Source organism: Eimeria tenella, genomic scaffold, assembly GCF_000499545.2.
Source record: "Eimeria tenella Houghton genomic scaffold, Eth_scaff75, whole genome shotgun sequence".
NCBI lineage: Eukaryota > Apicomplexa > Conoidasida > Eucoccidiorida > Eimeriidae > Eimeria > Eimeria tenella.
In genome coordinates this window covers 18032-156927 of record NW_013543448.1, presented here as the reverse complement: position 1 = coordinate 156927, position 138896 = coordinate 18032, and the positions used below count along the sequence as shown (strand labels likewise).

Sequence of the window (138896 nt, the reverse complement as noted above, 5' to 3'; positions counted from 1 at the left end):
GGTTTAGGGTTTAGGGAGGCGGTAGAAGCGCGAGGCTGGGGGAGCTGCATCTTACTGAGCTTCTAGGGTTTAGGGTTTAGCGAATAACCCTAAAGGATGCAGCAAACATGAAAATATGCTGCAGCGAAAGTGCAGCCACAAGAATTAGGTGACTGCGCAGCAAAATAAATATGAAAAAGGAAAAAGCAAAAGATGCACCTGCAGCGTAATCTAAAATGCAGAGCAGCGTATCGCGCTGGGTGCTGCAGATGCGCAACCCAGCAGCAGCAGCAGCAGCAGCAGCAGCAGCAGTGGCAAGCAACAGGAGCGGAAGCAGAAACAGCCGCAGCTGGAGCTGTCTTGTGCACTCTCTGAACTCAAATGTTTACAATAAACACTGCATGCAGAAGGAGTGAGCCTCAAATACAAATAGAGGGGGACTAGATGAGGTGGAGCTCCACAAGCAGCTGCTGCTGCAGCTGCTGCACGAGCTGCTGCTGCAGCTGCTGCTGCACCTACTGTTGCAGTGGCTGCTTCAGCTGCTGCTGCAACTGCTGCTTCAGCTGTTGCTGCAGTGGCTGGTGCAGCTTCTGCTGCAGCAGCCGCAACAGCTGCTGCAGTGGCTGTTGCGGCAGCTGCTGCAGCTGTTTGCCTGTGGACCACTGGTGACCACTGCAGCGAGCCAAGTAACCAGCGGTCAAGGTGAGTGCAGGCCAGCTGAGGCTGAGTCAGCAGCAGCAGGGAAAGCAGCAGCAACTCATGTGGAGAAAAGGAATTGAAAGAAACAACAAAGTAATTCGTAGCAGCAAAAAAGAATTAAAATTTAAAAAGAAAAACTTAAAGAGAGCCATCGGAGTTTGCCTCATCTTCAAGAAGTGACTCTGGGGGCAGCGTCTTGTCGAGGCCATTTAAGAGTTCATGAACTTTTTGCCTGAGCTCTGTGTTGGCAGCAACGGCTTTGGCGAGCTGCTGCTGCAGCTGCTGCTGCTGCTGCTCGTACTCCCTGCTGAGCTGCTGCTGCCGCTGCTGCTGCTCCAGCAGCCGCTGCGCTGCTGCTGCTTGCCGCCGGTCTGCTGCTTCCTGCAGCCGCGCCACTTTGGCCTCAGCCAAAGCTGTGAGGCTTTCGCAGCGTCTTTTGGTATCAGCTGTTTCTTTTTCAGCTTTTTTTTTGACTGCATCTCTATCTGCTTCTGCTGCTGCAAGTCTTGCTGCAGCGTCGGCGAGCTGCTGCTGCTGCCCGCTGCAGGCCTCCTGCAGTTGGTCCAGCTTCTGCTGCAGCAGCGCGAGTTCCTGCTGCAGCGACAGCCGGCCAGTCTCTGCTGCAGCAAGACTGTCTTCGAGCTGCCGCTTGGCAGCAGCAAGTGCTGCAGCTTTTGCTGCTGCTTCCTTGTTCTGCTCGTGCAGCGCCTCCTTGAGCCGCGTGGCCTCAGCCTCAGCAGCAGCATGCGCCTGCTGCTGGTGCTGCTGCAGCGTCTGGAAGTGTTTGACTGTTGAAGCGAGCTCGGCCCGCGCTTGTGCTGCATCTGCTGCTGCTGCTGCTGCGCGCCTCTCTGCTGCTTCCAGCTTCACTGTGGCTTCCCCGTGAGACTGCTGCAGCGACTCCAGTTGCTTCCTCAAAGTTTCCCCAAGACCTTCTGCTTGAAGTGCTCTTTTCTCTAAAGTTTCTCCTTGAGCAGCTTTTATAATTTGCAGCTCCGTTTCGTGCTGCCCGCGCAGCTGGTCCAGGTGGCGCTGCAGCAGCGCAGCACTTGCTGCTGCCTTCTCTTTCTCCACCACCAGCGCATGCAGCTGCTGCGTGGTGCTGTCGAGTTGCTTTTTTGTGTCTTCTGTTTCTTGCATCTGAGCTGCCAGCCGCTGCTCCAAGTAGTCCGCCACTTCTTTAGCTGCTGCTGCTTCTCTTGCTGCTGCTTCTGCGTGCTGCTTGAGGCCGTCGAGCTGCTGCTGCAGCGTGGCTACCGCAGCTGCGGCGGCGCGCTCGCGTTGCAGCTCCTCGTTCTGCTGCTGCTGCTGCTGCTGCGCTTCCCGCAGCGCGGCAGCCAGTTTCTCTGCGTCTTTTTCCTTGGCCTTCAGCTTCTTGTCCAGCTCCGCGTTTGCTGCTGCTGCGTCCCGCAGCTGCTGCTCCTGCTGCGCCACAGAGTCCTCCAGCCTCGCCAGCGAATGCTCTTTTGCTGCTACTGCTGCAGCACGGCGCTCCGTCTCGGCCACCACTGCCCGCATTTCCTCCAGTGCTGCTTCACTTTGCTGCACATGGCATTTCAAAAGATGGTTTTGACTCAGCAGCACTTCACTTTGTTCAGAAGTGAGGCTGTAGAGTTCTTCCAGTTCGTTTCGCTCCTGCAGCAACGTTACGTAGGTTTTGCTGCAGCCGCTGCTGCTGCCGGGGGCCCCCGAGGCCTCCGCCTCGAACAGCTGCTGCAGCCGTTCCGTTTTGCTGCGCAGCTCTTCAGCTAGCTGCTCGTTTTCCCGTGTCACTCCTGCCACTTTTGCGCTGAAACTTTCAATAATTCTTTCTTTTTCTTTTGTTTCTTCTTGAAGTTCTGCGATCCGTTCGTCGTAAGCAGCAAGCAGGGGGCTCACGAGCTGCATGTTCAGGCACCAGGGCGGTAGCGGCAGCGTCTCAGCTTGCTGCTGCAGCTCTGCTGCTGCAGCAGAAGGCTGCGCAGCAGCGTCCCCGCTACTGCTACCAGCAGCAGCAGCAGCAATGGCCTGAGCCAAACGCGCGCTTCGCAGCTCCTTCGTTACGCGCTCAGCGTAGCCCCTCAGGCTCGTATTTTCCTGCTGCAGCCGCACCAGCTGCTGCATCAGAGCCAGCTCTTGGGGCTGCAGCCTTGCTGCTGCTGCAGCAGGCGGCCTACGCTGTGCTGCCCCCGCGGGCCAGCCACCACTAAGTAACTGCTGCAGCTGCTGCGGATGCAGCTGCTGTTGCTGCACCTGTTGCTGCTGCAGCTGTTGCTGCTGTAGCTGTTGTTGCTGCAGCTGCTGCTGTAGCTGTTGCTGCTGCAGCTGCTGCTGCTGCACGTGTTGCTGCTGCAGCACCTGCTGCTGCATTACTACTGACACCACCAACTACGGGCTGAAAGCTAGTTGTAGTGCATGCGCTTGACCTTGTGTTGCCGAAGGGCCCTAAATAGATTCTGACTACTTGAACTAAAGGACTTTCCTACCTCAGCTTTCCCCGTTGCTGTGTCGCTGCCCAACACCAGGGCAGTTGGGCTGCATCTGTGGACATCTGCGCAGCCAAAATTGGAGAGTTACATTTAAAGTGTTAATGCAGACATTTTAAGGCCAATTAAATACCTAAAATAAAACTGGAAACGAGAGCGCCCGTCACCCAAGTGGGAGGGTCCGCACGTTCTGCTGGCATTATCCGTTCTGTGCAGCCTCATGCGAGATCTGGCCTGTGATCTTCTGGGCTTAATATAATTCTACCTTTTTTGAGGCTAAACTGAAAAGCTCATGCGGGATGCGCTAGACGCGCGGGATTTGGCAGTCTTGGAGTACATGCACCTGATTGAACGCTCTGCATGCAGTAAGCCCTGTAGTTTCTTGGTCGGAATTCAACTACTAGCATTGCAGTTATTTCGGAAATAATGCCTTTTCTAGATGCTAGAAGCCTGTTGCTTCTTGTCTTGTAATATCTGGCGCAGCGTCTTAACCCGGCATAGGGAGCATCCTAGGCTTAGCAGGTCACCTCAGTCAAGCTTGATATTACTCACCTGCTAGAGTTTCTATACCATAAAAAAACACGCATTAGCTCTCTTTTGTTCATTTGAAGAAAACAAGAAAACCAATAATGTCTCGGGTGAGTGAAGGGTAGAGACCGCCGCGTTAGTAGTCCAGGGGTAGGATGCAACCCTCCCAAGGTTGCGACCCGGGTTCGAGTCCCGGCTGACGCACTCTTCCAGGTTTGTAACTCTTCTCAGGAGGCATCGATGTCATCTTTAGTTCCTGTATAGGCTTTTTGAATGTAAATAGCACTCAATATCATTCCTAGCACAAGCGAAGGTCATGGTGAAGCTGCAGCGGTTGAACAGATACGCTAGGGATGGTCTTTCCAACTAAGTACTTCGTGAATACTATGGATGTTACATTGTGGGCGGCACTATTGCCGTTGATAGATCCCTTACGCAGTTCTTTCAAATTAACGGAAGATCGAAAGCTGGAGCAGGCGCTGAGAAAGCATTAGCAGCCTTCCCTGTTCGTAGTTTCAAATCACTGTGACTGCTACATGGTCTGTGCGCTATTTTCCCCCTTCAACAGTGCCGCTACATTACACCATCAGCCACCACCACTGAAATGCGACAGGAAACTTCATTATCCCTCAAAAGTTGAATGGCTACTCGTCGTGTGGGCCTGACCTCTGCCGCTCATGCAACACGATGCCCCTGTAGCTGTTTCAGTGCAAAATAGACTACTGCCCGTCTCATACAAATACTGAAGCAGTGAAGGGTCTATCTACTTTATGTCAAACGTGCACAGTTCCCTTGGCTTTATCTTGAGCAGAGAATGGTTCCGAAGAACTAGATTTGCACCCGATCAAACACTAGGGTCTTCAAAAATACTTTGGAAGTGCCATCACATTACAGAACCGCCAAAAGTAGTCATTGACGTCACTAGACGAAATTTGCGTTGTGGAGATGTACACTGAGTTGGCTTCAGCATTCTCATCCAGACCTCACTAGCGTCCTTGCAAGCACCATCTGCTTTTCCTTGCAAAGAAGCTAGTGAAACTAAGATAAGATGTCATCCAACTACAAGGACACACGCATTGCACTTTGAAAAACCACTTGGAGACCAGGAAGGCAAATATATTGAAGACTGTGTATTTCAGAAAGTTGCAGCACCCAGCCACGTGCTTTTGATGGGAAAAACGAGTTGTACGTTGAAGCTTGTCCAGCTAGTGTAACAAGCTCTTTGCAGCCAATGCATTCGGGCATTTCACCTGACGTCAACAGAACTAAGAAGGCTGGGAAACGCCAGCTTCTGCTGCGGCGGGCTCTGTACTCTTTGCTCTGAAAAATGCGGCCTCATAAGGCTCACAAGTTTCTGCATGACAGCTTGTCGCATGTGCTTTAGTCGCTGCAGCATCTGTCTTCTGCTCCTGCGTGCCACAAGCCTGCACGCTTCCCGAGCCTCCTAGCCATGCCTGGGTGACTTTCTGACAGAGCGTCTTGGCCGCAAGTTCACGCTCACTTGAATTCTGGAAGGTGCCTGAATAAAAGTACGAACATCCTTGAAAATCTTTCGCTTTGGACAGACACTAAACTTCGGTTCCTGTTTCTCCAGAACGCCACGAATTGCTCTGCTGAAGAACCAGCTATGCCTCTGACTTATCAAAACGTTACCTTTGTAGCCACCCGCAATAAGGGTCATAGGCTAAACAATTTGTATGCGGAGTCACGCATAGACATGTATAGAGGCCATGCATAGACAACGATGCTTGTTCTTCCAGCCCATAACAGTCCACCGTACAGACCTGTGGCTTCCCGTTTAGCGTTTTCTTTTGCTATTCTGTCCAGAGCCAGCTTGACTTTCTGTCGGTGCTCTTCCTGCACATTTCACCAGTCAGCATCGCATGTATTTTTATAGCTCTACTGACCGGTTCCACCATTCCGTTCTTCATCTGATGGTCTTATCGAAGGGTTACTGGAAAGTGCACCTGCAGCCGCCTCAGTGTCGAAACGTGGCCTCGTAGGATTTCTTGTTCTCGCTCGCGGTGAGCTTGGACAACCTTTTGTTCCTCTTCCCAACCACCTCTGAACCAGGCGATTGCTGCTTCGTGGTCCTGTTCTTTAACTGGGCGCTCGTCCAGGAACCGCAGCGCTTGCAGGTCTGGGAGCATCAGTTGCAAGCAGATTTCAGTACGACAACGGAAATAGCTTCTAAATAAGTTTGAGGCAGCTCACATCAGGTGCGAAAAAGAGGTTGACGTGTATGAAATCCGGGAACGCTTGGAATGTTGAGCAGCTGCCTATTAAGGGTTCTCGCGATGCTTGTGTCACTGCACCCCACTCGCAATGAGAGTCCGACGGTACTGCGTGATTTGGCTCGTCACTGGATTTCCCATTAGGTAGAGCGAAGCAAGACCAGGCAAGGCCTTGAAACACTCCACAAATTTAGCGGCTACTTTTTCGGCAGACGCAACATTTGGTGGCTCAGCAACGGCTGTATGAGATTCACGGTGGGGAGTGGCGAGTGAGGTTGTTTCTTGCTGCTTTTCCCTCTGGTCTTTCGAAGACAAAGCATCACTTAAGGGGGCTTTGTTTTGTTTATCTGATCCTTCACAGATCCCCATTTTGTTGTCTTCTTCCTCTGGAGCTTCTGAAGGCTCAACAGTTGGCGGTGAGGTGCCGTTTCCCCTTGCTTCTAAGCTGCACAGCATTCCACCGTCACTGTGGAGGCATAAATAATTGTGGGATAGATCGACGTTTGTTAGGCTCGGACACCTGGTGAGCTCCAAAATGTCCTGCAGAATTTGAGCAGCACCCAAACAGTCGCACTTTTAAATCGTTTCTCTTATGTTGGAGATGAATTCTTTCTTGACTCACTGTCAGTGATGTAAGCTTGTTACGGGCTATCTTGAAGCATGAGAGCTTGCTAAGCTTTTCAAGGCCTTCGATGCGCGAAATGCTGTTCTCGGATAGCTCCAAAGTGAGTAATTCGGGGCAGCATTCAAGATTTTCGATTCGCGTTAAGCCGTTTTGCTCTAAAAACCTAAATTAAAAAGCACCGAATCGGGGTGTTACTCATGCTGTCAGGCTCTCAAACAGTCACCCTTAAACATCGCCACACAGTGTTTAATTGCTGGCATCCACTGTGAACGGGGCAGGAAAATGCGTAGGCAAGATTCATGCCTGGTGTCAGCTGTCTCACAAACATTTTAGCTTCGAGAGGGGGTGAAGGTTTTCTATTCTACGTAGGCTGTTTCCGCCTAGCCAAAGAGCCCGCAATTCTGTGTACTCTTCAAGATTTTCAATTTTTTTGAAACCACGGCGATGTAAAAATAGCTTTTCATTCAAGATTGGCCTGTTGTACAGTCCCGTCTCTGTTGAACAAGACAATAGGGAGCGGCCGGAAATCCGACATTCGCAAAAGTGTGCAGATGGTTTCTAACGTCTGTATATTCTCAGAGCCTGTTAGTTTTAAATAAAGCCATGTTACGGTAGGTGTACCACGACAAATTTTCCGGATTATCTCTTTTGTCATCTTCGTTTCGTCCTTTTCTGGCGTTTCGCTTTTTAGGGCTTTATGAGGAACCCCCTGTAGGCTTAGCGTGGTCGCGCTGGCAACAGTGCTTCCATTTCTGGTTCCTTTGTGATCTTTAAAAAGCGCCTCTGTGCCTTCCTTTTTCTCCATTTTGTGCTTCCTGTGTTTCATGGGATGCACGGGAGCCAGTTGTGAAGGATGCTCCCCGCTATCTAAAACAACGCTTCCATTTATTAAAAATTTCCCTTGTTTGGTAGACTAAGGGGCAACTGGCCGAATTTCAACAGGGCCTCATAGCAGGAAAGGCCAAAAGGAACCTCGAGCTGCCCGCCGAAAGTGGAGCAGTATCAGGATAATGGAAACAAGGTTCAAGTTTAAGCACCAGAATTACTAAAGTTAGTTAAATTAGCTGAAGATCAGTAATGTTTTGCTCCGTGACTCCAGATATTTCCGGACTCGGCGTACAACAAATGGCAAGTGTGAAAGCTGGACAAAGCGTCGATCTGCCTGTCTCACCGACTACAAATCCATTCAAAGATTTGCTGTGCAAATAATCCGCTATCAGAGTAAAAAGCTAGGAAAAAGAGTCAATGGCTTAATGGATGGACAAAGGCGACGTCGTGAGACCTATCATGCAATCTGCTGGCACGTTCGGTAGTTACCAGCAGCCTTCAGACCTTTCTGTCGAATCATAAGATTGATGCAACCCTTTATCACGCAGTGACCCTAAATTTGCTTTTTTGTTCGCCGGTTAATTCAGCTGTTGCTGAAATACCCCACTTTCACAGGCACAGGTTCATTACTCCTCCACGTGCTGAAGATGATAAAAGTGAGACGTAATGAGTCTTTTGTCTGAACAAAGGCCCAAACACTCTGGAATAAAGCAATGTTGAGGAGCATATTATATTTGCGGCCTCGAGTTGGGCAGTACGTACTGGGGCCCACCAGGTCACCCTGCTTATTGCCGTAGGTCACTTCAGGTCAACCCATAACATCGGCCAAAGTATGAACTCGAAATAGAATAATGTACCTTTGAGCTATTTTTGCGTTTTTTGAGTGGCTAGAAGCTGCGAGCAGAACACTACTTCGAATTACCGTGGAAATATTGCGGACTAGGTTGCACACCGCTGTGGGCACCAGTGACCTACCAGACCCAGTCCCGTACACAAGTTTTCCTCTTTGCTAAGCGGCAATAGCCTACTACAGCTACAGTAACAAGCAGCAGTTTTGTTATACTTCTGCCATTCATCTTGCTGTTTTCGTTGATTCAGGGTTTGATGTGGACAGCCTTTAATTTGTGCAAGTGAGGCCAATCGGAATACCTTTAAAGGCTTCTTGGTACTGTGCAAATCGAGCCAATGCGTTCCAATCCTCAAGAAGACCGTATGACCAGTCTCTTCGTCGCACTTACGACCAGAGGGCAGCTGTCCTGTTGGGTATACTGAAGCTCGCTTCCTCACACGTTTCCATTGGGGAACGTTTGCCTGTTGAATAATCGCTTGGTCACTTTTTACTGTGCTACCTATCAACCCACCGGCTGATTTGCATTTTCTGCGCCTTCACGGGTGGCAAGGTGCGTGATAGCCTGCTTCAAGCACTCTAATTTGCTTCGGCGCAGTAAAAGTGCTTTGCAGCTTTTACAAAGTGAATACCCATGAAAGCCATTAAGTGATGGGGGACAATGAAACAATATAAAGCTCCGCATATGTTTGCTTAAGTACAGAGCCTCACTTTGGTTGCTGGGAAGCATAATACACCCTCAAAAATGACCAATATTCTTCGTTTACAGTAAAACGGAAGACAAAACTCGCATCGAATGTTGGCGGCGATCTCACAAACCTCATTATGCATCACAGTAATGCATGAAAATGCTAAAAACGCTGTTTTGGAGACGATGAGTCGGAACGACGACAAATTGGGATCCTAACAAGGCTTTGCAAGCTGATTTGGGCCGCGCGTAGGAGTTTCCCAGTTCTAGCACCTCACCTTCTTCTTTTGAAGCTTTAAACAGCGTAGCACTCAGAAAATCGCCTAAATTTAATTTGTAGCTAATTTTGGGGACAGCAACAGCGGCACCGCAGCGAACGTAGGACGCAACTGCCTCACTCCTTCAGGCGATTGTGCAACGCAGCACAATAATAGTAATACGAAAAATTCCACATACAAATGTGAAATTTCTGATAGTGTATTGATCTACCTGCTGCCCGGCACAGGCTCGTACTTTGTAGCAAGTTGCAGTTTCAAGACAAAAGTGGCTAAGGATAATTACACGAGATCTTGAGCAAAACACGGAACACTTTGCCTCTTTCCCATACCCAGCCATCATTAATTGCGCTTTTGGGAGTTAGTTCCAGGTTCTTTTTTGCATTGCGTAACAATCCAGTTTGCAAGGAGGGCGTTCGGAACTGCCAGCACGGACTGCCCATCGTAAGATCTGATATCACCCGTTTCCCCGCTGAAATATCCATCCCCTTCAATTACACAAACGCATCCACAACATATCGAGATTTGATTAGAGTCACGCGACGCAAAAATAGCACAACTGTTACGGGGAAATTGAGGCTAGTCAATCAGCTATTTATCGAGTAGTAATACCGGTATCATAGGTCCCCTGCGGGAGTTGTGGTCCTCTACATTGAACCGCTCTCTGAGGATCAAATCCGTGTTGGTATTCTTCTACGAATCTTCTGTCGTTCGCAGCGAGATAGCTCCAGTTTTCTAGCTGGTACGCAAGCCCGTCCTTGAAGGAGTAGTTGCCCTTCACTGCGAGGCCTTCCTCCCATTCAGCAGTGTATCTGCCTCCGTCGGGATATATAAGAACCCCTGAAAACGATTCACATTTTTCTGAGATTGATTTACTGATAGTCGTCCTTGGAACGCAGCATGAGCAGTACAGAACTGCATTGCTGCTGCGAAAGTCTTGGCAGAGAGTGACTGTAGCGGCGTTCACCCTGGCCCCAGGGCTTGAAGCAGCTCGCTGGCATCCCAGTTGACAGTTTATACAACACTTTACAAATGTGTGTTTCGCTGGATTGTCCGTTTTCCAGGGGATATGCTAGCACGCAGCAGGGTGGCCTTCTGTGTGAACTGAGTGTTGCCATGTTGCTCTTCCATCTCTTCCAGCAGTTCTGTCATTGTAATTTTTGAGAAGTGACTCTAAAGTTTCAGGTGGACCAGGCCAACTTCGCGCCGTGCAACTGCCTTTTGTGCCATAAACCGCCATAAACTGTATTAATTATGTTTCGCAGGCTGATTGTTAGCCTTACTGCAGCGGCAAACTTACCCCTCCCATGAAAATTGCCTTCTTTAAACTGGCCCTCATAAATAACGCCATTTGGAAGCACGCAGCGCCCTTCTCCTTCAAGCCATCCGTTAATCTTCGTGCCCTCGAGAACTGAACCGCTCCAGCCTTGCTCCATTAGTGAAAAAGGCAGTGACACCTTTCCTAGAATGCCCCCGCGTATGTGTTTCCTCCCTTCTACCTAAAAGTATACTTCGATACTCGACTGGTGTGTTTGATGTTCACTGTTTGGAGTTACGACTGATCAGCCAATGCTCGTCGCCCCGACAGGTAGAACCTGACTAACACTTTCTGCTTTTTGGTTTAGTTGAAAAAACAGCCAAATGAGTTATAAATGCTGAGGAATTTTACACAAAATACCAAGAAGAAATGGGAATGTGCTTAAAGTGTTGGCAGTTCAGTGAGAGGTTTCTTTGCTAAAACGGACTTCGATACAGTGTTGAATACCCGAGGCACTACGGCATGTGCTGGACCTGCTATGCCCACCAGACCAATATTAAATAATCCCAGAATAACATCATTCTGAATATCAAAAGTGTCTATTTGCGAGTATGGCTTCACTCTGTATATTTTTGTGCAACTTTGGGTCCCGCTCCATGGGGCTAGTCACGGGAGCGGTGACCTCGGCAGTGTCACAATCACATAGGGGTCTCTGTGCTTTGAAATATTTAAATTTAGAAAACCTTCCCTTGTCAGTGGGCAATTGGAGGTGCAGCTTTGTTGAGCCCTACAGCAGTGTAGTGCTTAAACAAAGCCAATCGATGCTCTATTGCCTGAGCAGTCCCCTAATCCAGCATGGAAAGCTACTTGGCATTTTTTGAGTTTTTATTACATTTATCTTTGTCGTCTACCTAATACCTTTTTAAGCCTAATTAGGCCGCCGCTCCTCTGCGGCGGTGAGCCTCCATAGTTCCTAATATTCCTCCAGTGTCTTCAGAGATGAGCACATTTAACAACATCCAATCTAGCAGCCCCGTAGCTAGAGATACATCAAATCACCCTGCAGTTAGATCTTTGCCTTTGGAACACACTTCTGTAGGCGATTCCGGCCGAACAGTAAACGTGCCGTCTTCCCCGTCGCCTTTTCGCCATGCGGCTGACTCTCTTGTGCGTGGCACGCCCCGCCGCGAGCCGCCAGATTCTAACCCAATCCGTGTATTGACGAGTATGGACTCTAATGCTTCTTTCTCTGAGTGCACCGACACAAGGAACCGCGCATATCTAATGCCACTGAGGAGCCCTTTGGAGCCTTTTGCTCGCTTTTACATCTTCGACTGGGATAATACATTATGCCCAACTGATTGGCTCTGTGAGCTTTACTATAGTTGCGGCCAAAGTGTTTATACAGCAAAACGCCCCTGCCCTGCATTGTGTTCTCCTGTTATAAGAAGCCGCCTCGCTGTCCTCGAGTCGAGCGTTCGACGGCTGTTGCAGAAGTGCACAGAACGTGGGCAGGTAACTATTCTTTCAAACGCTACTTCCATCGGCCTTCTCAAGACGCTCAAGCTACTTCCGCTCATTCAGAGAACTCTTACGGAACTCAGTGAGCCTTCTGTGTGCATGCCATCTCTAACTGGCCTGAACAGACGGACGCGTTGCATCTCACGCCAGCCGCAGTTTTACACATTCCTTACCAGTAAGCATAAAAGCTTTCAGCTTGCGACTGATTTCTCACAACTGCAGAAGTTCAGATTGTTTCGGCTCGCGATATGTGTGAGCCACGGGGCCTCCCACTGGAAAAGTGGAAGGACACTGCCATCATTCGATTGGTGACGGCGTTCATTCACAAGCGTCCCCAGCAGAAGCACTCTGTGATGACCATTGGTACGCAATCCTTTCCTGCCAGCCCCTTCCTGTGTTAAGTATCAAAAATTCCAAGCCACCTCACACTGCCGCCTTTTGTTTCAAGTACCATTACAGTTAGCACCTGAGAACAATAGTTCACAATGCGTTTATCTTAGCCATTGTCTACACGCATAATTGAATGCACAATGCGAATGCGCCAGTGCGATCAAGCGCGTGTAGTGTGACTTCTTGGCTTGAATGTCCTGGTGGACAAAGCTTCCACGTCTGCGGACTTCATGTTATTAAATGCAGGAGATCAGCAATTTGAGCACATCGCTTTGCACAACGCGGCGAACCACCTGCAACTGACGTTGGGGTGGGAATGCCACCCGAAATGCATAAAATACGTGGAGAGTCCCTCCTTAGAAGCCCTCACTCGGCAGACAACGTTCTTGACGGAGCTTCTTGATAGGTTTGCAGATGAGGAGAGTGGCACATTCTGTATGCAGCTTGAAGATGTGTATTCAGGAGGCCCTCCTCTGTCTACGCAGCTTTAAAAGCTGAGCACCTGTGTTTTCTTTTGATCTAATCACTTCATGGGCTATTTCGTATGGTGGTCAATCAGCGACCCTCACTGACTGCACTGGTTGGTAGGTTTCGTGGAGACTTGCGCATGCTGTCTCCAACAAGTAATCGCAGCACTTCTTTATCTGCCGCAGTTTGTTCACACTACTGGAACTCTGCTTATCGCTTTTCCTGGTTCTTAAGAAGACTGACTTGGGTAATCATACGTTCAGTTTGGATGCTACACTTCGAGCACAGCAAGATCTAGCGGAAACTCCAGACCAGAGCTGCAAAAATATAAATTTAACCCCGTTTCAGACACATTTTATCAGCGGTTCTCGAAGAAACACTTGTAGAGCATCCTAGTGCTGTAACTCTTCCACTGGCTTGCGAAACCCGACAGTTGCCGGCAATCACTGCAAGCCATTGCATTTTCCTTCCCCCCCTGCTGCTTCGCACCGCTATAAAGAATGACACAAACTGAATTACTGGAGGCATGCGGCAGAATAACGAGTAGCACGACTCTTTGTAGCCAATGGGCTCTTCAGTTGGCTGCCAGGAGACATGATCATACTTCAAGAATTTTGCCTGCATTTGTCCCATCTTTTAACAAATCTCTGAGCGTCCTCTTTCGTGCCGTCTTTTCGTTCAAGCCCTGAGTACGCAATGAGATTGTGACAGAGAGGTCCACTGACGCGCTGAGAGCGGTGCAGCAACAAAACCACTTCAACAATGAAACGGGGCATTCCTAATAGCACGTAAAAACAACGGTGATTTGAGCGAAAAGATGCTCTTGTTTGTTTCTGTGGACCTTTACTCACTGCTTAATTGCTACCTTTCGCCCAGCTACCAGCTGCCGTTGCCGTAGCAAAAACCAAGTGGCATTAAGTAGGCAAGGGATGCCCTCTAACTGAACCCAGCAACCGTGCCCATGTGAGTCAGGCACAGTGGTCCTCAGCCCTTCATGATCCTACAAATGGTGAAACGGCAGGATTCCCTGAAACGGCATCTGTAAGCACGACCTAAACAATCCAAGAGCATGGTTCCTTCTGCTGCATTGTTTCTCCTTTGATACTTTTTGGTACTGTGATATGCTGCTTTTTATTTTATTTAGAGTTGCTTAGACTCATTGACCCTTTGCCCTTCTCGTTCATGAGGCGGCATTAATAGCCAAGCGAACTTCTGGATGCTTTGATCTTGAGACAGAAGAGACAGCTGAGATAGGCGTTGAGACGGTGGTGAAACGAAGGTCTACAGGACGCATATCATAAGCTTGGAGCTAATTAAAGAATAACAGAAAGTCTTATATGTTGTTTTCGCAGGCCTTAGCCTAGTAAAGCTAGAGCTGGGCCTCAACCAAGGAAATAGGAAACACAGCACAGGCTTCAGAGCGATTCTAAAATCTGGTGGCATGGTAGCACTCTTTCAACCTAATTAATTTTGTTTTAAACCAATAAATTATATCGGGGTATTTTTCGGATCTTGTGAACTTTTTCTATGAGCTGCGTGATTTCGTCCTGCTAGTGTTCTTTTGCGTGCAGTGTACGCGAGGCAGCCGCCAATCATCAATCGTATTCATGACTAACCCTCTTCCTCTGAATCAGCCAAATATTCATAAAATATGGAGTTTTTAGAGACTTAAAACCACGTGCAGAAGTTGATAAAATCAATCTGACGCAGGCCTCAACGGCCGAGGTCACTTCCCTGGGAAGGAAGAAAATACAGTGTTAGCCCGATCCGTTTAATTTCATAGGTTGGATGTAATTTGGAGATGCTCATGGAGGCTGTTACAAAGGAAGGCACCGTAGTCTGAAAGTCGCATGCTTGCCCGTGAAGCTGGGCACTGGCGTGGTTGGACATTCTCATTACAGACACACAGTCGCGACAGTGACTCAAGCCTGCCCTTCTTCCATTTTATTAAAACCATATTCATACAAAAACAGGGTGAATTTCAGTCTCCAGAACCCTGCTTGTTGCAGGAAGCAATCCTGTGTAAGTGACTTGGGGCCTTGGGCTTTAACTGATCGCGACCGTCTGCTGTGCTTGTTGCGAAGCTGGCTGGTCTAAACGAGCAACATAACTCCGATTTCAGTAAAACCAGATTGAGCAATTGAATCGGAGTCTGATTAAGTGTGACTCCACAGGAAGCGAATGGCCTGTACTTTCGGTGTGGCAAGCGGCACTGCATTTTCCTGTCCCTGTGTCCCACGGTGAAGTTTCAGAGTAACCACAGCATTTACACAGAATGAGATGCCTCGGCATTTTTTTTGTTTTCACATTGCTCAGGGCGCCCACAAGAATGCTCGGCCTTCCAGACCTCGAGGTGGAGAAAATTAGCTCAAGCACGTACGGATGGAAACGGATACTGGTCGCATTAAATGGTGAAGTGTCCGAGCCTATGCAACTAAAACTGCCACCCCAGGCCACATTTGCTTCGTTTCTTGAGCGCAGCTCCGCACTGCATGCGTTGAGTAGGTCCTTTATATATCACTCCAATTCCCAGTAAGCAGCTGAACTGATAGTTTGACATGTAGAACTTGCTAGACTGATGTTACCATGAACATAGAAAACGTTTGTACTGCATACAATAAGGAGGGTCATGCGAATACAGCGGAGCCTGCAAAAAGAGCGTTTTCCGACAATGGAGAAGAAATATTTGACATGGACCAGATACTAGATGATGATCTCGTGTATATCTCAGCAGGCCCAGACTTTATCGTTGGGCATGCGGGAAGCACTGGCGGGGGTAGGTACAGAAGTGGTCGCTGTTACGCGGAGTTTATATCCTGGCCTATCAAGATGTGCGCTTAGCCCCTCAGCACGAGCTTACTCAGCTCCTACCGAAAGTGCTAGATCGCTTTTTTCAGTTTCACTAGTACACACCGATCTTGCCAGTTTCCTTTATTTCAGCTGTAGGTGGGTACATTCTGAAAGAAGTCATAGGCAGCGGGGGTTTTGGGAAGGTGTACAAAGGCATTCACCCAGAAACAGGTGCGTAGGTCAAGTACTTCTTAAATAAGCCTTTGTACTGCAGAGCTAGGATTTCTGTTGTTGACGAGAGGCAAACTGTGTTACGTACATCGCCAGTCGGTGTATGGTCCTTGAAAATAGCATAGCTACGTCCCTGAAAAAAAGGTATCCACATCATGAACACTTTGAGCCTGGAGGCATCAGCTGAAATCCAATTTTCCTTTTCTCAGGAGAGCTCGTTGCAGTTAAATTCATTAACAAACAGTCATTCAGGGAGATTGATGATGCTGACCGGGTCTTCGTCGAAATACAAGCAAGGCGGTTGCAGCACCACACTTTTTCCCTTTGTCTTTAAATATTAGCTGCGAAAAAATTCATTCGGTGTCTTAAAGCCCAACTGCGTTTCTCAAGATGCAACCTACTAATGAATCAACAATAAGGACTTTCCCCTTGTGGAAGTCACTTTTCCTATTGCTAGTTTTGAAGATGGACGTATCTCTAACAGGCGTTACGAGACCTGTCACACAAGCATATAATCAAGATGCTGGATGTTGTCACACACCCCAAGTTCGTCTGCTTCGTGATGGAGTTCGCCAGCCGCGGCGACTTACGCAGCCACTTACATTCTCAGGGCCGCCTGTCCGAGGACCGTGCGAAAAACCCTGTAATTTCAACTCCTTTACAGCAATAAACTCGGGCACTACCATAATGTTTCCCGCCCGAAGCACTAAAGACGCAGCTGCTTATAAATAAAATCATTCCCAGGGTCTTTCTCGCAGCGGGGTTTCACTGAACGATGCAGGAGCAAGGGCGTTTTTCGAACAAGTGCTCAAAGGGGTGCATTACTGCCACTCCAAGAATATCGTCCATAGGCAAGTGCATAACATATTTATAATCACCTAAAGTTCAGCGGTTGAAATGCTTCAATTGAAGAAAATTCCGATCTTAAGGAGTGCCAAGCCTTTCGATAGAATTCATTGGCTGGAATAGGGTCATTCTTCCAAATAGTTATGTCCCCGGGCTCCCATAAACTAATATTATTGTTGCTTGGTACAGAGACTTAAAGCTCGAAAATATTTTGTTGGACGATTGTTGCCGCTGCAAAATTGCTGATTTTGGGCTCTCACATTTCGTAGTGGGCATGACGGGTATGAGAACAGAAGCAGGGACTCTTGCTTACTTGGCTCCTGAAGTTTGGAGTCAAACATCACAATACTCAAGTCCATTCCAACTTGATGTTTGGGCTCTTGGTTAGTTCTAGCAATCACGCTAAAGCAACCAGTTGCACTGCTTCAAATAGACTGCAAGCACTATAAATAGAATCATCGTACAGCTTGATTCCATCGAAGGCACGATACATCATGGTTTACGAATAGGTCGCCCTCATCCGTTAGGCTCTACTGGATCATACGGGTTTGTCTTCTTTCAGGCGTTATTCTTTATGCTTTGACCCAAGGAAAGCTACCATTTGCTCAGGCGGACAAATCAGTCGTAGACCGCCTGCAAAAAGTAAATTTCTTGCAGCCAAACCAACGGCAAGCCTATTCACTGGCAACAGGAATTCACGGCCAAATCCAAACGCTCACTAAAAGGCTTTTGTATGGTTTCTTTCTGAAGGGACTGCGTTGGTTCTCAGCAAATCTTAGCATTTGAAGGCGACCCGTCACCGGAATTGAAGCGGCTGGTTCTAGGCATGTTGCATCCCGACCCACGAAAAAGGCTTAATCTTAGCGACGTGATGAATGCCACTTGGATCAAAGCTGGCCGGCCCTGGCATCTAAAAGCACTGCCTCAGCAACGGCAGTCACGCCCGCAGCAGGCTGTGATGCCGTCTTCCGGAAAGCACGGTGAGTCCCGAAGGTTGAAGAGGTTCACGAGCAGGCAGCAGCTGCATTCTGTAGACGCGATCTAAACTCAGTGAACACGAACATTGCTTTGATAATAAAGGCCTGTAGACACCCTAGTTGAATGATGTTTTTGCTTTTAACTGCTGTAAATGACCAGAGAACTACCAGTCTGCAAGTGCAGCCCCAATCCAAGATGAGGGAAGGCTTCAAACACAGAGGGCAGATGGGCTTACAGCCGTCCGTTCTCCACTTTCAGAAGCCGGTGAAGGTAGGAAAGGGGGAGAGCAGCATGCCGGTAAATCTAATGCCCTTCGTAAGCTACAACATTCGAAGACCCGCAAATAAGTCAGAGGGTGGAGCTGAATATGTAAAAGCGTCAGCACGAGACTGCAAACGCTCCGCCTGGAAGCTGTAAACCAAGGTGATGCCGGTATCTTAGCAGCACTCCTCTTAGCTCGGAATGATGCTTGTGCTCTTTTATTTTCCATGTTTTTACGAGCCATGCTCTAGCCCCTCCCGGTGAAGGACAGTGACGAATCAAATCAAACTCAACTTCTATGGAAGAATTCGTCAAGGGCAGCGATAATCCGAGCGATGTGGCGAAACCAGTAACTGTCCTAGGCTTGCACAGCTTCTGGAAACTGTGTTTTATGACGCCCCTTTTGATGTGTCCGTGCACTTTTCTACGACAAAATCGTTCTGCTCTGATATCCTTGAAGTTCACGCTGTTGTCAGTCAATATAACTCTCGCAGTGGAACGAGAAACAGACTGATTCGACGCCTTAGGCGACGCCAGCAGGGAGAACCGACACAGCACAAGCGTAAAGCCACGACATGCCTTCAAGGGGAAAAGCGGCTTCGGACTAAAACACTACAAATCAATAAGGGCCATCACTGCTGCAAGTTCGCCACTCATGATCATCCTTGCAAATTGCTTTACTTGGTGTTTTTGATAAACAAATAGCAAAAGGGCCCACTAGGATTCCCAATCAATGCGAGCAGTGTTGCGGGCAAGCAGTTGGGTACGCCTCTGTCTGAGTGGTGTTTGGCACATGCCAGGAATACTTCGGCTCGCTGCCACCGCGGCACTTGGCATAGATTTGTTCACGGACATCGCATGTCTTAGACTTCTTTTCACATACACGCAGAAACCACCAGCTGAAAACCTGATGAGTTCATTCTGTAGAATGGAGATGTTATAAAACTATGTCTTCGGCAGACAAATTCTTAGGGTTAGATCAGGTTGAAGAGCTCCTGCTTTGCAGAGAAAATCCCACGATATTCTTCGTCGTGAGTGCAGTGCTTCGCCTGGACATGTGGGTAATCAAGCCAAGCAGCTCTTTCCGGATTCACCACCTAACTTGGATAAAAGTAAATATCGACTATTCAGCTTGAGTTGGGACTGTCGCCGTCGCCTACCAATACGTCCCATATTAAGGGGCCCCAGATCTCCACAGGTAGCCGATGTTTCTTCTGCAAAGAGACACAGATATAGATCTAGCACTATTTGAGTCTGCTACTGGCTAAAATTCTCACGGGTACACGGCACGGTGATGTAAGGCGGCCTAGCGTGTTAATGAGCATTTCATGCGTCAACAGTTACAGCAAGCGAGCCACTGAGTTTGGTAAGAATCTGCTGGTCAGGACTACACTGCTTGGCTCCTAGAAAGTGCGTCAGGCCCTTCGCTCTAAATAAGCTTAATGCTATGAGCATTTTTTAGGCGGGATTAAGTTTGGTGTCATGATCCGCAGTGATTCCTACTGTAGCGAAGAGAATAAGCGTTGCTGAGGAACGCCAGGCATGGCACGACTTTCAGTGGTGGTGCTACATTCTTGCCACAGAGCCCAAAACCTAAATGTCATCAAATAGGCCACAGCGGCGGTCAATGGGCCAGTTGCGAACCTTAAAACGAGGGAAGGCTTCAGTGAAAGGCGGAAATCTTAAGTCGATTTAGACAGGGGAAGAGAGATATCATCTAAAACCAGAAAGGATTGTACATGTGCATGAGCATGAGGTTCCTGGAAAACATGTGGAACTTCTTGCCTTCTCTCATCGTTTAGTCTGTAAAATTAAGGTCATATTTTGTCGGTGATGCTAGGCTATTCCTTTTTGGCTTTTACTGTCTGAACATTTTCTCGATAGAATTGAACGGGGAGGTTGGGGATACTGCCAACGAAGTAGTCTTTCTATTTGGTGTTGCAGAATGTGTACATTCTCACTTTCTGTGGCACGACCTCGATGGCGTGTTAAAATGCCAGTGCTGCATGGATTATCTGCAACGGGTTCGTAACAGCAATTACTGCAAACAACTCTCGCAAGAAGTGCGCAAATACTATTCCTATATGTTTCACCTGCTTCGCCTCCCCGAATAATGCCACAATACTATGTATTTTCACCCTTTGCGTCAGCCACTTGCAGACGTGTATGTGCATAGCTTGGCTGCAAGCTTCTCGTAATGGATATCCGAACACCGCTGTTCAAGCATGCCCAGGCGCCTGCCGAGGCAGTAAGAGCCTCCCCGAATAGATGAGCATGACTGCTTTTAGGATCGAATTGGAGTAGCCAGAGGCAATGTGGATGCATCGGGATAGTATTCGGCCAAAGCTGCACTCGCAGTCTTCGCCCAGCATCCTTACCTCTGTTATTAAAATGGTGAGCTTTTGCATCTACATTAGGTTGCTTAGACGTTGAAATGAACTTTCTAGGACTCCTGGATGCTTCGCACCTCCGGGCTTAAGACGTATGATAGCGGTATTTATCTGTTCTTCGCTAGTGTAGGCAACAATTTAAATTACTTCAAATGCACAAATTAATCTTTTACAGCTGAAGAATTTAGACAGGCATCGTTTTTCTTCTGCCGGAGGGCGCCACCCCGGTGAACCGCCACGGGACAAGGAGAGTGACCCTGGATAAAAAGAGGGAAAAAGCCTCTTCAGCCCCTGGCCTCCAGCTCCCTTGAAGTTATTTTTGTCGAGTAAGAAATTCTGAAGAGTTATTTACTTCCTAGCCGTGAGTCTTGTTTCGTGCCAGAACGAGCACTTTTGTTTCTGGGCCCGTGTCTACAAGGCTGTAGGGGATCGATGGGTGCGTACTGGTTTCCTGATCTCTCAGAACAACTGGACCTGCTGCAAAATTAAATGCAGACTGACATGTATTTTTACTAGGAGCTGTAATTGATTCTGATATACAGTCCGTCGTGTACTTCAGTGGTGCGTCTCCTGTTGTACGTGTTAATGCGCAACGGTGTGTAGCCAAAGCACAATTTCGTGTAGCACTGTCCCACTTTAATTTGTTTTGATGCTTTAAGTCTACATTAAGGCAAACTATTTGTCAAATTAGTTTTTTTCCACCATTTTTCACGCTGGAAATGGACACAACAACTGCGCAACACTGACGGACTTACCAGGGCATTTCTTGGAACTCCAGACCTCGCGATTTTTTATCCGGAGCGAACATCAGAGTTTTTCTCATGGTTCAGTGCTGTCTTTAGCTAGGACTTCTTGTTTCTTCATGCCAAGACGCTGAAGAGATGAAGGCCTTGGTCTTATTAGCACTGTCCAAGGCCGTCTTGAGCGCGCTTGCTTCTCAAGTCACACCAGATAAAGAGACGAAGACGCAATCTGTTTCGTCTACTGAGCTAGAGGGTAATTAATGAGATACATGGATATGTGCATACCGAATGACAGCAATGATATCTACTGCATAACAGCAAGCACGAAGCGCAAGCATTTCGAGCACCAGATCGCACCACAACTTTAGCCAGCAGCCACTAGGCATCGATCAATCCAGATCAAATGGATGTTCTGTGCTTATTTGATGTTGATCTGAATGGGCTTTTGCCGCAGCGCTGAACAATTTGAGCGTCGACGTACAATCCGGAGCCTTCGTGGTGGAACCGGGCGAAATTTTTGAAGTCACAGCCCGTGTCAATGGAGACTTTTCTAGAGCACCTCTGGAACGTTCCTTGTGGCTCGGGCTTCGGTTTCTACCAGTTGGTGATGCTGACGCACAAGAACAATCGGCAAGGGCCTCTGAACTTCTGTGGGAAAAACTCGAGGGGAGCACAGCCTCCTGGTCTCTGAAGCTGAACGGAAAAGGAGAATACCGGGCACTTGTGCTTGGCCAGTTCTATTGCAACGTAGAAGAAAAGTCATTTAAGGAGGCAGATTACCTGCCGTGCCTCCAACCCCTTCCTTTGAGACAGGGAACTGAACTCCAGATCAGGGTATCCCATGTCTCTGCCCGTCTGAAGCTGTCATGGGACAAGCCACAAACCATACGCGCGCTTTCACGTTTAAAAGATGCACCTCAGGGAGAGCTCCAAGTATCAGCTATCTCTCTGGACGGCTCTGAGTTGCGGCGTGACTTTAAGGGCACCGTGTACCTTGTGGCCATTGGCACCAATGAGGAAAGCAATTTTTCGTCCCAGCCAGCGCTTGGAGGTCAAACAAGTGCACGTCTGATCAACGGAGTTGCCACCTTTTCTAATCTCCAGCTGGTCAGGGAGGGAACATTCAGGCTTGTTGCCACTGCTGATGGCGCACAAGCCACAGAGAGCGCTACAGTGATTGTCGCCCCTGCAGTTTCGCGGGTGATAAGGCGAGCTATTCGTACACGTGCACAGCATCGCATCATTATACGCGCACTATTCTCTTTTTACGTTCATACTCTATGATCACCACATGCCGTTCTATCTGCAATACTTTGCCGTCATGTAGAAATCAAGACTGCTTCTGAGTCTGCCGCGAAGTACATACCAGCTTGCCTTTTTCCGTATGGAGGCTCCCTTTTCGCCAGCTGAATGCGTGAGACGATGCAGGTTCTGTGAGCAGCCTCCAGCAGTCATATTTGTTCCACAAACTGCTGCGATAAGAGTTGCGGTGGAAGTTCTACTTGCCAGTGGCGGGAGAGACACCAGCTTTGTAGGACCGATGCAGCTGCAGCTCCATGCAACCGATGGCGACGCAACGCTGCCAAAAGATTTTTATGAAACGCAGTGTGGCCATGGTCTTTGCCTTTGGAGTGATTTGGTCCTTAGAAGCCCTCCAGGAAAGTACCACATAAAAGCTGCAGTGGCAGGGCAGGCCGCCCTTGGAGTACCAAGCACAGATGCAGAATACGGCAAAGCCACTGTTCGCCCTGCAGTATCCGCCCCAATTGTCTTCAAAAGAAAATTCAGATTTCCACAGATGGAGGGCAAAAATTCAAATGAGGTTCTCGGCCACGCCGAGTCGGAAACCGCTTCCTTGCTTTGGTAAAAATCAGAGTACATCAACTGCAGTTTGATTACCACCTTCTGCATGACTAGTGATATGTGTTGACGTGAATTTAGCAGGAGTAAGTGAACGATTTTTGCTAATCGTTACTTCGCATCGGGCAATGTTTTCTGTTTTTGGTAAAATTGGTGCGTGATCCCTTTAGGTTCGTTCAAACTGTTCCTCGGGCAGTCCGAGTGGGGCAGCCGTGGGATCTCGAGGTCGCCGTAGATCTCAGATCCTTGAACCTCACACAGAGCGTGCTTCACAACGAACGCTCGAGACGGGAACGAGCAACACTAGGAAGGCGATCTGCGCTTGCCGGGTGGAGCAGTTGGACAGAAGGTAGTAACTTATCCCGTTCACCCCGGAGCTGGCAAGACCGGCACCACTTCATCCATCAGCACCGGAAAACTGAACCCCCTAATGGTTTGCAGCACAAACTTCAAGTCTTCATAGCAGAATCGTGGCCCGAGGGCTCGATTGTTCTCAGTGGAAAGACAGAAGGGATAACGAATGGGCAAGGACTGGCGACCATCAGTGGCCTAGCTTTGTGGCTGCAGGACCAAAGAACCCCAAGTTTTCGCAAGCCTTCGTGGGTGAAGCTTCGTGTTGTTTGCACGAGCTGCAGCAGGGCCAAAAAGGAATTTCGTACACAACTGGGAACGCCGAAGATATACCTTGACACAGCTTCCGCCGTAGGCGTCTACAGTGACGCAGGAAAGGCCGCTTCAGCCCTCTTGAGGTGGCAGTCAGCAAAAATTCTTCATGAGCCACGTACAGAAAGCGCTGCTCTCATACTTCCAGGTCATCCTGCACAACTATGCGTACAGCTGCTAGATAGGCCCTTTGCTGACGTGCTCATAAAAGCTCAGCATGAACCAGGGCTTATCCTCTTGGGTGAGAGCACCAAACGCATTTCTCCGTACGCATGGCCTGTGTCTGCTTGCTGGAAATTTAAAGCTATGTCTTTCGAATCCCAAAGCGAAGTACATGAGAATGGTCACAAAGTCTACTTTCAGCTCATTAGTATCGATGTCTCTTACAGTACTTCTGCTCGGGTACGCTGGAAGGGAATGGCTGCTTCTGACGGCTCTGTGAAAGTCATCGTCTTGCCGTCTCGCCCAACTCTCGGGCCAGTTGCTTTTCGCGATCTACTACGAAATCCAGATGTGAGTCGCGTTGCAATGCTGGATATCCAGCAAACTGGAAGCCCAAAATGGATAGAACTACGTTCGGGCCCACTTCAGGAGCGAGTCCGACTCCCTATGTTTACGAAAGTGGCTAGATCTAGCAGGAAGACGCAGGCGCATACTGCTGCCGAGCAGTGGGCCGAAAACAAAGAACGCTTATTTCTACAGTGGCAATCTCCCGCTGTCGTGGTTGAACTTCTGCCGCCACAAACAAAAGTCGTTCTAGAACTAAGGCCATCTGCTCCACTTCGCTCTATCTTACAAATCACAGGCCAGTGTGTGGATACAGATGCTGGGAACATTCTTGTGGCCACGCTTAACAGAACGATAGGCACAGAAATATCTGGAGGGCAATCTGAAAGTAAGAACCAAAACAGCTATGGAGAGCAGAAGTCGCAGGAACTGAAGTTGCTGCTCGACTGGAGTCAGCTGAATCCATCAAGTGCTGGGCTGCTACGTCACCGCGTCCTATGCGACTTCCGTGTGACGAGCCATGAGGAGCAGCAAGTACAATTTCTTCCTAGGGCATCTGTGGACGTAATCATTAGTAAGTGTGGGCCGAGCTATCTGTGAGCTTTTCCGCGTTGCAACAACGACTTTCGGGCTGCTCTCCCCTACTTCATTTTTGGTCACTTCGTTTCCCAGCATGCATGCATAAATTCTCTTACGTAGATGTTGGTGTCGTCTGCAGTTCGGCAACAATGTGAGGAAGGCGAAGTCTTCACTTTCCAGCGTGGCTGCGAACCCTGCCCAGAAGGGTTTGAGTGCTCGCTCGGCACTGCAAAGCCGTGCAAGCCTGGAGAGTTTAGCCCAAGTGGAAGTCTCATGTGCCAGGCCTTCATCCCGTAGGTTTTTGTTGCGTCATGTGGCTTCTGCAAACAAAGCTGTCCCTTCCCACGCTATCGGCCTACCGAACAACTCCGTAACCACAGCGCAGTCATGCCACGCATGCTGTGAATGCCTCATTCTTTTTCGCATTCGGAGCACTACATCGTTTTGAAGCTAGCGAACCGCTGCACATTTGCGTACATTGTTTGACTTTGTTTACTCTACGACAGTCACAGGGAAACGTCTCCAGTCGACAGATCAGGGCATGATCCCACGGAATGCCCAACAGGCATGTATCTCTTATTCGAGGACGGTTCTCCACAGTACCACGTTTGCCCTGCTGGTTTCTTTTGCCAAGGCGGCAAAAAAGAACCTTGTAGCTCAGGAACATACGCACCAGTGGGCAGTGGGCTCTGCTATTCTTGCCCTGAAGATGCAGTTTGCACGGACCCTGCAAAAAGGCCAGAACAGTGCCCACTTGGATGGCAGCGAAAAGGAGACGAGCAAGTATGCACCCCATGCCCGCCAGGCAAAATGTGCAACGGCTGGAGCGGTATTGCTGCCAGGGAGTTCACGGACGTGCGTTGTCCTTTGGGCACTTACACGAAGGCGGAATACCCAGGTGTTTGTATTCCTTGCCCGCCTGGATTCCAGTGTCCGGACCCCATGGAAGCCCCGCAGCCGTGCCCTTCTGGGACAAGCTCGCTTGGGGGCAGTCGCACATGTTCTGCAGCTCCTACTGGACTTATAGTGGAGCTTGGCAAAGAGCACCTGCCCCCCCGGCCTTGTGATGACGGACTTATGCCCATTGAAGTTGACGGAAAGTGGTGGTGTGGCGTGGGATACGATGACACGAGCTTCGATTCTGAACAAAATAGCTCACCAATGCGCTCTTCTCCCGTAGCCAGCACTGACGTCACAAGGGCTCAATCCTTCCCGAACCTGTGTACAGCAAATCTAATGGACCATAAATCGTGCTTTTCTTCATACCTGCCGCCCAAGACGTGGTGCCCAGCCTACGGTTCGACTACTAAAAGCTGGCCTTCGGAATTGGCAAATGGGCCTTTCTATGGAAAAAGTGGAGGATTCTCGCAGTTCTTCGCATCGTGCGGATACACACAAACAATCGACGACTCATCAACCCGAGTGAGAAATTGTGGCATACGTCTTTAATCGAGCTCAGTGTATGGCTACTCAAAGCTTTGCAAATCTTTCACGGATGCTGTGCATATCGCTGTTTTAACACTTTCTATCGGACATTTGTGGCTCGCTTTTAAACAGATTCAATGTCGCACGAAGGTGATTAACCACCCTGCCTTGGGGACGCGGCTATCAAGTGAATTGATCTGCCAGATTGGCTAGTAAGCAGCTGCACATCGCACGACTGCTGATAGTTCAAAAGGTGCCTTCGTGCAGGGCACCCTATAAGCTGCTAAAGAATACTCCTCCACACGAGCGACGAATATTTTCTAGCAGCATGAAGCTCCTTTTGGGATTGGCATGTGCTATGCAGCCTCTGCGGCCCACAAGAATGGCGCCCGATTAGACGTGGTTACTTTCAGCTTTCCTGGCAAGGAGGCGTCACAGGATGGACTACGCAATATGACACTCCAAAGGAATATCCATGTTGGGAGGGCCACAAGTGCGAAGGAAAACACCACTGGCCTCGGCACTGCCTGCCAGGAACGTATTCAAATGAGGACGGGACAGACTGTATCAAGTGTCCAGCGGGATGGCCGTGCCCCAATTCTCGCACAAACAGCAAACAACTGGTCATTCCATGCTGGCCTGGTCATTATTGCCCTGAAGGCTCTGCCAGCCCAACTGCAAAGCCTTGCCCAGCCGGGACGATAAACCATGAAAGTGGCTCGAAAGACATTTCAGCCTGCAAACCCTGCCCTGCTGGATGGCTCTGTGCGGAGAGGTCCTTCCATGCTGTAGGACGCGAGCCGTGCCCATCAGGACATTACTGTCCGGAAGGATCCAAGGAAGGCATTCCGTGTCCAGCTGGTACTTATTCTCCGTACCCAGGAGCCTCTGATAGAATGAAGTCCGACAGTGATTGCGTACCATGCCTGGCGGGTTATTACTGCAAAAAGGGCAGTAGCTTCTTTGATATGCTCTCTCAGCCGTGTCCCAAAGGTACGTGTAAAAGTAACCAACATTCGCGGGTGCAAGCAGTTGTTCGGCCTCATTAAGCTCGAAGAAACTTCTTCCTAAACCAATGACTCCTGCTCTTCTACAATTCCGTCCATATGTGAATGAGCATCTGAGCATATGCGACATTGGTACTGCTGCTGCAGGCCGCGTATGCCCTGCGGGTACCGACTCGGAAAAAGGACCAAAATGTCCTCCTGGCTTTTACAGCTCTGTTGGAGCCCTTACAGACCCTTCGGAGTGCACTCCTTGTACGATGGCACAACTCCAGTCAGCAGATAAATTCCATAACAAACACAGAGTGCTTTTTTTATCCCAGGTTGGGAATAACATGGAATATTCTTAAGTTAGGGAAGGAAGAATTATTCTTTGCTGACCTGTTTTTTGATGGATGTAAATTACCGTAGGCCCAGCTGGATATTACTGTGATTATGGGGATGAAAATAGCGCTCCTGAAGGAATCACTGGCCAATGCCCTTCTGGAACGATGTCGTTGAACACTGGACTATATGGCGAGGCGCACGCAATACGCCCTATTCCAGCGGAAGCAGGTGGGGACTGGACAGTGTATAGGCAGGTCTCAGCATTAAAGCCAGACACTTTTCTAGACTTACCCTTTAAGGCTAGCAAAACAGCATTTTTCTTCTCGAGCAATACGCACTGCAACGGTGTGAGCCACCCTGCTTAGCATTTTAAAGGCTAACAAAGAAGGCAATCCATCGCCTCGCCATATCGCACAGTGTTCAAAAGCGTTCCAGGAAGGCACTGGCCAGTGATTCCTTGAGTTTCAGGAGCAACATATGATGTTTATGCATGCTGTGACGCAATAAAAGGAAAATTCAGAAAGTTTAGGTGACGTTGCATCCGGTATTACTGTGAATCAGGTATGGATGCACAATGTGTTGCATGTGATCCCGGATATGAGTGCGCGGACGGTGTACGGGTCGCTTGCGCCAGAGGCCTTTATTCTGATGGAAGCGCATCATGCCTGCCGTGCAAAGCTGGTCACTACTGCTCTGAAGAGGCAACCACTGAAGAGCAAATGAACAAGCAGAAATGCCCAGCTGGCGTCTTCTGCGATGCGGGAGTCGATTCTATCCCAACGTTGGCGAGCCATCCCTGTAAAGCGGGGAGTTACTGTCCTGAGGTATGCAATAGAACCACAATATTTCGCATTGGTCTTGAAGTAGCAGCATTCGGGGGCTTTGCTACCTCCCACTCGGCGGGGTTCCACTGACTACGCTTTTCGCAGTTCAACAGAAACTTGGGTAGTAGGATCGCATAGCATGCTTGGAGTCCAAAAATTTTATACGCCATGGTATTTTTTAACCGCCAGAATGTTGCTAGGCTTTTTCGTGCGCTTTTAGGGAGTATCAAGTCCAATAAAATGTGAAAAAGGAACCGTGAATCCGAAAACTGGCCAGGTCACATATATTCCAAAGGCACCCACGTTTCAGATGCAGCTGGAAAAAAGGCTTTCTAGAAGCTTCCTTAGGCTTTTCGAAATTTTCCTTGGCTCGATGTCCATACCTCTGCATGTTTGCGTGCGCTGACAACATCAGGCAGACAAAACGGCTTGTGTGCCTGTCGCTGCCGGCCAGTATGCATCAGTAGAAGGGCTGGCAGAAGCTGAGGGATCCTGCTCAGTTGGATATTATTGTCCGGAGGGATCGACGTCGGCAACAATGCATCACTGCCCTGCTGGAAAGTACTCGTGAGTTATTTGCTAGCAGTCTGCCGTAAGTTCTGTAGCCTGTGAATCCCCCTTGTTTAGTTTGCTTTTGTTTGCGAGTACAAGGGCACATCAGCGCCGTCTGCGAATCTTACTAAAGGTAAAGAAGCCGGTCAACACCCAATGCTCGGCACGTGCACTGTTGTAAAAGACCGAATAATTCTTATGCTTATATGTGTTATAGAGCTCAACCGGGGGCGGCAAGTGAAGAAGAATGTGACAAATGCCCACAGGGTGCGTAATTTTTCATACATGTGCATATAGTATACCTTGTTTCGGTGCATTGCAGAGTCCTTGGCTCTCTGTTCATCGAATCGAAACCTTGGTATGGTGGCCGCTTCAGGCTACTACTGCCCAGGAAGTAGCACTCCACAGGAATGCCCGAAAGGCCAATACTGTGAACTAGGCTCCATTGCACCGAAACCTTGTCCATCTGGAACCTTTAGCTCTGCAACGAGGAACTCATCGCTCTATGATTGCACGGCTTGCCTGCCCGGATATTACTGCGAAGATGAAGGTGCACTGGCCCCCTCCTCTAGCGTAACACGCTGCATTTGAAAAACCACTGCTGTTGTGTACATTGCAAGCACACAAAGGCAGCGAGAAGTTCTGAATTTTTCTGTCACATTAAAGGTAGGGAACCCGCACCCACTCCGCTCACAAACGTATCCAGCTGCGGATGCTACTGTACAGGCCTCTCTTCACCAACCGGTGCTTGCGAAGCGGGGTAAGCTCACGTTTTTTCGTTGCACATCCAACGCAGAGCCCATGAGCTGATACTTCCGATTCAGTACATTAGGTGTACGCTTGCAAGTCGGCTCCTAAGCAGAAGGTGACTTTGTCCATATCTATCGAAGCGCGTCCCATTTTAGGAATTTACCACAGCTCTTTCTTTGTCCATATCTATCGAAGCGCGTCCCATTTTAGGAATTTACCTCAGCTCTTTTATTTGGCAAGGCCTTCTTTCTATATCTAGCATTGAATCTTCCCAGGTTGCTTGACTTTTGCCCACCGTCAGAATCTAGTGGCCTGCGCTTGAGTAATTCAGGTATCTGTGCTATGAGGGGGCATCATCTCCACGCCCAACAGATGGAAAGACTGGAGAGCCGTGTACGGCCGGAGGCTACTGCGAAGAGGTCAGTTTCGTGGTTGCTGTTCCTCCGTAGTTTCCTTCTATTTTCTTCGGTGCTTCTACTATCACGTCCAGCGTGCCATTTTATGAGAATTGTGTTTTCATGTAGTACCGTAAATTGTTTTGCACTTGCTGTTTGCGAATTCAGGGGGCAACAACAAAGTCATACTGCCCTCCAGGGAAATACAATCCTTCTCCGGGAGCTTCATCGAAAGATGATTGTATAGATTGTCCTGCTGGGAAGTATTGCACCGGAAGCCATTCTCCAGAGCCTGATGGACCGTGCGCACCGGGGGCATATTGTACAGGAGGCTCTGAGACCTCCAGGTGAGTAAAGTAGCCTCACTCTCTGTCATGTGTCAGTGGAGAATATCGCACTTATATGCTCGCCTTCTAGTTACAGTCTACAGCTGCCCAGTGCTTGAAAGCCAAAGTGCCAAACGCTTTATTCTCTTCCCCGCAAGCCGTTTCAAAAGCGTGTGAGCGAAGAAGTTATATAGATCTCAGTGGTGAACCACAAGGCTTTGTGATTCTGCCAGAAAAAAATAATGCGTTGTTCTAAGTTTGTTTGCAAGATTCTCCCTTTATTCTTTGCCATGACGAATTTTCGCAGACAAAAAGTGGCGCGAAAGGGATACTACGCCGCTGAAGGATCTTCTGAGGAGCTTCCATGCCCACCTGGAAGTTTCTCCCCACACGAGGGACTGGCTGAGTGCTATCTTTGTGCTCCTGGGTGTGTTTTCTGCCATCGTTAAGACTTCATTCCGAAGTAGTAGTTCACCACGGAGGGGTTACGGAAGGTAGTTTGATGATAGTGACGAAAGATTAGAGTCCCTGCAGTTCCTCAAAGCCCCTACAGCTTCGCCAGAGATGAAGCATCAGCGCCTCAGCCATACCTCCATCCGTTTGCCTTTGCAGATGGGTCACAAAAACCGAAGGCAGCACAAAATGTGATCCTTGCACCTATGGGCACTACTGTCCAACAGAAGGAACATCTACTGAAGTGCCGTGTCCTCTAGGAACATTTAGGGAAACTGGATTTGGCTCTTCGATCAACAGTTGCTACCAGTGCCCCCCTTACAAGGCATGCACTTCTACAGGAAACAAAGAGCTGGAGAAAAACCTACCCTACTGCGAAGCTGGATATTATTGCATCTACGGGTCTCCAGCTACACAGCCATCAAAAGATGACGAAACTTACGACCCCAACAAGGCTGGTCCCTGCCCAGCAGGCTTTTACTGCGAAACGCAACAAATCCTTACACCGTGCCCTAGAGGCAGCCTTGGTACTAATGAAATGCAGCGAAGTGCAACAGACTGCGCCAAATGCCCCGCAGGTATGCATCGAACGTGCTCACTGCATCTCGCAGTATTCAATCAATGGGTGTCTCGCCTCTTGAAATTTTTCTTGCCAAATATGCTTTCCTATCTCTGACACAAATAGAGATCATGTGACTGGTCTGTGTCCTGTGTGCAGGCAAGGTGTGCCAAGACATAGCAGGCTTAACGGCCACTGAATGTCCTGAAGGTTTTATTTGCCCAGAAGGAACAATGGCAGCTGAGCGCGTGGCAAATTTGTGTCCAGTTGGGAAATTCTGTCCTGCTGGCAGCACCGACGGGACAAACTGTGCCAAAGGCTCATTTGCGCCCACGAAAGGCATGTTAGAGTGTGTAAAATGCCCGGCAGGCTACCTGTGTGAGGATCCAAGTCTCAACCTCTCTCAGCAACCCTGTCCAGAAGGATACTTCTGCCCCGCAGGTGGGCATTCGCCAGCAACTACAACTTGCGATGCCAGCAAAATGTGCTGTAGTGCATTTCATTTCTTGGCGCTCACGCGTTGTGTTGTACTGGGCTGTTTACAGCTTCAAGTGACAAACAGGCCTGCCCGGCTGGAACTGTAGGTTTTGCGGAGAACCTTTCTAATGAGTCCCTTTGCCTTCGTTGTCCACCCGGACACTACTGTCCAAATGAGGCTACGTAAGTCATATCCTCGCCATTATCAATTCGCAAGTAGTTTTCTAGAGAGGCCGGATTCGCTTCAGCGGACTTTTTGTTCTGTGCATGCGTTACGGCTGCATGCTCAGGGCCATCCCAGACAACATGGAACAGTGCCCTCCAGGGAAATATTCCAGCCGCGGGTCAAAAGACCAAAGCGAATGCAAAGAATGTCCAGTTGGGTATTACTGTCCGGAAGCATCAAGCACTCCAATCCCTTGCCCAGGAGGAATGTTGTGCACCGCAGCCGGCCAGGAACAACCCAATGAGGATTGTCCAGAGGGGTTCTACTGCGAAGCAGGCACCTTGCAGCATAGTTACTCGGTTGCACAGGTTTGCCCAGCAGGTGCTTACTGCCCCACGAATTCATCGTCCCCAACATTGTGTCCCATGGGCACGACCTCACAGAATCAAGGGGCCACTTCGGAAACAGCCTGTACGCCGTGCCCAGCAGGAAGGTACGTGCCGCTGCTTACAACCTAGGGCGCCCTTTCGTGCAGCTTTGATATGTCCTTAAAAAGTTGACGAAACTGAATAGAGTGCCCTTCTAAATCTTTGTTCTTGCGAGGAGCACAATGCTGGCCGTGTTGGTGATGCAGTTCAGCAAACAAAGTTTATTGAGTAGATAGGCTTGTCTGCCTTCGTGTGCAATCAGCTATTGTGGATCTCCCGGTCTGACATTTCAAGAAGGATCATGCACTGCGGGATATTTCTGCCCAGAGGGTAGCTTCGTCTCCCAGCCAACTAAGAGCAGGTGCCCAGCAGGGTATCAGTGCCCCGCAGGGTCATCAGAAGCAATTGCTTGCGATACTGATTTGAATCAATATCAGCCAAAAGCGGGGCAGGCTTCGTGTGAAATCTGTCCTGCTGGGTTCGCTTGCACATCCACAGATGCAGAGCTTTGTCCAACTGTACGTAAGTTAATTTGCAGGAGAACTGGAAGAAGCCTGGACGCACGAATGGCTTGCAGCAGCGTAGCAGCGATACCTCACTTATCCTACTTAGTTGCATTGAACATTCTATCTTCAGGCCTATTGCGATTTTGAGCGGCGCAGGGTAAATACTGCGCTCCTGGAATGAAAGCACAAGCTTGCAGTGCTGGAACATTCAATCCAATTGCGGGATCGCAGAGCGAGGCATCATGTCTTCCCTGTCTCCCTGGATGGGCTTGTTCCGTAGAGGGCCTAGAAGAACCGGATACAAAATGCGCAGCAGGCCACTTCTGTGTTTCTGGGGCGTCTAGTGCGACGCCAGAAGATGAATGGACGGAGGGTGGCGGCTCATGCTCACCAGGCTTCTTTTGTCCAGAGGGATCTTTTTCTCCTACACCTTGCCCAGGCGGCAAATATTGTTCCGATGAGAAGGCAAGTGCTCCTAAGGGCGACTGTGTTGCGGGACACTTTTGTGCTCATGGGGCAACAGACGGGCAGTCCAGTTCAGTGTTTAACCCTCTCGAGTGTCCGTCGAACGTCAAGCAAGGAATCTGCCCGCCTGGCTCGGTATGCCCTCAAGGATCAGCGTTCCCGTATAACTGCCCAGCGGGTGAGCTCCGTCACGCGGCTTCATTATGAACAGAGGCTTCATAGCCGTGAAGCACATCTCGTTTAGTAGTCAGCGTGAGCATCCGAAGAAATCTCAATACAGGCTCTGAAGCTAATGTAATACGGCCCGTTCAACGGTCTGTTTCTACACAGGAACTGTGCGAAAAAATTCCGGAGGAACTTCCTTCGAGGATTGTGAGCCATGCCCGGAGGGAGCTGTCTGTTCACTTCTTGGAGCAACGAAGGTGACGGACGAAAAGTGTCTCGACGGCCGCTACTGCAAGGAAGGGTCGCGAGTACGTAGCTCAGCTAAAACAACCATTTTGTAAGAGGCCATTTTCTTCGCACTTATGTGCACTTCGGAAAAAGGAAATTCGTCACTGTTGCCGAACCTTTTGTTTTGCTTGTCCCATGTGAAAGACAAAGTTTGGCATTCCCTGCCCGGTCGGCCACAAGTGCACAAGCAAAAACGCAGCCCCTGTAAAGTGCCCGGTAGGGTGAGTTCGAATTTTTAATGATTAGTAGAAGTTCATGGTACATATGGAGCACTTCAAAATACAACTTTAACGGCGCCTATGCAATGATATCATTGGTGTTCACGGGTGGCCAACAACCTTCTGGGTGAGACACTAGAGTGGGTGGAGGCACTTCACGATTCGCTGGAGTTCACGCCTCTTGAAGGTCAAAACACTTGTTTTGGCTTATCTGCAGGACCTATCAGCCTGCGGTAGGAGCGGTAACTTGCGAGCCTTGTCCACCAGGTAACGAAAGGAGATGTAGGGAGCACAGACAGTCTTTATTGCGTTCGCAAATCCGTGCAAACGCGCTGCCCTGTCACGCTTTCTTTTACGTGGTGATCAGGATTTGTCTGCGCCCAAGAGGGCACTTCAAAGCCTGAGGAGTGCCCGGCAGGATACTTTTGTGTTGAGGGTATAAAGACGCCCTGCCCTGCTGGAACATATCTTGAAAACAAAGGCGCTTCAGCATCCACTGCATGCAAGCCATGGTAATGCAGGAATGAGGCCTCAGGAAGGCGTCGCGTACTCAAAAAATACTAACCGTCAAGATAGTAGGTTTTAATGGGAAGCATTTACTCAAATCGTCGGTTACCCGGATCCAAACTGCTCTGCGGATGTGGGGTGCATGCACAGTCCTCCAGGGAAAGCATGCCCAACCGAGGCTTCTACGTCGGATAGCTCAATCCAAGATTGTCAAGAGGGCTACTACTGCAGACTAGGGGCGCCTTCAGTTACTCCCACAGAGATATCATGCTCAGGGGATGACAGGACAGCCTGCCTTCCAGGATCAAAGTGTCCAATAGGGTACTACTGTCCTTCGGGGTCTAGCACGCCTTTAGGCTGCCCCTTAGGCACAACAGGGAGCAAGGAGGGCGCAACGTCGGATAGCGATTGCTCGCCGTGCCCTGCTGGCCTTTTCTGTCCTCCTGGTGGAGGGCAGTTTCCTTGTGATGCCGGTTTTTATTGCACTGGAGGGGCATCTGTTCCCAGACCCACAGACAATAAAAGTGGTGGTATCTGCCCACTTGGCCACTATTGCGACGGCGGCGCAAAGGCGATTCCTTGTGAGCCAGGGACCTATGCGGACTCTCAGGTAGGACTAGTTTCCTTAACATTAGCGTATTTTTCAACCGTGACACTTCGCACCAGGCCAGCACAGCGTATCATCGGCCTATAATTAAAGCAAAAGATTAGCAGCAGCAAATCAGGGATATTGTTTTGCTCATTTTGCGTCTCAGGGGCTTGCAGAATGCAAAAAATGCCCTGCAGGGTTCGTTTGTAGCAATGCAGGCAAGCTGTTTTCATGCTGAAGCCCTGCCAATCACAGTAGTATGCTTTCCTTTGCCGTTACTTTGTGCACTTTAAAGCACATCGCAAACCTGTATATTTCCAGATAGTGTCAACAATTCAATATGTGGCTTTGTTAGGTCTTTCCGGACAAACTCTGCTTTTAGGATGAGGCATGCCTGAGACGTCTTTTTCGCTTCCGGGATCAATGTTGCTTTTTGCAGGAGATGAAACTGGAATAAGCACGCCGTGCCCTGAAGGCAAGGTTTGTCCTGAAGGATCTATCGATGCTACTAACTGCCCGGTCGGCACTCTCGGCAAAGCCAAAGGTTTGCAAGATATTTCACAGTGCTCCTTATGTCCTCCAGGCGAGTCCATCTGTGCCCGAGTGCGGACAAATGAATTCACGAAGTAGCACAGGCAGTGCTGCAGTAGCGCAAAGGACTGCAACATTTAGAAACTGCGTCCAACATGCTTCTGGTACTGAAGACGTTTATCCGCTAGAGCAAACAAGCTGCGTGAGACGTCTTTTAGGCAAATACTGTGACCAAGAGGGCTCGAAAGAACCTTCAGGGGATTGCGCAGCTGGATACTACTGCCAGGCAGGCTCAACAGAGCAAGCACCAGATGTAGAGGACTGGCCCAATGCCAGCGGCAAGTGCCCTCCAGGGCACTACTGTCCTCAAGGAAGCGTGAGCAGAGAGCTTTGTGCAGACGTTATACTGCTTTGCAGAAGACAGTAAGGAGTGGGAGGCTGTACGTCGTGTTATTTTAGCCCGTCTCGCTATTTGTACTGCCCACATTTGATGTTGCTGCAGGCAGCTCCTCAAAGCTGCCCTCCAGGAACATTTTACTCAAGCTGGGGGGCTCAAGATGTCGATGAATGCCAGCCTTGCACAGCGGGAATGTTTTGCGGCAGCTGGGGTCTCAGCGAGCCAGAAGGTTATTGCAGTCCAGGCAAGTTCAACAAAGTCTGATACAAGGCGGCTTATCAGAAAAAGTTCCGGTGTTAGGTAAAGGTCAGCATAGTGCCAGACGCAGCCCTTACCATTGTTTCACGTATTGCCCATTATGGCATCAAAGCAGCCCCGCCGGGCACTATGTTTCTGACTACGCGTACTAAAACTTGGAGATTGAAACAAACATTCTGATGCCCAACTACAGGATTTTATTGTAAGGAAGGGTCTTCGTCGCCATCTCCCATTCAGGAAGCAGCTGGCGACCTCTGTCCTTCAGGCAACTACTGTCCAGAAGGTATGCAGAGCTACAAAGTCTACAGCAAAAAGTTATACACGGCAATTCATGCTGTAGAGAGAGCCTTGGTTTCTAATGCCAAGGCAATACTTCTCGCTTGCGTCTATTCTTTTTCCACTGCTTGGAAAACGCGCGATAAGCAGTCGGATGGCATCGAGGCATTTCGACACTGTAGCAAGATACAAACTGCGGTTTTCATATATCAGGCTCTGAACAACCAAAGCCTTGCCCCGCCAACACATTTATCGCTCACCAAGGTGCGGAACGCCCTTCCCCACAATTCGTCGACACATCTAGCGAACGTAGCTCCACTTCATTGACAACAGGCTTAACAGCACCCACACGGTTTTGGGGCGTCTGGCTGTTTTCAGGTTCGAGTGAATGCTTACAATGCCCAGCGGGATTCACATGCAGTGAAGGAGCGGTGGAACCAGAAATCTGTCCAGCAGGCTACTACTGCGAGCTCGGGAAGGAGCCTACACTATGTCCAGGTGGAACAAAGTCGACGCTTACCGGCCTTTCAGAAGCAGGACAGGCAAGCAAGCACTGTCTGCCGAGGCTTAAGCGTTCTCGTGTCCCACAGTAGACACTACTAAAGCAAGCAAAAACTTTTTAGAGCTTTTATATGTTTATTGCCGAAGGTTAGAGGTGTCACACTGGAATATATGCAAAGGGACTGCTTCTGAATAGCGCGGACCTTCTCAGCGTGTGTGTGCTATTTCAGTGCATTGAGTGTGGCTCCGGGCAAGCATGCGACGGATTGCGTGCAGTGGGTACTTGCAGAGAAGGATTTCTCTGCCTGGCTGGCGTGGGACCGTCAACATCACCTGAACTATGGCAAAATCTGTACTCGCCAGCAGCTGTGCAAATTGGTGGGCCTTGTCCCCTGGGGCACTTCTGTCATGAGGGTGCGACAGTCCCCACAGCTTGCCAACGAGGCACCTCAACTGTACAGGAAGGCGGAAAAACAGCGCTGGACTGCTTGCCTTGCAGTGCAGGATGGTACTGCAGCTTGAACTCGTCTGTAGGCCCTCAAGCAGAACAGAAAGACAACGCACTTCTTTGCAGATATTCCCATTGGTGCCAGTATCTGCATGTCTTTTTCTGGAATGTGTGCATGATCCTTAAAAAAAGTTTGGGAGACAGCTAGCTAGCTACTGCTGAGGCGGTTTCATGTGCTATCTCTTCATGTATCTTCAGGAAGTGCTTGAGTGTCCAGCTGGGAAATACTGCCCCGCTGGGAGTGTAAGTCCAGTATCATGCCCTGCAGGTACTTATAACCTGCTTCCACAAGCTGAATCTGCAGATAGGTGCGAGACGTGCCCTGCTGGGTACGTCTGTACCGCAGGAACAGCAGACTATTCTCAGTGGCCTTGCCCCATTGGGTACTTCTGCCCCGAGGGATCTGCCATGGCATCGCCATGTGCACCCGGCACGTACGGCGTCACAAGCAAAGCTACACTGGCTGAAGAATGCCAGCAATGCCCACCAGGCACGTCTTGTTCTCGACTATGCCATATTTTTCACATGTTAGCGCAATGTTGCTTCTTTACTCTCTCCGTGTCTGAAGTGAAGCTGATATCTGCTTTGTTGGGTGGTGAAGTATTATATTCAATGGATGTTCGTCAAATTTTAGCGCTGCCTTGTTTGTTTTACCCGCCGAACGTTCAGGGTACTTCTGCGAAGGTGCAGACGCCCCGCCGTCACCGTGCCCGGCGGGACAGCTTTGTGAGCAGGGTTCCTCACAGCAGCTCCCTTGTCCTTCTGGTAGCTACTGCCCTGCAGCTGTAGAGTCTCCTCTATCATGCCCCAGCGGCTACTACTGTCCGGAGGCATCTCCGCATCCCGAGCTATGCGCGGAAGAGGCAATTTGTCCGGAAGGAGCAAAGGAGCCGCTGTTATGTCCGGCAGGCACATACAGAGCTAGTTCCGATAACTGCACCCAAACACAGTCCATTGAAGCATGCTGTGAGGAATGTCCAGCGGTGAGTCTTTAAGAGCCGCCAGTGACTTGCTAATAATGCAAATCTATTTTAAAATCCAAAGAAACCGTGGCTTACTGTCTTCAAATCGAGCTTTTTTGCTCCACTCGCTCCGGAAATGAATTCTGCTAGCTTAAAATCAATTCAGCTAACGTTATGCCTGGAACTACATATCTGTTGCTGCTTGATGCAGGGGACACATGCTCCTTCTTCTGGTGCGTCAGTGTGCGATCCTTGCCCTACTGGATATCTCTGCTACGGAGGGACTGCCACAAGCACCCCACAGCTTCCACATGTAGACCATGGCGAACCTTGCCCGCCTGGGTACTACTGTCCGGCTGGGAGCTCTGCTCCACAGCCTTGCCCTGCTGGGACGTATAATGACCAAAAGGCAGGTGCTAATTTACTGGAAGCCTGCAAGCCATGTGACCCTGACACATATTCAGATACCCCTGGACAAACAGGGTGTTTCGCCTGTGGTTCAACATCGACAGCTAGTGCAGGACAAACAACTTGCACATGTTTGGGGGAGCACCGATGGTTCCAACCCAGCCAAGGTTCTTGCATTTGCGAAGGCGGATACGAAAGCTACGACGTCGCAGGAACTTCCTTCTCTAATCTTGACTCTTCTCTAGACTGCCAGCCGATAGTAAGACAAAACTGCGCGGGGTCTCAAATTGCGCAGCTCGCTACTTCACAAACTGAATTACGTGACAAAGACGGGCTTTGCGTGGACCCATTGGACTGCGAATCAGTCTGCCCAGACGGCAAAGGTCGCTTCCTGCACCTTTCAGGGCAATGTATTTGCCTACCCGCAGTAGAAACTAATGCGCTTTGTGACGAAGAATGCAGGTAGGGCTTGAAACGTGCGGTAATACGATTTTGGCAGCCTCAACGAATTGCCGCACCCGTCAACACATTTTTCAGATCAGGCCTTTTAATGCCTAGTTCGCAGTCCTCCTCTTTTCCATTTAGGCGAGAAGCACTCCGCGCACACTATGAAGATGGAGATTTAGTCTTTAGTAGTGAGGCTAACGGCCTCGTTACACGGCTTTCGTTTGCCGATTTTTCGGTCAATGGGAGGGTACTCGGGAAAATAGGATGTCGCAAGGACATTAACACTGACTGCGCCATCCACTTCTATGATGCCACAAGCGAAGGAATTTTGGGACGTTTAAGTGTTCCTCAAAGTATGACTACAGGCCTTAGTCGAGCGCTGAACAGGTCACTTATATTGTGTTTCGATAGAGTATGGCACCATTTGTTACTCCGTTACAGATGCTCAACCGTGCCGAACCCGTCACCTTCCCCGTAGTATTCGCAAGAGCTCTGCTTTGGACGTATATTTCTGCTGCACTATAGGACTGCAAGACGAACTGAATCTATCACATCGGTATTTGGCGACCGGCACTACTACAGAAGGCGTACTTCGACACCTTTCCGCGGAAGCTACTTCTTTAACGGTCAAGGCCCCTGTTCAATGCTTACAGCTCTATGACAGTGTTGTCTGGTGGGTGGGTGAAGGAGTCTACCCAATTTTCCTGAAGGATTCTCTGCTAAACACTAATACGGAGATTGACATATCAGCATTTCTTCAGTTAGCTTCTTCTATGGGGTCTCGCGATATGTCCCGGAGCTTCAGAAATACGAGAAGCACGTCGTCCAGCTTGGAAGTAAGCACAGTTTTTGCCGGGGAAATTCCCTCACATCGCCGTCTTCCGCACGTTAAGATGATGGAACTTGAATGTGCTGCTCTTCACGTGCTCATAACATCATCGCTGGTCTTGTTCTGTGAGCCACAAGCAAGGGCGGACAATGCAACGCATCACTGCATAAGCATGCCAACTGCTTTCCGTAGAAAAAGAAGTGTTTTGGAGGTGTCAAATTCATTCATCGCTGCCTTATGCGTGCATTCATCCAACGTGTGAATTGCAATTTGTTTGCGTAATTTGCTGTCACAGTATTTCGTATACACCTTTACTGTTGAAGGAGTCTTCGCTTTTGGGACCAGCGAGGACAGCAGCCCTCAAGCAATTTTCTCCGTCGTTGGAGAGGGAATTCAGTGCGCTACTGGAACAAGGTTAGTGTGAATATATGCATGAGCGCAGATTCACGCTTGCACATCGGCCGATTTGTCTCTGCCGCAACCCGTTCCTCAAACGCTGCTATACTCTTCAGGTTTCCTGAAACAGCAACCCATTCGTCTCTCGCGCGTATTGGAGCGCAACTTCAGCAAGTACTTAATGTGGAGCCTGACCTGACAATATCGCTGTTGACGTTTGCCTGCCTATTAGTTGTGCTGGTCCTGCTGCTCGTGAGTATTTCCGCCGCACGCCGAAGCCAGTACAAGAAGCGGCAAGCGCTAGATCGGAAAGATATTAGCGAACGTAAAGACCTTGTCCTCGGCAACAGAAGTGCAGCGCTAACAATGCGGAGGCGTCTAGAGTCGTTGCTAGCAGACCTGATCGAGCAGAGACTGTGCAAGCAAGAAAACAACAAAGTGCTTGCTTTGCAGCCTGAACAGCTAGAAAGTATGCTTGCCGAGATACCTCGAGGAACACTTCAGCCACAAGCCTTTGAAAATGCTTTCGGCGTTCTCCACGAACTCTCACTGCAGCTGAATTCGTTTTCTTCCATGGCTAGCTACGAATACCATGAAACAACAAAAGATCTAGCAGTTGAAATCAGCCGGCTTCAAAAAGAAATTTTAATAACTCTAGCACCTGTAAAACAGAGACTACAGGTATGTAAAAGTCGATATTTTACTGCTTTAATGCGCGCAGCTACCACAATGAATCTCTTGCAGCCTATACATTTTGCGCAGGCATCAAGTTCGACGCCTGGCTTTTGTGCAAGGCTGTTCGTGCTCTTCGCTTTCCTTTTGGCTACCAGGATAAATGGCTCATGTGAGAGCACCAAAGACGACTATTTTATGAATGTGGCTGCAGCTGGGAGTGTTTGTTGTGTGTACAGCATCGTGATCGATTGAGAGGGTTGATGGCTCCCATGATGGAAAATATCAATCGCTTGCTAGGAGAATTAAGGTCCACCGACCTCTTTATAAGTGCCGCCGCCTCTGGAAACGATTTCGAGGATTCTGAAGAAGGGGAGCATGCCATAATCATAAGAAAACTATTGATTCCTGCAAACATCGGAGAGTCTACCATGTTGCATCTTCGACTGCTACACGCAACAGTCTATGCTGAACGCTTCATCACCCAGGCTTCTGACCGATTTCAAGTATTCTCTGCCTCTGAGCGGATGGTCAAAGCATGTATAACAACTCTAAAGGCTCAAAAAACGCAAACTGACGGCGCTGCTGACGCTCTCGCACAAGAAAAATTGCAGTTGCTACAGGGGGCTCACAACTTGCTTGCCGAAGGCTGCAAGCTACTCGCTTCCGGTAGAGACGCCAAAGAAAGCATGAAGGAGCGATTTGCAGAGTACAGGAGGAGAGAAGAAGATATTCTGAATTCTTGTCGTAGACAGTATTCTGCAGCGATTGATGCCGAAGTGGCAATAGCACTTCAAAGCCTTATTGACAGAGAAGACGTACTTCTACAAGGTCACTTGAGCCGGCTAACTAGTTTAGCTGCCGCAGCTCAGTTGCCTTCAGCAGAGAGTCGAAGCAACAAGCAAAAAGCGGCTAGAGCGCTGCATTCATACAGTAATGAATGCAGAGCGCACTTCAAACAGGCTCTGAAAATAACAACAGAAGCTCTGCACAAGCAATTGAGTAAGCTCATTAAGACCTACATACGAGAAATGGCACAGACCCTTTTACGCTTCTGTGTGTGTGTGAGCACACACATAGACTTCTATGTGTGTGTGTGTGTGCACACACATAGACAAAAACAGAGCACACACACACATACACACAAACACATGCACACACAGAAACACAATGGAATCCGCCGATGTGGACAGGTGAGGTCGCTTATCGTGAACAAGCTGCTGCCGACGGCCAAGAGCAGCAACGCGAAGCCTTAGTTGCAGTGCTTCTTGACCAGAAATCGCGTGGAGAGGCAGAGTACATGACAAGTGTCCACAGCCTAGAACGGCAGCTGCTGCTTCTTTGCACACAGCTCGCAATACAGAATAAAAAGGCTGCCGAAGAGGAATTCTTTCAGGTACTAGAGACACGTTACCTATTTTTGCTGGCTTTGCACTGTTACTTTAGCCACGAATTTGACTAACTTCGCTGTCACCAACCCTTTAAAAATTTATTCTTATTTGATGCAGCCAAAATCTCCCGAGATACGCTATGCCTATTCCGTTATGCAGGCTGCTGTGAACGGCTGGACTGAAGCGCTTCAGTCCGAGATTCGAACACAGGCTCAAACACTCCGCCGTCAGGCAAAAGCGGGGGAACTGGAAGAGTCCGAGTATAGGCAGCAAAAAGCATCACTTGCTTCTTCACTTGACCTTAACATTCAGCGAATTACCAGAGAACAGTTCAGCAGCAAGGCTGAACGCATCGACCAATTTGAGCGGGAAGCAACGAGTGCCTATGAAAGCTTGTAGGACTTTTTAAGCAGATTTAAGCTGTTTTGTGCAGCAGTGGAACGTAGTGTGGAAGGGTTGTTCATGCGGCAATAAGGCGCGGTTGGATTCTTTTAATGTCAGCTTGTCCTCCATTCCTCTTCCACGTGAGACACGCTTACTTATTCCCCTTCTTTTGCAGAATGGAAGCAACTCATAAGCGTCAAAAACTTGAAGATGACTTGAGAAAGGCACAAGCAGATGTATTTGGAAGTTTGGTGCGCCGGAGAATTAAACAGTTTTGGAGAAGCGCGGAGGAGGAGAGGAAACTTCTGCTAAATACTATTATAGCATCTTGGTCACGTGCAGCTGCGAACCAGGAAAGGTTTGTTTTTGCTCTCTATTGTATATAGGATTTCATTCTTAGGGAAAGGTGTAACCTGACATAAAACGGTAACGTATTTGAGATCGCGCATTTGTCTTCTTTACAAGCCCATTTGTAGAACAAAAAGCCGCTGAAAAGAATTAAAGGGCCCTTGGGTTGTTCTCGCTCGAATAATGCATAGAGCCCTTAAGAGCCTTTAAGAGTTTCTTCGGTCATCAAACTTCCAGTTGCTGTGCTGGTGCGGTATTTAACCGGATGAGGATTTGAAGTGTCCACGTGCTTGCTTCATTCCAACAGGCTTTTTGATGTTGAACTCAAGATTCAAGAGGAACTTGCCTCTGCAAAGTTGGAAGAAGGCGAAGCAGGCAATGGCCCCGCGCAGCTTCAACGTGGTTTAAAGGAAAGAAAACAGGAAACGGAAGCTGCAGTTGAGGCAATGATGGACAAGTCTCGTGAGTTTCAGGGGCAGAGTCTCAAGGAAAACTTGGCACGAATGGATGAACTAAGACGCGAACAAGAGGCGACAATGAAAGAAGCAACAAACGAAGCCAAGTGTGCACTGTCGGAGCAACGCGAACTATGGCTCCGCGCCTTGAAAGGCGAAGCCGACATAGATGCCACGACGCGAGGCACGCTGCAAGCCATTGGAGAGCAACACGCTGTACGTGTGGCTGTGAGCTGCTTAGAGGCAGCAGCCCAGCAGTACTACCATGATGCTGCTGCAGAAGAAAAGGAAAGCGCTGAAGTGGAATCATTAGCGGTAGTGGATGAAAATGAACAGATGAAGCAGTTCAAGGAAAGCCTTATGGAGAGGACTGCCCTATTGAAATCCTCTTGCGACGAGGAATTCCATCGTAGTTCAGATGCCTTGTGGGCAGCGTTCCAGCAACATCAAGAAGCTTGCAAGCGGGCTCGAGGGAATATATTAGACGCTCAAGGCCAGTTCCAAGAGAATCGTATAGCAGTCGTAAGTGGTTAAATTGAAACATGACTTACGTCGCTCCAAGATGTAATATTGGAGTGCGACGCTGCGTTTCTTCTGACTGCTCTAGCGGGGAACTGTGCAGGTGGGCATCTCTGGTAGGAGATATGCCTGCAACTATGCTTGAAGGGTGCTGCTACTGCCTTGTAGGACACATGGGCTCGTGAAACAGAAGAGATGCTGTGGCATGAAGCAACAGCCCCCCACGTAGATGAAGGAACCCAAGAGAGAATGTGTTTTGCCTTCTCCCGCTTCCGCAGTGACTGGTGCGTTGTGCGCACAGTTCGGGGCCTGCCGCATGCCCTTGAAGTTTTTGCCATGCTTCACAAATTCTGGCTATCAAATAGATTTTGGTCTTTCTGCGCACAGGGAAGAGGATCTCCTGACGTGGCAATCTGGTCAGATAAATGAGAGATTTGAAGCCTCTACAATAGACGATAACCGACTCAAACAACAAAGGGGCCCAGATTGGGCAGCTTCATGTGCTTCGTCCGGTTCGAAAGCTCTAGACAGCCTTCAGGTGAGTTTTTAATTATCATCGAGGCTGTGCATTGCATCCTTTTTATTGAAGGTGTGTACATGAACCCTTAAAGGCGTTGCAGAGCAGGCACTCACCAGTGACGGCATGTCCGTTTGCAGGAGCTAAAGCATGCCTAATCTCAGTGAAATTGGGTACACAAATGGCTTGTTATACCGCTGAAGGTCTATGTTGCGTAATGCTTTTCTGCGATGCCTACTGGGATTTCAGGACAACGATGCTGGCCATAATTCAACAGGTGCACAGATGGCTTTGGAGACCCCGAGAGTAAAGCTAAATGACGATTTCTGGGCGAGGGGCAAGAGTCTATTGGACAGTATATCAAAGTCGCAAAGAGAGATTAGTTTGGCTGAGTCTGAATGGCTGGGAAGGTGCCGAGCCATTCAAGGCGGGCGCACGGCTTTGAACGCAAATGAAGCTAAAATCAAGAGAGCCCAAACTACTCGCCTGGAGCACATGAAGGAAGGATTTCGAAGGTGAGGCTCCATCACATTCAAAGGTATCTTCCAACAATTTGGCTTTTACAATTTGCTAATGGAAAGCGATCCTCTCCGCATGCGTAAAATTGTGCATTTCAGCAAAGCGGAAGAGCTTCGTAAAGTGTATGCGGAGGAAGTAAAAGCCTTACTGGAAGAAGATAGAGAGGCAGAGGCACAAATGAATCGTTCAATGCAAGCAGAAGCAGCTAATCTTGAAATGTCCTTCAGAGTTAAAGAGGCCAGCCAAGATAGTCCTGAAGCGCTTGAAGAGCTGAAACGCCAGCGGGAGGAAGCCCTTTCAGACATGCTTAAAGATCTGCAGTATCAGAGAGACCTGCAAAAGGCAACTATCCGAGGGCGGCTTGAAAAGGCAAAGGCGGCACTGCAGGAGCAACAAAGGCAACTTCGTCAGCAATTCGAAGCGTGCAAGGAAGAAGCGCGAAAAGAATTTTTGGACCTGAGCAGCAGCCTTACAGAAAAAGCTCGACATGACAAAAGGGCACAACTACTCGCTGCAGCTCGAATGAATCCCACACCAGAAAATGTATATGCGTAAGACGTCCAACCCTGTGTATAATTCTTGCCCTGCCTGCTTCTTTTCGTACTGCATGATTGTACCAACAACGTGAAAACACTGCTGCATTTTGCTTGTGACTGTGCTTATAACAACCTTGTCAAATATTCACGGCGACACTACGGATGCCTTCAGGTTGCACAACCAGTTGAAGGAAGAATATCGAGACGACCTGAAGGCTCTTGTAGTTAGGCAGATGCAAGAGAAGGCGAAATATAGGCACAATGCTGCGATGCAGCAAAAAGCTCAGGAGTCACAAGAGGCACAAGCCAGTGCTGAAAAGTATGGAGGAAATTACCTAATGAAGCGCTGCGGACGCATCACCTCCCCCCTATGTCACCCGTGCTTCTCGTATTGATAGGGTGAAGTCACAGTGTACAGAACAAATAGCCGCATTGTTTTTCTTGAAGTGAACTCTTCATATTGTGGAAGCTCCCCGTGTCACTGAAATTTTGAACGATGCAGTCTCTTCGTAATAGGCACCTGCTGAATCTGCGCCGCAGCAACAACACAGGCTCTGCGACAGAAAATGAAGCCGTGAAGGCGGAACTGAAAACGTACACCAGTCGGAAAACATCAGAGCTGCACCAAGCTAGGGTCAGAGAGATCCAAGAGGCAGCGCAAGACGCTGCGCTGCAAGACGAAGCCCTCAGACTTCAGGAGGAGCATCTTCAAACAGTGATTGACACACTCAGGGAGTTCACCAGCGTCAATGATTCGTCTGCAAGTAGTCTTCTGGAGCACGCGAAACAGGTGCAGCACGTTGCTTAGGAACCTGTAACCTCTTGATTCCACATAATTTTTTACCTCTCATCTTCACGGCGTGCGCAGACTCCATAAATACTTTTGAGTCTTCTTAACCATCAAATCTTGTGAGCCATAAGGCCCATATTTGCCTTTTCGCCCATTTTTTCAGGAAAAATTACGGCTAGCGCAGGAGCGTGACGATCTCCGCAGGTTTGTGTCTGCGCGGCTTCAAGAAGTGGAGAAATTGGTTCGAGAGAGAAAACAACAGGAAGAAAAAAGAAAGCTGCAAGAGTCGCATGCTGCAGCTCAAAAGCGCAAGATGTCCGCAAAGGCTCAGGAAACTGCAGCCCGAAAACAGGGTCAAGAAAAAGATCTCCAGAGACAGCAGAGGAGGCAAGCAGAGGAGGCTCGCAAGCTGCGGCAGTTCATTGAAGCAATGGGCTCTGAAGGCAAGACTTTGGATGACCTTAGGCAGGCTTCAGAGCGTCGTTTAGAAAAACTCCGACGTGCGACAGAACGGGAGCGCCAAAGGCAGAAGGAAGTTCTGGCATCAAAGCGTAATTCTAGGGCTGCAAGACAGGCTAAGCTATCTCGGGAGAAGCAAGCGGTACGAAAGAAATACTGTCATGCTGTTTGGCACAGAGTGCAAGCAACTAGAGGCTCTTACGGCGTTAGCTCGCATTTACAGGCATGTGCAGTTACCTTTTCCGATTGCAAGCAAGCTGTGCTTAGCAAGTGTTTACTCACACGTTGAAACGCAAAATTTTATCTCCGGAGGACATTTTAGACATGTTTCCCTGTTATTTAGCAGTATTTCCACTTCACTTATTTTTGTGTGGCCTCAACTTTACTACGCTTTTCGCAGGCCCTAGCACAAGCTGAACAGAATGATATGCAGAGTGCCCAAGGATTGCTACAGAGCATTGCGACAAAGTGCACAGCCACAACTGGCGAATCTGCAGAGCAAGATTCTGGCGAGAATGACTTCAGAAAGCTTGTGTGGGAGATGGAGGTCAAGGCATTTGCAGAAGAAAAGCTGCAGCGGCTTAGTGAAACCCTTGTAGAATTCTTGCAGGCAGCTGAGTCCGCAACCAACTCTAGTGGACCAGAGGACACTTCGATCGTGGCAGGTTCTGGGGAGCTAAGAGAGACTGTGTTGCAGGTGCGTTTTTGGCCCCAAAGCCTGAGTCGGTTGGTTTTAGACTAAGCAGGGTCTCAAGGTGCGGAAAGCAGCATAGTCAGTCCGAGTACTGCACGGTTCAAAAACCAGGATGTAAAATTATTAACTCTGCGTTGGAGGGTTCTAACGTTTTTTGTGATGTTTTCTCTGACTGAGTAGGTAACAAAGCTTCTCCAGGCCATCAATGTGGCTCACGTGGCATCTCGAGGATAGTTTTCCAGTTTACCGAAGGACTCATGTATTGTTATTGCTTCGCGCAAGACGTGCGAACTACTGTCCAGGTAGAAGCAAGTAGGTGGCGTTCATTTGTAGTAGCTGTTGGCGCTACAGCAAGAACTTCTTCAAGCTTGGAGCGGCGATACAGTTATCCTGACTCCAACAGCACGTGTAAGCAGTTTACTTCCAGCATGTTCTCCAAGAGGATGCTGAAATCAAACACTATGCACGTTGCCAACTGGCTCTCTAGGTCTTTAGCAGACCTCCCTCAGTATGTATCGTCCGTTCGGCTTCCCGGTGCCGACAAAGCCTATGCAGTGCCGACTGCTGATATTGTACGTTACGTACGTTACGAGCTTTTTCTACGGACCCAGACACAGTCAGCCCAGCAGGGAATGTATTCCGGCTTTTCGCAACAGATTTGAAAGTCGCTTTAGAATGAAATGAATCGTTCGCAGCTCCGTGGGCTTGCCCGTCTTTAGGCTGATTTCCTCCACGCAGTCACATTGGCAAAGCAGCTATAGATAACGTCGTAAGCAAAGTATGAAAATTCACAGCTTTTGCAACCACGAAAATCCACAGTCATTTTGTCATTTTACACTGAAAGTAGCTTGGCAATCTCCTTGGCAGTTGTAAAGGCACCAAGGGCTATAGACTGTATTTTTTGGCTGAAATATCCTGTTGTCCTCTTTTCTGCCGAATATCTTTTTCTGAGCATTACTGTTAACGCCTAGTTTATGCGCTGGCCCCCCTCTCTCCTCTAAATTGTTCTGCCTCCTTAGAAGTCCCTCCTTTCAATTTAAATGGTACGTTAGACTTCCTGAGGCACCGGGAGAATTCGAAAGCACGCGGGTCCTGCTCCCTTACGACCAGAGCTTGCTAGTAGCTGATCTTCAGATATGAGTGATCACAGCTTGCTAGTAGGTGGTCTTGAAAGCGGAAGTCCCAAAGAAGTCCCCAGAGGCGTTACTTTTGCCATTGGTGGTGGATGCTGTTTGTTTTGCATTCCTAAAGAGCTGTGCCGCAGTTGATATCTGTGCAGCCCTGGTAACCATGCTGTCTCGTCGGAGTGGCGGGTTGACGGATGCCACGGGTGTCCCCGCCCTGCTGCGCACTTGGTGCACAGCATCTGAACCCTGACAGCTGCTTTTGCTGCCATCGTTGCACACGCTGCCAAGAGCATTTGCAGTGCTTGACAAGTGGTGGGACCGCAAATTGGGAAATGATTGCAGAGTGCTGCTTCCCAGAACTTCGAAGCAAAATTCATTGTTGGCAGCACTCGGCTTTGAATTCTCCCGCTCGCGCTGCTCTTTTTGCACCTTCTGCCTATCTAGCTGCTGCCGCTGCTTATCAAGCGTGTATTCAACTCCAGAACGCAGTTCTGTAGTCGCCGCAGCCTGTGTATCTGTCACCTTATCTAGTTCCACGTTTTTCTTGTCCCGTTCCACTGAAACTGCACTATTTGTTGCGCGTGTTGGTGGGGAGTTTTTTTCCATTTGTTCCTCTTCAGGATGAACTCTACGGCAGTTACCAACTGCATCTGTCGCTGTAAGGCAAGCCTTTGGAGATGTTTTTGTGCAATCATGCCTCCGGCAACTATGTTTTTTGCGCGATATCTGTCTTCCATGTGAATCCCTCTGCAGGAGCATTTGTTGCAGCAGAAACACCTGGCGAGCAAGATCATGCCACTGCTGCTCTCCAAAGGTTTTCTGTGGTTCGTTGCTTACAAGATCCTTGGAAGTTGCTACCGCTTCGGTTCCCTTTGACTGGCCTTCTTTGTGTGTTATTGAGCTGCTGCTACAGCATAATTGCGAATGAGCAATCAGGCGCTGCGGTGGGGACTGAGGAAGCACCCACTTTCTGTGGGCCTCTGACGTCTCCTCTGGTATAGGAGTGTGTGCACAGCGTTGTTCCTTGTGCTCTGAATGTTCTCCATAGATATCTCCTGTTCCAATTGGTACGCAGCATCCTTCTTCGCCCAGCGTCGCAATGCGTCCGCGTACTTCTCCTTCAAGGGAAAGTAGCTGCTCCAAGGAGTTACTGTCGCCCTGTTCCTGTTGAAGCAGGAGTGTTGCTCGTGTCTGTATAAGTTCGCGCCCAGCAGAAGCATCTTCTGGCCCTTTGTACAGCACAGCAGCAAGACAGTTGGACCCCTTGCTCTTTGCCTCAGGTTGCTTTCCTTTTCGCTTCTCTTCCCTAGTGTATAACCTTGCTGTATTAGTGGTGGTACTTCGCAAATCGCAGCCATGCTCCTTGGCATGCTGTTCCTCATACTTCTTCTGCGATGACAGTACGCAGGGCAAAGGCCATGTCCCACCTAGTCCTGGAGCTGCATCACACGGAACACAGCGTAATTGGGAAAAACCCCATCAGACTAGCTGCACAGCATAACAGCATGCTGGCATCATGCTACTGTCGGTACGGAATTGGCTTTCACGCAGCAGCCTTATGATCATAATAGTTCAGCGAAACGTTTTTTCTTGTCGGCTTACTTGTGGAGACGGTGGCGAATGTTGAAGGAGACAGCGTCCTCCGCATGTGCTTCCGTAAAGCAGTCAGACAGACAGTGAGACGCTCAGCTGCAGGACGGTGCGGATCGACTGTTTTTTCGAGCGAAAACCCTACAGCATCATTGATTAAATCGTTGTTTCTTTGTTGCCTCTGTCTCTGCATGTGCATTTGTTGCTCTAACCTTTCATGTAGTAGCCGAGCTCGAACGGCTGCCTCACGAGACCGGAGGGTGCGTCCCATGCTGCTTCTTTCTTCACAGTAGTTTATGGCTTGCTGCAAACACTCTAGCCGTTGTTGCTGTTCTTCAATGACTCCCCAGGAGGAATTTTTTTCGCTCTGCACCTCTACGCTACAGTAATTAGAACAAGCAGCCCTGCAATTCTTGCCGGTGCACGTAACGGGGAGAAAATGTTGCGCTTCCGCGGCATTCTTGCAAAGCTCTGCTTGATGTCGCAGGCTGGGAGATATAGGTCTGTTGGGGGAAATGCTCGCTCCAGCTGCAGATAGCGCACAGTCTAATTTCGTCTGTGCAGGCGAAGCAAATGACCCCAGAAGTTTGCTGCCAGAAAGCCCCAGCGGAGACACCAACAGTTGTCCAGTGGAACAGCCCAGATGGCAATTTGGAGCATTTGTATTTCGGTATTTATCGCATTCATCTACTTTCGGGCTCACTTCACCAGGAGTTCTTTTTGGCCGATTTTCTGAGGTCGAGACGAGTGGAGCATCCACCCCAAGAGGAGCAATGGATGCTAATGAATTCAGATCAGCTGCATCCCCAATGCCATCTAATGGAATGAAGGCAGAAGTGTCTTGCATTGTGCCACTTGTAGTGTTGCCTCCCTGCTCTAGCTAACACTCGTAATAACCAAAGAAAAGATGGAATTTCCAGGCATTCGTGCAGTTTCCGAGCACTCCCATTAAACTGGATAGCCTTTTAGCGCGTCTGCATGAGCGGATGCGTCAAACGGCTCCACCTCGTGGAGAGCCTCATAGCAGTAGCACGTAGCTCTTCCGGCAAAGCTGCAGTTTGCCTTGGCTTGCCAACGAGGCAAAATCGAAACCAGTCCAGTATCTTGATTTCGGTGTCGTTTGGTCTTCTCCTGGTCTGATGACTCGTGGGGGCGCATATTCAAGAGGAATACCCGTGTGTAGGTAGCACCGGATTCTCCTTTACTACCTTGCTGAAACAGCGTGTAACAGCATTGCAGAGCAAAAAAATACTGAAAATTTTCAATAACTGCACAACAATCAGAGATTTCACATTTTAAGAGTTATATTCAATTGCAGCTGCGTAGGGGGACAAGTAGATGTTTCCTGCGAGCGTGGGTCAGAAGTCCCAGGGTCCAGCAAGGTCACTGCACTGGTGCAGTACTCGCCCAAAATATAACCTCACAGCTGAATTGGTCGCCTCCCCCTGTCTAAGTATGCATATGCTGCATTATATAGGGTGACGGTAAAGATTTCTGTAGGAGATTTCTCTGAATTTTCTTGATGCAAGCTGTCTCGTAGAGGGGACCAGAGGACCTTACGCGGAGCCGGCAGATCTCCAATGAAACGCCTGTCACCAGCCCACCACTAGCTCTGTAAAGCATACCATTCCGCATACTATATTCTTATGTTTCGTTCACTTCTAAAAAACAATTGGAAATCTCAGTGGCTTCATAACAGCACTGGACTGGGCACAGATTCGGGCAACCGCGCACCTAATGAACTCGTTGATTTCACAAGGAATTTACCTCCTGCTTCTTGTCTTTCTCCCTTGTTATCTCGCATTTGACGTTAGTGGAAAGGTCGAGTCGCTTGTTTTTTCTACTTTCTTGCCTCTGCTTCAGGCCTGAGGTTGCCCAGTGGCCCTACCCCTCCCCTCCTTTCCCGGCGATCGCCAACCGTTTCGCGAGTCCCTAAGAAGCCCTGAATTTTCCTTTCTTCATTCAAATCCCATAAATTGAGCTTGGGGCTTTATAAGGGTCCTTCTTCTGGGAGATCGACTAGTCATTGCACTAGTGGCACGAGTGGCAACTGGTGAAGACTGATGTCCTCCCGGGCATGACTAATAGTGCCATTCCCTGCACACAGCCTCCTCGTATGCGTCAAGGATGTGGGGGTCTGGCAGCCGGAACTTCCGTGCTTCTACATCTGCGAAGAGCTCCCCAGTTGGAGAGGTCTGCCACGGATCCAGATCAATATCCTCACTCGGGGTAGCCACGGTGGCGCAAAATGCAGACTGGGGGCAAACACAACCCTGGAAAGCAGCTTCACACTGTACTGGTCGAAATACGAGGGCCGTTTGTAGCAGAGACATGAGTCCAATATGCAGCGATGCAAGTGACACGGAGCATCTGGACCGCAGCTCGTGGGCTTTTCAACGTGGTTCCCTGATAGTCCCACCCCCACCGCCACCACCTCCTCCTGACGACCAATCGCACAACTTGCCCAGACGAAATTTCATTGCTTCTACTGGACCCGCAGTGCAAATGTGCTGCGTTCAAAACACCCCCCAGGTGGCTATCCCGCTTCCTCCTGTCGACCCCCCCAATAGCGTGGAAGGGCCCAAAGCAGCAGAGGAGAGCAAAAGACCTCCTACACCCCCATGGAGGAAAAACAAAATATTCTCGACAAACACAGCCGGTAAATGGCAGAGTCTGTTCACCACGACACAAGTGTCCGGCGGCCAAAAGCAGGAAGGAAACAGCAGCCCCAATAGCGACATTACGTTGAGCCTCCGCCTACCCCTAGAAGATCCGTACGCTTTTTCAAGCATTCCTGATCCTTATGCCACCACCAGTTGCTACAGTGACAACAACAATAGCTCATCTGCAGCACTAACTGGGGCCTCATTCGTACAGCCAGCTGAGCCAGTCTCCGGGATCAGTGCAACTGCGCCCCTGTCACCTCCATCTGAAACCTATTTAGGGGCATCCAGTAACGTGCCATTTCTTTTGCCCCCTTCCATGTCACACAAAGGGCTGAATCATGCAAATGGGCAATCAGGGAGACCCAGCTCGTCGTCTTATGTCTACCCTCCACTGCCAGCGGCACCGCCACCTAGGGAACGGGATCACTGGTTACCACCCGAAGCTCATCAAATACGCCAGAGGCTCCGGGGTAGGCCTCGATCTGAAGGCATGGCATCTCAAGGAGCCTTGGGGGCTCCGCCACCTTTTCCCTTTGCCGCGCACTACTACTACCCGCCTCAGCAGCATCAGCAACAGCACCCGCACCATGACCGGGCATTATTAGCTCTCAGACGCACTTGTTATCGATGCAGGAAGAGAGGTCATGAAGCTAGCGAGTGCCCTTCAGGGCAGGGGCTTCGCCAGACACGCTCCAAATCTTGATGCACCAGGGCTGCAAAGCCCAGTAGTATCTCTGCGGGGGACAGGACTGCAGCATCTGTAGAGTCAGCATCCGTGTTGTCTTTTGCTTCATGTTCCTATGCTTCAGTTCAAGGGGCGGGAATCAATTAGTACTCATTAGCCTCCCTTTTTGACTCACTAGCTGCGCGAGCTTGTACTGAAGGTGTTGCGCATGCTGAGCACTCGCAAGAGATTGCTTCTCAAAATTCTGCATATCCCGAAAAATCGGTTTCCCTTCACTTACATTTTTTACTATAGGCATTGAAAGACGTAAATGGCAGCTTACAGGAAGAAGTTCTTTGGCATCATCGCCGTGTTTCGTAGCTCCTCATCATTTTGGTATCGCTCCGCTTCAAGCTATACTCCAAGCTGTAAAAGAGTCTCTCTGCGTTTGCGCCTCTGGCTAGCCAGTTCATTTATGTCCCATTTTGAAGCTTCTTAAAAGCATGCAAAATATCTGGCAGAAATTGAATGTCTCTCAACTTTTGGGGGACATTATTTTTCGGCTTTGCCGGAACTTGATGCTCCTGCCTTCGCCATCCTACAGAGCTACCCAGGCCAATCTCTGATGTTCGCCACAATGAGGACAAAGCTCTCGCCGTGTATCATTCAGAATTTTATTGAGCACTGCTTGTCGAGCCCGCAGCTATTGTTTCCAGTAAAGTTGCGACAACAGGACGTGCTAAGCACAGTTTCATCATCTACAGTTTTTCCAACTACACTGCTACACTCATTGCCCAATCAGGACTGGTGGGCTTGCTGATTATGCAACGCCGCAGCACGATTAGCCCGACAGCAAAGGCTTTAAAGGCTGTTAGCAGCTTGGCAGGACTGCCTGGGTTGATTTGGTATCAACGAAACTTCAAGGAAAAGCTTTGTACCTTTGCCCTCCTGGGCGGTATTGAGCTATGCAGGAGAAGGAATATTTTTTTTCCTCCTTTGCTGGCAACGCAGCGACGGCTAATGCTTGTTGCGAATAAGGCAAATTAATTTTATAACATTTCTAGTCCTTTGCTGCACCTTCCTCTATTGTGTAGATTCTGCGCAGTCTATATCTATAGTCTGAGCTCTGCGCCCTTTCTTACGCTAAGAAACATCTCCTGCTCTCTGTCCGCATCACTAGTGCCTGGTAGAATGACTTCCAGAAACTACAATGCTGCTAGCTTATCCACGCCTGCCGCCGGGTAGCTGCATCCTCTTTGTACTCCAGAATTACATGGCACTGGCATTCTCGTTAACAATACGGTGATAACTGCGCGTCAAGCAGTAATGTACCCCCTCCCCTCAAAGTGTTTTGAACAACACGAACTTTGTTTATCATATTCGCAGCTGCCTTGCTCTATTTAACATGTCTTCAAATGAACAAGTGCAGCCAGCAATGCTCTGTTGAATGCTCAGTTTCAACTTTAGTCTTAGCTTAAAGTAAGAAAATATATGGTTTTAAATGTAGTCAGTCATAGGTGATCGGTAAAGTCGCTGACACGAGTATCGGTGTTTCATGCTGGAGGCACTACCTCGACTCTGGGCGTGTTAGTTGCGCTTATATAGCACCCGTGGTATTCGGAGCCCAGCGTTTGAGTAGTCGCATGAGGCGGTGAAGAAGTTCTGAAATGAGTGGCCTACTCTCGTGTTCTAACACTGCATATGCATCGCATGCTCATGCGTTCTATTTCGTATTTTGGGTTGTCTTTTTCTTCTGTCGCATTTTCCTCACTTGTCCCTTGGTTGGATATCTCTCTTCTCTGCATAGGCAGTTTCAAGAGTCCATAAGGCTACGGAAGACTGACAAGGCTTACTAGTTACCAGCTACATGTACAGTCCAAACTCTCGGGCACACAAGAGGGCGCAAGTTGCAGTGGCTTTATCTGGAGAGACAGTCGACGAAAGCTTCTTCACCCACCTGTTGGATATACTCCACAAGCACCTGAGTGCCATTAGGTAGTATCCAGGAGCCCTGTCCATTAGGCTTATTCAGCTCAAACTCTCCTACGTAAACTGCACCGGTGGGGAGGATCCAACGTCCTCTCTTTAAGAACCCCGCAACCCACAGGCCAGAAAGTATGGATCCGTCAGACCGAAAGTGATAAGACCCCTCGCCGTGCTTTTGACCACCGAGCCACTCACCTGTTTGTACAGTTGGCAAAGCATCCAGCACAGCAAATTCATCAGAACAATCAACCACGACGAACAACGTTTGTCTTCGTTCACTCCTGAAACTTGCTGGACAGAGCCTGCTTATTTTTCTTCGCTGCCATTCGCTCAGTCACTGCCTTTCACAGTAGGCATCGTTTTCTGGAAAAAGCTTTTACAGGCAAAGCTATCATGGGGGCAAACCAAGAGGCAGCAAGCAAACTACACTAGTACCTTTGTACACATCACCGTTTGGGTATGTCATGCAGCCATAGGATTGCCGTTGTCCGCCTACAAAGTGCCCCAAGTACCTCGATTCACCAATTATGCGGGCCTCTCCTGCAACAGTAAAATTTTTCGTTAGTTGAGATACTCCCCAGCGTGTCAATTTCGCAAAGTTTCTTCATTTTAGAGTTATCCTGATGAATATGCTGGCCTCAGGTGCGAGCAGCTGTGCAAAAGATCAGTGGCGAGGCACACATCCGTCCACCGTCATGAATAATGCCTCGTGAAGCTGTTAGATTGTCAAGTGCCTGCCGAGACTGGGATTACCTCCTTCCTCAGTAAGTTCTCTTTTAACATATGTTGCGCTGCCCAACCCATTCTTTTTGTTGTTTTCGTAGGTGCCCCTGAATTGTGAGCCATCTGCAAACTGATACTCGCCTAAAGCACATGAAAAGAGCATATATGTAAACGCACATAAGAAAAGCATATATGAGGCACCCGCTTGTGCAGTGCTTATTCATTGGATCTTAGAAACTGTTGCCCCTTCATCTTTGTACTGCTTTATCTTATTTCTGCGCAGCAGGTCTTGCCTTCTCCATGCCTGATGCCGCCAACATATTCGCCTGCAAAAGTTTCAGTAGTTCCTTCCTCATCGACAAGGTAGGTCGCAATTCCGGGGCCTGTATAGCCCCTACTACTGTGTTGCCTTCCTTCAGGTGTAATGAACTCAAATTTTGGGGTCCCGAACCCATCACTCTCTCCGTCCATTTTGTTCAATAATGCGGTTCAAGACGGGGACGGAAAACTTGGTGCCTTGGACTTACGGTGCTAAATGCATTAAGCAGCAGAAGCCAAAAGGCAAGCGATAATGCATCACAATGAAAAATGCGTTTATCAGCGCTGAAGAGAAAACGTAAAATATGAACTAAGAGTAGCAGGAGATACTAAGACAGGGTTGACCACAGCGCTAAAGAGCAGCGCCGTTCTGGTCATCTTTGGTGAAAATGAGTCCAGATCGAACCAGTATTCTATGCTCTTATCCCGAGTTTTTTAAAAGAAGATACTGAAAGACCTTCTTGCTGTTCCATAACAGCCCAGTACTGCGTGCTTGGTCTGGCCCCACGAGGTCACTTACCCGGAAGGTCTCAAAATCTGAAGCAAAGGGCGAAACCATTCAAATGCATAATACTGCAAGACGCTTTAAAGAATTCTTTTTGGTAGAATCTTTATTTAGGTGGATGATTGCTCTCCTTGGAGTAGAGTGCACTGATAGTTTGTAGTATATCAAAAAGACGGGCGCAAACACACGCGATGTCATAATGAAGCTTCTCGATTTTCGGTAGACAAACCGTCCCCTCCATCTTTTCTTTTTTAAAGATGCTGACTCTACACCTTTTTTCGGCGTTTTAATTTAATTAATAAATACATTTTTCCGCCGTCAGCCCCCTTCCGTTCGTTTTCCCTAACTACTGTGCTCACCGCTGATTCTTCCGAAAGGGTGCTGCAGTAACGAATACACATTGACCAACAAATATTGTAGCGTTAGGATTTTCTATTACTTTGGTGTCTTTTTTAGCTGTACCAATTTTCTAGTGCTCCTGCGGCGGGGAGAATGGAGAGACACCGCTGGCGCCATCAATGCGCTTCCTACTTCAAGTAGCCACGGAGGCTTCAAAACTAATTCTTGTTATGGAACAAAGAGGAGAAAATACTTCTGAACCCCCGAACCGTTCTGAGGTTGACTAGGAGCAGTTGATTATGGCCTCGCCATTGAACCATCTGGTAAAAGCATGTTAGCCTCTGCCTACCCAGTGCAACTGGATAAAAATATCTTGCGAGCCATTAAAGAACTGTAACACTCATAGTAAACGAGGCTAGCATGGTTGGCTCGTGTGTTTCGGGTCCACGCACAGCAGCACCCAAACGTTTCATATCCCAGTTCTACATCAGCCCTGCAAACTGCCAAGGACCGAGATCATTTTCTGTTTGGTACGGCGCCTCTGTCCAGCCCGCATCTTCAGGAAGAGTTCTGCTGCCCCTTGCTGAGGGGAGATATTCCGCGTTGCCAGTCCTGCCTCCCTGACCCTGATTTGGAGCCGAAGCTGTTGATCCTCCAAAGATCCCAAAGGCATTTTCAGGTGCCCTGAGCAGTATTACACTGGGTTCTTCACTCTGAGGTGCAGATTGCCTGCGATTATCGCCAGCATTCCCTCCAAAGGGGTGCGGCCCTGTGTACTGACCGAGCAACTGCTGTTGTTGTTGTTGCTGTTGCTGCTTCACAGGGAGGCTGCGGTTGTTTGTTTGCTGCAGTGGCGCTTGCAGAGATACTTGCCGGTCCCCAATACTGCTTACTTGAGGCGGGTGAGCAGCTCCACTTGCCGCCAGTGCAGCATGGAAGACTGAAAGTGGGACAGACGTCGCTGTCTGTGGTGGCTCAATGGGAGTCCAGCTGCTGCATGGCGGGAAGGCTGGGCCTAACTTACTCCCACCTTCAGTGCCTCTGGGTGGATAAAACGGGGATTTGGGCTCAGGAAGCGCAAGGTCCTCTTCTGAGGGAATCGCTTCGTCGCCACCCCACGCAAGGGCAGGCAGAACTGTTCCTACCTCCCTCTCTGTGATAGACTTTGACTTCTCTCTTCCTCCAGAATTCGATTCAAAATGTGTAGGCGGCGGAGGCTGGCGTTGCGCAGCGCCCGCAGAACTTTCAGGGAACTGGTTACGGATAGGTACTGGTCCCAGAGGCCTGGTTCCCGACGTATTGGTTACTATGGGAAGGGATCTAGCGGGAGTCTGAACAGCTCCGCCGTCGATAGTATACGGCAATATCTGCTGTGGGTGCTTCTGTACCCCTGCTGGAGGCAACGCCACGCTACCAGCCTGCCCTCCATGCTGCATCAATAGTTGGGCACCGTTGAGACGCACCAAGGGGTTGTTGGCCATATTACGCACAGGCAACTGTGCAGGCGGCACACCATTTGGGGGAAGCCACCTCTGGCGTGGACTTTGAAGGGGACCATTTGCAACAGAGGCTTGCTGTTGAGCTGCAGGGCAGGTTATAGGACCGTTTGCAGGTTTGGTCGAGAAGCGCTGCAAGAACTGCTGGAATTTAGCCCTTACAGAGAATGCTCTTGGAGGAGGTGGGGGCTTGTGTAGATGATAACAACAGCCGCCTGTTCCGTGTGGTGTTGGCCATGTCAAGTTTAAACTATCAGAGTTTTGCGGAGCGTTGGACGTGGTGACACCCGATCGCTGCCCCGCCACAGCCGGATGAAGCAAGTAGTTGGCCAACTGACAGGACAGCGTGCCTGGGGGCAATTCAAGCTGTTTTTCTACCTCATCCGGAGGGGGCTTGTTGTTATGTCTAAGTACGTCGGGCAGTTGGCTTCTAGCCATAAATTCCCTGCACAGTTCGGCATGTAAAGACTGGGCAACATCTTTCGGAAGACTACAAAAGTGCTGGTTTTGTTTGTGTCGAATTGCGCTGCGACGGAAACTGATTTGCAGCTCCTAGTAGTACACGCCTCAAGGCTTACACAGCTACACACCAAGCTCTGAGGATGCCTAACCTTGCAAGTCAGTAATTAATGCTTTCGACTTATACGTTTGTGCTTGCCTGTGTGAGTACATCAAGAGGCAAAGGATGGCACGTCGCATCTCTTTAGCAGCTTCAGGACCTGTCGCAGCACTGGTCTGCGGCATGTCCACTGAGCGGATTTCAGCGTTATTTTGATGACCTCTAAGCTCATTTGTGACGGCACCATCCTCATTGGCCACACCCTCCAGGCGTGTACTGCTGCATATCTGCTCTAGTTCGTTAAAAGGTTTTGTTGAACTGTGCCGATTTGTCCGTGGACCTTGCTTCGCTACACTTCGACCAGAGTAAAATCCCTCCTTTGCAGAAGCATTATGACGTCCCCTCTTGTTGCCTTGTATACGCTCATTGTCTCTTCCTATGCTGCAACTAGGTTGTGTTCTGTGGGGCTTTCCATTTCGTACATAGTCATTTCCTGTAAAACTGTAGGAGCGACTGCTGCTTGTCCCACTGCTTTCGCCGCTTTCTGCATCGTAAGCAAGCGAATCAAAAGACGGTGTTCCGTCAACACGTTTGCATGTACGAGGATAGTACTTCGTATTCGCATAGCAGATTTGCTGTGCCCTTCATATAATACCGTGTCACTTGCAGAAGGACACTGAATTTTTGTATGCTGCATTCACGTGAACACTGCAAGACTACTGTGCGACATAAGCCATCCAAAAGGGGAGATTCGGTAGGTACATCAAAATTGGAGCACATAGGAAAGCAATCCTGCAAACTGGCACTGGATTCTACGAAGGTAGCAGTATCTAAGGCCCGCAAGCAAATCCATAAAATTGCAGTCCCAGCCTGAAGCATTTGCTAGGCAAATCTGTTTGGACAGATGAATTCGATGCAGCGAAAAGCCCGTGAAGACTGGCCAGAGCGACTTGAAGAGATGGGAGAAGGGGTATGACATTGCCGCGTAGGTTTTGAATGCTGCATAAGCAAACAATACAGGTTGGCCGAGCTTGCTCCACTGGCAAGCTTAGCACTGACGCGGGTTTCCTGGTTACTCTGACGCTGTGGCTGTTTCATGGCGCTGCCTTCATGTTGTGTTATCTCACTTTCTGTCCTGTCGTATGGGAAAAAGCTGCATCTTCGGCTTTTCTAGTCCGATTTTTCTGCGAGCGAAGTGGCGAAGGAGGGTAATACGGATAAATGTGTACAGAAGCCATAATTATGTGGGTAGTTGTGCAGGTAACCATATCGCCGAGGATGCTAAAGCTAAAGCTAGCTACAGTTTCGAGTGCAACTGCATCTATGTATTTTGTTGTCTCTCCAGTATGCGTCGGAGCTATCTATTCGTTTTTCACAACAGTGACCTTTGTGTTTCTTAAACTCGGGCTCTTTATTTCATTGAGAAGCATCAAAGCGGTGTCACGATGTTGTGGAGCCTGAGCGCACGCATTCAAACATAGCGTTGACTCGGAATTTTCGCATCGATGAAACGGAATCCTCGAGTGAAGTGCCAAGAGTGTTCTCTTGTGGTGTGATGCTTTGCTATTTAAGTATTTAGCGCAAATGCGCTGTCCTTGCCTCAATGCTGTTGAGTTGTTGCTGCAGCTCGGAGAGCTCGTCTTTGAAGGTGTCTCTGAGTGTCTGTAAAATGAACAGTATCTAGCTATCCGAAGAAGTAAATTCAGCACGGCACAAATTCTCCACTTTGGTGCTTCGCTTGTCAGAAAAAATACGAGTCAAGTAGCTTAAGGCTCAGGAGACGCTGTAACTGAATACTTTTGCCGGTTGACAAACCTTGACTGCTTTCTGAATCTCCTTCTGAACGTCTTGTTTCACTTCAGCCACTGTCTGCTGCTTATCCTCTGGCGTTGGTATAGCAGAATTCTTGGTTCCTGCCGCTGCAGCAAGAGTGCTTCCCACCTCCCCGAATGGCACAGCTCCTGTGGCGGAAACTACTGGGGCAGGATGAGAAATCGCAGTGACCGGCAGTGGCGTCTCGTTTGCTCTCAAGGCAGCAGCGCTTAGCATGCTTAACTGCTGCTGTAAAAGGTGCTGCTGTTGCTGAAGGCTTTGCTGCTGCTGCAAAAGCTGCTGTTGTTGCTTAAGCTGCTGTTGCTGTTGCTGCTCAAACATTGATAGAGGTGCTGATACGATCGCTCTGAAGGTCTCAAATGGCTGCTGAAACCCAGTCTGGCCAAGTGTTGAGAAGTGTGATGTATCAAATCGGGCAATGCCGGACTGCCGGGCATCTCCCCGATGCCTTTTATTAATATGTTTATCCAAATAGTGGGAATTAATAAATTTCTTGCCGCATTCCCCACATTGCACCAGCATTCCAACGACAATTGTTGGATTTTCAGTGCCGGAGTTACGAGCAGCTGCATCCATTCCACCGTCAGTTGCCGCCTTTAAGGGCAGTTGTGCAGACTGCTGCCTTTCTTGCTCCTGTTGAAGTTGTTGACTTGCATGGGACTGCTTTTGCTGCTGTACTTGATGATGAGAAGGCGGCATAATAAGCGTATTACTCGCTGACTGCAGGGCTTCAAAAATGGGTATCTCTTCCCTACCCGCTGTTGGCATTCCAGTCATTTTGTCTTGAGTTATCGCGAGGAATCTTGCTTTGTAGAGTAATGGGTCCGATTCACTTGTGCCGATAGAGGCAGGCTACAAGTCAAAAAGGATTTCGATTCTGTCGACACGGAGAGGCTCTTGAAGCTTGTAGACTTGTGGAGCTGTATAGCAATGAAGACGCACGAATTCCAAAAAGAGTTATTCGGCGTTGTACCATTTGCTGTAAGAATGAAAACTATTTTCAGCAACGCTAGAGGAAGTCTCTGCGTTGTGGGTAGAGCCCAAGGTCACTCGCCCGAACCGGACGACTTCGAGTCAACGAAAGATCAGGCTCCCTTAAGAGCTCGTACCGTAGAGAAATATTCTCCCATCTCAGAAATAGTGCTCCAATAAACAGCTATACTTGGAAGGACGAGAATTTTCATCTTAACCCATTGCTGGTTGAGGGGCCGCGGAGTGGATCATAAGCGTTTCCGAATGCGCACAGCTGCTGATCAGCCTACCCCCTCCACCGGATGGCACCGGAAATCACCATTCGTCTAACCAAACCAAAAATTTCAAAATAACAAAGACGAGTAAGAAGCCGCGAAGACATGCCGCATTCTACAGCATGGAAGCCGCCGTGCACCCGCATCTACACAGATTCACAGCGCAGCAATCGAATAACAGCGCGGCCTTCCCTTGAATCCAACAAGAAACATGGCTCCACCGTTAGTCAAACACAAATGATGACACGATGGCTGAATTTTTGCAATCGGCGGCGTCTCCGAGTTCGTTACCAAATACTTCAGAATACTTTATGCGGGGAGGCCCAAAATTTAGCACACTCTCTTACCACTTTCAGCCCTCCATTTTGCATCAACTGGGCTATTTTTAATGAACAAAGTCCGAAATGAGTCCTCTTCAATAACCAAGATTTCTCGGCAGCTGCAGGGAAATCTTTGCCGGGTCGCCTATTGCCCCTGCTCCTTTGTGTGTAATAGTTCTGTGTGTGATTTGCGCGCTGCTGGATGGCCCACAAATTAGTGAAGAAACACTGTCTTTGAGGAATTTTCCCAACATTCCTTGGCATACTTCATGCCATGACTGGTGGGTCTGAGTGAGCTGCTCGTATGCTTTCAATCACCTAGATGCCCTGCCATATGAGTGTCTCAATGCAGCCATTATAGCTGCTTTCGCGTAGGTGATACTGGAAAAAGTCACACATGCCACAATCTGCCTTGGCGTACAAGTATAGAGGTTCCCGGAGAGTACAATTTGCTAAGCAACTGCCGTGAATGCCTCTCCATTGGCTGGAGAGAGTCTAGTCTCTGGAATTCATTCATATCTGACTACGCCTGCCAAGAAATTCCATGGATGCGTACACTCCCTGCAACTAAATGCTAGTGAATGCAGTATTTAAATATTAATTGTCATGATACGGAGAATTGGTGTCTTCTATCCCCAGGGGAGCGAACCCCTTTACACTGCGGTATGTATCTGCACTGACCCCGTAGTAGAGACAGAAGTATCAGCGTGGAGCGCACCGTATATTGCTCAGCAGCACATTCTTAAACTATGCGGAAACTGCAAAGCGTTTTACGCCGTGAAACACAGCGGGGACACTTGCTTCCACAGCATCCCACGCCTTCTATTACAGTGTCTTGCAGAGGCCTAATCGCAGGCACATTACTTCGCAGAAGTCTCCCAGTTAGGGAGCTATCTGGAGCCCTTCCAAATACGAAACTTCAGCTATGCATACCTTTAAATTGTCAGAAATACTTGGGCTCCTGTGAGAGAAAAGCCTGCAAGTGTTTGCTCTTTTTGCGTCAACGAGGCCGTGTATCACTGTTGAGAACCCCTATACAGTGTACCAGCGGTGTGCGTCACCTTAGAAATACGCCTGAAATGTTTTGATTCGGCACAGTATTTTTGGAGGCTCCATGAATAAGCCGTAGTCACTGCCCTACAACCTCAAGTAGTAGCATACAGCCTGTATATGGGGGTAACGTAAACACAGCAGAAAGGAGAAGTTAACAGCCTGAAGAAAAGCAAAACCATTTGCCTAGCGAGCTCTTTAGGCATTAATGCAGACGTACCCGGGTTTGGCACTTGGCTACATTTGGAGGCGCTATGGGTTTTGCCGCCATTAAGTGAGACACCCGATCTCTCGAGCACACGCAAGACGGACTCAATTTTAAAAAGCATCCTCCTACAAGCGTATTTAGTACGTTCCACGCCTGCAGTGCACAAGTAGGCTCCGCCGCTGGAAAAGTATCGCAGCACGACAATACGCTCCGCTGGTACCCTCTGCAGCGCAGCTCAGGATGCTAAAATCCTGGCACATTCCTATGCACAATCTAAATGTGGTCCACATAAGTTTGTACAACACTTCAGCATACGTATCTTGGGTAATTCCCTGAACTGTGGGATGCAACAAGTACTACGCGAGCAACGCCGCCTCCAGGGGATCCGCAGCACGGCACGTGGCGCACTACATTCGCCCTTCACGAAAGCTGTGATACTGGTTGTTTCAGATTTTCTTAACATCCAGTTATTTCCTCTTAAAGAGCCATTTAGTTCACAAATGGCCGCCATCTCGCGCACTTGGGTTGATGGCGACTCAGCGCGCCCAATTTGCACGTTAATTGCAATATTTCAGTGATAGTAAACCCGGCCAACCAACTTTTGTATACGCTGTTGGCATAAACAGACACCAGTCAACCTTCGCACTACCTTTGCTACGGCTGCAAGAACATGAAGCCTGGCGGACAATAGGGGCCCCCTTAAAGAGTTCCAAAGGCTGCGACGAAGCGGCACAGCACTGCAAAAAGGCGAGTGTAACAATAAAACAACCGCAGAGCTCCCTCTTCTGGGTATCAAAGATTCCAGATGGAACTTTGGTTCCACAGATACGTAGCAAGAAACAGTGCGGTGATAGATAGCCGACGGTCGGTGTGCCGATGCTGTCCTGAGGCGAACTGCGCGTTGCGTCGCTGCACAATGGTTACGCAAGAGGCCAGGGCAACTAAAGCCCCACCTCCTAAGAACAGACTTGCGTGGATGGCATTTTTATAGATGCCTTTCGAAATTCTCGCCACGACTGAGAAAGGAGCAGCACAATATTGTCGGATGGCTGCGCTTTCCAACAGCGCAGCCACCAGATATTCTTTCTCATTAGTTTCATTACAGCATTCAGGCGGTGAGTGGATCATCATCAACAATTTCGCATTTTCTCTGTTTTGTTCACGAATACTCTTCCAGCACCAGGAATATTACTCGTTTGCATGTATCCAAGCTTCCTAATAGACATGAAGTTAGTTTGGTTGTCTAAAACTGTAGTATTAGTATTGCGCTCAACGACTTTTGGGGAATAACCGAAGTGCCCCAGGCAATACGAGGACTGCAAAGCAGTGGTGCACCAAGCCAGCACGGAGCAAGAGGCGTTCATAGCATCCTCAGTCGGCAGCACTGCACGAAGCATTTCAGAAAAAGGTCCAAGAGGCCACGCTAACGAAAAGCGCTGAATACAAATGCGCAGACTGAGTCAGTACCCCGGTAGTTCCAAAATCATTACACTCCCCTTGTCGGCAGTAAAGGGAGTAATCAATATGTTGCAGCCTGTGCGCCCAGAGGCAAGCGCTATATTGACATGTGCTCTCAACAAAGAAGACTCAAGAGACTGAGACCAACGATCGAGCGCCAAATATCGCCGCTTGAGCGCATGAGCGCCAGGTAGTATCTCTCCCCTGTATTTTCTGCAATTGGGCGCAGATATTTTCTTCAATTAAAACTCTAGCAGGACTCTGAACAAAGAAAGCACAAGGGGAGCGAAACAAAACACCTTATGCACAGGTGTCCGACACTTCTGTATCACGACACAAAGGAGAAAAATGTGTTCGAAAAGGAAGAAGCTGCTCATCCGTTTGAGCTTGACTCGAAGGAGCCTCTGGATTTATTATAACAGCATTGAATTATTCAGCAGCTGATTTAAAGCAACTCAGATTCTCGTCAAAGGAAGGCCCATGCAGCTAAATCGCTGACGCACTTACACAACTGTGCGACCCGAATGGTTATGGTAGTTCATAAAACTGCAGCGATTCAATCTCGGTTATATTATTGTTTGACATTCTGAGGCAGGTTGAAATTTTGTTAGTATTTTGGAAGGGTTGGTGGTATGACATTTGAAATTCGGGATTTTTTCAAGGAAACACATGGGCACTTCCATGTTCGGCATCTTTTATACTTTATGGTCCCTGAACTCACTAAGTTTGTCCTTTGCATCTGTTGCCGCACTGAACATGAGCGTAGCTGTAGTAGTTCAAACCGATGCGCGTAATCCGCGCAACCAGCCGTTCCTCCTCCAAGATGGAAATGGAATACCCTGAAAGACACTGGTGGTATCACAGGAACACGGATACCTTTCGGCCTACGGCCTACTCTGGAGTAGCTCTTCTCATCACGTTGTCCTAAGTTTGATGTTTTGGGCCGTGTCACCGCGTAGCTGCGCTCTATCGCTACATATTAAATCTCCATCTCCAGGTCCAGAGCATCCGTAGTGAGGAGACATCCGACACACGACATTTGATACTCGGATGCCGCCAAACGCACAACTGAATGCCTACATTCCATACTGGAGCTACAATTAACACTAATAAAATCTTGCGAAACATGTATAAACCTAAAGCGACAATAAGACTAGCCAGCTTCTGAAATATTCAGCTAGTACTGTCTGTGAGAACGCAGTGGCTACGTGATGCCTGTGCAAAAGCTACATTGTTGTTCAAGTTTAATCACATCTGCAAAGACCGAAAAATATTTCGATTCTTCAGGCAAATTGTATTTTGAAGCTTTGTCTCCTAGGCATATGGGAAACTGTTAAAAGCGGTGGTTACTTCCATCCCGGAGATCTGGCACTTACCCTAGTCATCGCGCTATGTAACTATTCCCCTTCAAGTCTTACACGTATCCCTGGCTACGCTGCGAGTTGCTCTCTGCCAACTGCTTTCGTCTGAAGGAAGGATCACACAAGAATTGGCGTCGTTTCCAATGCATGGATAGCTATGTAAGAAGGTGCAGCTTCACAGGTTTGCTGCATGAAATAAGCCGGTGGCCGTATCGGGACTGTGCAGTGCTACCTCCAGCAAGCAAGTTCCAAGATCAGTACGGGGTTCGTGGCTTTCGTTTATTTTCAATCGTATTGTAGCTTGGCGCCTGACAATAATGCTAAAATAATGCTGTCTACCGAACATGTTGGATGCACTTAGTGTTGTAAAATTGTACATTTAATTCATTTCTGTTGAAGCAGTTCTTCCTTGTTGGAGATACTGTTGTCTTCGAAACCTCTGCGACGGTTGAACTCCTCCAAAGTGGGAGTGCCACGTGGCTGTGGCATCTTTTTTGCTCCTTCTGCTGGAACTCTATAAGATGCCCATACACAATAAGAGATGACTTAGGGAATCGAACCTACACTTTTTCATATGAATACATTAAACAGAACCGTTCTTTCCTCCGGTTGCCTGTCTGTAAAGATGGAGTGCCAACAATCAGCGAAAGAAGAATGGAGGGTTGACTACTAATCTGCCCTGTCAGTTGGCTTGCGAATGACCCTTTAACGGTTTTTGAGAACCTTTAACGTGAGTTTATGCACTCACGTTAAAGGTTCTCCAAAGCCGTTGAAGGGCCATTCGCAAGCCAATATAGACGCTTCCTGTGAGTACGCTTGGCTCACCGTGCGAGCGCAGCTTACGCAGAGGGTCCTAGAAGGGTTAATCTTTGAATGCGGCTCCTTTGTGATGCCAACCTAGTGTCAGCTTCTGAGTTGTCTTTTGCGTGCTGAGCGTCCCACCTGAATCTTCTGAGCGCTCCACCATGTAATGCGCAGCAGTTCATAACCGTATGAAAATATTATTCTTCTATGCGAATGGTGTGTTTCATGCCATTGATAATCCATTCATCCACCGACAAGTTCCAAAAACTGCAATATTACCTTTGCTCCGTGTGAGCAGGTTAAAATTATAATGCGTCATTACCTTTAAACACTAAGAGGACCCTAAACCTATGCCACACGAGCTGTAGAGGCCTACTCTGTGATTCCAGGTTCGGTGCCTCTTTCAACGGTCAGGTTCTCCATCTATCAATGGATTATTATGGTTAGTAAAGAAAGAGGCACTATCTGCAGCTGAAGCTGGTGGAGGCGCAAGTAAGTAAATTGGGAGTTCACCAGACTCTTCAGTGAGTCTTACTGAAGAGAATGCACCACAGGCTAGTTGCGTCCATGGAGGACGGCTACGATCTGTGGGAGTATGGCCTTATTATTAATGTCGCTGCGACTATATGTGCTCTGTCACGAACATGCCCACCCCCACTGTACTTGGCAAGTGTGCAAGCGTATAGCCTGATACAGTGCAGCAGGCCACCGAAAAGGTAAAGTGACTCTATAATTTAACGGGTAGCCAACTCTTCAGATAATAAGAGCAAAGAAATGTCGGTGCCCAGTAGTGGCCTGTAAACCAGGCGTCTCTTAGTCCACCGAAAGGCCGTACACTCACTGAGAGGGTTAGGCAAGGACGTTACGCGGCAGAGCTGGTACAGCACTTGGCTTTATGCCACTGGGATTAATTGTCTTGCCATGGAAAAGGACATCCTCGCACGGTAGAGAAGCAACGCTTACAGCGAAATTCCGTCAGCACTAGTGTATTAGAAGCTTTTGCTAATCCAGCCACAGCGAACCATTTATGGTATCCGCACCGTAAACTTGTTTCTTGCGAGGAAAGGGAAGTTCTGGCGATGAGAAAAGGAAAGTGCTAACAGCCACATTGCTCAACAACAGGCTGCCCCCGTCTGCCCGCACATCCCGCCTGCATCCATCTACGTAGTTGACGCGTGGATGTGACGCATGTGGGCCATGCTCCTACAACAAACGGAAGACGTGCGTCTAAGAGTAGCAGTGGATGATTAAAGTGAAGCAAAGTGGTGATGTGTAGTTACCGCATGCACTAATGAGAAATGTAGTAAAGTTCAAACTTTTCGTGAATTTCACGCAGTGATTTTGTACCAGCGAAGACACAATATAACTTGATATTGAAGACAAAGCAATACTAACACCACGGAGGTATGTGTATGCCAAGCAGATAATGAAGTCCATCTCAAAATGCTGTCGTTAAAATTGGTAGGAGCGGCACTGAGAAGGCGCTGCAAAAACTTTTTCATATCAGCAGCACGCCTCAACTGCTCCTACTGTGGGGGGATGACTTTTATTTTATGTTAATTATTTCACTTTGTGCATGTCCTCAGCTTAGTCACCGAGTGGGGACGAGAAAACAGTGCCACTATTGCTAGTCTTGTCAGCAGAACACACAGTCCTTCTGCAACACGGGCAAGATGAGGCGATGCTCCATTACCTGAAACGCTCTTTACCGGCACTGCACCGCTCCTTTGATCCGTGACAGCGTTGGCTGCAACTCTTGATCGCGCGCTGCAGATGGTTCAATTTATTCTTGTTCAAGCCGAATTTAAGGTAGTCCTCTTCATACGGGGCTCGTAGGACCACCAAGTAGCTCTTCTTCACGCCAGACTTTAGCTAAACACACGTATCATCGAAAATGCTAAGCTCAGCTACCCGTTTTGAGGCTAAGTAAGTACTAAAAATTTGTCGCATGACGTCAAGTCAACCAAGTATTCAGGAGTATTATGTAGGATATGTACGCATTGTGGCCTCTCTGATCATCTCAGCAGCCACAAGGCCGATCACAGCAGGCAACTATTGCCCGTTGAACCGACCATGACTTCCACAAGCCCTTTATTCAGACCACAAAGATCTTCGGAACTCTACCAAATTTTTACAGATCAACGTGAAACCTTGCTTTTTGCGCTGCAATACAACCAAATGAGTGATAATGTGACTTGTACGTCGAGCGTGCCGGTGGCATCTTACCTTTACAGACAGTTTCATGACGGGACAACGTTCCTACTAGATCTGAGTGCTTTCAACTACCAGAAATATGATTTTAGAAGCAGAGTTGTGTTTTCTGAGTCAACCTGGTGAATTGCAAAAGATGCGTAGCGATCGATTAAAGCAACAGAAGCATTTATTGTTCAGAAGCAATCATAAGTGGGACTCAAGTGTCCCACTTCCATCGTGGTATACTGCTACTGCTGCTGCATTTTCATCTGACGAAACTTCAGCAGTCTCGCTCTACCTCTCGCTTGCTTCATTGAACAAAGGCACTGGCTCATGCCGTATAAAACGTTTTGAGATACGTAGTGGCGACATCATGACTCTACATGTTCTGTTAGCATGGGAGCCCTTGTGCGTAGAGGCCAACTGACTTCCGCCGCCAGCGCGTCAGCCTGACCATGCAGAAGCACTTAGCACAGATCTAGGAAAGCTTAATCATACTCGCAGTTCAAGGGAAGCGCGGTTACGTATTGTGCACTTGAAAGTTGCGAGCTCATACAGGCCACCAATTTTGCACTTGAAAGTTGCGTGCTCATACAAGCCACCACTGTCCTACCCAGTGGCACCGGCTGCGGGTTTTCACGAACACCACTGATTTAATTTTGACTCGCTTCATCATACCTCCTCGGTGCATCCGTGTACTAATAGTCAGTATTCCCGTGGGACTCTGGAAAGACGATAATACTGACGGATGTCTTGCATGCCTTTTGCTAATCTTAATCAATGTTTGCGTCAGTGTATACCCATGACAGGTCAGACCTAGGCAGCTTATCGTGCTGTGTAGTAAAAGCTTGGCTGTTATTTGCAGCCTGAAGGGCACCAATTGGAGCGCTTACTTTATGCTCTTGAATTTGCCTACAGCGCATCCTGTCACTCCCTGAGTTAGCTTAACACCACCGGAGATACATGCTCATGGAACTGGCCTCCTTTGCAGCTGCAGGCACAGACATAGCTGGCATTACTACCGCTTCTCTCGCGCGTTTCGCAACTCAAATCTTCAGCCAGATTTGCAGCACAGCCGCAGCGCAAGCCATAAGTTGCCGCAGAAAATCCTTTGAATACCCAGCGTACGAGTAGAATGCACCAACGTCAAACAGCAACAGTCACAAGACGTGGAATAAACAAAAATGTTGGGGAAGTGCAGCAGTAATAATGATAGTACCGAACTCACGATATGATCCCCGCTTTAGCCTGTTTCAGTGTCCCCAACCTGGGGAGAAGAAGGGTGGGATAAAGGCCTATGTGCAAGGGGAGTATAAAATGGCATCACACGTGCAACGGAATTAGAATTTCTGCTTAGCAAGAGAGCTCTACATCCATCCGTAGAGACAAGTTAACGAAAGAAACAAGGAGAATGCAGTGTTCAACGGATTTGAGATACAGATTGAGACCACATGCTGTTGCGCTAAGTAGTATTGCAAGAAGGCACCATAGTTGACATGGCAACAAGGCAAAATTGAACTCTAAATGTTCGAGCTATACATAAGCATCAATCGAAACAGCGCCGCGGTTCCTATCTTCGCGTTTTACACTAGATTCGCTGACCTTTACACACACGAACTGCTCGCACGTTGTGCCGGGGAGTAATCGCCGCAAACGGATAATTCATTTTCAAGAGCTTTCGAGATTCCACAGCCTTTTGTGGGTTTCCGGTAATGCAGGTGAGTTAGCGCCCTTTGCTGCTTCTGTGTAGCAGCAGTGCAACTGAGGATAACGGAGATCCGTTTTCAACTTGTTAAAGTACACTAATTTCGGAAGCCCCTGACTCTGTGCCTGTGCAGAGACTTCAACTGACAACTCCATACGTGTATATGACACGGAATCATGGTGTCCCGAAATGGAGGAAAGATGCATCGGCTTCCTAGTAAGCTTTGTGCGCCAGTGTACAACTGTTCGAGCTGGGTCACAAACTTGTGGCGTCATTTTAGCCTGCGTGGGCTTTTTCTCAAAGTTTCCCGTACTCACGGAACAATCCAGCATAAACGCCGCTTTATACTCCCGTTTGGTCGCACTGTGCCCATGTTCAGCTGCTGTCTTTGGGTTCCCTAACCTACTCATTTTCGCAGCCAGACGCATGGTTGGTCGAACATCGCTTAAAAAAGAGCAGTTAAGAGCTCGTGAACGATGTGACTATACTTAGATATACGCTTCACACCATCAGGAAGCTGAAGCACCTTTTCATAACCCTAGGTTCTTTCGCATCATAGGAGCATCGCCGTGTTTTTAAATTTTGTCAGCGCCGCGTTTCTGAAGTAGCAACCTACGTGAATTAAAAAAAATCTGCAGAACGAGAAACTGTACAGTAGCTCTGCAAGCGTTGGGAAAGACGCGTTAGAGGTTTCAGGAAGCTGGTGATAGACAACTTGGAGCTCGCTACAACTGCAGCAGTGTATCTAACGGCAAGGCCTTGCGCTTACCGAATAAGTGATGAAGCTCCTGCTCCAGGGGTGATTTGCTAACACGCACTTTCAATGTAGTATCCACAGTAAACGAGGTTTAACAACTGTCGACACGAAAGCGTATACACACCAAGAATATCTGCAGTTTTAGCTTGAGTAGCTCTACAATACACAGAACTCTGAATTGTTAACCCGACAGCCACCACATCAGACAAAAGCAATCCACGATATGCACAAGTAATGTGATCTGCTTAGTGCCCAAAACGTGTGGCTGAACATATTTTTGTCTCGAATCGACGACGCATCGCTGGCACCGCAGTGGGGTGGAGAAATACTGCAACGGAAGGGACAAGGAAAGAGGGGGTTTCGGGATGTTGCTAATCCATGCGACTTGAAAAATATTCAATACTGTTTCAGACAAAGTAGAAATGGTCTAGCTTATGAAATAGGCAGGATGTGGAGGAGACATAGCAGGACCCTTTGCAGACCGGATAAAATAGTGCCACAGCACCAGGATAAACGGTAAATCCATCTCGTGACCATATATAGCAGTTCATCTTAGCGTTCCAGCTGTGACCAAGCAGCAACCAAAGCTGGAACGCTGCGATGAACTCGTATACATGGAAACCGAAAGTGTGGTGGCCTAAGTGCACCTGTGTTACGGTACAGGGATTTGGCGTACGAGGCACAATGTTGGATGACAACAGAATTGGCATGGCCAAACGTGTGGCTGAATCTAGCCAGTCAAAAGGTGATCAAATTAGGAATCACAATGGTCAACAACTCAGAGAACAGCCGAGCGAACAAAACTAACTTACAGGACTGCACAAGCGAATTATGTAATCCTAAGGATTGCAATACTCGTTAAGAAACCACGGTGCACTCAATTATTTTAGTCCTCATATTCAGCACATGCAGTGCTTCAAAATACTAGATATGCAAGCCGATTCAAGCGCAGCATGAGCTGGGGCGACTTTCCCATTGGGCCAGCTGCACATACGATGCTCCTGTACTATATCGCCGACAACGACTAAGCCATGTGACAGGTGCCACGTGAGGCCACTCATATTGTTAAGGTACATGGAAATTGTACTTAATAACAACCATAGCTAGACGATTACACCGAAGTTCGGCTGCCTGCACGTCGTTTTCGTGGCGTGATTCTGAGTGCTGAGGGTAGGCCTGTGCAAGAGCATGTGATGTGTGGTGAAAAAACCTTAAAGGATTGCACAGTGCCTCTATCTTATTCTCTCCCTTAGATGCAATAACAGTCGCTTCAGCTTTTCACTGCCCTTTGACGACTATTCATCAGAGGCGAAGCATATAGTAGAGGGCACTGCAGGGCATTTTTGAGGCTTCTCCTGCAATTCCTTTACCTTCGTTGCCAGACAATTGTGTCCTTTACGCAGAGAGACAGCTGCTCTCTGAAATAACACATTGAGGCACTTTACCACTACGGGAGTTGAGCAGAGGAGCTGCTGCTGTATTTAATTAATCCCAAAAGCATTCAGCAGAATGGCGGGACCAGAACTGAGAGATGTTTGTCTACTTCGAAACGCTGTGCTCTCACGACCGCTGCATCGAAACATGCATGTTGCAGCACTCGGATGCAAAATACCGCTGTTGCAAAAAGACGGCTGGTGTTAGAACAACTTTACCAAGTATTTCCTCCAGGAAGTGAGAAAGCTTTACCCACCAAAAAGCAGACGCTGTAGACACGTTATACTGCTACGTAGAGCTCCACCAGCTGGACGCTTCAGGATTTCAGACAGAAATTGGACCATGCTTTCGTTTTTAGCACTGCTGTTGATTGCTCGAACCGTTCGCTTCACCACGAGTACTCTGCTTCGTCTGCTCATCGTTTGAATTTCGCTATGCTACGGAGATATCATACCCTTCTATAACAGAGACATCCTACGTCGCCTGATGTGTCTTGGGCTTGCTGACGGTGTGATTATCAACTCACGATCATGCGATGCCGTTGCCAACCGATGGGGACAAATCAGATTGGTCAAATTTCATTTTTAAATGGCTCTGGACTGAGGATGCATCTTTTACAATTTCCGCTGACATGGAGGCACTACGCCGCCACTGTGTTTGCTAATTCCCGACAAGCTTTGATTCCAGACAAGCGTCTCTAGTCGCCTGTAATGAGAACTGTAGGCTGTCCCGACAACATTGTCTTACTGCTTCCAAAGGCTAGAATGGCAGATTCCCCGTGCGCCTGAGCACTCAACTGTAGAGCAGCGCAGATTTTGAAGACAAGAGGTTGTAGGCGTCGGTTAGGCCATGCAATAGGCAAAGCACAACACCTGGCGCTGGTCTTAATTAAGGCTGAGTTTACCCGAGATACAACACGAAAACTTAAAACTCCTGAAGTGAAATCCCCCTGATAGAAGAAAATTTTATTGCAGTTATATGCAAACAATGCAGACGAAAAAAGAGAGCGACATCAATGAAGGAATTTCCGGACGGTGCTGCTTGTTCTGTAGTGATCGGGAGCGCCTACGGGCCGTTAAAGCTCTACGTACTGTTCACCTGTGCTGCTGTATGATGCTTCATATATTGCTGGGTGGATATCGGTGCCCCTATACCCAAAAGGGAAGCTTCTGATTTTCATTAGGATCTTGTGGAGAATTTAAAGCTGTGTCAAGGGCTCGAACTGCAGCAGGCACCGTACCTCAATGCTTCTCTCGTAAATATCGTGTGCATATCGCGGCTCCTGGGAGGTTTTAGTACCAAAGGCAGGCAGTGACTGTTCAGGAACACCTATTGGAGCGGTACACGTGGAATGCATATCTCCAAAGCTGTCGTCCTCGACGGCAGTCTCGCAGGTGTGTATGTGTAGCCCGCTGGCAATAACGAATTTACAGCCCTGCCTTAGACGAAGCATTAGCCGATTGCAATATCACTACGTTGCTTCTATCAAGGCCGGGAATTTGAATATCACCTGCTTGCCTGCAGCTCCATCAGAACAAATCCCTACAGTCTACCGCACAAGGCATTTGCCTTCTAGTTAGTCGTATAGCCTCTCTAGAGCGTCTAGCAAAAAGGTATTAACACCAGGAAGAGCTATGAAATCCAGGGAAGCTTCGTCACTCCCTGCTGCATCTGCAGCAGCAATCGCGTCTCCAGCAGGAGCAGCTACTATGTCCTACGTTCTTTGCGTCTTCACTCTTCATGTCTTGCAGTGTAGCTGACTAACTTGCTGAATGACCTGGAGAGGTACACACCCTTTCAAGCTAAACACAGCACTGAAAATCGTAGAAAACAACAAATGCATACCCGCAAAAGAAGACAACAAATTCATAGCCGCATAACCTCATGAAGGTCGCAGGTGCGGTTACTAACTTCTGAACAGCAGCCAGCGTACTCAAAGTATGAGCAGCAGAAGAACGTCAAAAAAATCTGCTTCTTGTGGAGACCAATCACCGCGCCCGCTGCCGCTGCTGTCGAAGGTTTATCATTCAGACGGACTCCTGTCACGCATTTGGCAGAAATAATAACGTGTGGTCAGGCAAGTCGAGATTCCCAGGGCAGTAGAGTGCAAAGTTTTGAATATTTTGTGGAAAAGATGATGAATGCGCATTCCCACAGCAGCTGGTTGAGGGCCTGCGTGGACGCGAACGCTCCCGCTCATGATGCCTCGGTAATTGCAAGGAGACTAAATAGCACAAGCTCAGTGCTCATCGATATATAGACGCAGGCCCATCTTAACGTAATTGGAAGAACAAAGATCCATATGCCTGATTATAGTAGCTACAGTGAGAAACAGGGGAATATTTGTTTTTGCGAATATCAATGGAAGGCATGTGCACTTTACACATAGATAGACGTGGATCCCAGTGCTATAGGAACGACAATACGAAATAATGGAGCCCCCGTAGCCAAAACATATTCATGTTAAGAGCGATTCGCAGTACTTTAACTAATAGACGTGTTGTTTCAGAAATATATCTGGTTGGGGACTCTCACCTTTTCAAGGTGTTAATCTACTTCATCAACTGGACAGCAAATTGGCACTTTGTAGCACGCGGCTAGCAGTCACGAGTCTCGCTAATACTCCCTACTATTTGATAGGAGCCTACAGCCACGCTTACTAAAATTTTGACATAGAAAAACAGCCCTGAATGCCACAGTGCGTGTTAGGCACACCTGACGCTGCACAGCCGGGGAATCGCTGCAGAAGCAATTCCTGACTGGCGATTACCCTGTGTTTGTGTGACAGTTTGCCCACTTGCAATTGTGACATTGTACAGTTGATGAACCCACCCCCACTGTTGGCATTTCATAGTCTAAAATGTTGTCAGTGCAATTTGTAGCTTCGGACCTATGAATAAGACAATCAGGTATTGGAAATCCACACTGACTTTCCAAAGCCCTCCGTACACGTCTGCGTCAGGGAACTTCAGAGGTGATATTTTACAGTTGCTGAACTCATCGCCACTTTGGCCATTCTACAGTTTAAAATGTTTTCAGAGCCATTTGTAGTCTGGGACGAATGCGAACGACAATCAGGTATTGGATATAGACACTAGCGTTTCACAGCCTTCTCAGCTTCTGTATAACTTCAGAGTTCTGAGGATAAACAGGATGACACAGCTATCCCGTGATGACTCCTGGGCTCTGTTGGGTTCAACGGAAACGAGAACATGGTGTCCCAGGGCCGTGCGAAATTACAGGTAGAAGGAAAGCACAACGTAGCAGGGAAACGAGCAGAATACTACAGAACTCCAGAATCTCTTTATGAAGTCTCACGCGTCTGATGTACACCAACACATGAATATGGCACTATTCCACACGTCAGGTGGATAAACACAAAAATTGACTATTGAGACAAGGCTTCTAAGGCTTCTAAGCATGACCTACACGGCTGTCTCGGAAAAGCATGACTTCTGCCCGAGACAGAACGCGTCTTCGACTTAGCTATGCAGGAATAAACCACAGCTAGCTTTGCGCGAAGCGTACGGGGTAAGAAGACTGAGCATCTTAGCGTATTGCGGCCGCGACGGTGGACAATTCGGCCATAAGGACAGCGGCAGAATTAAGGATGCAGTATTTCTGTTGTTCGCATCTTGTAAGTCCCTGTAGTGCTGAATTTTTCAGTCCATAGACTTTGGCTGCGTGGCTGCGGCCACAATTCCTGGCACTTTGTTCTGTGCTTTGCTCCACTTGCTTGTACTGCTGTGCTGGCATGTGTGGTTGCAGTCGCCCAGATCCAAGCGGCGTAGACAGACGTGAGACAGCTCTCCTGAGGCGTTCAGCGCCATCCGTTCGGAAAGCCTCAAAATCAACAGCTACAGCTGTGCGGATTGGGCTTCATGGAGCTCAGTGTATACAACTATTCCCACAGACACACACATTAGAGCTCCACGAAACAATTTCAAGGAAACGGCTGAGGCGCATAGGAGCGAAAAGTGTTACAAGAAGAGCAACCTTCAGTGAACTCTACCCGGGTTTCCCAGGGGAGTCATCTTGCTCAGGACTAATAGATATTTTTCTCTTGCATGACTGCTGAATGCTGTCAGTGCTCCTTACTCCTTGTGGTCACATGGATGATCCTGAAGAGATCTGGCTTGTGGACTCGATGTTCCTAGCGATTATCTAAACAGGAGGGCAAGCTTTTCAGTGTTTCCCAAACCCTTGTATTCCTAGGAGTAGCAAGCTGGTCTCTTCTATCCTGGTGTCTGACACGCTGGACTGCATCGTAGTAGCTGACCTCTGCAGCAACACGTTTTCTTAAGGATGCGCGCTGCGCACAATGTGCTGCATTCAGGCTTCAAGTTAACCCACCTGCTTGGTTTCTTTCGCCCTTCCGCATGAAGTGCATGAAGACCCAGCCCGAAATTTTCATATGCCGGCAAAGCACGGGGACTTACATATTTGGGCCTCAACTTTACTTCCAGTAGTTTGTCGTTTGTACACGTGGACAGTCCGTTGCGTTCCGAGGAAGAGGCGCTTCGTGCGCTAGAGTTTCTGGGACTACATGGAAGGGTGTTGCTTCATCAGAAAATCACCTGTGAACTGGCAGCACTCCAGCTTCTGCAGGTGGGCCTTCTCGTACGGGTTATAAATTGATATTTGCAGTCGTCAACGATTCTTTACTCTAATCAGAGTAAATCAACGATTCTTTACGCTAATCAGAGCGAAGATACTTCCGCTCTCAAGTGCCCCGGTGGGAGTATTTGAGCGCTGAAACTGCTGGTGTACTAGTGTGCGGAAAATGCACCTAAACCGTGAGAGAGTAAACGTTCCGGGGTAAGACAGTACAGATTGATAAACCTCTGAGCATCGATGTTGTAGAATTAGGAGAACCAATGCCCTATGTAGTACAGCGCGCTGTCTGTAGCGCATTCGATGGTGCAGGGCGCACAACTTTGGCGTTCTGTGAAATCGTCTTGTGTATCGACAAATCAGTCCTTTATAGTCTACTAGTTTACCAAAAACACCACTTTATTCTAGTGATCAAAGGAGTATGTCATAAAAGTTATTCGGCATGGGTCTTGGTGTTTTGACCGAGTGAGGATATCACCCGGACACCCGTTGATGGCACGCTAATCGTAGAGTATTCGTAGGAATGTCTAGTTTATACATGTTGCTTTCCTTGAGAACTGCTTTTCCATCTTACTAGTCGGAAATTGCAGAACTAAATCAGGCTGTGAACCTTTTAATCGTTGATACTTCATGAGGTAGGTATGGTCTATAGTTCGCCAGCAAGCGCCATTCCAGTGGGTCCGCACTATTCCGTAGTTGTAAAATCCACTCTGTAATGGACACGTCAGAGAAGAGCCCAGGATGTTTATGAGTCAGCGTTACAGAGGCGTGGAATCCGTCACGCTGTCTTGCTCACAGGCTGCGGCCAATCGGAGTCGCCAGTGATTTTGCTCTATGAACAGGTAGAATTCGTCAAGACCAGGAGTAAAAGGCATATACCTGGGAAGTAACACTATTCTCGGTTAGTTGACCACTAATCCATTGCTTGGTGACATTTCAAATTAGTCCTGTAATTTTTTTCAGGCGCTGCATGCTTGCTACGTATCCCGTGCGGACCGTGGTTCATGGCACACGGAATTCTTTTGGCGATCCCATTACCGCTTATGTTTCACTATCGGGATAGGGATATTCAGCAAGAGTAGGACATATCTTACCCATGGAGAAGTTGAGAGGTATTCCTCATAATAGAGTCCTAAGAAAGCAGTGATGAAAGAAGCGACAACTGCTTTTCAGTAAGCGAGCCGGTTCACACAAATTAAGTCTAGGGGCCCAATTTAGTTTTGGTATTCTATCTACAGGAATTATTTTCGCTGAGGTTGCGTATTGTCTTCAAAAATTCGTGTGTGTTTAGTCGGAACAGCAGGCATAGTGCTGCAAAGACAGTTTCGCCTATTCCTATGGACGTATGCTTGTTGAATGCAAATGCTACAGGCCAGAATCAATCGCAGCAAGTTCGCTTAGTGCTATACAGCTCGAATCAGCGCCAGTTTATCTCGGAGCGTTACTACCTTTTAGTCACGACCTACTCTACGCCAACGGCAATGTTGCTGGAATACAGCAACGGTGTATTATCGTAAAATTACTAGGAAGCAGGTATGAGGGTGAGAGCTTAGGCATATTGTTTTGGATGCCAAAGTAAAGTGACTACGGGTGCTCCTCTACTGAAACATAACCAGTTCCTCGCATAACATGGGTTTTATCATCTGTGAGATATAGTGTGTCCATGTAGAAGGGCGCTTAGTATGCTTCTACACGATATGCTGCTTCGGCAATAGAATTATCCGATTATTATGGCTTTCATTATTACTCCAGAATGTCCTTTGGTGTCTTTTAGACACTCCATCTTCAATAGAACTCGGGAAAATGCACCCTGGAATGAAATTGGGAAGCGTGCTGCAGCCTTCTTTTCGAAGAAGGAGCTATCATTTCGACGCTTTGTCGAACGTCGAGCTCGAGGAGCCTTAATAACAATCTGTCAAGCAGCGTCCTGAAGCAAGAGGTCAGCGCATCAATAGGCTAGCAGCACAGATTTGATCAGCGCACAGGGTGGGCTTCTGTATTTTGACTTCTTATTGCTTTTTTCTTGTCTGAAAATAGAGTGGTGATAATATATCAGCTGCACTACAAATAACTGTGTTGCATTTCAATTTGCCAGCTAAGCTATCAAACGAGAAATTCAGGCGGAAGAATTTGCCATGAAATGAGAACCTCGGCAGCATTTTCAATAGGTTACATCGCTGAAATAGCAACTTCTCTTTGGACAGCTTTTATTGCGCACGCGACTTTTGAGTCGAAAATGCATGCATCTTCGAATCAAGAGATATGTCTGGGTTCCCCGGCAAACGTTAGATGTTAAAAATGCCGCGTACTCTAGGCTGTCTGAGACCTGCTTGTGGAACAGTGTGCACTGCCCCCGACACGTGAATGCATAAGCAACAATGGGGAAGCTCCGCATTTGTAGAGCGCTGTTTAGAGAAAAATTAATGGCATTTGCTGGTCATGACCAGCTTCGTTTGTCTATTTATCTAGGAACAAAACGTTTTGTCACCTTATGCTCACTGCAATTCTTGCCGTGATATCAGCAAGCCAACTAGATGAAGTGCGAGAGTTCTGTGTAATAAGCCTGTGGATTAGGCTCGGGCTCAACGTTGGTTTGTATATAATAGTCTTTCATCAGTGACGACATACTATGTCTTTTGTAAATAGATGTGGCTTCAAGATCATCAATGAGGACACACAAAAATAAATGTGGAGGAACCATATGTTCGCTCCACAAGCAGCCTTAATATAGACCATACCCCCCTGTGGCGGACGTTCGCAAATTATTTAGTGTCTACGTACTAAATGTTGTTTAATTTTCACCGCTAAAATTCACCTCTAATCACCAGTATTCAGGAACCAAATTACATGTGGAGGGAAAAACGTGCTCTGCATTGACCTACTAGGTTCTTATTGAAGCAAAACTACTATGCTAGAAAAAACCATGTTATGTTGCATCTAGAAGACACCATGCTGATTATTTCAACCACGAGCAGTCGATTAATAGTCACATTTTCTGGTTTAGAGAAAAAGAAGGCTACAGCGTACGTGTTCTTATCCAACTTCCTCCCATAGAATGTTTGTTTATTCTCGAATTTAAGCGAATTCAGCGCTCTAAATCATCAATAAAGCTTGCCTTGCTGATATTGTTCTCCTTTTTTCTCCTGATTTTTCACACATTGCGAGGGAACAACGTAAACAGGAAGAGCGTTTCATGAAACGCAAGCTCCGCGCTTACTAGCTTTTTGTAATCCACTAGTAATCACACGCTGTTCCCTATATATTTTATACAGCATATGTTTATGCTTAATATTGGGCACTCAGAGTACTAGTTTGACACTAACAAGCAGGTGACTCACAGTATGCTGTAACAATTCATGGAATTGGTGATTGGGAGTAGCATGTATAAATACCTGTGTCTTGCATTGACAGCAAAAGCTAACCTCCGCGTGAATCCTCGAATTGATTCCTTGAACGGCTTTTATTTAGATGAGCGGGATCAGCAATTTAAGTAGCTCTCAGATATGTGCCAGCTCATGGGACGCACTAGCGACTGCTGATTGTAACACTCTAGCTCCTCTTGCTATGCATTTATTGGTATCATCATGGTTCTGGCAGTCACAAACATCAGCTGGCGAGCTTTTAGACCTTCTTCTAGCTTAAAAAAATTGCTATCTTGAGTTGAACGAATAATGATGAAAAGGCTACAAATCAACTGACTCGTTCAGGCCATACTTTCTAACAATAATGATTTAGTTTGATCCGCAGGGTCAAACTAAATCATTATTGTCCGCGTAAAGTAATAGTGACTCGGAAAAGTACGCCACTGATTTGGTTTTCTGAGTGCTATTCCAACAATTTGATATCCACTTCTTCGCTATGGTTTGGTCGCCAAAGAATGTCCGGAATGCTGTTAGCAATGAGCAAAAAAATAACATCATATAAAGCAGCGCATCGCCCTTTCCTTAGAAAGAAATTGTTTCCAATAACAAATCGGGGTTATCTACACACGCGGAAGGTAGGACAACTGTAACGAAAAAAGGATTGGTTACTGAAACGAATTGCTGCAAGATTTTAAAAACAGATTAACAACCGCTCCTTAAATATGCAATAACAGCATGAGTGTGTACCCCAAGAAAGTATAAAACCAGCCGCGGCACAGCGTTTCCCAGCCACAATCCGCAAAAGCGGAAAAATCGTTTCGAGGCGACGATAAGCCACAGCAATAACAGCAAGCAAAGACTCATACAGGTTAGTGAAATCAGCAGGCTTATCGCTACATCGCGGCAAAATCATCAATGCACTAATTACCCAATTGAAAATGCAAATAGCTGTAAGTATGTAGCTACATTCAATTTGGGATAGCAGTTGCATTCATCTAATGTATGAAACATTCTCAGCACCCACATGCTGTGCTGGTAGAGATCTATCGTGTCGCATTTTCTAGCACAGTGCTCTTCGCGAATTGAAGCCTTTCGACGTTACCCGCAAACGAACAGACTGATATGCCTTCATTGCGGGATTCCCTTTTACGCAGGGGTCTGCGACAGGAATTCTAGGATCCAGGAAAGCAAGCAGAGTGTTACACACACTTGTCAACATAGTATATCTCACGAAAACGTCTACCCATTTAACCACAGTCCTATGAATCAGTCACCGTTCAATTTTCTTAGACGGCCGAAAAGGAGAATAATTTCCCCATGCATTGTCTTTTTTCAGTCAAAAGTTCAGGCAACGCTTTGCGAGTCAAAGCATTATGCTAATTAGTAAAGCAGATGTTATTCCCCACCAAGCACTCATTGGATATGTGACTCCACTGGGGAAAATTTCCTTGATAGGGCACTGCGTTGCCGCGTAATGATGCACTACGCGACACTTCAAAGTCCTAGCAATTCGAGGTTTACTAGAACAGCACAGAATGGAATGTACAAGGCCACACGGCTTTTCTAAAATGTCAAGGCATTCCTGTTAGTTTGGAGTTTTCAAAAGCCAACTCGTGCGTGCTCAATTGATTGCTTTAACTGCTTGAATTCAACAGTGTCCATGCCAACTTTTGCACCTCGTCGGAAGGAGTTTTCGGCTGGTGGCCATTACATCCAAATGCTGCTTCGCAGCATCTATATGGGTTGCATACAACATGTCGTACTACACTGTACATCTATGCAGGTCCTTTCATGCAAGCTGTTCTAACACTTTGAAACAGAAAACCTGCCTTTGCTACCTATTCACGGCGGCAGAATAGCTTCTCTTCTAGGCTAGCTCCTGCTCTCTGAACACACACTTTCTCTACATATCAGCGAGATTCTGTGTATTATGCATACGTTTACTCTTCTAGGTTGCATACACGTCTCGCACTCAGACGATGTTTTCTCAGTAAAAATCTGTCGCGGTGCTTAGTGCTCAGACACGAAGTTTTTGTTGCGCACTTTATTAGCATCGCAAGACAGCTTATTCTGGAAGTATGCACTCGGAAATAGTCACCGCTCTAAAACGTTCATCGAAAGGAGGCATAAGCTGGACACCGATTCATGTACTTCAAGTGTTTTCTCCCAGCTCTCGTTTTGGCTGTGTCCAATGCCAACCTTGTCCGCTCTGGCGCTGGCTGCAGTTTTCCTCCCCATGTAGCGGCATATCATATGAAACGAGTCATCTCTATGTGTTTAGTTTCATGTACACACATTCTTAGGTACCTGGTCATCAGCGATTAACTGGTGATATGCAAAATTTGACTTGAAGCGATACAAAACTATTCCTGAATGACGCAGCTGTTCCAAATACTTTCATCCGAAGTCGCAAGCGTATTCGTCATCTTCGTTATGAGACGGTTTAGGTATCACTCGTTAAAAAGTAACACTCGTGCAATTATGACGCTTTAACACCCATCTACAGTTGTGTGCCCGGTTTTCTATCCTGTATGTGTTATAGCACGAACCGCTTTTCTACTGTCACATCCACGATGGTTCACAGGGGTGACGCTAAGCTGGTAATTGTCCTCTAATTTTGTTCACAGAACATGTGGCATGGAGGAAGAAGCCAACAACATCAGGAAATGCAACTTTTACGAAGGTAGGAAAACCCAAAAAGATCCAACTGGGAATGACCGCAATCCATTCCCAAGACCCCTGTACAGGCAACCATATTATCATAATATTTCTATCACTCTGGTAATGCAATAGCTTTTTGTGGTGGCCAATTATCATAGAGAGCTGGTGATGTTTTTGCTATTAAGGCGCATCAGGACGACAGAATCATCTTACTACTAAAGAAGTAAGACGGCGTATGAAGAAACTTGCGCTTTTGAAGTAGAAAGGTCCCTGAAAACACCGAAACACATCGGGGAAGCACAGCAAGCGGGTCTCGGGCGCCAACGCTGATTAATAACTTCGAGACAAGGCTGATGGCTTGATGAAGAATGACTGTACGTCAATTAGTGCTTACTGCTTTATGCGGCATGAGTCGAATAGTCAGCATTTCTCAGAAGTGTCTTATTCCCTTACAGTTAAGTAATGTAGTAAGAGCAAAGAACGCTGCGACCCATAATACTGCGCTAGTGAATCAAAAGGGAACAATTAATTATACTAGTATCATTCGTGTTGCAGCTGCTGCTGCAGCTGCTGCTGCAGCTGCTCCTCAGCCCGCTTTAATCTATGCTGGCCGCCTCTCTAAGAGATGGCTTTCTAGAAAGATGTACATCATATTACCACTCACCGAGTCTTACGAGTTGTTGATCAGGCTAAATGAACGCGAGGCAGATGGCTGTCAAGCCATGCAACATGCATTTACCAGTTTCCATGGATGCAATGATTGTGCTGTCACGCAACATTAACTTACAAGTTCTATACTGGCTCCGATGTGCGGAACCCCTTGCCAGATCACATAATTACCTAGCAGCAGCTTTCCGGTGGAGCGGTCTTGAGCATCTCGCAGTGATGAGTGCGCTCTTTTAAATGACTCTGAACAGCCAATGCTTAGATGTTCTTACAATACACACCCAGAATTACTGCAACCGCTATTAGAACATTACGGCAACACAAAATCTCCACCTTCTACAGCGGCTCTACTTAATCAGCGAAACTGCATAGATCAATCACAAATTATGTGTCCTTTACGCAGCTTCACCGTGCGAAGTTTTCCTTGTCGTGAATAGTGCTCTCGGTCTTATGCAACCCAAGTACTACAGAGTTCTTAGGCACACGACAGGTACAACAAATTAAAAAGGTCTGCCGCTGGCATATTACTGCGCGAGCAGGTAAATCTAAACAGGCGTGCGTTCGCGCCTCATGTAGGGAGATTGGATCTGCGCGTTATTATTTAATCAGGAAAGGAATTGCTATGTTGTATCAACCCTAGAGAGTTCCGTAACGGGGTAGCATTCATCCGTTGATCCTTCTTACTCACTGCTTAAAGTTTACTTCCCATTCAAGCTCTCATTCAGTATTGCAGCGCGGGCAGCAGTGCACTACGCATACTTCTGCGACTACGCTGCTACCTGCCTCCTCGAGCCGGGGCTTATGTTAAGCACCTAACATTGGTCCATTTCGCTTAAATAGTACCCTATCTATATCGAAATACAGTGAGTTTTCCCAAAATCTTTTGTCGTCCAATCTGCCCCACACCGAGAGCTCGCCTCCTAGGCCCTGTGGGCTGGAGGCCTGCACTGGTGCCAGCGCTATCGCTAGCCCCAGTCTCCACGCATTTTCACGCACCTCTAGAGCATGCATGTTAATTCGCAGACAAATTGCCTTACTTTGATCCTAGTAAGAGTATCCTGTCTTCCCCCAGTGTTGCGTCCCCTTGTAGGTCGCTAGCTAGCTATCTTCCATAGGTCACCTGCAAGCCCTATTGTGGTGCCTCTGCACTCCAACTTCTCCCCTTGCCGGTCTGAAGAGCCCTCGCAAAAACACATTATTTTTGGCTTTTCAATCTCTACACCGCGAGCGCTCGCGGTGTGCAGCGCTCCTTCCCCCGTCCTCATTGAAAGATCCCCATCCTGCAGGCGGCGGAATGTGACTGACCCAGACCCCTACGCCTCGGAAGGACCAATGTTGTTTCGATCCTGAAGACATATTCTTTGGCAGCAGCGCAAGCGCCAGGCAAAGCCGGGCAGCCTGTAAGGTGCTGAGCTGGCTCCCATATGGCTCGATCTACAGGGCTTCCGCGCCACTTCACGAGGTGCAGGGCTACATCTCCGGGCAGCGTTAGTCCATATTATACTCGCCTTCGTATTCCTCTGTGAGATTACTTGCTGCATCGCGGATCGGAGACCAGGAGGCGTCGTCTTCCGGGGCAACCAAGGCGGGAGCGCGGGGGCGGTGAGGAACTAGCTGCGAAACGTGGCAGGCGTCATGGCATTCATACGTGGGAGGCACAACGAGATGGTAAGAGACAGTTCCTATGCGTTTGATGACTTCAAAGGGTCCGCGGTAACGGGGCTCGAACTTGAGCAGCTATTAAAAGGCGGTAGGTGCTTCCTGCTGACCCAGACGTTGTGTCCCACTGGATACTCCACTGCTCGACGCTTTGTGTCTGCGTAGTACATCTGCTGCCATTTTGCCTTCAGCATGTGACTCTATGCTTTATCTCAGAGATACCGGAAAAGCTTAGTCATCGGAGGAGTGAGGCTAGGAGCAAATCGCCTACGATATCAAGGTTCGCATCAGTCAATGGGTTCTCGCCAATCATGACCTCGAAGGAAGAGAGCTCAGTGGATGAATGACTTGTGTTGTAGGGAAGTTCCAAAGCCGGAAGCAAACGCTCACACTCACGTTCGTCAGATTTGATATACGTGCGAAGCATCTGCTACAGTGTGCGGTTAACCCGCTCAGTTTGGCTGTCGCTTTGGAGATGGTAGGACGAGGACACTCACCGTTTGATCTTAAAGCGGCGACAGAGTTGGTTCCAGAGATCCGACTGGAAACGCGGGTCGGGAACCAATATGAGCAGCTCCGGAAAACCGTGATGGCCGATAAGACGGTCTGCGAGAAGCTCCACGGTGTCTGCTGCTGTGAATGGCTTCTTTGCAGGAAGGGGATGAGCCATCTTGCTGAGGGAGTCGACCATGACAAGAATCGAGTTATGCCCTGTCGTTGTAAGCGGAAGATCTGTATTAAAGTCAAGACTCACGTGCTCCCGACGACGAGAGGGGATGAGCAACTGTTAAAGAAGGCCTGCAGGCTTCTGGCTAAGGGACTTTGACGCTTGAGAGTGACAGCATGACTAAACATAAGCAGTAGTGTACGGGCGCATTCCGGGCCAGTAGTAGTGTTTGCTGAGAGCCGGCAAAGGCCTTTTCCTGGCCTCGATCGCTGGCTGTGGCATGGTTCTGATTTGAATGCAGAACGTGAGTTAGCAACTCAGGGAATAGTGGGACGCAGATGCGCAACACTCCATGAGCGCGGATGTGCAGGTAAGGCTGCACGTAGCGAATGGTGAATTGGCGATTACGAAACTCAATCTGCATAGCTTCTCCTGGTTCGTTTTCTGCGGCTTTGTAGGAAACTCGGAAAACAGGACGCTTCGAGTAAGGTTGCGGCTATTGGCGCACATCAGGAGAGTCAGCTAGTGTATTCGTTGTGAGTGTAGGATGTTGCGCCTCTGCGTCGGGTTCCCGCGGCGCAGGTGAAGGTAAGCACGGCAGGCTGCGTCGCCTAGATCGTCGCGAACGAATTCCGGCAAGCTCCCTGTAGTGGGCAGGCCGACCCCAAGAGCGCGGAGCCGCGCTGGCTTGTCCTACTGCGAGCATCAGTTGTGCTGATGTCGTGTCTTGCGAGCAGGTCTTCGGAAAATTGGGACGGCGACACAAGGCATCAGCAACTTAATTTGCGCGCTCCTTGAAGACAAGTGATGTGCAAATGCGGGAGCTCCGCAAGAAAATCTATCCACTGGGCGGTGCGTACGCGCAGAGGCTTCGATGCTTGAAGTCGTTGGATATAGGTGAGAGCTTGACGATCCTTGGAAAGACGGAGCAAGTGCGACCACTAGTCCACTGCCGTGATCAACGCCAAGAGTTCCTGATCGCAGATCGAGTATCTCTGTTGCGTGGAGTTCATGACTTTGCTGAGGAAGCCGATGGGTTTGCCGTCTTGTTCCAGAACTGCTCCGATCGCATAACCAGAGGCATCTGTGCATAACTCGAAGGGTTTCGTGGTGTCAGGGTGTTGTAATGTAGTGAATTCGATTAAGCGCTGTTTGAGCTATCGCACCACTTGCGTGTGAAGCTCTGTCCATTCGAAACTGACGTTTTTACGCGTAAGATCGACCAGCGGCCGGGCAACGTCTGCATAGTCCGGTTCCATGAACATGCGACAGTAATTTATGGTACCGAGGAACTGGCGCACTTGCGTTTCGCTCGCCAGTACCTCTGGTGAATGCCGGATGGCTTCGATTTCATCTTCTGCAGGTTTGATCCTCGCAGCAGAAATGGTATAACCCAAATATGTAATTGTTTACCTTGCAAGCGTGCATTTGCGGAATTTTGGGTAGAACTGATGTCTAAGATAAATACTTAGGACTTGTTGCAGGAGAGAAACGTGCCCACAGATATCGGAACTAAAGATAAGTACATCATCTACGTACGCAACAACGCTGTGTCCCGATAAAGGTCGTAGATAGGTATTAGTATTGGCCTGGAACGTAATGGGAGCACCCTGAAAGCCAGACGGCATTACTCGGTACTCGAATTGTCCGTGAACGGACCAGAAAGCCCGGTCTATCTTAGCCATACGCATTTGATGGAATCTTGCTTCAAGATCCCAAGTGGAAAAATACTTAGCGCCTCCCAGCATGTCCATAACGGTTTCAACGGGACGTAGTGGAAAATCAGGGGCTATTGTAAGTTGATTTAGAGCCTGGCAATTAATAACCATACTCATCTTCCGCTCCCCAGAGCCAGCATAACGTTTGTCTACCATGATCGTAGGAGAGCAAATACGCGAATAGGTCTCTCCGATCCAACCATTGTCCGATAATTTGGCTGTCTCCTGTTTGTTGAATGTGAGCTGATCTGGGGTCATACGGTATACTGCAGATTTCGCTGGAAGTTTTCCAGGCACAAGTAGAATATGGTGATCATGAGCGCGCTTCGCCGGTAACCCCTTAGGTAAGTTCTCGGGAAAAACCGCTCGATACCCGCGCAAAACCTGGGCAATCTCACATGGAATATCCTGCGGCTCTGTCAAATTTATCCATTCGTTGAACGGAGTGTGCTCGAGTTTTGCAATAGGCCAGGGAGACTGCTCCTCACTCTGCGCTGCCGCCAAGGCGGTTGAGGCCAAAGGACTGCCTCAGCAGGAGGACGCAGGTTGATTCCCAATTAATGCGCAAGAAAGCGCGCCCTGCCATTCATCCGAGAACCCTAGAGGCACCGCCGAACCGGCTTTGGGCAAAGCCAGTATGCGATGCAAACCGTGCAATGGAGCCCTGAGACTCTCTGCGTCAGCCGCCGCCTGACGAACGAGCGACGTTATCCGTCCCTTTGCCTTAGTCTTCGCGTGGGACTTATCCCTCTTTGGAGGTGGGTATAGAAATAAAGCTGCCTCCTCGGCTGACATACCCGCCACTTGTTTGGCCAATATCTCATATGCATGCTCTGCTGGGGTCCTTGGGTGGACTACAGCGGGACTGTCACCGTGCAGCTTTGTTTCACCAGTCCGAACGACCGATAACTCGCACCGCTGGCCATTCACATAGGTTCGTGGTTTGTCGGACTGGAGATACCAGGGCACCTTGTGTTCCGTCAGTCAATCCAAACCCAACACCAAGTCATAGGAAACGGGTCCCACTAAAGACTCCGCGGAAAAACGCGCATGTCGGCACCATATCGTCAATCCCGCCGCAACCCGATGAATGTGTAATTGATCACCTGTAGCTACGGTGCACCTATGCTCTTCTGGAAGTCTCCGCACCATCAGCTGCAGTATTTCGACTGTTTCAGGGCTAATGAAACTTCTCGAAACTCCAGTGTCTAACAGGGCATCACAAGGACTCCCTGCGAACTCAGCGGGAAGTACTGCCGTCGCACCCACATAACACAATGCTCCCCCTTGGTCGTAAGGCTCTTTCGTGCAAGTTTCCCTCCACCAGTGTGGCACAATCGCTGTCGCCTCTGACCTGTAGCCGTTTCCTTTTCTCTCTGCAGACTTCCTGCTGCTACTCGTCGTCGATTCCGGGGCCTCTTCATTCAGGATCGACGCCGACCCAGACTCCCGTCGCGTTTCCGAAAGCTGCGGAATCCCTTCCCCGTTCCCATCGCTCGTATTAGTTCTTTCCGTAGTGCTGAGGAGTTGGTTTCCCCACTCAATGGAGACTGGAATGGCATTAGGGCCTGTCGCTACCGCACACATCATCCCTTTGCCATGCTTACGCGGCCTAGAACGCTCGTCCCCAGCCACGCCTAGGCCCCCTTGTTTAATCGTTCCGTCTTCTCAGTGCTAGGACGGGTGGGCTCCCTACTGCTCTTGTCTACCGGCTCGGGCCGGCCTCGTTCACGCGTAGGACAGTCCCGTGCATTGTGTCCCAAGCCGCCACATCTCTTGCATATTTCCCCCGGACGTTTGGTACGTTCCCCTTTGCTGGGGCAGACACGTGCCGGATGTCCGCGACCGTGACACTCAAAGCAGTTCATGCGGGTTCCCCCAGGTCGATTTTCAGTTTCCTGGCGCCGACGGGGTCCATTAGCTTGGATAGCTGCCCTAATGGCTCGACTGGTCCTTTCTCGGAGTTCCAGCACACTCTTCTTGGGCTCGTAGAGCCGTGCTCCGGGTGTCGCCGCTTGTTCCCACGACTCACATTTCACTTGCCCGTTATTGGTTATTAGAAGATGGAGGTCTGTCGGTCGCCCGGTACAGCAATAGTCAGCGAGTTCGTCGGGGGCAACACCCAAACCACGCTCCGCTACAGCCGCAAACCGGTACGTGTATTCTTTCGGGTTACCACTCCACCGTACTTTCGCCAACTCCGTTAACAATTTACTCTGCGATATTGTTTTGTCAAACCGCTCCAAAAGGCTGCGCTGTACTGTCTTCCAGTCCCTTAGCTCGATAGTTCTCCGTAGATACATCCAGTATGTAAGAGCCAGCCGCACAAGGTGGTCAATAAGTGCATTTCCCCCCTCGCGCGGCTCCAATTCCATCTGGGTTTACCGGCGCTCAATGCGCAGCAGAAAGGCCGGCATAGTGCTGCCGTCTTCTGGTCGTATGGGAATCGTTGCGCCCGATTCCACGGTCTCCTCAATAACAGTTCTTATCACACTCATAGCGGACTGGAATTGGTTCCATGTGACGAAGGGACTGTCCCCTGGCATAACATTGGTCATAGATATCACGTGTGGGGGCGCCTCCTTATGGCCATGTGGCCGCTCTACCACGGTGGGCTTTGGAGTAGCATGGCGATAATGGGCCGGCGTCCCGCTCGGCATTTTGCTCACTGCAGAAGTCTCCTGCGGTGTGGGGCCGATAACGCGTCCGTTGCAGAGAGCAATTCCTTAACGAGCGAACCTTTCTAGGCGTGACTTATTAGAACATAGTATTTCTACTCCCAAATCCGGAAAGAACAAAGATTTCAATCCGGGAGCAGCCCCCAAACGTAGTGCACTGCGCGTACTGCTGCGACTACGCCGCTACGTGCCCCCTCGAGCAGGGCCTTATGATCGGCATCTAACGTTGACCCATTTCCTTGAAACAGTAGCCTATATATACGAAGTACAGTTATTCTTAGTTTTTCCAAAATCTCTTGTCGTCTAATCCGCCCCACTCGGGGTGCTCGCCTCCTAGGCCCTGTGGACAGGAGGCCTGCACAGGTGCCGGAGCTATCGCCAGCCCCAGTCTCCACGCATTTTCAGGCAGCTCTAGTGTATTCATGTTAATTCGCAGGTAAAGTGCCTTAGTTTGATCCTAGTAAGAGTGTCCTGTCCTCCTGCAGTGTTGCGACCGCTTATAGATCGCTAGCTAGCTATCTTCTATTGGTCGCCAGCAAGCCCTATTGTAGTGCCTGTGGACTACACAGGCTGTTCATCAAGTAGTCCACCAGCCAAGTCAGCCCATGAAGAAGGTTCGGTGTAATCCTGTAACGCTATCTCGTTCTGTATAACAGTAATCCTACCTTCGTAGTTAGCAGGCTGGGCAAAACTCAGAAAGCTACGGACGTCAATCAAACCACCTACAAGTAGCCGTATTAGGTTTCCGTTACTTTTGCTAGGCAAACACAGCACAGCGCTTGCAGTTAGCATTGAAGGGACTGTGGCGGCAAGTTGCAGGCTAGCGGATAGTACGACCAATGAGAGAGGTAGTAGTTTAGGTGAACTGCACGCAGCACAGTCCATGTGCGTGCATGTGTAGAGCACTGTTCTGACGAATAGCGTATGTGCAGGAGTCTGCAGATATAGCAGTCCCTCGGCAGATTGTTACCCATATGAGATCTAGAATATAGTAAGTTTATCATTTTCTATTCTTCTGAAGCTCTAGAGACGGATTCGCAAAAGCGTGCTCACAGCAGGAACATACGAGGATTCCTCAGGCATTCAAGAAGGCCTTAACGTCATTGATCCGGTTACGTGAGTGACTCCCGCAATCGCTGTTCTAAAGGCTGACAAGCGGTTAACTCCAAGGCATAATTAGGACGTATCCTCTGGATCCTGCCTCGACAGACATTCTAGAGAGGTGAAACAACACTCGAGCCAATCATGTTCGCCAGCGAGGTGGTATTGGTGATGCATCCGTCCTCCGCAGTAGCCTCACAGGACGGCAAAGTTGAGCAAGACTGTCATGTGTTGTCCTCTTGACGATCTATGCCTCTGCGTCGGTCCAAGAAGCTCAAAAGACGAAAACTAAATGATGGCTCATGTTCTAGGCGTATCCTGGGAGCATTCATCCTTGACCGGGAGGTACTGACAATCGCCGCAAGCAGACGAACACCACCGATGAAAGTAAAAGCGGTATGTGCTTTATTGCATTGAAGTGCTGTAGGGTGACGCTTAATAAGCTGCACGGCTTGGTGCATCCAGTTAATGTGGCGCTACACGATTGCTAGTCTTCTTGTAAATCCACAGTATGAGTATTAGTGATTGTAGTGTGGCTTGCGTCAGTTCTTGTCTCTTTCACGTGGTTACGTTCCAGCTGCTCACTGGAGTCTCAGTCCTACACTCTGCAGGAAATAACAGGATAAATGCAGCGCTTCTTTGCTTAGTCGTGCTAGCAAATAACCAATTTACCTCTACGCTTTCGTGGTTCGTTAGCCCGTTACTGGAGTCTCGCTTTTACGCTCCAAGTGCTTGAATACAAATACGGAATCTTCTATGTCGCCCAGCCACTAGCTTCAAATGTCCGAAATTTTGGCCTCTGTGCGTAACAGGGTGATTGTGCTTGTGTCCATTTCGCTCCCAGGAAAGGAATACCCTTAAGTTTCAATTATACCAATGTCCTCCTCGACGCGACCACATTACGGCAGATAGACGGGGTTGTCCCTCTGACACTATTTCCTGCAAAGTCACGCTGAGCCCTCGTTAACCATGAAGAGCAACACACCCCATCGGGCCCTGTCAATCAAAAGTATTATAGCAATCCTTTTTTCTGTATTTAGGTCTACATGCTCTCAAAGCTGAATGCTTTAGTGCAACTCCCTGCATTGCTTCACATGTCGGGCAGCCACTATGAAAAAGATGCAGCAGACCATGTGTGTCCGTTCTTTGCCTTCAGGAAAAGGACTTTTAGACAATTTAGTAGATCAGGCCGAAGCTATTGTACGCCTTCTCTATGCCTGTCTCTGTGATCAAACCGCCACTGCCTGTTTCGCTTTATGACAGCTACAACATAGCGCAGCTAAGTATGTTGACAACATCTTTGATAAACATCTCCTTAATTGGTACACCCTTGTCAGGCTTGTTGACTGTTAAAAATGCATGAAGTACTTACGCAGGAATGTCTGCTGCAATCTAGAGAAAAGTCTTTTGGAGCACGCGTGAATTCATCACAGCCTTCCTGTTCGATTATTTTCCATATAACACGATTAAACGGCTGTGCGCAACGCCCAACCGGGAAAAAATCGATGTGATTCCTGACGGAGGTTGCTCACCGTGGTGGATACAAGAAGCACCAACAGTGGTTTTCGCCAATCGTAAGATCGCACACAGCAGCACTTTTTGCGATCAACTAGCGAGAAAGGAAGCATTGAGACACCCCATTGGAGTCAAGGCTTTACAAATTGTGCCGCATGCATAAAGCAGCAGCGGGGGCTCGGAAACGCGACGGAATGGTCAGATCCAAGTGTGGAGCATTGGCAAGCAGTGGCCAGTTGACATTCTGCACATGCTAAGCATGCAGCGCAATTTGCTTCATAGTCACTAGGAGCCCCGTGAGTAACAAGCATCATTCCAGACAGTGGTGGAAGCGTGCAGGCTATGTTAGGGCGAACGTGAAAAGCACTGTTGTCAAAAGAGGAGCCGCGACGATTCAGTCTCGCTGCAATTGTACAGACAAAAGAAGACGCAGCTGATATTCTGCGTTGCTTGCATTGTCCCAAGAGAACGTCATCTACGAGAGGACTGGGACTGAGCGGAGGACCACCGATACTTCACAGTCTCCCGGAGCAATACTGCATAGGCGAGCTGCCGCAGGCCGTTTCGCTCCCAGTATTGTGAGCCAAGCGCACTATATATGCAACAGATCTATTCGTTAAACGGTGATCAGCATAAAAGACGTCAATCTGTGTGCGGGAAACGGAACGACGTACAAGCTTCAGCCTTATCCAGGAACCCTGAGCATGAGGCAATGCCAAAAGTAAGAAATATCACAAATGCTGCTGAGAGGGTGGCTGCATAGGCTATTACCAAACAGGTCGCATGTTCACATAGAATGAGTGGAGCAGAATAGCAAGACTCAGAAAATTCCAGATAAGCAAAAGACGAAGTCAAAGCACGAGTATCTCTGGGAATTACCTACTCCCTGGGCAACTGGGGGATACTTTGGTTTTTCCTCAAACAGAAACGAGAGGAGCCTGATATAGTAGGAGGGGCTTAGCAAGAAACTGCAATGATCCCACTGAGCTGTAGTGCAGCGCCCTGGAAGCCATATGAAACGACTGGTAGCTTACAGAAGGAAAGAAAAGCCCCGAGACTGACTGTTGCAACTACGCTTGTGGATGCACCATCTGCGAAAGTAAGCCTTCAGATAGCACAGCCATTGCCTCAATGCATGCTGATCTATATTATAGGAAAATAAGGGGTGTAAAATCACCACGGACAGATATCGAGTGATCACCTGTACCAAATGAAATATGCGGAGAGATCCCCACAGAAACAATGTTGCTCCACGTAAAAACTCTCATGGTGCGGAACTTTAACACGAATTTGCGCAGAGCATATGTATAAGTAATATAGTATGTGAAACGCACGCACGATTGAAATACCGTTTCGGTCACCTATGAGACAATCTATAAACCACAATGGTTAGTTGAAAACTTGACAAGATTTGTGCATGACGGGTTAATCCGTCGACGAATCGAATGTTCCGAGTGCTGATGCGCATGATTACGCAGAGATTCGTTTTTCTATTGGTGCGGTTCTGCGGCAACGCTTGTCCAGTAGTTGCATACGCCAAGGCGTAGGAGGTATGTTAGCATCAAAATTGTTCAAATGCCTTTTGACGCGTCACAAGCACTTGTGCCACATTCTGAGCAAAACAAAGGCTAAAATGCGCACCAAATTCAGCCTGTCTACAAGACGCTGTATCAAGTGGTAGGATCTATACTACCTCGGGTTGGTGGTCATCCTTTGCTGATGTATGAAAAACGGCAGGCAACTACAAGTCACATTGCTGAACTCACCTCCATGCGCTATTCTCTGAATCATCTCTTTCTGCTGTTTACGGTGCCGCTACCTGCTTCCTGCAGCAGCTAACTGTCAACGTGAATTTCGACTGTACTCAGCTGCAAGCCTTACGCATGTAAAATGACAGAGCAAGTCCCCGAGAGGATTCAGATACCTTTTATTTTAGGTAGAATGATTTGGACATTCTGTGGTGCCTTCTAGTAGAACCTCTGAAGCGATTTGCTAGGAGAACCATTAGTACCAAAGCTAGTAATTAAAGCGTTTTTCTTTTGCTTCCCTCTCGCCCGTGACCTGGCCTGCTTCGTAACGGAGTGTCGTTATCCAGATGTTGTTAAGAGCTTCTGCTTCCAACGCCCCGGAAACGTGCAAGGAAACAGAGTCCAAATCAGAATAAAAGAAGAGGCCGCTCTTTGGAAAGACCAGCAAGCGCTTCCCAGCTGCAAGCGATGGGTCTCATGATGGTGCCGCATAATGCGTGGCGACAGCGGCAAGTGTGGACGCGCGCCGCAGTAGTGCAAACGCCTGAGGCGTACCAGAGAGGATACGGGATTCGCAAACGGTATTCTGCATTTGACAATGCTGCGGACCAGCAGCAGTCTCACAATACCGTTGCACGCATGATTTGAAGAGGCCAACAGCCATGCATAAATAGAGAGCAGTATGAAGAGCAACGCCTTTCCTTGCGTTGACAGAGAAGCAGACCCCGAGGAAATGCTACACGTATTCAAAAGCACGGTAGTCCATTACCAACGCCAAGGGCTGCAAAAAAAGAAGCGATAAATGCAAATGCGGCTCCCAAACGTCTAATAGCGGAACAGTGTGAGGTAGACACCCGAGCGACGAACTTGGAAATATTACTGTGGCAAGCCCTTTTCTGCTCTAACGACCTCTCCTCAGGCATATTTGTAGCCAGGGTCGCTCTCTAGTGTGACGACTAGAATGATCACTTCATCTGTGAAGCTCGCCAGCAGAGGAAGCAAAGGTACGGGCAGCTGAGGGACTTCTATTGCACATGCGGTTGGCACGCCGCAGCGCAGTAAACCCTACCTGCACAATTTTATTTATATATGAATTAGATAATGCCAGTAATACCGACTTTATGATAAAAGCATAGGGGCATAAACTGGCAAAGGAATCATTCTGTCACCATAGGTTCTAAGCGTTGCATCCTTCGCTTCTCATAGGAGCATAAACTAGCGAAGGAATCATGCTGTCACCGTAGGTCCCATGAGATGCGTTATGCACTTCTGCAGGACATACAAGACCGAACACCGATTCGCATGACCAGAAGGCGTAATAGTCTCTCGGAGCACACATGCGTACTCCGCAAGATGCTTCACTACGGTCAACGTGAGAAAAGCCCACCATCAACATAGAGGAAAGTCTGCCAGCATCTTCTTTTAAGGGCTTCATACACGACAGGGCGCAAGCAAATATGCGAGCAAAAATACTATGAAATGACATATGAGGAACCTACATGTGCTACATCAAACATGTTATCTGCCCTTACTTTGGCGCGTGGCATTGCAGCAGTTGCCTCCTATTCATTCAAAGCAACGCCGGAATGATTTTTTAGCCCACCAGATGAACACATCATTTTCGTCCCATCATCTGGCAGTCGCGCGGACTTGACTGACTTTCATGGCATTGAGAGCACTCTATAAATAACGAACAAGGGCTATGGAAACGAAAAATGGCACCACAAAACAGAGTGCCTAGACATTTTTATGCCCACTGCACGAGATTTTGTTGAGTTTGCCGTTGCTTTGCCTGTCCACTTAGCCAGGCCGACGTTGAGAACCCAGGTTTTTCCATCTGCCCCGAAACGCACGAGTACAGATGATTTTCGCACGACAGGTGAAGGTTACAAAACACCGCAGTTGAACTGCCACAAGAATGCTTAGGAAATCATTTGTCCGTAGATAAAAGTCCCTCCAGCGTACACAGCTCGCTCACCTTTTGGAAGCAGTTTGTGTATGTTAGCTTTTTCATGCGTTTGACTACATCGGCACGCGCGCAACAGGACGATTGTTCCTTTTCTCCCACGTTTTCAGCAGCGCTTTAGCCGGTGTTCCATAAAGTATTTCATGCAGGCTGCGGAAGTATAAAGCTAATCTGATTTAATGCTGTTGCGCAAACAAAATGACATATCACCGGCAAGACTGTACGTCGAGGAGTTTATTAACGTTAACAATGAATGCTTGTGTCATCCGTCAGTAATACAGCGTTCTTCAATCATGTAAAACTTGGACCTTATACGGCATATGTATTATAAGTATAAAGTGGTTAAACTGTCGTTTTGCATCAAAGACCCAACGGCGAGCTGCTGCCATGTGGGATCTTTCTTCCGTGCTTTCGTACAGGAAATCTCCAGTAGGTACGTGGTCACACTGGTACACAAATACGACACTGTTCTGTTCCCGCCCCGACTATTCTTAAAGTTAATGAGCGTGAAACGTCGAGCATTTACACTATTGAGGCAATAGCTTGGTAGCGGTGGCCCACTACACTTTTCTGCTTCTTAGAGGCAGGAGCATTCAACTAAATTTCCAGGCGCCACGTAATGCGTTTTGAACCTAATGACGAACTTTGTGGACTAAAGAAGGGAGAGGGGAGTGTTGTCAGTGTAGATAAGTGTCCATTTGTGAACTCTTCTACTCAATCCGCGCTGCGATTTTGTGTATCAAAATTGGCCGCATATCGTTTTTCTAGGTTAGGCTAATCTTGTGCATAATTTGTTTTATTTGGACTTATCGCTAATGCTGTCAGCCGCGCAGCTAATGTCAATGGAGCTTTCGAAGACTATCAGCTACTTAACGCGCTGAACAGTTTTCCCCTCATGCCCGAATGCTTGGAGGAAGACTTGCCTAGCGGTACCTTCACGAGTGTTTATCACTGTTTTCAGTGGTTTCAATGTGTGGACGAGTGGATATATATACTTTGGGTCCATGCAAATGCTGCAGAACCCAGATCTCCCTCAGTTGTCGATGGTAGTCGTCTAGGGAAGACCGTAAACAGCCAGCCCGCCTTATTAACTTTAATTCTGCACACTGAATTGTATCTCAATATTCGCGTATACTATGGACCCCATCATGTTTACTCCAGCTAAAGAGAGAATAAAAGTAGTGAATGTCTCATATGCTCGTAACTGGATGGCACTAAACCAAGAATGGCGCATGATAGCAAATGGCTACAGATAAAACTGCAGGCAACAACTGCCTGCTAAAGACATGATTTTAATGGCGAAAGCTGTCAGACAGTACAAATAACGAAGCACACCATTATCAAAGGTTCACGTTGCGAACGACAACGGGGGGACCACACTAAAGGTGCACGGAAAGTCTGAAGAAGCAAGCAACACTACAGTGCTTAGGCTTGAATCGCTGCCCCTTCAGCAAATTTTCTTACTATCAATCGCCTTACTATAGCTCTGCCGGCTCCTTGCCAGAAAATAACGTGTCCACTGCCAGCTCGTCTCTAATATTTCGCGCTATTTACCATGCACTGTCCAAGAGTGCAAAACAGTCAATGAAGTAAGAGAGAGTAAGCAGAGGACAACATGATAAGAGCGCACTTACTCACCTGTTGGTTCAATACTGGTCCTGTAAATCCACTAGGTAACGCTTCTGCAACGTATAGGGTGCGTTTGCCAACCTCACTATGAGCTCTTGCCACATCTTTCCCTGCGACAAGGTATGCGATTCATGTATATTCCTTCACGTTTCAGTATAAATAGGTTTTGGATCTAAACATGAACTGAATGCAGAGCTATTTGTACTTATGACAAATATGCAGAAGCAAAGGAACGCTGAACGCTTCTTTGGTTTTTCATAGTAGCAACATATATAAAGAACCATGAATGCCTTTGGCCTCGACTGCTTCACAAAATGTGTTTAGCTTTCGGTTGGCGTTAAACAAGCCGCGGTACCGAAGAGTGCACAATCTGTAGAACGAACACCCATGTTGGCAAAAGGGCAGTCAGTCCAAGATGTGCTCGAACTGCCGCACGGTACAGAAATAACACGGTGATCTAAACGGTTTGCATCAGCTCACAGGAAAACTTAAATTGCCATAGGAAATTAATCGCATACATGAAACGTGATCTTTCTCAAGAGCAATGAACAAATATTGCACACTGGGATTGTATATACGTAGCGCGAAACTTGCGAACGGAAACAGTGGGAAGCTAAGAACTGTAAAACTTTGCAAGATGCTAAATGCTAAAACGTCCTCCAGCTGCTGCGCGGGCGTTCAAAATCACAGTGCTTAGGAATGAATCGCGTTTTGTTTCCCGCCGGTGTACAAGCTCAGAGTAGCTTAGTGCTAAAGTGCTCATCATCTCATAATGTATATACACCAATGTATATGTGCATTTATCGATAACCCGGGAGGTAGCTCTACACCAGGCCAGGCATTTATCTAGTGTTACGAAGTCCCTAGCTATTTTTGATGACCGTGCTTCTGAAAATTTGAAGTCCATCACCTCAGCTACTGCTCGGCAAACCGCTGAGAAGTTATTTGAACTCGTGGGAATGCCATGCTCACATGCAAGTGGACTAGGTAACGCTTCTGCAACGTATAGGGTGCGTTTGCCAACCTCACTATGAGCTCTTGCCACATCTTTCCCTGCGACAAGGTATGCGATTCATGTATATTCCTTCACGTTTCAGTATAAATAGGTTTTGGATCTAAACATGAACTGAATGCAGAGCTATTTGTACTTATGACAAATATGCAGAAGCAAAGGAACGCTGAACGCTTCTTTGGTTTTTCATAGTAGCAACATATATAAAGAACCATGAATGCCTTTGGCCTCGACTGCTTCACAAAATGTGTTTAGCTTTCGGTTGGCGTTAAACAAGCCGCGGTACCGAAGAGTGCACAATCTGTAGAACGAACACCCATGTTGGCAAAAGGGCAGTCAGTCCAAGATGTGCTCGAACTGCCGCACGGTACAGAAATAACACGGTGATCTAAACGGTTTGCATCAGCTCACAGGAAAACTTAAATTGCCATAGGAAATTAATCGCATACATGAAACGTGATCTTTCTCAAGAGCAATGAACAAATATTGCACACTGGGATTGTATATACGTAGCGCGAAACTTGCGAACGGAAACAGTGGGAAGCTAAGAACTGTAAAACTTTGCAAGATGCTAAATGCTAAAACGTCCTCCAGCTGCTGCGCGGGCGTTCAAAATCACAGTGCTTAGGAATGAATCGCGTTTTGTTTCCCGCCGGTGTACAAGCTCAGAGTAGCTTAGTGCTAAAGTGCTCATCATCTCATAATGTATATACACCAATGTATATGTGCATTTATCGATAACCCGGGAGGTAGCTCTACACCAGGCCAGGCATTTATCTAGTGTTACGAAGTCCCTAGCTATTTTTGATGACCGTGCTTCTGAAAATTTGAAGTCCATCACCTCAGCTACTGCTCGGCAAACCGCTGAGAAGTTATTTGAACTTGTGGGAATGCCATGCTCACATGCAAGTGGGTCCCCGTAGGGGCTCATTCACGTGCGCACTCCAGTAATGGAAGCCGTACCCCAAATTGGGACCTGGTTTCAACCCGCGGAAATTTCTTTGCAGCATAGCATGTCTGAGGAGTGATAACAGCAATTTTTTGCCTGGAATGATATTCTGCTTATTTTGTTCGGTAGTCCCCTTGCTTCGGAAGCACCACACAGACTTGGCTTTGCAGGTCGTCTGAAAGCTTCCTCAACTTTGTCCGGTTAGCGTGTTTCGTCCTTCTGAAGTGCATTTTCTTCCAGAGGCAGCTTTTGTTTGGTGCTGGGCCCGCTCCCCGTAAACACCTACACCCAACTGACGAAATGGAGCATTTGCTCTCCAGCGTCTGCCTGACGAACCATAAGCAATCCCCCTACTTTAGGTTTTTGCACGCTGGGATCCTTCAGCCTTTCACAAATGTTCGAGGGAGAACAGTAGTGGCCCTTCGCTTTCTCCAGCTCACAATGCTCACAAGAATGGCTGCTGAAACCAGAGTTGCGAAGGCTTTCCACTGGAGATGAAAAATACGAAGGCTTTCCACTGGAGATGAAAAATAAATTGGCATGTGAATGGATGCCGTCCGATTGCTAGGCTTTCTCAGATCTGGGGAAACAGATGAAATAGGACTTCCACATGCGTTGCAGCTGCAGTCCAGCGTCAGTTGCTGCAGCCACAGCGAATCATTTCCTGTTGATGGAGGTACTGCCCAGCATTGGTGATCTCACTAAGCACTGAGGTCACTGAGCGCCGCAGTTTCAGCTAAGTTTCCTTTTAAAGCTGCTTATATTGCTACAGCGCTGCGTTCGGCTTCTCATAATACTGACTTATGCAACTTATGCATATTGATAAATTCGCACGCCAAGCAGTTTCTTGTTGACAATGCATTGATACAGCTGCTGTATAAAGATTACCTAGAAAGCTGTGCTGCTTTTTGCATGCACGCGGAACACGCATACCAGGGAGATTTGTGGCAACGTAGCGTGTTTCGCGGATATGGCAGAGGCGAAGCCTGCAGCGCTGGTTATAATCTGCTTGTCCTTGTTGGAGCCTTAGGGGTTCCATTTCTGGTCATTGTCTTGTCTCCTCACTTGCGGGCAGTGGGATATCCAATTTGCTGCTCGGACGGTTTTCCTAATACTTTCCTGTCTAGGGTGCTGTGCGCACGGTGGTGCACACAGCAGCGGGGATGCTTCTCAGTGCAACCTGCAGCAACAAGCAAAAGAACAGTAGCCAGGCTCTTCTCTGATATTTGTTCTCTATTTACGAAACGGGAGAGTGCTGAGGAAACCCAGGCAGTATTGCAGCTTGGCCATTCTGTGCAATCTGACGAGGTACTGGTGCTTGTATGGCTCGCTTTCTGCCCTACTGCTTCGGGGCTCAAACGGCAGAGTCTCTAGCATTGCTGGCATGCTCTGCACTTCGCCACCTAGGAAGGTATGCTAGCCTTCATTACTTTGACTCACCTTCTGCTTGTCAAGTTTCGCACCGTTGACCAGGTCTCTAGCTGCTTCCCAGAGACTCAGAGGCATCCGCGTGCATCGGTCAACACCAGCAGCATCATGCGTTGAGAAATCAAGGACCCTGCCGTTGTACGTGATTTTCTCTGCGTGCTACTGCTGCTGGTACCGCTGACAGATACGGCGTGTGACAGATACGGCGTATGACAGGCTAGGCTGACAGGCCAGTAGAATTTTTAAGAAAGATGCGAGGCTTCTGCCCAACATGCAGCGGCGTGCCACTGAGTGCTCAGTGATACTGAGACAGCTGAGCGCTTTATACGTGCATATTGAAGCTGACGAGTTCAGAAGTGGTTTTGGCAGCAAATGCGGGTACTCCTCAAAACTGCTAAGCGTATTGCTGCTGCCATTGTGCTGTTTCTGCTGGAAAGCTCTCTCAGTGATTATCCGTTTGGTGTTTCATGCTGAGTGGACCAAGCAGACACGCTGGTGTCTGGTGGAGCGTTAGGTCTTTTTTTCGTGTTCAACTGATGCTGCTGATGCGACTCTTTAGCACGAAGCAGCTGGTGCTAAGGTGATTCTAGGGTCCAACATTTGGGTAGAAGCCCGTTCTCACGAAGTACGTGCAGCAGGCTAAGGCACCTAATGAGCTTTTTCCTTCAAAACCTTATAAAAGGACAGGCAACCGCACATAATACTCACTGTGTGATTGCGCACTACAGAAACGCATCAATGATTTCGCTCCTAGTTTCCCATGTTTTGCAGCTTTGCTGGCCAAGCGCGCGCTTAATGGGTGCTTCCACTCATGTCTGTTTTCTCGTCATAAATGGGCTTTGTCTTGATACCTGTACTGGCATTATGTCTGATGATTGACGTACTCAGAGAGCATGCTTCTATGTGTGCCTGCTTTATAAGCTTACACTTTGATACTAGCTTTCGAAAATTTTTCTTTCTCTGTTACTGTCACCAGCTTCTGCAAAACTGCGTTGGCTAGAACTTTATGCTTTGCAAGGAACACAGAAAGTTCTTCTTGGAAAGCGTGAGGTAACTAGAGGTCTAAACAAGTCATTTTCATAAATGCAGAGCAATGGATGTCCTTTCTGTACTTCGCGGGATATGTGCACAATAGAAGGCTTTTGCCCGTTCGGAGACCAAGAATTGCATGTGCTCGTAAAACAGGTGAACGCAGAAGTGGAGCCCTGATGAGCTTCACCTGCAACCCACAAAAAGCCTTGTTCAATTCTGCAATCTACTTCGACAGCCTAAGGAATATATGTCAGTCTGCGCAGACATTAAGCGCTAGTTCTGCAGGGCAAGAACTCTGCTACTTAAGGATCTGGAACTGCAGCTCATGTGCTCCACTCTGTTTTAAGGGCTCACAATATCTTACACTTGGCGCGTTTGTAAGAGTGTCTTTGCTAACTTTCATTAGGTGGCTACACATTTCTAATGCCCTTGTGCAGATTGGCAGACAGGAGGCATTGTCCACCCGGGGAATCTACTTAACCCTGCAGCGGAACACGGGTTATTCCTGACGGCTATGATGACAGAAGAAGCATGGGCAATTCGCCTCATGAGGTCCCCACTGGTGATATAAAAGGAACCAAAGATAAATTAGCAAGTTTATACGCTGCCGCAGTTGCAGGAGTGAGAGCTGCATGTGTTTGTGCACATACTTATGTACATATTATACTAGTGACATACACGCAAACAAACACATATAGAGCCACGAGAGAACCACCACTGACTATTCGGCGATTTTTAATATGCAACAAAACGGGACTTTCTTGTGCCAAAAAATCGCCGAACCCCCGCTGTGTATCTACAAAATTTAGTCTATAGATATGGTAGATATTGCATTAGACTCATTTACTTCATTCAATTTATGCGCAAGACGTCTCACACAAGCCAGAGTGAGGCCTCACCACGAAGTGACCCTGCCCAGTACAACGGCGCTTGCGGGCCGCAGGACAAGGTTGGAGGCCACACTGAATGTTGTGGACGTATTAGAAGCAGCGGTTTAAATACTTTCAAACACATAAATTTTAGTATTCTAAAGAATAAAAATAAATATGGACATGTGAAATCGGCCCGAGCAAGTATATCCATCAACGGATCGCCAGGACTCCCTTGGATCCCAATGCCGCCAACAATGAATTGTAACGCGGCTGCTCCCGGCTTCCTGCCGCTGCGGTTGAGGCTGCTGCGGGTGCTGCTGCTGCTAGTGTTCGTTCTCTTGCAGCAGCTTCTGTTACTGCTGCTGTTGCTGTTTTTGTTGCACGAGCATCTGTTGCTGCTGCTACTGTTGCTACTGCCGCAGCTGCTGCAGGCGCCGTTAAGTCCACATGACAAATCTGTAAAAGCTAGGCAGCTGCCCTACACTCTGTCCGTCTTGTATAAGTTTTGAGATACAAAGGGCAAAATGAGCATCAGCTGCAAGCAAAAATGCGCCTCACTCCATGGGTGCCTCTCATCCGCACTGTTCCCTGTCACCGTATGCTCAAAAGCATCCATTGAAGCCCTACGGAGTGCCTGCCTTCGCCGCTGCTGCCACGTCTTTTGAGCTCGCTTGCCGTCTGTGAATGACCTTATGCTTGCAGCGTTCCCAGCACGTGCTGCTGTCAATTAGGGGCTGAAGAAAAAAATGCATGCAAAAGTGGTCTGGGACATACTGACAGAGGAAAGCAGTTCAGCTGCCTCTTTCTGCCGTTGTGGAAGGCGTTAATTCTTGCAAGGCGGGCAGGACAGTCGCCTTCCGCAAAGGCCATGAGGTGCTTATTGCTCCCAAAAGACAAATTGATCATAACATCGTCTTCACTACCTCACTCAACCATTTTCATCCTCGTCGTCCTTAATATTGATCACCATCACGTCACCATCATCACTGCAACCATCAATTCATCAGTAGCGTCAGACCTCACTGACGGCTAAAACCGCCTAAAACGCCACGGGACTTCAAAATCTTCAAGGAAGTCCCAAAAGGACTTGGAGCCCTGCCTACGTGTTTGCTTCATTTTACTCATTCTTCCCTTCTTTTGTTCCGTCTTTCGTTGTCTTTCCCCTTTTCTCCCCTTCCGTTTGTCTTCTTCTGTTCCTCTCCTTACTACTCTTACACCTTCCTTCCCTATACCACATTTTCAACAAGCCTGCCGATCATCAGCCGGCCTTTGCCATTCCTTTTTTTGCGTTATTTTCGTGGGTTAGCCTTTCTGCTGTCGTATTGCAGATGCAGGTCTAGTATTCCATGTTGTTGTGAACTTTTTGTGTGAAGCGGCAATAATGCCTTGGCAAAAATGTCACATACTTGGCACCCAACATAGTTAGAACCCATCCTTCCTGTGCAGGCTTCTGCATATGCCCCACGTTCTGTTGCTTTGCTTTGCCCTCATAATGACTCAAATTGCAGTTAACGTTTGCCAGCGCCTCGCCGATCATTCCCTTTTTGTCTTGCCCCTCCACGTCGACTGCCGCCAAACAACCTGGGGTTTATATCTTCCAGCAGTGGCAGAGGCCACTGCCACGAGATCCGAGGAACCCAACACCGTGGGAACTCTAGCGTACGAGAAGGCAGGAGAGGTTCCAAAGCATCAGGGAATAGAGCACCTGCATTCGCACAAATTGCGTAAACATTGCGGTGCACTGTTGACTTCATGTAGCCGGAAGCGACGTCCGCATGCCGCGAGGGGCCACGAGCAGTTAGGTGTCTGCATGCGTCTTGAAAGACGAACAGTCATACTGATTATCGAAGTACAGGATCTAACGCTTCGACTATAAGAACTAAACAGCTTTTGAAAACGCATGCATGAGTGAATCCTTTAAAGGGAGCTTCTAGACTCGACATATGTTATCGTTGTGTAAGTAACTGCCCTTGCTATCACTGTTTGAGCTCAGTAAACCTCGTTCTGCCCCCTGCCAGTTTTACAATTATCATGTGTTGAGAGTCTAATTTAGCGTTTAGGGATTACGAGGGTTGTGGACTCGTTGTGTAGTGCCTTTTGTGCTTACCAAAGACAATAATGGAGACAATTACAATGGTCCAACCGAAGAGAATATAAGCCGTAGCTACGCTGAAGCCTTCTGCCTGTTGTAAAGCCTTGGGGAAGGTCCCAACGCAGTGTTCTACGAGCTCCACGAGCAACCAGGGAGTTGCAACAAACTTGAAAAGCCAACCCCAAAGCATGGGCACAGGCCGGCACGGATTCCCAGATAGCGCCATGTTCAGGTCAGCTCGCAAAATTTCTACATTCCCGATGAAAGCCCAGTAGAGGTTGCTTCGCAGCAAGCGCACAAATAAGCTAATCACGGCAAACATCTCTCGAACCCGCGCCTGAACCCAAGCCGCCCTTCGGATTTGCTGCCGAGGGTGGCCATGCTTAAAGCCTTTCCTCTGGGGCTGCAGAAGACGCGAATGAGTAACTTTTGGAGGTAGTGATTCCTCTCCCATACAGAGAAGCGAGCCAGGACGTTCCAGAGACCAAATCTTGGAGTGAACGAAATGCTGATCCTCCCGAGAGTTACACGAAGAGCCGCCATCCCGTGCTAGGAAAGGCATTGTCCGGGCGCGGAGGGATAGGCTACGGGCTCCAGAGCGGTGGAGGCCCTTGCGGGGTACACGCGTTCCTGGTGGGCGTCTGTTGCGTTTTGCAGGGGGTCCCCTGTGCTGCTCCAGTATATCTCGCAGGTTGTGGGCCGTCTGAACGGATACAATTAAGACGGTAAGTCCAATGAAGGCCCAAGGTAGCCACAGCAACATGACAAGGGACACTGACAAGTCAACGGAAAACAGAACGCGCACCAGTGGTACCAACATCATAGATACAGAGCTCAAACCCAGTACTAGGAGCGGTAGGATCCCAACCCGCTGTGCCTGTTCCCTGAAACCGAACAACCATGCCAAATGAATGCACGTAACACTCCCCAACAAAAGCCGTAAGAACATATCTGTGTGTCGCATCATGTGGAAGTGCAGTGGAGCTGTAAACCGCGGGTTCTCCGCCGTGTCAGCCGGCAGGCTGCAGCAAACCAGAAGGGCTGACACAGTGGCAGGGGGCCCGTAGACAATGCACGCTAGCAGAAATTTTTTCAACCTGTAGCCCTTTTTTCCTGCCTCGCCCCGCCGATGCTTTTCGGGGTCTTCAGCGTCCGGCCCACCCCACCAGGACAGAGGCGCATTGGTCATAGCCTCCTGCTTCGCATCAAACATATCTTGTGGATCCACATCTTCATAGGTATCCCCTGCACTCCTACGTAACAGGCGGTTGAGGGACCACACCAAACGGCTTAACGCGCCCCTCCCATTGGCGCTGCCAGAAATTTTTTCATCTTTCGAAGAGGACCGGCGCTGCCTCACGTGGCAACCCTCTAGCGGCTTTTTCTGGGTACTCCCAGGTTTCTGGGAGAGCCCTGAGGGATTTTCCTGGGGCACTGCATCGTTTCGCAGGGGCCCTAAAACAGCATTCGTAGGATAAGGCTCTGCATCCCTCCTGGGGACGCTCATGTCTCTGTCTCTGGACTCAGCGGCACGGGGTAGAGAAAGAAGTAGTCCTCGCGGATCCGATAGACACTCGTGCACCTTGGGCGGGACTGTTAGCCACCTCATGTCCTGCAGGACGGACCACTGTACCATCATGAGACACCAGCAGCTGGAAAGCCGCTGCGCAAATATCGCCACAAAAGATATGAGTCCCAGAAACCACGCTTGAGGCCACATGCGCGTTACCACATACCACATTACAGGGAAAGCCGTGCTTCCAGGACCCCCAGCTGTCATCCACCGAAACATGCTTGGGAGAAACATACCATTGAATGCTGCGGAAACACTCAACACAGACTCAATACTCATACATACGCGCTGCACAAATCGTCATCAAAGCACAACAGACATGTAATCAACCCACACGAATACCATCCAACGCACAACCAGAAACGCATCGTAGATCACAGGGACCACCGCGGCCTACCCAGCATGCAAATTGCATACCTAATATCTACAACCGAAAACAAAAACTGGCTTCAGTTGCCACATTCAGTATACACACCATAAACACCATAAAAAAATAATCAGCAGTGTATTCTCTAACCAGCTGATATCTCCCTTGAGGCGGGAAGCCCTCAGTTTAGCGCAGAATCTGAATTTTACAGCTCGGGGCGCTATTAACCTCATAACCGTTAAAGGACCACTTCTGGAGAACTCCCCTGAAGAAGCTGTGCGGCTGACGCTGCGGCAACGTGCGGACTATGCCAGTCTGGCATCTCACACTGTGGGTCTGAGGAGAGTCCCTCTGCGTAGAATAAAAGGTAGAAGAGCATGTATGCGACAAGCCACTTTGAGGTGAGACAGACGAAGCCGATAAGAACAGGGTTGTGTGAGGGTTTGTCGAAAGAGGCCACCGTCAGGGCTGCGCCATCGCCAGGCATGTAGAGGAGTAACGGCAGCATCAGCAAACAAAAATATTCTTCCTGAAGCGGCATCTCATGGCTAAGCACTTTAAATATGTCTGTCAGGTGTTTTTTCTGCTCTGCCGAAGTCATCTCCATCAGCGCCAACGCAGGTAGCAGAATAAAGATACATGGGAAGACGCAAGCGCCGACCGCAGCCAACACACGAGGCGCCTGAAATTGCAAAAAGCACAGCAATGCAGCAATGAAATATATGGGAGAAGCCGTTTTGCATAGCCTCCACACAGACAGCCGGGGAAGCGTACAACTTAGTCAGCCTATGTATGTGCATACAAACTTATGTGCGCGCTTGAACAAATGAAGGCACTGACAAGTAATACAAAATATGCTGTAGCAAACACTACACAGTAATGTGCAGGCTTCATGAATGTGCCTGATGTACCGTTTACTCGTGCATGCCGAATATGCTATTGGTGTTTTGTGAACACTCGAGGTGAGCTTCACATTTTGCGCATTTTGTGCTTGTGGGGAACATCACAAAACCAATCCCTATTTGGATTTTAGGAATGGTTGGCAGCATTAATGCATCTGCCGAAAACCAAAAGAACGTAGAAGGGGAAATGAGGCGGTACTAACCTGAGTTAGGGCGTATGTGACAAGTACCCATATGGCGAGGCAGCATGCTACTTTATAAACCCTTGTCGTCGTGTCTGTTGAGGTCAGTAGGTGTAACCAAGACGCGTTAATGTAAACTTCTAGTGCAGCCAAACAGCCACCTGTTGAATCCACCGCGCATCGGGGGTCAGCAGCGCATCTGAATGCACAAAAACAAAAGAACAAGATTTCATCTTCTTCTAGACAGATTCTCCGTCTCTCTCGCTATTTTTCGTGACCTATTATTCGTCTTCTTGATACTGGGCCTAAAAGTTTTGATTCCAACAAACGAAACTCAATCATTTGGAATCAGTTGATAACTTACTCTGCAGCCGACAGATTTGCGCATATGTTTCGGAAGGTATCATTGCTCATCCAATTTGACAGAGTGCTTATGGAGGTGGTAAGAAAATGGAAGACAAGACAAGTTACGTATGTCTGAAGCACTGCTGCCACAGTGCAGCTCGCAGCCATCGCCAAACCCAACCCCCGAAGACGTTTGTGCAGGCTATTCAAAGCACTTAGCACCGAACCTTGCGTTGACTGACCTGAGTGGTCACCGACAGCAATAGCAGCTTAAGCACAATTAATCATCAGCAACAGCAGGATAGAGGTGGCGATATAAACGAAGCAGCACCAAATAAGCACTTGTCGCTGTATGACATGGTACTTCATGGCGCGTTGAGCTCCTCCCTAAAAGAAGAGAGTGCTGTTCTGCACTGGGTGAGTAGGAAGGATTCGCCGAGTCAGTGGACCTACCAAGTGCAATGTCGGCGATCATAATAGGTAGGGAGCAGAAGCATGTCAGGAGAAATGCCCACGCGATAAAACGAAGACCACCCATTTCAAAGGCTGCCAACGGGATGTCTTCAAGACTGCTCTGTCTTTGCGTGACACAAATAAAGAGAAAGATTGTGAGGATTGAACCACCAATCCGAACGCGACCAGTTACTGCACCCGCACACATGGACACTCCCTATCAGCGCCCATCCAAAAGCAACGCAAAGGAAAAGAAAAATTAAAAAGTAAAGGACAAACAGAGCTAGTAGCATCGCAGCGCTACATGCAGTGAAGGTTACTGCGGCGCTGCAGCGTGCATCATGCAGAATGACGCGTCGTAAGCACCAGAGGGGTCTACAGCTTAAATGCATTCATGAATACGTCTTGAAAATGACAAGCCCTGAGAGTGTTTTATGAAACTTTGTCTGTGAGCGCACCTGCGTCCTTGTACTTTTGTTCCTTGTCGACTGCAGACTCGGCGCTGGCCTTCATCTTCGCGTAAATGTTTGTGTGGGGAAACCAGCGGGCCGCCTCATGGGCCATTGCCAACTGCATACTTGCTGAGGCTTCGTTGTCAGATTGCGTGCTGGAGCTATCCGTGCCTGTGTAGGAGTCGGAGCCGGTTTCAGTGTCCCAGGGGCCATCATCCGCTGGGTTACCAGCGGAATCCCGGGACCCTAGTCGCGCGTCTCCCCCAGACCAGCGAGGCCCATACAGCCAGGCCCTGTAGTCGGCTCCCTCATGTGATACTGACAATCGCCGATCTCGGGACGCCTCGTAAGAGGATGTCGGTTTTCTCTGTATCTCCGCCGAGTCGGAGGGCCAACGATGGCTTTGACGGGGCCCCTCTGAGGGCCGTCGTGGGCCACGGAGGATCGAACGAGGCTTGGAAGGAGGCAGTGGCGATTTTGTACTTAGCTCGAGAGACCCAACAGCAGAGGATGGTTCACGACGCGGAGGATGGCTGGGGCATGCGGGATTCCGCGTAATGGGGGCGGCAGGGCCTTGAGTAGGTCCCTCAGCGCAAAGAGTGGATTGAATATGAGGTTTCAGGTGGTCTGCTGGGCTTTGTGTGCAGTTTGGATTCAAAGGGTGCGCGGGGCGGCTCGGCGTGGCTGTGGCCTGCCAAGCGCGGCCCCCCGTGCCCGTCATGGCACCAGCAGTAAAGAACCTCGCCTGGTAATAGTTGTTAAATATATTCAAATGGAACTGAAGTACTTCAATTCAATGACGAGGAGGCAGCCTCGCTACGAACAGACCCTGGGAACCACAATGTGGGTCACGCAAGTCGACAGGCTGTTGTCCACTGTAAGGGGGAGGGAGAAAGTAACCCTTCTGCCATGACTAAAATGAATTATGGATCCCAAAAATTAGTTTTAAATGTGTGCTAACAAACGGGGACGACAGAGGTAGCCCTCCAGTCTCTGACTGGTGGAATGAGTGCTGAGCCGGGCCGGGCCGATGGTGTCCCGCAGCAGTTCGTCGATGCAAGGGGCTGCGTGAAGACGGCGCGGCCTACACAGGCGTATGAACAGGATTAAATACAAAGACCAGCATACAATAAATAAGGCAAATCCCTAAAGTACTCCAAACCTTCAATTGGCGCCATCTGGACGACACAGGAGGGAGGAGGGCGGGGGCCGGCAGCGAGCAGGTAGCCGGCGCAGCCCTCCTTGGATGCTAGTTAAGGACAAAGCATAATCTCTTTGTGTGTATAGACCTTCTCAGTCTTATGCAATGAACTGTGGGGCTTCCGAAGTCGCGACGTCCGTGGGCTAGCTGTTGCCATTCCGTGTGGTGGATGCCAAGCACGTGAAGAGTCAATGCAGCCAAATCATTCCTATAAGGTCACTTAACATTTAATCACTTACTTTCTACCTTATGTGTACACCAGGAACTGTTAGTGAACTTCCTTCCGATTGCCTTCAGGTCTAGCTGGTGGCAGACGGCAGACGCTATTGTGTGCAAACAAACAACAAGAGAGTTATCCATTTCACTAAAGAAGCCCCTCCTGGTGTACTACACCCCTGAAATTGAAACACGAAGCAGGAGATCTTGCTGCCCTCCTACGCAGAACATGCGACAGCCTCAGTAGAGATGGAGGGCGCCACACGTATCTACACAAACTGCTCCATGTTCAGACAGGAGCAAAGAAGACAACAACCGACAGGCAAAGCTATTCTTCATGCTTAAGTAAAGTCATTTTAAGCCTTTGAGGCCTAAGGGCAGTCAGTTTTGCAAGGCTGCGAAGTTGCATGAAACAAGTAACTGGTGGCTGTGGGCAGCAGCATTGCCACGCGGCACAAGATTTGACTGGACTAGTTCAAAAGCTTTCTGAAAAAATTTAATAACAGCTCCGAATTATACAGTCCCTGCATCTGACAGACTATGGGTCTTCCGTGTTGTGAATAAGCACAACAACAGATTCTAAACGAACAAATGAGCTTCGGCTGGAAGACGAAGGTCTAAAGTTGGATTCTTGGAGATGATGTGCTGTCAGCTGGCACTCTGGAAAAGCCTTTCTAGTGGATTTCACAGTTCCTCTAAATGTTGGCAAACAGTATTACATAAAACATTCAACACATATTATGTTCTCCTCTATAGCTTCTCGTGTCCTCAACTACCATGCGTGTTGACCCACGTGCATATGTACCCAGGTGAAAATATTCTGTACATAACGATGCACTCGTTATATGTGCAGCTATGTATATAAAGTTGCCCATGTGCACTAAAGGCCTTCCTCACGCGAAGAGGCTTTGCTCGAATAAAGGCAGACAGATACAGAATCATGTGCCTAGGAATGTACAGAACAGTGTTCATCCATAAACGTGACTCTTAAAACCATACTCACAATTGCTCAAGTAAATGCAATTCCCCATCTTCACCGGAATAAACTGTGGAAAGTTGACACTTTTAGCACAAGTACGAATGAGCGCACGACTGTTTCTGGCGGTGCGTCCTATGTGGTAAGCAGCTGTCGAGCGTGGGAAGTTCTCCATTTTCCGTTGGCAATAAACGTGAGGCATAAGTAAAGGATCCCACTCTCGAGAGCAGCTGTTACGTTTGTCGCTCTTCTAATTATTCGTTGGTTGCTGCTTGGATCATTTTCTTTTTGTCCTTGCCAGCTCCCTTGCGTTTGAGGTGTCAGTATTTGCTGTGTCCTGTATCTGTTGTCTGTGTGTGTGTGCGTGCGGTTTTTTCCAGTGTCTGAGGAGGAATGCGCTTCAGTTTTGTTCATCTATTCCCCCTAAAAAGCTTCCCAAAGCTAATGCTTACATGGTCTAAGGTCTGCCTCTCTTCTTCTGGCTCTTTTTTTCTGCACCTATGCCTTTTTTCGGTCATCCCGTCACACAGCTAGCCGGACTCCAATTGCTTTCTTGATTTGGTATGAAGACCTTCGAAGTTTGGTAGCTCGTGGCAAAAAGAGGTAGAAAAACATTTAACAGGCTCCCAAATGCGACAAATAAACAGGCTATGGGCGAGCCCATTTATAAATTCATGTATGCATGCATACGCATATATGTGCACGCATACTTGTACGCCGCAGAGGCTTCAGCGGGTAATCTAAGAGCTGCGGTCTACATGCCACAGCACCTGTAGTAGTCGTTTATACAGTAGGCCAGCATTCAGTTTGCTGGTGCTGCTTTTGCTGCAAGCGTAGCAGAACGTGTCTTCGGAACTCCTCCGCGTGCTCCATGAGCCGCTGCTGGAGCTTTATTTGCTCTCCTGCAGCAAGAAGATCCCTCGGAGGAATTGGGGGCTTGCCTACAGCAGGAGCAGACAACGCTACTTGCTCGGTCAAGCGGCTAGGAAACAGCAAGCTGAATCCACTGAAGGGCACCCGGTTGCTTTTATTATTTTGTTAGGAGTCATGCCACCTGCTGCCTTTACTGCTGCTTGCCTGCTGTCTTCCACTATTCTCAACGCTCATAGCTAACATAAGTGAATCATATGCGGTTTTTTGTCACGTGTCAGAGCCTCGGGGCCATATAGAAACAGCGATGGCCCTTAAGGCTTGCCTTGGGTGCTTGAAGTTGTGTAGCTTCCCCACCACTACATATGCAATTCTAATTGAATCGAACTAGCTTACCGAGCTGTTTGTGCCTGGAAAGAACGTTTCTAGCAGACTGCGATGCAACAATACTGGTGCTGAATTCTTGAACGCCACTAGTTGGGCCCAATGGAACAGCAGCACTCTTGCCAGCCACCACTTGTGTTCGTGCATCCTCAGAGTGTGGTTCCTCGCTCTGATTTGGTGCCCTGAAAACAGCAGCACTCAGCATGCAGCTTCTACATGAAGTTGGATACAAGTGCAGCCGTCACTGCTGCCGTTGGATCTGGTGAACCTGTTTATGGTTTGCTGTTAAATGTAGTTGGCAGTGGTGCAGTATCTGGTTCTTTGAGATGTCGAGTTCGGACGCGGAAGAGGAGTCCAGGATGGCTTCTGCTGACAGGACGTAGGCATACCCCGTCGGTACTGCAGGCAGATATCTCCGGGCTTCAATAGAAGCTTCATTGTCAACCTCGGAGGGTGCCTCATGTGGTAACAGAAGTGCCTCCAGCGATGGCTGCGGGGGCACGAAACTCTCGGCAATTACTTGAGGCAATAACATCCGCATGTGCACTTCGTGTTCATGCCCCTCCAATATCTGGCAACCTTCCGAATATCTGTCCTGCTTTGCAATATCTGCATTGCTTTCCTGAGCATTGCTAAATTTAGGGGATAAGCATTTGTCCCAAGAACATCCCAGATGCTCAGGGCTTTTGCGTCTGTCGTGAACCTCAGCCTCTTGGAGCAGAGCAGCAAACTCTGCATCACTACAGCTGCAAACGCTCCCATGCAGTGAGGCGCTTTGTCCCTTGGGGCATTCTTCTTTTGCACTGTGGTGGCAGTCCTGCGTCTCTGTCCTATCTGCTTCGTCTTTTTTGGCGAAAGCAGCGGCACTACTAGATTTATTTGCTGCAATCATCTCCGAAGCAGAGCGACTTTGGCGCCTGCTCATGAGGGAGGGAACATGTGACGAGATACACGCTTTTGCTTTTTGTGCCTTTTGAATAGGCGCAGGCCTCTCTGTTGATGGCGCCACAATAGAATTGCCATCAGGAGCTGTAACTGGTGTCAGGGACGCAGACCTCGAGGCTCCTGTGGCGGCATGAGCCAGCGATGCAGCACTTCGTGATCTCCCTGGTAGTCCCGGTTGCAGGCAGCCTTTCGTTGCAACTTCGCACCTTTCGTTCACAGTACGGCCGCAGGGGCTCAACAATGGTGGGGAGTGAGGGTGGTCATTTTGCTCCTCTAAAGTTTGCCTGACTACTGCAAATTCCTTGAGTGCAGCAGCCTTGCGTTTCTCCCTCAGGCGATGACGGGCTTGACTCCAGTGCCTCTGAATGATCCGTGCAGCAATGCTCAACACTGAGAGCGATGGCTGCAGTCCAAACATAACCAAGCCTGTTGGGTCGCCTGTGGGAGCGATTGAGCCCTTGCTTTTCGCTAGTGTTCCCGTTTTGACTGCATCTGCAGAGGCTAAATTCAACTCTCTGTGGAGAACGTCTGGTATGCAGGCGTTGGATTTGCGAGGGCAAGCAACTTCGTCCATGCACCAATTACTCGCGGGGTCTTTAGGAGTAAAGGAGCCTGAATCTTCACTGACGCTAAACTGAACGGACTCCGGGCTTGGAGTGTTGCTTGGAGGGCTCGACGCCTTCGGCGTGCCAGCGTCGCCTGCTGCTGCGATCAAAGTGCTGCTGCAAGAATGCTGATAAACTACCGACGGGGACTTCCCACTAGGCAGGGTAGTGCTGCCGGTGAGTATTGTGCTGATAGTTGGATTTTCGCTATTGTCTGTCAAACCTGCAAATGCTTTGCACCCGGTACTGCAGCTCGAGAGCTGAGGGCCATCTCTATACTCCAAAAGAAATTCAGCATTTTGCTGCGAATCTGACCCTTCGTGACGCCCCATATGGATGTCCAACCCTTGTTGCTGACCACAAGCTGTGAGCAACACAGGAGGCGCTGTATTCCGCTCTTCTAAGAGCTGAATTTGGTGGGTAGCGCACCCTTCAGCGGGCGCACCTTGAGGCCGCTCCGTAGGATATCTTGGGCTTTCCTCTGGCCTAATATGGCATTGTGTTGAATTAGAGGGGTCGTGTAACTGGGAGGCGTCGCGAGCTGTCCCAGTTCTAACCCTATAGACAGATTCTGGTTGAACGAGGAAGTTAGCTCGTGAGTAATCTTTCTGTAGAAACATGGCGCGACTTGAGTCACTGTGGGGTGCCTTTTGTTCCGAGAGGCTCGGTTGCAGGGGCTTCCCATCCTTGCAGTCTGGATGCATCTCGAGGCTACCAGGGCACCTAACGGGGCCTCGAGAACAAGGTGAAAGTGTACAGTAGCCAGGGACACAAGAGGGGGTGCGATGCAACTCTGGAAGCTCATTGCTGATGTCGGCGCTGCGGCTGGCGCGGTGCCTCGCAGCTGTTGAGGACTTGCTATCTTCATCCCAGCTGTTCCCATGGCTTGCCGCTAGCACCGCAACCGTTCGCCTCGAAGGCTTACACGCTCCGCAGCTGCAGTTATTGTGAAGCCCTGACTGCTCCTGTGTCCGCGTAAAAGGGTGAGCTGGACAACTACAGTGGACACTGCAAGGCGCAGCTTTCCGCAGAGTATTCAGAAATGCTTCCCTCTTGCATGTAGGCTGATGTTCGTGATAGGCATCAGCGTCTTGAATAACATTAGCTGATTCTGACTTGCATGGTTTCAATTGGTGACCGACAACAAATCTTCTAGGGCAACACCGGGTTTCTGCAGACCTCAGGGACCAGCTAAGACTGTTACTGTATAGCAATCTTTCATTTGAAGATGACTGTGTTGGTTTCCCCTCTATTTTGCGCGGGGTTTCTGTAGATGCATCTTGACCCCAGCAGGGTTGCTGTGAAGCACTAAGAATGCTTGGGCCTGGAGGATCCAGAGACGCTGGGAAACCACTGTGGGCTGCCCGCTCCTCCCATTGGTGAGGCAGCAAATCGGGCTGTGACTCTTCGTGTTTGCGTTCCTGAGAGGTACGAGTTGCGCTTTTTGTGCAGCTAGGCTTAACGGTCTCTAAGAAATACTTTGCCTCCGAAGGATGTTCCGGCAGCGGCATCGTCCGGTAAGCTGAAGTGGCATGAGCGGGCAGGCTGCCGCAATACTCGAAGAATTCTGTTTTGGAGCATGAATTACTGGAGAGGAGTTCCGGCTTGCCAGCTGGAGAGTGCAAGGTTCGCTGCTGCACGGCCTGTTCTCCGTTGCTCTCCGACAAAGGGAAGGCTGCGCCGAAAATTACTTGGCCTTGCCGTGCGCTGAGTTCTGAGCTCATACACTTAGAAGGAGAGGGCAGCGTCTTCGCAGCACTGGCAGGAGAGGCTGCTCCTACGAAGCTGCTATGGCCGCTCTCTACAGCGGGTGGCGACGGCCCCTGAGAGTGGTCTGAAGTGTGATACAAAAAGACACACACTGGCTCACAGAAGCTGTGGTATGCCTGCTAGCGCCTCTCGCAGAGGAAACGAACAGTACGACTGCCCCTGATGACTCATGATCTTTTTAGTACTAACGAGCAGCCAGCCTAGAGTGAGAAGTAGGCTTGCATTCGTCTATCGAGCAGAGCTCATCGCTTTCAGTCTTCGCTCCTTCAACAGCTTGCGTAGAGCATTGCATGTCCGATGCCTGTTAAGCGCAGTAGCATTTAAAAGACATATCGGCGGTGGTTGCTGTGCACATGCTAGTCACGCAGTGTTCCTCCGTATGTTGGAAACATTTGATCATTTCACGAGCAGCACGAGCAGCAGAGTTCGCTCGGCGTCAAGTGTCAATAAGAGCCGTTACCGGTTCATTCGAGTTTGTCTTGTCATCATCCTGGTGTAGATGTTTCAGGGTTTTATCTGGTGGCTCTTCTTCGCCTTGGAGCAGCTGTTGAACCTTTTCGGGTGCTTCTGGTCCGTCAAGAGGGTGCGCATAAACCAGCCGCAGCAGTAATGCCTTTTCTTCTCGCTCCCTTCTCAGGACAACACCCGCTTCATCCAGTGCCTAGCATCACAGCTCACACCCCGTCATTCTCCTTGGCACTGCCAGTGCCACAGTGAAAGAAAGGAAACACGCATAGTAAGTTGCAAACAGCTCCACATTTCGTGCTGCTCGTGCACCGCTCCATACTCTCTATCTAAATAATGTGCAAATCTACGCATGCATCAATACGATTCAGCCTCTTTATGTACGACAGTTTGGGCCAATCCTCCAAAAGATTTAGGGAATTGTGACGCAGGGTTTACTTTCAAACTGAAACCAACGAAAGGCCGCGCATGGCCGCCCATGGCATGGTGAGCTTACGTGTCCCATCCGGGCAGCTTTCGTCTCGAAATGCGCCTTTGACTTGCGGAGGACCTCAAGGCGTTGTGTAAGCTTTAGTAGCTCTTGCTGCTGCTTTTCACTCTGCTGCTGAGCTTGCGCATGATGCTGCTTGAGCTCTCCAATTTCCGTTTGTAAAGTTCGTATCTGCCGGTCTGCATACAAGCAGTTTCCGCTGACTCGCTTTCCATAAAACCGTCACAGAAATAGTGACCAGACTGCTCTGTCGAATGTGTACTAGTGTCTCTAAACACGATGGACTCAGAACTTAGATGCTCCCCTCCGCACCTTTCGCTCGCAACATCAGGCGCAGTCTCGCGCACTCCGCTACAGTTGAGTCAACCGCTGGATCTCTCGGCCGCGCTCTCGTTTCTTCTTGCATCTGATCAGCGTAGACTGGCCGCCTAGCAGCTGCGGATCGTAGCAGCACAAACACGCCACGGTCAGTGTCGGCTGTTGTGTAAAATGCAGCAGCACGTTACAAGAGACAAGAGCTGCAGCATTTACGTTTCCCCATGCGGGGTTCTGGTTCTGTGTACACATTGAGCCAGAAGTGCAAGCTCGTGCGGCACCTTTGCCAAGAGATGTAGAGAGCCCAACATTCTGAGAAATTTTGGCTTTTAGTGCTTGAAGTTCGGAACTCTGCTGGTGCAGCAATTGTTGCGCTGCTTCCAATTGACTCTGAAGCTCTTGCTTTTCTTTGCGTCCCACAGTAATCTCTTCCTGCGTTGCGCGTGCCACCTCCAGTCGTGTCGCCTCCAGGGCTTCCAGCTGCGTCACCGACATAGCTCTTAAAGGTTGCTCCGTGTAATTGCAATAGTAGCCATTCGTAATGTTGACGGATAGGGGCTGGTCACGCAAGGCATCCGACGCACCTTTTTAATTTTTTCTGTTGCTTCCTCTGTGACTCGTGCAAGCTGTTCGTTGCGGCTGCGATAGGCTGCATGCAAACGCAAGTTACCGTGCTGCAGAAAGAATCTTCTGCAAGCGGCAAAGTCAGAAGCAGCAATCCAAGAAGGCGAGCTGCAAAAACCCTGCAGAGTCTAAACCTGGTACTGAGCGCGAAAGAATTACATGCAGCCAGCCGAACAAGTTGCATATGCTTTGCTTCGAGAGTCCGAAATTTTTCTCTCAAGGATTGCTCTGCCTGAAACGCAGAATCATAATCACTGTGACAAATGTTCCAGTCTTGTCTTGTTTCATATGATCATCGCACAGACCCTCTGGCGCACTTGACACGCTTCGCAAGCCACAGCTCGTGAAGAGGAGTAGCACAACGTGATGGCGATATAAAGCAAGAATGCATGGATAGGGTTTGGATAAGGTCACGTTTGACTGGGTCGCCTACAGGGTCGTGATGGCAGTGAGAGCTCAATGAGGACTGCCTGCAAGAAACTGGCTTTCCAGGGGCTGTCAGATGGCTGTGTGTAGCCGACGGATCAAACAAAATTTGCTGGAAGGGTTTCTCCGCCTTGGTCACGTCTGTCCCTGCGACCGCTGGCTGGTTTGCAGGAGTTTTGGAGGGCTCAGCCTCTGGTTGGTTGGCAACACCGCCAGCGCGGCTTCCGCAGTGGGAGCCGCGTGAAAGAATTCTTGCCATTCCCTGCAGTTAGTTGGAATGCTGAGCGCCAGTTTGAGTTGCTTATTCTGCTAAAGTCTCCCTTGTGCTTACAAGAAACACGTTAAGGGAATTTTCTCGATGACTGCACACAAGCAGCGCTGAATTACTACTCTCTGGCAGTGTGAGGAAGTAGCCAGAGAAACGTTTATGCTCGACATGCTTCGCTCACGTTGCTGTATGTGCGGCTTGTGCTAGACTTGTGTCGGTTGCAGTTTGTATACGCCTCATGGGTAGGCATCCTCTGCCGAGACAACAGTAGATAGATATTTAAGCAACCCGCTTTTCCGAGGCTCCTACAGCATTGCTATTCTAGTCTAAGTCATACTCAAAATCTTGTCCTTTTAACAACACCAGTATATGAACAATGTGGAGACTGGGGTCTGTTTGTTTGGTAGCACTGTTGAGGCGTAGCCAGGAGACTCTAACCTTCAACGCCGTCCACCTTTTAAAAGAAAGGCAACAACCAGTGTAAGGTGATAGACTTCAGAGGCTCGCGTCTTGGATTCCTGGTGACGGAGACGCAGGTTTACAGCGTCGGATACTGGAGCCAGCGGAGCCTCTGCTTATCAACCGTTACGTTTGCAGTGTGACTCTTCCGCAGTTCATATGAAAATTGATAGATCGACGCAAACTCTTCGTTTTCGCGGTGGATCTAGCGTGGACGTCCTAGATTATCAAGCTGAGGGCGGCAGCACCATCTATTGAATGAGCTGATGTGAGCCCACGCCGTTGCCCTGGGGAAAAGCTGACCCTACAACGAATGGAGAAGGGAGACTTTCGCGAGTTGTTTCATCCCAATTAAAGTATAACAAATATCCTAAGTGTCGACGCCTGTTTAGGCTCCTTGGCAGGGGTGTGCATCTTCGGCCATTGACTGCTATCTACTTCTCCGTATTATATGCAGCCCTAAAACAAAACTTCGAAACAAAATTTTGCCACCGCAGCTCGGACTGAGCTCAACGCAGCTCTTCAGTAAGCGAGAGACAAGCACAGCGTCGTGCCACACACACTCCGAATGGTCGCCACAAAATCCACTCTACTCTAGTCCGAACCCCAAGGCGCTTATGAAGGAAAACAGAAGAAAATGCGTGCTGAGACAAAGTGAAAACCTAGCAAGGGGCTGCTTTAACGAAAGAAAGACACAGAGAGGGTCGCCCGTTATCTGCATCGACCAAGAAGGCTGTGCTGGCCAGGTCACCCCTTTGAATTCAAAGATGATAGCCGTCGGCACACTGAAAAGATGGAGCTACCTATCTGTATATAACATACTCACAATTATTGAGGAACATATTTGTAGGAAATCAAGACAATTTTACGAGATGTAATGGATATGCTCGCTGTAATCAATTGGGCCATCGGCAGTAATTCGTGTCTCCATAATTCCTAGGGATAACCTGGCTCTTGAGTACACAAAATGAGAAAATTTTGTTCCAAAGACTAGTTCTTAATGTTTCACGTTATGTAATCTCCAGCCTCTTCCTCAGATTTAGGTCGCCTAGCCGTCCTATGGAACTTTAACTAAGGCACCTCTCACGATGCCTGCTACTAAGCTCTTCATTTCAAGCGCCGCTGCCAGGACGGTGCATTAAATGGCTCTTCTAAACTTAGGGCAGTCTCCTTGTTCTCGCGCCGTTGCTTCGGGACAGGACTACTACATGCTCTGACATGAAGCATCTGCACGGAATACCGACTATAAACCTTTTCAGTGTGAAAGCACTTCAGGCTTTTAAACCATCCGTCAAAAGACACTAGCACTCATGGCTGGGTAGATGACAGGCACTGGTATGGAATGGTATACTTTCACAAATGGCACCCAGGCTCAACTATGAGCCGTGGGAACTATCGTTCTAGCTCCAAAGCTCTAACTAATGTTGCATTCCTGCATGCTTCTAGCCACTATGGCCCCTTAACGCATATATGCATGCATTGGGCAGCAGATCGTCTGGCTACGTGCATTTTAGGTCTCTGCTGCCAATTCCATAATTTTGGTGTTCTGCTTCTGAAAGGCTCCCCCATGTGCACATAATAGCGAAGCACTAAAACCTTGTCAAGATCTTTGCTAATCTCATGGGTGCATGAAGGAAAGTAGCTAGAGAGGCGCATGAAGCTAGGGACTTACATCAGGAACACGCACTACACGCAAGTCATCCACCAGTGTCGCCGAAGACAAAGCTTTGTATATGTTTTAACAAACCTGCAGCTGGTAGCAATCGGCGGCAACGAATATGCCTACTCGGAATTCAACAGAATGCCCGCAGCCCCCTTTGTCCAATTAGTGCGAGTATGAGACAGGAGAGAGCAAACATTGCTTTAACGATTGCAAGAGGAACTTGCGTGCTGTGTGGAATGAAGGACACGATACCAACGAGTTGGAGTGAGCCATATTTGCACAAATGCATGGTTGAGGGGATCTATTGCCTTGGGGCTTTAAGGTTATATTATGGTTTAATGCGCAAGTATGCGAAGGGCATAGTTTTGACTCGCAATTTAAGTTTTCTTCAGCAGATAAATTAATTCTAATAGTAGTTACATACCAGGCCTAGCAGAACATGCAAGGGCCCTCTCAAAATGTCGTGACGCTTCATTTTGGCCTTGTGCTCACTATCGCCAGCGCTAGAAAAAACGTCTGCCTTGCCAGGCTCAGTATCACAACCATGTTGGGGAACAGTTCCATAAAACTATTGTACTGAATTTCAGTTCATCCCCTACTGCCTGGTAAGGGACGTTGCGACTGCTTTTCTCCACAAATCCATGCCTTCTCTCCACCGTCTCATTATGGAGCGCTCTGATAATCAAACACAGGCAAATGGAATTCCCACTGATGAGTGAATTACAGCGTTCTCAAGAACTCTGCCGCAACATGGCCATTTTGTGACGTGTCAGCAGGGCTAACAGACCTGCTGCAAGCAATTCATCGAGAAGGTGATTGTACTCTGCTCTTTCCGCGACCTTTTTGCGGATCCTGCAGAACTCCAGGAAAAGAAATGCTGCATTGTCCGCGATTGCACTGGCGGATAAGATAGGGGCCTCTTAATTTGCGGGTACAATAACAACAGTTCCTGGGGAGTAGTTAACCCAGCAAGATTCCTGTGTCAGCCTACTTGGCTATGCGCAAAGCGAAGTCTTTTTCCAAGATTGACACTCTTTGTTGCACTTCTTCCTCTACAGTACGTGCCCAAGCTGCTTCAGCCTCAGCACGTTCTGCAGACTCTCGCTGAAAAAGCAGAAAACAAGGTGGGCCCGCCATCGTGTACATTGAAGCAGGTACATTGAAGCACGCTTCAAGAAAAGGGAAATGATACGTATTGCATGTATGAGAGTGCGCGCACTTGAGCCTCAGCCTTGCATGCCGCGATCTCGGCGTCCTTCTTCCTGCAAGAGTCTTCTAGCTGCCTCTGGGTAAGTTGCAAGGACTGATACACGCAATCAACAAAACTCGTAACTGTGTTTCAGTCAGTGCAATCCCGCTCCTAGCCATTAGGTGTTAAATTCATTCAGTTTCTTGAGTTTCCTCCGTTAACGCAGAGGGCTATTTACTAACCTGCAGCAGCTTCTTGCAGTTTGCTAGCTCCTGCTGCTGGCCGCTTAGTTCCAGAGTGTCTCGTTGCCTCTTTGCAACCTCAACTTCGTAGTGTCGCTGCACGTCTTTCATCTTTGCTTCCATTTGTGCAAACTTTTCTGCCCATTCCTGAAAGGCAGCACAATTATTATAGGTGCATCACGTTGCCTGATAACCGACGAGGGATGTGGTGCTGCTTCTATGTTGCTGACCAGCAGTGCCATGCCCGTTGCAGTGTATATGCTGTTGCATCGTTGGCTGCAAGCAGGATTTTACTATCGTCCCGCGTAAGAAAGCCCGTCAAGATTCACATACTTTTTCCTTCGCCGCTCCATCTGCAGCTGTAAGTGCACATTGCTTCTGCATGCAGAAACAGTCACCACTGCTACAAAAATAATCACTTCTTCTTCAAGTCTCCGCTGAATCTCTTTTTAGCCCAGGATCGACGAAACTTGTCTAACGCCAAGTGGACACCTACTTTTGCTTCCTCGAGACGAGAGCACAGCTGCGCAAAAAAACACAGCCGCAGCTTACTGGCCTTTTTTCGCACAAATGACGCAATTATGAGGTGCGACTGCACTCTAAGTACCTCTGCAGCCGGACTTATTTTACTGGTGGCACGCAACGCGTGTCGGGTAATGGTGCTATCCGTGTTAAAACATACTTCTTCATTCCGGACTCGAGTTAGGTGTAGTGTCCTCGTAGCCTCCATTAGCTGAGTCCGCAGCTGCCTCTTCTTTGACACCGCTGCCTCGTGTTGCTGCTGTGTCTCCTGAAGCTCTAGTCGCACACGGTGAAGGATTTCTTTCTCAGTCGAATCTTTATGTTTGAGCTCTTTTCGGAGCGCATCCAAAGTAGCCTCTAGCTGCAAGTACAAAGCGAACAGCCCCAGTCGACACAATTACATAGGTCTTACGGGAAAATATATTTTGCAAGGGCACGTAAGTATAACCAAAAATATCCGCAACTCTGCACAGTTAAGGCCCTGACAAGCTATGCATCATGTGCCTAGTGCCGTAAAAGGCAGCGCCAGTAGCCCTTCGGCGGTCGTACTTCCTCATTGAGGCATTGTGTTCTAAGGAGGGACGTTTCCTGGTTTTTTGATTGCTGTTCCATCGCTGCAACTGTCGCTTCGAATTCGGCAGCTTGCAGTTGATGCGACTCCTACAAAGCATGGGGATCGTACACAGTACTGTGTGTGCAACTCCTTTTCGTCGTTGGATTATTCAGGGTCTGGTGGAAAATTTAATTGCTTTCACCATGTGCTGGCTCAAGCTTGCCTTGATGCTCTCTGCTTGGCGCAACAGTTCTTGCACCCTGCTAGACAGTGCGCTGCTCTCTTCACGCGCGCGCCTTAGTGCCTCTGCCTGCCTCCACTCAGTTTCTTTCATCAGCTGAAGCTCTATTGAGAGCCGTTGGCTGTGGTCTGTCGCTGCATCCAACTCCATTTTGAGTTTCTGTTTCTCGGCAAGCGAATCCGTCAAGTCCTCCAGATGCTTCTTAGAGTCGCTTTCGAGCTCCTTTGTTATCTTAACGTTTTCAGATTCTAAGCGCGCAACCTCTTCCAGTCGTCGCTGTGCCTCATATTCAAAGCGCCGCGCTTCCTCAATGGCAAGCCTTAGCTGCTCAGCTTTCTGGGAGTCCCGCTGATTGGCCTGATGAGACAGGATAGCCAGGAAGTTGCAGTTCCTTCGAAGCTAGCTTGATCTTTTATGAACTTTGCTCCCACGGTGCCCCCATTCTTGAAGACAGGCATTAAACCAAAGTTGCGGCAAGACCGTGACGTTGAGCAATACAACTTCCTACCGATCTGAGGTCCGCTGCGAGCACTACAATTTCGTTGGCCTGCTTCTCTATCTCGTGCCTGAGAGACTTCTTTTCCGCCATCACTGTATTCAATTGCATTATTGTTTCTGCATGTTTCTCCTGATGTCACCAGAGACAAGAATCGGTTTCACGTGAAAATGCTCAACAGGGTTTGTGCCTCTTCCCTGTGTTGCGAAAGCTAAGGAGCCGCCCACTGCACGATCTCTGTTCCACCTCTAAGTTTACTACCATACTTCGACTTGCGTTGTCTCACTGCGGCACAAAAGAGCTGCGAAGGCGCAGGCTCACAGTGATTTCTTTGATCCGATTTTCTTCAAGAACCAGTCTTGCTCGCATCCGGTCACATTCTGTTTCAAAAGGAAGAAGTCTCCTTCTCTCCTCCTCAAGCTTCAGGACATTAGAGCAAAAATTGAATATACAATACATAAGAGTCTCATGGCATCCAGCTGATGCATACTGCTTTTTACCAATGACAAGAGCTGCCCTGATTCTGCTGCGATATCCGTAAACGCTGACCCAGGAATTTCTCTCAGAGACTTCTTGGAACGCTTTAATGGCCTCCTGAGCCTCGTGTAGCTCCTTCAGAAGCTTTGAGCTTTGACGCCGCGCAACCTCAGCTTCCCGCTGAGGACATAGCTCAAAAAATAAGAGGATATCTATTTCGTTCCAGTGACATCAGGATAAAGAGCTGCATCCAACCCTCTCAAACATTCCACGCCAGCAAAGTCGCTCTTTTGGCTGCACTTCAATTTATTTGGAGCACCTGAATTAGCATGATTTGCTTCTCATTTTCAGAGAACGCTTTGAGTTCTTCCTCCATACGCATAATTTGTTCTCTGTCGACCGCGTGAATCTGCCGAGAGCGTTCCAAGGCGGCTGTAGCTTGGTCAAAATCTTTCTGCACGGAGCGTAGCTTTCCCAAATCTTGTTGTAAAGCAGCAATATGGGCCTATACATTATTAAGAGTTGCACAGGTAGCACACAAAAACAGGAGTGCCACCAAGTGAAGGCAGAGCATGGCAGAGGCAACTGAGAGGTAAGAAATTTCATGTGCATTATTATCTCTGCAAAAGCAGAGGAGTGGGCGTTACATTATCCTTTGACAGATACAACGGAGTACGGAGTCACGGCAATGCACCTTCTTGCCCGTCGCCAGTAAGGACACAAGGAAAATGGGATATGTTGTCTTCTACCTGCTGAGAGACGGTAGTGGCTCTCAAATAAGCACTAACGCTTGGTGTTTAGTTTATCTGACTAGTCGAAATACCATAGCCTGAGTGTATTCCTGTCGTAGGTGACTGTTTTCTTTCATGAGGTCAATGCGATCGCTCGCTGCTAGTCCAGCCTCGGCTTTGGCCATGGAAAGCTGCTTGCGTGCTGCTGCAAGCTCCACTGCAGCTGAATCAGACGATTGTCGGATGGCGTCATATTGCTCAGACAGTTTGGCAACTTCAGCCGTTTGCTGCATGTATTGTTTTCGCACAGTCGAAAGTTCTTGCGCTGCAGGGAGTTTGACAAACGGGAAAAGACAGGGACTTGAGATAGTAATATCTTAATTTTAGCTGTTCTACATTACGTGGTATAGTACGTTTTCAGAGTCAGCTTTCCCGCATTAATTGTGAGCACTCGATTATGCACCCCAATTAAGGACACGCGAGAGCTTGCCTTGATCAGTAATATCGCGAGAAAGAGTCCTGTTGGATTCGCGCAAAGCTGCAAGCTGGTGCTGCAAAGCTTCTACTTGAATGAGAGGACGAGAGCCCTCGTCAGCAACATACTGGGAAGCTTGAGTGACATCCTCGTGCTCAGTTGGCTGCATGAAATTCAGCGCCTTCGGAATCAACTAGTGGCGCTATGGCGGAGCAGATCATAAAGAGCACTTTGCGAGAGGAAACAAAAAGGAGTTGTACTCTCACCGACAGTGTTCGGTAGGTTTCCTCCACAACGTAGGCGTGCGGCGCATCAGTGTATACTGGATCGTGCAGTGATGGGCTTCTTTTGCGGCGGTGCGTCAAAGATCTGAAGCTCCAATTGGGCAACCGAGAGAAAAAGGAGTTGCTTCCGTGGAAATGATGACGAGCAGACACAGTCCGGGTAGGCCTGGGACCGCGTGAATAGTACCAGGAGGCCTGCGGCCTGTCGCAGACTTCTGTGGTGGTGTGTTGCATTTTCAAACTAGTTTCAGGAAATTGCTTGCAGCACTTCAACCAGCATCCAGTCCGCCTAAGTTTAACTCAGGAAAAGCGGCTGAGCACTTTTACGCCTATTAAGCCTCCGCTTGAGCACTCCTGGCTAAAGAAGAGATAGGGACCTCTCGGAAGTGCTGAAGGACCACCATATACTTTCCTACATTGTGGTCTTCTCTGTGCAAAGAAAGTGTCGCTCTGAGAAATGCTTTTGCACCGTGAAGCTTTTGAGCGGGAACAGTTATGCATATGCGCCGTAGTTTTACGTAGGCAGCTGCTGTAGAGACACTCAAGGGGATGGCGTAAACTATTGAGAGAGCATCTCTATGGTTGAAGCAGGGTAATTAGCGTAGAACAAGGAAGGCTCGTCCCAAGCAAGCTGGTATCCGATTTATTCGCTTTGGACAAGCGAAAAATTGGTCTCGAAAGAGACGCGACAGCAGCAGCTGCGTATCCGAAAAATCTACTCCGTGCCTACATCTGGCAAGACAATGATGCTGCTCTGGCGCCCTTCAGCTCTACTATATCCTTTTGGAGAAATCACCATCCACTGAGCTGCTGAATTTTGAACTCCTGGGAGCAGCGGACTCCGACGTCCCTAATGGCGGAAGAATCAGGTCAGGTAATCAGTACTCAACTAGGCATTCTGTTTCCAAGGCGCCTCAAATGTGCTTCTGCATCAAAGCAAAGACACTGGCTCCTGAAATAGAAGAGAAATGGAATCGGCGATTTTTTTGGCTTTAAGAAGCAAGCGTAGAAGAGAGGCAAGATCTCATGTTCATAGCTGATGCGATGTTGACCTGCTGACACCTGCACACCTGAGCAGCACGGCGTCGGCTAGAAGCTTCCGCTGCCAATGCAAAAATTGACCTTCGCTTGCTTAGATCTATGTCGCCGTGTCCTTTTAAGGCCTGGTACTTTGTAAATGTTACGGTCATTAAGGCTGGCTAAAGCGACGAATTCTTAAAAGGGTCACCACACGGGGCTTTGGCTCGGTCTTTGAGGCAAGAAGCCCTACTCCCTTAGGGTTACATCTGACCTTTTGAAAGCCTAGATTATCTAGGCATCTGAATTTTAGGTAAATCGCTTCGAATATATGTCAGTTTGTTTCTCCCCCGTGGCTGAACATAAAACCCAACTTTCAACAGCATATTGCGTTACTTTGGTGACCGCGAACTTACAAATTGCCTCGCATATACTCATATGCCATGAAATAATAAAAATATTGATTAATGCGCTATAGAGCGACTGTCATATGCATGCTGGTGCCAACGGCTCCGTGCTATATTGTCATTTGAGCTGCGGTCTGAAGAGCTGACACCAGGGGTAGCCTTCGCTAGGATCGTCCACAGCTTCGAAACAACATAATTGCCGCTTGCTCCGTAAACTAAACGACCTTTTAGCTTAACTAAGTAGGTATCAATTCCAAGTTTGAGTTTCCTCCCAGAATTTGCTTGCCGATAGACGCATGAGCCAGTATGGTGCAGCCCGTTCTTGGAGATCGGGCAGGGCCTCAGCGCATGTCACTGCATTCGGCAGTACATTGTCTATTGAGGCAACAAGTTGGTTTCTTCTTTTTGGCTGGTCTGGAAATGCAACAGCTGGCTGCTCGCAGACTTTTAATCTGCTTCACATTCGCATGAGTCAGGTGCTCGACACACGAGTTGACAGCCTACTGGGAAGCAAAAGTTAACTAGCAATGCGGCTGTACCACAAGCGAAACGCGCTTTTGTATTTATGTAAGGATAACGCTAATTGGGAAGAAATGCAATTTACTCGATGTTCCAATAGCTGCTAGAGCAACTTTTCTACATCAACAACGGCCGCTCCCACGTAGTGGCGAAACTTATGAACGTAGGTTTCAAAGAAAAAGCAAATAAGCCAGAATTCATGAGTGATGAATCCAAGTGCTCGAGACTGGTTGTGAAGTTGGCAAACACACTTAAAAAGGCCTGGAAAATCGCGTCAGGGGTTTCTAAAATCAGCTTTCTTTCCAGGCGCACATGAAAGCCTGGAGAGCAAAACTATGTACTAGCTCTGTGATTCAAATGCATCGGCTTTTGCTTCATGTGCACATTCAAGCCTGAATTGTCCAAGCAAAAAACAGAAACAGATTTTACAGAGCACTGGGGTGCAACTAGACACAGCGGAAGGGCAAATGTGCTCCTAGGCACGCCAACCATTTGGGCTCCTGGGTTAGAGCCGTCTAAGGGGAAATGCCTCTTCGTGGCGTCCATGTTCTCATTATGCTCCCGCATAGTAGAAAAAACAAATTAATCTCTTCGGCCTCTATTTACTCAGCAGAAACACTGATGAGAGTACTGAAACTACTGCCTAAGAGCAAGAAATGCCAGTTCGTGGTTTCGACGTATCTACGCCACTGCTGCGCTGCTACTGAGGCCTCCGATACTTTGCAGGCCCCTCTGAAGGGCAGCTGCATATTCATTAATGGCCTGAAAAAAATTGTCCCGAAAAAAATGTGCCTCGCTTAGACGCGCATGAACGGGTGCATCCAGATCAAACAGCAACAGACACTTAGTGGGCTCTTCAGTCTGTTTTCTTGAGTATTCTTCCCCAAATTTACCTGCAGAATTTCGTCATCAGCCTCTTGCCGGGCTCTCGTAGCGGCGGCGAGGCCAGTACGAAGCTCCTCCAGCTCCTCCTTCACAAAAGTGTGAAATTGCTCTCGCGGTTGATTACCTCTGCGGCACACTACAAATATTACCTGTACGGCACGCTAACAAGTATGTTTCTTGCATGCCGCTGAAGAATGCTGATGTGCTTGCCTAATGCGGTGATGGTGGTAGTTCTACCTGAGCAATATGCCAACATCCTTTTTGATGGCTGTAATTTGCTGGTGACGAGCCGCGATTTCACTTTCTACTTTCAAGTCCAAGTTCTTCACAAGCTCATTCAGCTTCTCTGATGCTGCCTCCTCCCTCTCAGTCCTTGAACGCACCTCCGCCTCGAAAGCCGCCCGAGTGGCTTTGCAGCGAGCCATTAGCTCCGCCGATTGCCTCTAGGAATGCAAGAGGTAAACTCATATACTAACTATCAAATGCTACTTTGGGCATTCGCACTTTGCAGCTGCACCTTTCAATTATGACACTGAACTAGAGATGACAGATGTTGCAAACCCTGCGGCAAGAAGCTGTGACTCAACTGGTGGGTATGGGCTTCATAATTTATCTAGTCAAAGTCAGAAAGGGCAATAAAAGTAGAGTAGTAATGTCTTAATGCCACATAAATGCAGCTGAGAGAGAATGGCCTAGTTTTCCTTGTCAGTTGTATATAGGGCTGAGGGGCTGACGGAAAGCTTTGCTGCTTGTTCACCCTTGAGGCTTGAAAGTCCCTGCTCTAACTCCTCGCAGCGGGTTATAAGGTGATCAAGAGCCCCCTGTGACGATCAGAAACCGAGTATACATGCAGAACCGCTAAATTCAGGCTAACGTCATTTCTTGCTCGAATGTAAGCACATGCATAAGCACATTTAAATATAAAGTTAAACATAGCTGTATGACTGCGCTGTTGTGAGCCAGAAGGCGCCCCGCTCCAGCATTCGCTGAACAAGAATGTGCTGGCGTACTGTCAAATGCCCAATGTGTTTGCCTATTCTCATCTGCAGTCGTTCTAACATTTCTGTGGCCATTTTTCCTGCTGCCCTCTCTAGCACCTTGCTAGCGTCCCCTCTCCTCTTCGTTTCTGCTGCAACTCCGCTCTCGATTGCCCGCACTGCTTGATGGATTTGCTGCACATAGTATAAAGAAAAACTTCAAGCCTCCGAAAAGTGAACTGGTGAAACCTATTCTACCTTCGCTTTCGGTGTTTTCCTGCCCTTTTGATATCCTCCTGGAGTTTTCCTGCTGCAGCTAAATAGTTTGAAGGTGAGGAAGCTCAGCAGGGTTTTCCTGTGTAGCCATTCGTTAAATTTTTCCCAAGTTTGTCTGCTTCGTTTCGGAGTGCGTTGCCGACTACTTTGTTATTTAGACTGTAGGCTTGTTTACCCTGTACCGCTCTTCTTCAAGCAGGCGCCTCCTCCTTGAGTCCTCTGCAATAGCTGACTTGAAACCCGCAAATCTCTCGCCCACACTCGCGAGCTGCAGCCGCAGCTTTTCAGAGCAAGGCTCTGCAGCGGTCGCGGGAGGAAATATGTTGCAACCAACGGGGCCTGTTAGAACTCAACAGGAAACAGCCGTTCCACTGGACAAATCAGTTTGGGAGGGGTGAAAAAATTAAAAGCTTTGAAAAGAATGCTTTCAGGCGATTTGCCTTGGATGAAAAACCTACTGTAAACCATACTGACCGCTAGAACAACGGCAGTAAGCCATTATTGCTGGGTAACGTTTTGTTTGCTTTTGGGTGCCAGGTCTTTCCTCTTTTCTAGCCAGTAGTAGCCCATTTAAGGTATGGATTAAAAAGTGTTCTGGGGGGGTATGGGGCCATTCCAAGTGACCTCACCTCCGCAATCGTAGCTGGAGGCTGGGCAGCAGTGGAGAATTCCGGCCGAGTTGTGTGTGTCGGCGCTGCTAGCAAGGAGCATATTATGGCAGCCGCCGAGGCCAGTAAATGGGCATCTTGCTCTAATGAATGCAGACGAACTGCCCAGAGGGGGTGACGAAGGCGTTCGCCGCCCCGCTGTGTGGAGTCCATGCAAACATGGCGCGGGTAAGGCGACGTGCCTCATCGAAATGGTGGCTTAGGTCCCAGCTGCGTTTATCTGGGTCATCCAGCAGGCCCCACTGCATGCAAACAGCTGCCTCAATAGTGTTCAGAGGCAAAAAGTTGCCTTAGCTCAAGTAGGAAAGGGACGGAGCTTGGACTTGACTAAGACCCAGAGAATCGATTTGATCGTTCTGCCAACACTATGGCACTGCAACCGCAGGACCATGACCACAAGGCCGAGTCTCTCAGAGCCTTGTACGACGAAGAAGTACTGCACCAGTCTTAAATAGATCGGCCACGACTATTCAAGGACAGAAATAGTATGTGCATGACGCAGCATTTGCAGGGATCTGAGAATAGATATGGATTACGATGCAAAGTACAGCTCTTCTAAGCATTAAGTGAGAAGTATCTATAAGAGACCATTCACATTTCCTCTATATTTCATTGTGTGACTTTGGATGCACGCCCTGGACTCCCAGCATTGCACACGTTCTGTCGGTGCCCTTTCTGGGGCTCTTTCCTGAGCCGCTGCTGTCTAAACAGTAACGCTGATGAAATTTTTGAATAATCTTTTTTATCCTTCCAAAATGCCTATCGGATCACCCGATTGTAAGACTTTCCGCGTTCAGTAATGGGCAATGTCCTGTGCCGCCTAGTTTGGTTTCGGCCACCTGGGCCAGCCTGAGCCTTCCACAGCAGCTTCGAGTTGCTTCAAGGAGCTACTATTTGGCTTGATGCAGGTAAGCATTTAATTCTTTTTCAAAAGCTTGTAACGCCAATTTGCGCTGTGTGCCACGCTGAGCTTCGGCAGGACACACTAAGTGCGCCCGGCGCTGTGTCCATCTCCATTGTTCGCTGTCCTCAAGAGAACTCTTTGGCTTCCGCCTGCACTGAGATGTAATTTTTATTATTTATGGACTTTTACCAATCTTTAGGTCGATAGGACGGGCTTTGAATTCGCTCACCCACAGCAAACAAACGCCACCTCCGGAGTTCCCCTAGGCTGCTTTCGATGTCCCATCACACAGCCTCCATACTAGTGCTTTCTTCGGCGTTGTCCAGTATATTTCCCATCCAGACGAGTTTATGTTGAGCCCAAGGCTACATATAGGAACCTGAGAGTTGACTCTCGAGAGTAGGACGTTAGGCGCCACAGCGTTGCTGTTCTTGAGTACTTTCTTTTGCTTTCGGACTCTTGCTGCGCTTCTCCAGCTAGCTTTCAAATGCATGCTAGCTGGGCACTTTAGCCGCAGAGGTGCCTGATCTCATTCGAATGACTCTGGTATGCAAAGTATGCATTCCCTGCAGAATAGCATACTTTGCATACCAGCAGCATTCCCTGCAGAATAGCTGTTGCAGATTCTCGCGATAACCTTCCTCGTCAGCTCAAAAGCAGCTTTCTCTCGTGCCTCGTTAAACCGGTGCTTTGAACGCCAATAATGACAGAGCGCCACTGTGACAAGTCTAAAAGGCAGTTGACATGCACAGCATGTTATGCTTTGTAAGGCGAATTCGTTTCGCTACGGCCAGTTACTGCGAGCAAGAGAATAAGAAGTCACATGATGTTGAACTTGAGGCCAACTTCCAGATTCATTGTGTCTTTATAGTACCCATTTTGCTGAGCTGCGCCGCCACCAATACCTCGTAACAATTTGGAGCTTATCTTTGTAGGGAGGTCATGGGCCTTGAGAGCTGGCTTTTCATTCTGACGAGCAACTACATTTATCGTTGATCTATAACTCAATCTACTTGAAGGCTGCCACCAAAGCAACATCGAAAAGTGCATATGGCCAGGCCTGACTCCACGGCATTCCATTTGCATGGGCCGAGGAGTGTAGAGAAAGGATGCAGCGAAGTTAAGCCGAAATCATAAAAAAAAATTGCAAAGTTCCTTTTGTTAGAGATGCAAGATCACGTGATTGAAATGTGTGTGACTGACACCTGAAAATGCGGGGTGCCCCAAAGCTTTGCAAACGCTATTTCGTCCGATTGAGGAAATGAGGAAGAGAGTCAGCGGCATTTAGTGACGGAAAGGCTTTCAGATTTTCTCACCATTAGCATTCTTAGCCAAGTGCAGCACAAGCGCAGATGGACATCCGCTTTCTGAACTCTTTCAAACATTTTATCAGCGCGGTGGTGTATGTAAATTTGCAACTTTGCTGAGCACTGTAGGACCTCCCTTCTTGTCAAAAGCACCAATTAACTCTTTTCTCCCTTCTGAACTTTCAAATGTCATGTCTTACAACATGTGCATCATCCTGCCAAGTAGGCCCAGGTACTTGTGCGCTCCTCTGTAATCTAATCATCTGCCCTGCGATTGTTTCGTACCAAGCCTCTGTTTGTCTTGTTTATATTCGAGGAAATGCTGACAGCTACACATTGTCGACAAGATGGAAGAAGCCAGATGAACTCAAGAAAGAAGCCGTTTCAGATCTTTGTAAATACCCGAACTTGAATGTACCTACAAACTATCAGAAGAGTAACTGGGCCATACCTTCCTACTTTAACTATAAATAAGCCCTACTATGCTCTCTGCGGCCACCTCCATACGCAGGTGAGACACTCGTGGTGCTCTCGACGACGCCGCTGGTGCTGTGGGTGTTGCATGTTGCGGGACACTTGAAGGAATGCGAGGTGACCCCCCTCATGCTGTCACATGTACTTGAATGTAAAAAATGCGTGAGAACACCTTGCTGCTACTACATGCTTGGTAGTTAGGGTTGATCACTAATAACAAACACAAATGGACGCGGGGCCGCGATTGGGTGAGGGGCCACAGCGCTGTTCTTGGCGGAGTGTGTATAGTGAATAAATCTAGTGGCGATCTACAAGCTTCATGTTTCTGTTACTTTCCTGATTTGGCTTTAGGCTACTTATTCAAGGCGGGGCTCAAATGGATTTTTTATAACTGCAGGCTAACTGGGCGTATCGAGGTCACTTCAAGTTAGCCAAGCCAGCTGAAGCCCCAACAATTTTGGGCCTACAATTCATCTCGTCCTTGACATAAAGTCAATAATTTACATAATTATATTTAAAAATAGTATTTAAAATGAACAAGTCATGGAGCAGTTGAAAGCTAGCGCCTACGTGGATTCCTGTTCCTTTTCCTTCCTGGGCCTCCGACCATCGTCAAAGCTGCAGCGCTACAAAATTAACTAATTTCTTTTCTTTTCAACAAGTAATGTTTATGATTTAATTAATTTCTGAAGTTCCCACCAGCCTAAAAATGGAGCAATTTTGGAGGCTGAGGATATCATAGCTCCAGAACTGAGTCGAGCATGCAGCCAAAAGGTTGGCAAGCAGCCGCTGCCTCTTGTTCACTAGTAACCTCATGGACTCCTCCCCATCTGATAACAAGAAGAGAAGCCAATCTAATCCATTGGTTAACTGTCTAACTGATTGGTTACTTTTGTTGTAAAGCTACTAGCACGGGAGTCCTCATCTCCTGCACCAGAGCCGCCACACAGGCAGTTATACACGAGACAGTGAGACAAACTTGGCAATACATTGATACGTGAGCTTGAGCTAGATCTTTCAACAATCTTCTGCGTAGAATCTGCTAAGGAACTGGCAGATCCAGAAGACGCAGGGTACAGGCTTTAGCACTTGGTGTTCACTCGTTCGGGTTTAGGGTTTAGGGTTTAGACTTAAAGCAGATAAAATTCTCTACAGCCCCCTCACCTTTCCATTTACCCAAGTCTGGGGCCATGTGGCTCACAGTTGCTTATCTTGTGCTTCAAAAATTTAGGGTTTTGGCTTTTTGGTGAGGGTGTATAGCCTAGATTTGAACATTTGGTTTTGAAGAGTAGTTCTTGTGGCCCGTTAGTCCATGCGGGACTCTACCGCAGCACAGCCGTCAGGTGTACGTACACCTCACTGAATAATGAAACAAAACCACCATGGCTCTTCGCGCCCCACAAGAAGCCCTTCCTCCCGTGAGCTTTCTGCTCCAAGGGCAGTTCTCAGTAAGGGAGTTCGGAAGCGTCATGTGAAATATAATTATGGAGATGAGTTAGGGAATGGCGGCACTGCTGCTGCTGCTGCTGCAGAGCAACAGGCAGAACCTGCTTCTGCAGAAGCAACAGGGAACCCTCAGCTGGATGCGCAGCTGCAGCTAGACCTGAAGGGGTCTGGCGTGCTGGGGGATGCAAAGGTAGCTGCGCCATGCAGCAGCAGCAGCAGCAACAACAATGAGGCCAGGGACGGAAGGGGCAGCCCGAGCCAGGCTGGTAGTCCCTTGCTTAGCCCCAGCAGCAGCAGCAGCAGCAGCAGCAGCTCGTGCACGGAACTGCTGCATCTTCAGCTGTCAGCTTTGACAGAAATGCATTTAAATCTGATGAACTCTACAGGGAAACCTCAAGGACCTTTTCTGCTGCCAGGTGTACCTCCACCGCAACTCAAAGTATTCACACTACCCCAGCCTACAGAAGAAGAGAAGCAGCAACGCATGTGAGAATCAGCACTGCAGCAGCTGCTCTGCTGCTGCAGCAGTGCTGCATTTGCTGCTGCTCCTGCTGCTGATGCTTCAAGGGCTCGTGCCCTTGCTGCTGCCACTTTCGGTCTTGCAGAGCCCCCCATTAAGCAGCCAAGCTGCGCGAGCTGCAGCACTTCCTGCTTTTCTTGCTGCTGTTGCTGCTGCTGCTGTTGCTGCAGCGCAGCGTTTGGCTCAAAGATGGGAGAAGATAACGAAGTTTTTTGTTTGACAGATCCAGCAGGAGAAGAAGATGAATGTGTCTTCGTGCCGGCTTTTCTGTCTCACTACTTTCTCGAAGAAGACTGTACGTACACCCCAAACAAGCAGCAGAAGCAGCAGCAGCAGAAGCAGCAGCAGCAGCAGCAGCAGCAGCGGCCACAGCAACAGCAGCAGCAGCATCCGGAGGGCGCGGGGACCATTGAAGCCCTTGAAAAGTCCAAATTGTCGAAGTTGGACTGGAGTTCAGGATACACTCCCCCTCCATCTTCACAACTAAAAAAGAGTAAAGTCATATGCTGCTGCTGCTGCTGCTGCTGCTGCTGCTGCCCCTACATCCCTTGCTTTTGCTGCTGCTGCTCTAGCAGATGGTGTGCGGTCGCTGCTGCTGCTGCTGCGTTGCTACTGCTTGAGCTTCTGTTGCTGCAGCTGCTGCTTGTTGCCTGGTTCTGTGGGCTGATAGAGGTGGCAGCTAATAATGCTTGATTGCTTAAGTCTTTATTTCTGCAGCAAACCAACGAGATACATCACAACAGCATGAT

The 138896-nt window shown here is 48.6% G+C and overlaps 20 protein-coding genes across 20 annotated transcripts in view, besides 1 other annotated feature; 6 read left to right on the top strand and 14 right to left on the bottom strand.

Moving 5' to 3' along the window:
• Positions 1-816: 816 nt before the first annotated feature.
• ETH_00031865 (non-muscle myosin II heavy chain, putative) lies at positions 817-3027 on the bottom strand (the record flags this gene model as incomplete). The annotated part of the gene is made up of 1 exon (XM_013378165.1): positions 817-3027. The coding sequence occupies one exon, from the start codon at positions 3025-3027 to the stop codon at positions 817-819; it is 2211 nt and encodes a 736-aa protein (XP_013233619.1).
• Positions 3028-4936: 1909 nt separating this feature from the next.
• On the bottom strand, positions 4937-5821 carry ETH_00031860 (leucine rich repeat protein, putative; the record flags this gene model as incomplete). The annotated part of the gene is made up of 3 exons (XM_013378164.1): positions 4937-5190; positions 5456-5528; positions 5639-5821. The coding sequence occupies 3 exons, from the start codon at positions 5819-5821 to the stop codon at positions 4937-4939; spliced, it is 510 nt and encodes a 169-aa protein (XP_013233618.1).
• A 15361-nt stretch (positions 5822-21182) lies between these two features.
• ETH_00031855 (uncharacterized protein) lies at positions 21183-22328 on the top strand (the record flags this gene model as incomplete). Its single annotated transcript, XM_013378163.1, has 2 exons — positions 21183-21297; positions 21499-22328. 2 exons carry the CDS (start codon positions 21183-21185, stop codon positions 22326-22328), a joined length of 945 nt encoding a protein of 314 aa, XP_013233617.1.
• Positions 22329-22428: 100 nt separating this feature from the next.
• Positions 22429-26783, top strand: ETH_00031850 (uncharacterized protein; the record flags this gene model as incomplete). Its single annotated transcript, XM_013378162.1, has 5 exons — positions 22429-22907; positions 23075-24638; positions 24793-24946; positions 25315-25950; positions 26443-26783. 5 exons carry the CDS (start codon positions 22429-22431, stop codon positions 26781-26783), a joined length of 3174 nt encoding a protein of 1057 aa, XP_013233616.1.
• A 1189-nt stretch (positions 26784-27972) lies between these two features.
• On the top strand, positions 27973-32429 carry ETH_00031845 (uncharacterized protein; the record flags this gene model as incomplete). Its single annotated transcript, XM_013378161.1, has 8 exons — positions 27973-28233; positions 28649-28800; positions 29867-29954; positions 30099-30277; positions 30869-31287; positions 31428-31709; positions 31814-31928; positions 32036-32429. 8 exons carry the CDS (start codon positions 27973-27975, stop codon positions 32427-32429), a joined length of 1890 nt encoding a protein of 629 aa, XP_013233615.1.
• A 5303-nt stretch (positions 32430-37732) lies between these two features.
• ETH_00031840 (uncharacterized protein) lies at positions 37733-37969 on the bottom strand (the record flags this gene model as incomplete). Its single annotated transcript, XM_013378160.1, has 1 exon — positions 37733-37969. One exon carries the CDS (start codon positions 37967-37969, stop codon positions 37733-37735), a length of 237 nt encoding a protein of 78 aa, XP_013233614.1.
• A 209-nt stretch (positions 37970-38178) lies between these two features.
• ETH_00031835 (uncharacterized protein) lies at positions 38179-38463 on the bottom strand (the record flags this gene model as incomplete). Its single annotated transcript, XM_013378159.1, has 1 exon — positions 38179-38463. The coding sequence occupies one exon, from the start codon at positions 38461-38463 to the stop codon at positions 38179-38181; it is 285 nt and encodes a 94-aa protein (XP_013233613.1).
• Positions 38464-38715: 252 nt separating this feature from the next.
• Positions 38716-45395, top strand: ETH_00031830 (uncharacterized protein; the record flags this gene model as incomplete). Its single annotated transcript, XM_013378158.1, has 11 exons — positions 38716-39301; positions 39891-40201; positions 40490-40608; positions 40707-41271; positions 41502-42264; positions 42709-43048; positions 43213-43395; positions 43693-44362; positions 44528-44643; positions 44747-44897; positions 45126-45395. The coding sequence occupies 11 exons, from the start codon at positions 38716-38718 to the stop codon at positions 45393-45395; spliced, it is 4074 nt and encodes a 1357-aa protein (XP_013233612.1).
• A 54-nt stretch (positions 45396-45449) lies between these two features.
• Positions 45450-47922, top strand: ETH_00031825 (uncharacterized protein; the record flags this gene model as incomplete). The annotated part of the gene is made up of 5 exons (XM_013378157.1): positions 45450-45946; positions 46104-46310; positions 46472-46721; positions 46885-47322; positions 47581-47922. 5 exons carry the CDS (start codon positions 45450-45452, stop codon positions 47920-47922), a joined length of 1734 nt encoding a protein of 577 aa, XP_013233611.1.
• A 1106-nt stretch (positions 47923-49028) lies between these two features.
• On the bottom strand, positions 49029-51438 carry ETH_00031820 (uncharacterized protein; the record flags this gene model as incomplete). Its single annotated transcript, XM_013378156.1, has 2 exons — positions 49029-50440; positions 50604-51438. 2 exons carry the CDS (start codon positions 51436-51438, stop codon positions 49029-49031), a joined length of 2247 nt encoding a protein of 748 aa, XP_013233610.1.
• A 6836-nt stretch (positions 51439-58274) lies between these two features.
• ETH_00031815 (uncharacterized protein) lies at positions 58275-59273 on the bottom strand (the record flags this gene model as incomplete). The annotated part of the gene is made up of 1 exon (XM_013378155.1): positions 58275-59273. The coding sequence occupies one exon, from the start codon at positions 59271-59273 to the stop codon at positions 58275-58277; it is 999 nt and encodes a 332-aa protein (XP_013233609.1).
• A 1935-nt stretch (positions 59274-61208) lies between these two features.
• Positions 61209-62457, bottom strand: ETH_00031810 (uncharacterized protein; the record flags this gene model as incomplete). The annotated part of the gene is made up of 2 exons (XM_013378154.1): positions 61209-61304; positions 61663-62457. 2 exons carry the CDS (start codon positions 62455-62457, stop codon positions 61209-61211), a joined length of 891 nt encoding a protein of 296 aa, XP_013233608.1.
• Positions 62458-86676: 24219 nt separating this feature from the next.
• Positions 86677-92374: a repeat region.
• A 14628-nt stretch (positions 92375-107002) lies between these two features.
• ETH_00031790 (uncharacterized protein) lies at positions 107003-110133 on the bottom strand (the record flags this gene model as incomplete). The annotated part of the gene is made up of 3 exons (XM_013378153.1): positions 107003-107199; positions 107602-109404; positions 109854-110133. 3 exons carry the CDS (start codon positions 110131-110133, stop codon positions 107003-107005), a joined length of 2280 nt encoding a protein of 759 aa, XP_013233607.1.
• Positions 110134-111840: 1707 nt separating this feature from the next.
• On the bottom strand, positions 111841-112581 carry ETH_00031785 (uncharacterized protein; the record flags this gene model as incomplete). The annotated part of the gene is made up of 1 exon (XM_013378152.1): positions 111841-112581. One exon carries the CDS (start codon positions 112579-112581, stop codon positions 111841-111843), a length of 741 nt encoding a protein of 246 aa, XP_013233606.1.
• A 3167-nt stretch (positions 112582-115748) lies between these two features.
• Positions 115749-120592, bottom strand: ETH_00031780 (uncharacterized protein; the record flags this gene model as incomplete). The annotated part of the gene is made up of 6 exons (XM_013378151.1): positions 115749-118891; positions 119017-119128; positions 119288-119488; positions 119789-119961; positions 120095-120217; positions 120379-120592. The coding sequence occupies 6 exons, from the start codon at positions 120590-120592 to the stop codon at positions 115749-115751; spliced, it is 3966 nt and encodes a 1321-aa protein (XP_013233605.1).
• A 3932-nt stretch (positions 120593-124524) lies between these two features.
• ETH_00031775 (uncharacterized protein) lies at positions 124525-125091 on the bottom strand (the record flags this gene model as incomplete). Its single annotated transcript, XM_013378150.1, has 3 exons — positions 124525-124641; positions 124757-124840; positions 124969-125091. 3 exons carry the CDS (start codon positions 125089-125091, stop codon positions 124525-124527), a joined length of 324 nt encoding a protein of 107 aa, XP_013233604.1.
• Positions 125092-125383: 292 nt separating this feature from the next.
• On the bottom strand, positions 125384-126873 carry ETH_00031770 (uncharacterized protein; the record flags this gene model as incomplete). Its single annotated transcript, XM_013378149.1, has 4 exons — positions 125384-125491; positions 125651-125851; positions 126246-126641; positions 126793-126873. 4 exons carry the CDS (start codon positions 126871-126873, stop codon positions 125384-125386), a joined length of 786 nt encoding a protein of 261 aa, XP_013233603.1.
• Positions 126874-127062: 189 nt separating this feature from the next.
• Positions 127063-128981, bottom strand: ETH_00031765 (uncharacterized protein; the record flags this gene model as incomplete). The annotated part of the gene is made up of 5 exons (XM_013378148.1): positions 127063-127437; positions 127577-127762; positions 128081-128313; positions 128452-128626; positions 128730-128981. The coding sequence occupies 5 exons, from the start codon at positions 128979-128981 to the stop codon at positions 127063-127065; spliced, it is 1221 nt and encodes a 406-aa protein (XP_013233602.1).
• A 2506-nt stretch (positions 128982-131487) lies between these two features.
• ETH_00031760 (uncharacterized protein) lies at positions 131488-133539 on the bottom strand (the record flags this gene model as incomplete). Its single annotated transcript, XM_013378147.1, has 5 exons — positions 131488-131701; positions 131813-132018; positions 132586-132747; positions 133004-133167; positions 133458-133539. 5 exons carry the CDS (start codon positions 133537-133539, stop codon positions 131488-131490), a joined length of 828 nt encoding a protein of 275 aa, XP_013233601.1.
• Positions 133540-138336: 4797 nt separating this feature from the next.
• ETH_00031755 (uncharacterized protein) overlaps positions 138337-138896 on the top strand; it is a gene marked incomplete at both ends in the record, with an annotated part of 3982 nt that continues 3422 nt past the window's right edge. Inside the window, one exon of the mRNA XM_013378146.1 lies at positions 138337-138640. Coding sequence (XP_013233600.1) covers positions 138337-138640 — 304 coding nt within the window. The remainder of the gene's footprint in view (positions 138641-138896) is intronic.